This window comes from Moschus berezovskii, chromosome 11 (assembly GCF_049115385.1).
Source record: "Moschus berezovskii isolate FMDL1 chromosome 11, NW_MosBer_1.0, whole genome shotgun sequence".
Taxonomy (NCBI): Eukaryota; Metazoa; Chordata; class Mammalia; order Artiodactyla; family Moschidae; genus Moschus; species Moschus berezovskii.
In genome coordinates this window covers 102,376,346-102,500,022 of record NC_142470.1, presented here as the reverse complement: position 1 = coordinate 102,500,022, position 123,677 = coordinate 102,376,346, and the positions used below count along the sequence as shown (strand labels likewise).

Below are 123,677 nucleotides of genomic sequence, written 5' to 3'. Positions count from 1 at the left end.
TGCCCCTCCTACCATCTTGTTGCGGCTTCTCCTTTGCCTTGGGGCTTTGGGTATCATTTTTTGGTGGGACCCAACATTCTCTTGTTCACGGTTGTTCAGCAGCGAGTTGCAATTTTCAAGTTCTCACAGGATAAGATGAGCAAATTTGGAAAACTCAGCAGTGGCCACAAGACTGGGAAAGGTCAGTTTTCATTCTGGTCCCAAAGAAAGGCAATGTCAGAGAATGCACAATTACCCTCATCTCACACTGGCAACCCACTCCAGTACTCTTGCCTGGAAAATCCCATGGACACAGTCCAGAGGGTCACAAAGAGTCGGACACGACTGAGCAACCTCACTCCCATGCTAGCAAAGTAATGCTGAAAATTCTCCAAGCTAGGCTTTAACAGTAGGTGAACTGAGAACTTCCAGATGTTCAAAGTAGATTTAGAAAAGGTATAGGAACAAGAAATCAAATTGCCAATATCCATTGGATCTCAGGAAAAGCAAGAGAATTCCAGAAAAATATCATTTTTCTGCTTCATTGACTGCTAAATCCTTTGATTGTGTGGATCACAACAAATTGTGGAAATTTCTTAAAGAGATGAGAAGGCAAACCACCTTACCTGCCTCCTGAGAAACCTGTGTGCAGATCAAGATGCAACAGTTAGAACCACACATGGAACAACTGACTGGTTCCAAACTGGGAAAGAAGTATGTCAGGGCTGTATATTGTCACCCTGCTTATTTAACTTATATGCAGAATACATTATGCGAAATGCTGCATTGGATGAAGCACAAGCTAGAATCAAGGCTGCCGAGAGAAATATCAATAACCTCAGATATGCAGATTACACCACCCTCATGGCAGAAAGTGAAGAAGAACTAAAGAGCCCTTGATGAAAGTGAAAAAGGAGAGTGAAAAAGCTGGCTTAAAACTCAAAATTCAGAAAACTAAGATCATGACATCCGGTTCCATCACTTCATGGCAAGTAGATGGGGAAACAATAGAAACAGTGACGGACTTTCTTTTCTTGGGCTCCAAAATCACTGCAGATGGTGACTGCAGCCATGAAATTAAAAGATGCTTGCTCCTTGGAAGAAAAGCTATGACCAACCTAGACAGCATATTAAAAAGCCAACAAAGTTTCATCTAGTCAAAGCTATGGTTTTTCCAGTAGTCATATATGGATCTGAGTTGAACTATAAAGAAATTTGAGTGCTGAAGAACTGATGCTTTTCAACTGGGTTTTGGAGAAGACTCTTGAGAGTCCCTTAGACTGCAAGGAGATTCAACCAGTCTATCCTAAAGGACGTTAACCCTGAATATTCATTGGAGGGACTGATGCTGAAGCTGAAACTCCAATACTTTGGCCACCTGATGCGAAAAACTGACTCAGTGGAAAAGACTCTGATGCTGGGAAAGATTGAAGGCAGGAGGAGAAGGGGACAACAGAGGATGAGATGGTTGGATGGCATTACCAACTGGATGGGCATGAGTTTGAGCAAACTCCAGGAGTTGGTGATGGACAGGGCGGCCTGGTGTGCTGCAGTCCACGGGGTCACAAAGAGTCAGACACGACTGAGCGACTGAACTGATAGACGGATAGAACTGATGAAATGACAGACTGAAGAGATGAGGATGCTAACTTTCTCTGGCCCTTGACTTGTGTCTACTAAAGCGTGGACTCTGTTGGCCTTCGCCCCAATTCTCTGCTGAACTCTCCTCTGCTCACGCCCCTTCACGTGTGAGCACGTGCCCTTCAGCTTAAAATCATCGCGATTTGGGAGGCACTGCTTTGGGAAGGATGCCCAGTGTTTTCCTTATTCGTTGCAGGTAATAAATTCCTTCTTTCCCATCCTTCCTTCTCCCCATTGTTGGCTTTGTTGTGCCTTTTGGCTTGACACTCACCGAGAAGTGAACCCAATTTTGTGGTAACATTACTGATTTGACTTCAACCATCAGTTTCTGACAGCTGCTGAATTTAGAACACGATTTCTCACTGAGAAATCAGAAGTCACTCAAAAAGGGGTTGGTTATGACATTTAACAGTTGTAACATGATCTTAGGAGAAATGTTGCCAGTTAAGTTTGCAACTGACTCTGTCTAGTGTGCCAGCCAGATTCAGGGCAAGGGCAGGGCAGTTTTCCTTTCTCAGGATAGTGTCTGGAGAGAAAATTGAATCTTTTTTCAAAAATTAAAATATCACCAGCTACATTCCAGAAGGATACCATGAATACAATTTTTATTTATAAATAATTTCCAGGGATTTCCCTGGTGATCCAGTGCTTAAGACCACCTTTTAGTGCAGGAGGTGCAGGTTCAATAGCTGCTCTGGGAGCTGAGATCCCACATGCCTCATGGCCAAAAAACTGAAACATAAAAATAAAAACAAAAACAATATTGTAACAAATTCAACAAAAGATTTTTAAAATGATCCACTTCCCTGGTGGCTCAGTCAGTAAAGCATCTGTCTACAATGCGGGAGACCTGGGTTTGATCCCTGGGTCAGGAAGATTCCCTGGAGAAGGAAATGGCAACCCACTCCAGTACTCTTGCCTAGAAAATCCCATCGACGGAGGAGCTTGGTGCAGGCTGCTGTCCATGGGGTCACAAAGAGTCGGGTACGACTGAGAGACTTCACTTCACTTCACATTAAAAAAAAAAAATCTAAAAAAAGAAATTTGTTGTTGAGTGGCTAAACAGTGTTTGACTCTTTGCAACACCATGAACTGCAGCATGCCAGGCTTCCCTGTCCTTTGCCATCTAAGAAATTACATACATTTAAAAAACAAGCAAACAAAAGACAAAAACCCTGCTATGTTAAAAAACAAAAAAAAAATCCCTGTTTTATTATTTCCAGACACTTTCGGGAACTTTTTTTAGGTCAACTACAAAATCCTTTTAAACTGCCTATAAACAGTGGCATTCATATAAGTTCAGAACAAAGGTTTATTAAAATATTATATGATAAATTAGGAAATGTCAGACACAGTCATGACAGAACAAAGGCTTTTTTCTTGCATGAGAAACTCAGAGATCAATGCCACAAACGTTTCTTTTATGTTGAAAGGCAAGTCAGGCAGCATTCAATCACTCCAGGTATTTCAAGCAAAGAGGTGTTTAATGCAGGGACTTGGTCAAGAAGAAGTTGGAAGATCTGAGGAAGTGGGAGGTTGGGAAGGTGGGGTTGGGGGCCGGGAAGATGGCAAAAGCTCCTACTGCCTGGCTGGAGGCTGTGAGTCCACACTTGAGTTACTGTTCTTGGAAGTATTATTGAATCAAAATAAAAATGTGATCCACAATTTGATACTGAAAAAGATACAAAGAAGCCTGAGGAAGCCTCTTGGGTGGTTGTTCAGAGCATGGACTTGAAGGTCTGGGCTCACATGGGTGCCACTGCTGACCTAAAGAAAGGTCAGCTATTTCTCCAGCAAAAAATAAAATAAAAGGGAGGGCGGAATTAAGTGGCAACTCACTCCAGTAGTCTTGCCTGGGAAATCCCATGGACACTGGAGACTGTTTGGCTACAGTCCATGGAGTCCCAGAGTCGGACACGACAGCACACACAGGGATCAGCAGAGAAACATAGTTTGGGGTCTGTGACCCTGGGGAGCCAAGTGCAAGTCGTGCACAGCAAAGGAAGAACTCTTTTGGAGTGGGAAAAAGAACCTGGGAGGGCTAGAGTAAACCAAGAGCCCATGGATTTCCATTGGCTCAACTGGACTCAGAGAAGAATCAATCTTTCTTCTATCCTGTAGGGCAGCTTCCGCCACAGCGTGAGAGCGTCCCCTTCTGGTCACTTGGCTCTATATAACTGAGATTGCTGTTTTAGTTCATTCGCTCAGTTGGGTCTGACTCTGCGACCCCATGGACTGCACCACGCCGGGCTTCCCTGTCCATCACCAACTCCCAGAATTCACTCAAACTCATGTCCATCAAGTCGGTGATGCCATCCAACCATCTCATCCTCTGTTGTCCCCTTCTCCTCTTGCCTTCAATCTTTCCCAGCATCAGGGTCTTTTCCAAAGAGTCAGTTCTTTGAATCAGGTGGTCAAAGTAATGGAGTTTCAGCTTCAGCGTCAGTCCTTCCAATGAACACCCAGGACTGATCTCCTTTAGGATGGACTGGTTGGATCTCCTTGCAGTCCAAGGGACTCTCAAGAGTCTTTTTCAACACCACAGTTCAAGAGCATCAGTTCTTTGGTGCTCAGCTTTCTTTATAGTCCAACTCTCACATCCATATATGACTACTGGAAAAACCATAGCTTTGACTAGACGGACCTTTGTTGGCAAAGTAATGTCTCTGCTTTTAAACATGCTGTCTAGGTTGCTCATAGCTTTTCTTCCAAGGAGCAAGCATCTTTTAATTTCATGGCTGCAGTCACCATCTGCAGTGATTTTGGAGCCCAAAAAAATAAAGTCTGTCACTGTTTCTATTCTTTCCCCATCTATTTACCATGAAGTGATGGGACCAGATGCCATGATCTTAGTTTGCTGAATTCTGAGTTTTAAACCAACTTTTTCACTCTCACTTTCATCAAGAGGCTCTTTACTTCTTCACTTTTTGCCATGAGTTTCTGTTTAGGCATTTCTTTTTATAATGCTTTTTGGTTTCTTTATCTGTTTTGTGTTAGTTTTTTGGCTGCGCTGGGTCTTTGCTTTGCTCGGGCTTTTCCTAGCTGTGGAGAGCAGAGGGCCACTCTGCTGTGGCGTGAGACTTCTCACTGTGGTGGCTTCTTCTGCTGTGGAGCACAGGATCTCAGTGCTCGGGCTTCAGCAGCTGCGCCTCCCAGGCTCAGGAGTTGTGGCACGCCAGTTTAGTTGCTCCATGACATGTAGACTCTTCCTGGCTGCTGCGGCTGCTAAGTCGCTTCAGTCGTGTCTGACTCTGTGACCACATAGACAGCGGCCTACCAGGCTCCCCCATCCCTGGGATTCTCCAGGCAAGAACACTGGAGTGGGATACCATTTCCTTCTCCAATGTGTGAAAGTGAAAAGTGAAAGTGAAGTCGCTCAGTCATGTCCGACTCATAGTGACCCCATGGACTGCAGCCCACCAGGCTCCTCCGTCCATGGGATTTTCTAGCAAGAGTACTGGAGTGGCTTGCCATTGCCTCTTCCGGAATCTTCCTGGATTGGGGATCAAATCCGTGTCCCCTGCATTGGCAGGTAAATTCTTAACTGGGCCACCAGGAAAGTCCTGTTAATGATTTCTTTTTTCATCACCGTTTACTAGCTGGGGACTCTGTTCAAGTTTTCTCACTTGGCAATTAGAGAGAATTTTCTACATCCCGCGGTTGGTAGGATAATTAAAGCAGGTCCAGCTTGTGAAGAAAGCTGATCACCGAAGAATTGATGCTTCTGAACTGTGGTGTTGGAGAAGACTCTTGAGAGTCCCTTGGACTGCAAGGATATCCAACCAGTCCATTTTAAAGGAGATCAATCCTGGGTGTTCATTGGAAGGACTGATGCTAAAGCTGAAACTCCAATACTTTGGCCACCTCACGACAAGTTGACTCACTGGAAAAGACTCTGATGCTGGGAAAGGTTGGGGGCGGGAGGAGAAGGGGACGACAGAGAATGAGATGGCTGGATGGCATCACCGACTCTGTGGACATGAGTTTGAGTTAACTCCAGGAGTTGGTGATGGACAGGGAGGCCTGGCGTGCTGTGATTCATGGGGTCGCGGAAAGTCGGACACAACTGAGCGACTGAACTGAACTGAACTGAACTTGTGAAGAGCTAACAGAGTACTTAGTAACTTCTCCACTATCTTGGCACTTGCCCCTCCCTGAGCCTGAGGGCACACTAGGGACAGCAACTCACCTGGGGCCACGGAAAGAAGGCAGAGTAGAAAAACTACAGAGATCCACCCGGCTCTCCTCCAATCCCCTTCCCGCCCTACCCAAGCATTGAGAAGAGGGAGAGGAGGCTGGGTCAGTCCTCAGACGGCCCTGGGTTTAGTACCCACTGGGCCTCCTACCTGGTCCTAGTTCCCAGGAACGCTGGTCTGAGAACTGCTTACTGAGTAGATTTCCCACATAGAAAACTGAAGTTTTTTCCTTCCTTGCAGGGTGGATGTAGAAACTAAAAGAGATTTCTTAAAAAGTATATAAAATACTTAGCTCACAGGATGAGTTAAATTACAGTAACTGCTGCAATTAGCTAATTATTTATAAATAACTTAAAATAAATAATTTAAATGTGAAAGTGTTAGTCACTCAGTCATGTCTGACTCTATGGGACCCCAGGGACTTTAGACCACCACGCTCCTCCGACCATGGGATTCTCCAGGCCAGAATACTGGAGTGGGTTGCCATTTCCTTCTCCAGGGGATCTTCCCAAACCAGGCATCGAACCCAGGTCTGTTGTCTTGCAGGTGGATTCTTTACCTTCTGAGCCACCAGGTAATTAATAATTAATTATCAATGAAAATATCACTATCCAAATGTCAAAGTATTTGTGTTTGTCCTGCCATCACATGCAGGAAAACACTGTATTTTCCAAGTGAGTGCAGAGCACTCGGTGCGCATGGCTGGTGCCTCTGGGAACTGGCCTGGACTGTATACATGCTCGGTTCTTCCTCGGCCAGGATTCTGGTCTAAACAAGGTGAAGTTTCCAGATGTAGCCACCAGGGGGCGCGACGGCTCTTTGCCGCGGCTGCAGGGACTAACCGCTTTGTCAGAAGCTCTGGGAGGGTGGGTCCGACGAGGCTCAGCTGGAAATGGTCAGGAGGATGGACGGCCTCCGTGGGGGCCACGCAGGCTAGGAGGAGAGCCAGAGCTGGAGGAGGAGGAAACAATACGTGTGACTGAACGGTAGGGGCTCTGGCCCACAGCCCACGGATCATTTATCCACTTGCCAAGCACTTAACCATGAGCCACAAACGGGTGGCATGTTACATCAGCCCCTCGAGCGGCTCACAGCCTTACTGAGGAGGCTGACACGTGGGCAGATGACCAACATGCACATGAAAATAATGACACGTATGGCGCCTTCACCTCTAACCCTGTGTCCCCTGCATTGGCAGGCGGAGTCTTTGCCACGGAGCCACCAGGGAAGCCCCTCAGTTCATGCCTTTAAGCCCCTACTCTTAAAGACACTCTAAACTCCCCCTTGTCTGACCCTCCTCCATGGCACTTGCTGCTGCTGCTGCTGCTAAGTCACTTCACTCTGTGCGACCCCACAGACGGCAGCCCACCAGGCTCCTCCGCCCACGGGATTTCCCAGGCAAGAGTGCTGGAGTGGGGCGCCATCGCCTTCTCCTCCCCCATAAACCTAGCCTTGCTCACGCTTGCATCCAGAAGACTCACCCAGCTGCAGAGAGTGTTCGGAGAGGGGAGCGACAGAGGAAGAGACAGTTCTGTGGCCGAGGTTGTGTTTATCTGACGGCTCTCCGGGAAACACTCTTTTCTGTTTTGGCCGAGAGTGAGGAGGTCGAGGGGATGGGCTCCCAGGGGCTGACGACTGCGGAAGGCCCTGCAGACAACTGCCTATTACAGCAGGGGAGAGCTTCAGGGAGAGTCACGCCAGGGCCCCCGGGCAGCCGAGGGCTGGTCAGGGATGAGCCCTGATTTAAGGTGAGACCGCTCCTGGCGGCTGTGGCTTTTCTCTGTTGCAAGTGAAGCTGCAGAGATGGTCGCGGAACTTAGCCAGGACAGGGTCTGCTGTGTGGTTCCCACAGAAAACAGTGGGGATGCTGAGGATCCTGGCTAACGTGATGGAGCCGAGTCCACAGACATCACCGTATCACCGGGCTTCAAAACCTGCTTGTTCACCTATCGTTTACAGAACACAAGCCTCCTGGGGGCTGCGCTTTCTTCTCCACTGTAATCCCACCGCGTTATCGGACGCCTGCTTGGGCAAGTGAGTCAGATGGTGTCAGAGAAGAGGCTCGGGGCTCCAGAGCAGGAAGAGAGGGCTGGGAGGAGGGTGGAGAGGTTGGAGGACGTGCCTGGATGTCCGAATGCATTTTCTGAGGTGGGCCTGTCCTGGAGATGACCCGCTCAGGACCCGGAGTGTGAAATGGAGTGGAGGTAGGGTGACCAATCCATCTTGGTTTGCCCTGAGCTTTCTGACTTTACCACTGAAAGTCCTGTGTCCCGGGCACCCCCCAGTCCTGGGTCACTTGGGCTGCTGGTCGCTCTCTGCTTTGTCTCTAAGACAAGAGCATCCCTGAAAAGCCTGAGTGTCAGAGGGTGGTCTGTGAAAACTGCAGGATCGATCACGCTTGCAGGCATGTGTCATCTTTTGATGGCTTACGTGTGTGTGGTGTATTTTCTCATCAGCAAAAGGGAGCTTTTTTTTGGTAGCCCTGAATTCTAGGAATAACAACTATGCTAAAAATGGCAACGATTTCTAAGAGTGGGAATACTGAAATGTGGTTATATCAGCATTTTCCAGTCTGCAAATTAACTGCATTGTATTCAGAGCTTTGAAAAAATCATATCAAGGGACTTTCTTGGTGGCCCAGCAGTTAAGACTCAGTGCTCTTAATGCAGGGGGTCTGAATTTGATCCCTGGTCAGGGAAGTAGATCCCACACGCCAATCCTGCACGTGACAACAACGAGTGCTGCAGCTAAATTATATTTAAAAAAAGCCATATCAACAAGAGTCACCCAGCTAGTTCTTGTCTTTCTGTTGGAAATGTAACTGCTGATTTATTATAATAGCATCTATTTTCTTATTAATCTAATAACATCAATTGGTAATATTCCATGAAAGGTCTGTGTAGAAATATTATACATTTATTTAATGGAGCATGGAAATCATATCCGGAATGAAATAGTGTTTAATTAGATAGACATGTCCAGTTTCAAAAATACACTTTACACTCCACATGCGTTACATAGTGCAAACCATAGCTTCATTATAATTCAAATTATTTTTTTAGCAATTGACTTGGTATAAGCAAATAAGCATCAAGAAATTATTCTAGAGAAGTCTAGAACAGTATTTGATGGTTAAATTATTAAAAATGAAATACAGACTTTCTGGAAAAATTGTAGAAATACATTTCAACCCCAGACAACTCTTAGAGTGAGTGGACATATACAGGACTGTATATGTCATGTATATATATGTATACGTATACAAATATATATGTCTATGTTGACATATAAAAGGCATGTTGAAACAAGTCACATCAGAATTACACTGTCTACATCAACGTCCTAGATACATACAATCATGGAAAATAAAAATGTGTGGGGCAGGATAAAGCTTATTCATAGAAACAAAAAGAATTCTTAGTGGAGGATAACTGTGAATACAGCTCTTTGCTGTGAACATCAGTGGAGGGTCACTGTGCACAGACTGGGAGGCCTGTATATGCCTGCACCTTCGTGTGTTTCTGCCAGAAACTGGAAGATTTCCTCCTCTTCTAAGTGTCCCACATACAATCTTTACAGCAGATTTGTTGAATTCTTATTGATTTGTACTCAGCAGTAAGTTGAATATCTCTTGAAAACTTTGAAAGAAATATTCTCCCTCTTCCAAAAAGTGCATATATTAATGGCTAAAGAAAACTGTCGTCTGTTCTGCTAGGCTTTGGCACATTGATCAGTTCTTAACTTGATTAGGAACCAGTGAGAGGATATGAATGTCTTACTTAAGCTAAGCCTTAAATTTTGTTTGTTAAACTTTTTACTCTAAGAGAATTGTAGATTCTGAGAGAATTGCTGATCATCGTAGGTTCACAGGGAGTTGAAGGATTGAATAGGGAGATTCTGTGTGCCTTTTATCTATTTTGCCCCAAGTCTTGCAAAATGACACAGTATCACAACCAGGATTTTGACACTGATACAAACAAGGTAGAGAACATGTCCATCACACTAAGTACCCCTTTTATGGTCACACTCGCCTCCCTCCTTCTCTACCGTCTTCCCTGGTGGCCCTGATCTATTCTCAATTTCTAGAATTTTACATTTCAAAATGTTCTATAAATGGAGTTACATGGTACGTAACCTTTGGGGATGGGCTTTTTTTCACCCAGCATAATTCTCTGAAGACTCATCCAAGTGGTTGCTTTTATCGGAAATTATTTTTTATTGCTGCATAGTATTCCATGGCTTGACTGGATCAAAATTTGTTTCACCAGTCACCCATAAAGGACATCTGGTTGTTTACAGATTTGGAATATTATGAATAAAAATGCTTTGAACATTCACATACAAGTTTCTGTGTGAACATAAGTTTGCACCTCTTTGGGGTAAATGCCCAGGAGTTCAGTTGCTGAGTGGCATGACAGTCACTTGTTTAGCTTTGTAAAAAACTGTCAGTTTTTTCTCCAGAGTGGCTGTTCTGTTTGATTTTCCCACCAGCTATAGACTGATCCCATCGCTCTGCATCTTTGCTAACATTTGATGTTGTTACTATAATTTAGCAGTTTTGGTAGGTGCCCCATGGTATTTATTGGAGTTTTAATTTGCAATTCCCTAATGACTGATGATGCTGAATATCTTTTCACATGCTCATCTGCCATATCTTCAGAGGAAGTTTGTTCATGTTCTTCATTGTCTAAATTGGATTTTTTAAAAACTGTTGAGTTTTAAGCGTTCTCCATCTATTCCAGATGGTAGTCTTTTGTTGAATATGTCATTGGCAGGTTTTTCCTCCCAGTAGGTAGCCTGTCTTTTCATTTTCTTAACATGATGATCTTTTGTAGAATGAAAGTTTCAAATTTTGATGAAGTCCGATTTATCAAACTTCCCTTTTATGGACTTTAGGCCTTTGGTGTCAAGTCTGAGAAAGCTTAAGTTAGATTAGCCCTAGATCTCAAAGATTTTCTATTTTTAAAAAAAGTTTTATGGCTTTGTATTTCATGTTTAGGGTAATGATCTACTTTTTACATTGATTTTTATTGAATTCTACCTGCTTTACAATGTTGTATTATTTTCTGCTGTGCAGCAAAGTGAATCAGTTATGCGTTTACACGTCTTCCCTCTTGTCTGGATTTCTTTCCCAGTCAGGCCACTACAGCACATTGAGTACAGTTCCTTGTGCTACACAGTAGGTCCTCATTAGTCATGTTTTATACATAGTAACGTATGTCAGTCCCAACCTCCCAGTTCATCCCCTCCCCTCCCAGGATCCATACATCTGTTCTCTGTCTCTATTTCTGCCCTGCAAATAAGTTCATCTGTACATTTTTCTAGATTCTACATATAAGTGCCATTATACGTTCTTTGTTTTTCTCTGACTTCACTCTGTGTAAGTCTCTGGGTCCATCCACGTCTCTTCAGATTGCACAGTTTTGTTCCTTTTTATGGCTGACTAATATTCTGGTGTGTATATGTATCGCATCTTTATCCATTTCTCTGCTGATGGACATTTAGGCTGCTTCCTCGTCCTGGCTATTGTAAACAGTGATGCTGTGAGCATCAGGGTGTGTATGTCTTTTTGAATTACGGTTTTCTCTCCTCTTGCCCAGGAGTGGGATTGCTGGGTCATACGGGAGCTCTATTTTTACCCTCAAATTTACTTTATTCTTCTATATTAGACATTGCTATTGTTAAAGAATGCTTTTGTGACTTGACTTTTGAAAAATAAAGAATTCTGTGCATTTGACTATGCTTTTATGAATAGGCACTTAAAAATATTTTGACAACTCAAATTCTCTTCCTGTCTTAATTTTTTAAACAAAAGTGTAACAATAACACTATTATTTATATTTTAAGTGAATACTTCCTATATTTTGCAGGCTGTGTTTTTAATGTTTATACAACATACCTAACCCACCAAAGAGGGTTTAGAGTCATTATAGAAAGGCAGAAAACTGGGTCTTGCTAGATCCCTTATAAATTTCAAATATAAGCGGTCTCAAATGTGTACTCATAGGTCCTTGAAGGCCTTAGGTGTATACAAAGGTATGATGTGGGTGCTCCTGTGTATAATTTGTAGAAAATTTAAAATCTAAAGTAGGAATCAAATTTCAGAGACGTTTTTTATTTTTTGGTAGAAAATAGTAGCCGACCATCCACAGGTAGGTTGGTCATCGCTTTACTGGTTTTGCTGATTCAGTGACTGCCTATATACTACAGTAACTCTGTCTTGTTCTTAGAACTGGAAGTGGTTTGGGCATCTCTCTGTCACTGTGTGCAGTGCATGCTGGAAGAACTGGAAGCCGTCTGGGTACTGGTTTGTCCCGTGTGCGGCGCGTGCTGGAGTCAGACCCTGGGACGCTGACTTCAGCTCTCCGTGCTTCAGTGTTCTCGTCTGAAAGTGGCAACGACGCTGCATCTCCTTGGTTGTAGACTGTGGTGAGATGACCCTGCCGAGGGCCCGGCCCACGGATGGGCAGGAAGCGCGCCTTCAGCTGCTGACTTCTCTCCTCCCTTCTCTTATAAGCGGCCTGTTCTTCCTTTCCAGCCGCTCCCTCTCCCGCTCTTCTCTCTGCACCACAGACTGAGTGCCACTCCCCGTGTCTGAGAGAAGGGGACGCTTTGTTACCACCAGGAGAGGGCGTCTGGGGAGCCCAGTGCCGAAGCTGCCCCTCCCTTAATGCACTATCATGGCCCGATCATTGCCTGGAACAGGGCTGTGCACCAAACTCAGGGGTTCTAACGTGGTTTGTCGCGTTACAGTGGGGAAAAAAGCTTCACGAGTGACCAGTACATTTTAGCAAATGAGACCCAAGAACGCATTGCCATTCAACAGACGGATGGTAGGGAAAAAGTGAAAGTGTTAGTCGCTCAGTCATGTCCAGCTCTTTATGACCCCATGGACTGTAGCCCACCAGGCTCCTCTGTCCATGGAATTTTCCAGGCAACACTACTGGAGTGGGTTGTCATTTCCTCCTCCAGAGGATCTTCTCGACCCAGGGATCGAACCTGGTCTCCTGCATTGCAGGTGGGATTCTTTACCACTGAGCCACCAGGGAAGCCCAGCAGGGTGGTAACTCATAGACAAAGATTCCTGCACCCTCACCCTGAACACAAGATGACAGCTGTATGATATGTATTTAGTTCTTCTGTGGTTGCAGTGAGCTTACAACCAAGACATGGCTTTGGGCACAAAAGCAACAAACATATTCTTATAATACAAAACAATCACATTGTACATACAGGCAAAATTTTTGTTTGAATGAACAGAAGCTGTCTCAACATGTCACTGTGACAACCAACAATGCTCCCACACAGGTGAGTCTGGTTGAAAAGCATGTGAACAGACTCTCTAGGTGGAGCCCCTGTGTGATCTGGGTATTTGCAAACGGCCACTTCACTCTCCTGCCAGCACAGGGGTCCCTGGTGACCTGCTTTCGTCCTGCTTGCTGTCAGGGTGACAGGCCTGCTGTGAACCCTTCCATAAAAAGACAGCAGTTGACCGCTGTCTGGCAGTGCTGCCCATCAAGGACTTTCTTCTCCCTCCATCAGGCCTTTCTTGGAACGGCTCTGAAGTACTCCTCCCTGGAGATGTCGGCTACTCCTCCATACCATTTCTGAAGCCAGATGTGTTCTATCTTCATCTTCATGAAGAACCATTCATATGGCCAAGGCCACTTTCTCATCACTGGGTGTCTGTGGAAATAAAGAAGTCACCATAGAGCAGTTTTCATCAGAGGGTGCGCCCTCTGGAGCACAGTGCCAGACGTAGCCTTGGCCAGGTCATAGGGCCCGACGCCAGGTCTCTTGTGCTTGGGCTCAGTTGTGTCTGATTCTTTGCGACCCCATGGACTGTAGCCCCTGCCAGGCTTCTCTGTCCGTGGGATTCTCCAGGCAAGATACTAGAGTGGGGTGCCACTCCCTTCTCCAGGGGATCTTCCTAACCTGGGGATTGAAGCTGGATCTCCTGTATTGCATTCTTTACCCACTGGGCTACCTTGGAAGCACTAAGGTCTCTGTGAAACCTGCTCAAATCAGCCAGAAGCCAAAGCCAGGGAGCCAGGGCTGGGGTCTCGGACCCCGAAAGGAGGGCAGGACACTGTTGTCCCCAGAGAGTGGTGGACAGCTCAAGTATGGAGCCAGGCAACGTGGTTTGAACACAGTTTGGCTGCTGATAAACCTGGATGCCTCACGGGCTATTTGCCCTCTCCTTGCTGGTCATGCGGGGTGAGAGGGACGCCGCTGGGCTCACAGGGCTGCGTGGGGAACAGACAGTGAGGCCCATAAGGAACCTGATGGAGGAAGTGTTCAGGGGACGTGGGTCATTGTTACCAGGATGCATCAAGAAAGGCTTAAAATATCTCTGTGTGAAATGTTTAAAGAATTTTGAGCCCTCTCCCTTTTTATTTTGTTGTTTAAAAACTGAGTATTGATTTATTTTCTAAATATTTATTGGGACTTCCCTGGCTGTCCAGTGGTTAAGAATCCACCTTCCAATACAGGGGACTCAGGTTTGATTCCTGGTCTGGGAACTAAGATCCCACATGCCTCATAGCAACTAAGCCATGGGCTACAACTAACAAGAAGCTCCAGTGCAGCCAAAATAAATATAAATAAATGTTGTTGTTCAGTTGCTAAGTCATGTTCAGTTCTTTGCGACCCCATGGACTGCAGCACGGCAGGCTCCTCTGTCCTTCACTATCTCCCAGAGTTTGTTCAGACTAATGTCTGTTGAGTCAGTGATGCCATCCAACCATCTCATCCTCTGTTGCCCCCTTCTCCTCTTGCCTTCAATCTTTCCCACCATCAGGGTCTTTTTCAGTGAGTCAGCTCTTTGTATCAGGTGGCCAAAGTATTGGGGCTTCAGCTTCAGCATCCATCCTTCCAATGAACATTCAGGGTTGATCTTTCTTAGGACTGACTGATTTGATCTCCTTGCTGTCTAAGGGACTCTCAAGAGTCTTCTCCAGCACCACAATTCGAAAGCATCAATTCTTTGTCACTCAGCCTTCTTTATGGTCCAACTCTCACATTCATACATGACTGCTGGAAAAATCATAGATTTGACTGGGTGGACCTTTTTCGGCAAAGTGATGTCTCTGCTTTTTTTGGGGGGCATAGTTGGCAGGATGTCTCTGCTTTTTAGTATGCTGTTTGTTTATTTGGCTGAACCAGGTCTTATTTGGCTGTGCAGGCTCAGTAGTTGAGCTGCTTGGGTTCAGTTGCCGCACAGCATGTGGGATCTTACTTCCCGGACCAGAGATTGAACCCGCATCTCCATCATTGAACGCAGATTCTTTGAGGCTAAGCCACAGGGGAAGCCCCTTAAACCATATGTGTGTGTCTGTGTGTTAGTTGCTCAGTCGTGTCCGACTCTTTGAGAACCCATGGACTGTAGCCCACCAGGCTCCTTTGTCCATGGGATTCTCCAGGCAAGAATACGGGAGTGGGTTGCCATTTCCTTCTCCAAAAAGGCTGTTCAGTTCAGTTCAGTCGCTCAGTCGTGTCTGACTCTTTGCAACCCCATGAATCACAGCACGCCAGACCTCCCTGTCCATCACCAACTCCCGGAGTTCACTCAAACTCATGTCCATCAAGTTGGTGATGCCATCCAGCCATCTCACTCTCTGTCGTCCCCTTCTCCTCCTGCTCCCAATCTCTCCCAGCATCAGAGTGTTTTCCAATGAGTCAACTCTTCACATGAGGTGGCTGTTAGGGCGGGTCAATAACTCCACAAATATTTACACACAAAGGAAGATGCTACTGATGTCAATGTCATAGTAACTTTTAAGGGTTTGGTAAGAACAAACACTTAAACCATAAACCAACCTTGAAAACATGGCTTGCTTGGCAAATTCTACTTCTTCTGGAGACACTGCGACCATCTGACCAGTGAGTGTTAACCGGGCACAGCGAGGATCTTCTGGGTCCACGATGTTTTTTCTGCATTTGAAGGACATTTTCCAGATATTAAATGATGATAGAACATCAGCTGGACATATAAAGGATTTCACTAAAAAGAGAAAATAATAGTTACATTGCTAGTTATATCATTCGGGTTTTTACATTTTTCTGGAACTACTTGAAAATACTTTGACACATATGAACCAGAAATCCCACTCCTGGGCATATATCCAGAGAAAACCATAATCCCAAAAGATACACACCCCCCACTGTTCACTGCAGCACTGCACCCAATAGCCAAGACAGGGAAACAACCTCGATGTCCATCGGCAGACGAACGGATAAAGGTATGGGCAGATGAGTGGCGCCCCCTGGAGCTGCACAGAGCAGCGAGCTGCCCGAACAGGGGCTCCCTGAATGGATAAAGGTACGGGCAGATGAGTGGCGCCCCCTGGAGCTGCACAGAGCAGCGAGCTGCCCGAACAGGGGCTCCCTGAATGGATAAAGGTACGGGCAGATGAGTGGCGCCCCCTGGAGCTGCACAGAGCAGCGAGCTGCCCGAACAGGGGCTCCCAGTGAGGGTCTTGCAGAGCCCTGCCCTGGCCTGTGTGCTCTTGACTAGCACTTCCGAAGCTGTCTCTCGCCCCGAGGATGCAGACTGACATCTAGTGTACACAAACACACCTGTCACACTGCCTGTGTGAAAATATTTTAACTTTTTAATTTTATTGGAACACAGTTGATGTACTATGTTCCAATTAAATTACTGGAATGTTGTGTTAATTCCTGCTGTACAGCAAAGTGCTTCAGTTATATATATATATTTAAAATATTTAAATATTTAATGTATTTTATTATTTAAAAAATATTCTTTTACATGACGGTTTATCACAGGATAGTGAATATAGTTCCCTGTGCTGTACAGTAGGACTCTGTTGTTTATCCATTCTAAATGTAATAGTTCACATCTACCAGCCCCAGACTCCCAACATCCCTCCCCCAATACCCTTCCGCTTGGCAACCGCAAGTCTGTTCTCTAAGTCTGTGAGTCTGTTTCTGTTTCGTAGATAAGCTCATCGTGTCACAGTTTAGATTCCACATATAAGTGATATTATTTGTCTTTTTCTTTCTGACAGATGTGGTACATATATACAATGGAATATTGCTCAGCCGTAAAAGAGTGAAATAATGCCATTTGCAGCAACATGGATGGACAGACCTAGAGATGATCCCACTGAGTGAAGTCAGCAAGAGAGCCGAGGGGCTTGAGGTGCTGGGAAAGTTCTTTTCATTTCATATATTTCCATATTCTTTGAATATTACAATTACGTAATGCAGAAAAGTGGTTTCCAGGGGCTAGGGGGCAGATAGGGAGTTTGGTAACAGGGTATGAACTTGCAGCTATAAGATGAAGAAAATCTGAGAATCTAATTCATAACATGGCAACTCTTGTTAACAGTGCTATATTGTATAGTTGAAATTTTCTGAGAAGAGAACTTTAATGTTCTCACAAAAAAGATAAACAGGAGGTGACAGATACGTTAATTAACTACATGGTGGGATTTTAAAAAACTTTTTATTCTGTATTGGCATATAGCCAATTAACAATGCTGTGATGGTTTCAGGTGGACAGCAGAGGGACTCAGCTATACAGATACATGTATCCCTTCTCCCCCAAACTCCCCTCCCATCCAGGCTGCCGTGTACCATTGAGCATGTAGCACTGGGTATGCTTGTGGCACGCAGTACATCCTTGTTGGGGACCCACTTTAAATACAGCAGTGTGTACATATCCATCCCCAATTCCCTAACCATCCCTTCTCCCCGTCCCTCCTCCCACTCCCCACAGCCATAAGTTCATTCTCTAAATCTGTGAGTCTGTTTTGTTTTGTAAGTGAGTTCATTTGTATCATTTTTTCTTAGACACCACATATAAGGGATGTCATACGATATTACTCCTTCTCTGACTGACTTCACTTGATGGCAATCTCTAGGTCCATCCATTTGCTGCAAATGGCGCTATTTCATTCTTTTCAATGGCTGGATAATATTCCATTGTATATATATTCACGCCACACTTTCTTTCACATCTTCTCTGCCCATCCCTCAGTTGAGGGCCATTTAGCTTGCTTCCCTCTCCTGGCTGTTGTAAACAGTGCTCTAATGAACACTGGGGTGCGTGGATCATTTCGGATCATGTTTTTCCCCAGATACATGCCCAGGAATGTGGCTGCAGGGTCATATGGTAGCTCTGGTTCTATTTTTTTTTAAGGAATCTCTCTACTCTTCTCCTTACTGGCTGTAAGGTGATGGGAATTTCTGCACAATGTGTATGTATATCAAATCATCAGGGTGTGTACTTTAAATATCTTATAATTTTGTCAATTATACCCCAATAAAGCTGGAAACAGACAAAAAATAAAATAACGATCACATACCATTATCTCCTGGTGGGCAGTGAAGGGGTAATTCAGCAGACCTGGGTTCTGAAAGGCCTGTCTTCAGGAGGACCAACCCCTGACTGGCTCCTCGAAGATACCTCTGAGCCCTTGAGATTTCCTACTTCATAAGCATGTTTTTGTGCCTGAGGCCCTGGGTCATGCTGGGTCAGCTTGACCTCCTGGGCCCTGAGCCTGAGTAGCTAAGATCAATCATGCAGATGTTGAAACCGCCAAGTGACTGGATTCCAATAAAAATCCTGGATGCCAAGGCTCAGGTGAGCTTCCCGGGTTGGCAATATCTTGCACCTACTGTCACACATCCTTTGTGGGAGGATTAAGCGTATCCCCATATAATTTTAGTGGGAAGGGACCCTTGGAAGCTCAGGCCTGGTTTTTCCTGGACTTCATTTCATGACCTTTTGACCTTGATCTGTATCCTCTCACTGGAATAAACCACGAGCTGTTGAGTCCTGTGAGTTCTTCCAAGGAACCTGAGGATAGTCTTGGGACCCCAGGTGCAGCCGACCAAGAAGACTCTGAGGATGCTTTTTTCAAAGATGGTGTATATCACAAAACCAGCTTGAAGGCTTGATTCATTAGAACTCATTCCTGTCCATTATAACATTAACTTGAGAAAGGTACATTTGCTAAGCAAAACACATGTTTTGCTTATACTTAGGGAACTTGTTTTCACCTGCCTACAAGTTTGTCTTTATTACACACCCTGTTGAGTCATAACAAGAGAAAGAGTGGACACGCCCACATAAATTGCTTCATGTGAGAACATTGTGTACCATTTGAAAGTGTTACCATTCACGGTGGTTTTGACATTGCAAAAGTGTTGTTGCTGAATTGTGAATTTTTCTAAGATGAAAGAAGGATGGGAGGCAATCTACATAATAGCTGTAAACACTGAATTGACATTGAAGTTTGTATAAAAAACTGAGATGGATAGGAGGAAGTAAAAATAGTAAATGGGAACTAAATTTACATATACCCGATAAGACTGAATTTGTTTATTAAAGCCATTTTTCCCCACAAACTTGCTCCTTTATGAAAGCAGTGAAATGAGGATTCATAAGTAAGTCATGATAGAAGAACACATTGCATTTAAGGGAGCATTTTGCATCTCCACTGGTGGTGATTACACCAGCTAGAAAGAAGATGTGTGTGTGTGTGTGTGTGTGTTAGTTGCTTAGTCGTATCTGACTCTTCGCAACCCCATACACTGTAGCCCACCAGGCCCCTCCGCCCGTGGGATTCTCCAGGCAAGAACACTGGTGTGGGTTGCCATTTCCTTCTCCAAAAGGAACTACAGAAAGAAAGTGAAGTCGCTCAGTCATGTCCGACTCTTTGCAACCCATGGACTGTACCTACCAGGCTCCTCCATGCATGGAATTCTCTAGGCAGGAGAACTGGAGTGGGGTGCTATTTCCTTCTCCAAGAAAGAAGATAATGTGTTTAAATAGGTAAATTGAAAGCTTTTCATTTACACAGTAGGTAACTACTCTAAACATCATACAACTTCCTTCCCACCTATGATAGGCAGGATAATAGTCCCTGAAAAAGTCCACATACTAATCTTTGAAACGTGTGACTGTGTTACCTTTTTTTTTTTTAACTTTTAGTTTTATATTGGCGTATAACCAGTTAACAATGTTGTGATAGTTTTGGGTGCACAGCAGAGCAACTCAGCTATACAAGTACATGTGTCCATTCTCCCCCAAACTCCCCTCCCATCCAGGCTGCCACATAACATTGAGCAGAGTTCCCTGTGCTATAGAGTAGGTCCCTGTTGGTTATCCATTTTAAACATGGCAGTGTGTACATGTCCATCCCAAACTCTCTAATGTGTCACCTTTCACGGCCAAGGGGAGTTAATCAGCTGACCTGGATTATCAACCTGGGATCAGCATGATTACAAAGATCCTTAAAAGTGGAAGAGAGAGGCAAAAGAGAAGGCTGGAGTGATGTGATGGGGAAAAGACTCTCCTGGCCATAGCTGGCTTTGAATATGGGAGGGGGGCTGAACCCAGGAGAGAAGAGAGCCTCTAGAAGCTGGAAAAGGCAAGAGAACGAATTTTCCCTGAAGCCTGTTATCTGTTCTTTAGACAAAATATTACATCTTACAAGGGTTATAGAGCAAAATAATGGAAGAGATGTTGCTGGTACTGTTTGGAAGCCTTGAATGGCCTTGTTCTGTCTGGACTAGTCCAGGGTTTTTAGGGGCCCAGTCCCCTACGTGGGGGTGTTAGCAGCACTGGCTCAAAGGAACCGCCTGCTCTGCCTCCTTAACCCTCCAGAGGTCTTCCGTACTCCCCTTGTTTCCTGTTTAGCATGTACACAGGCTCCCTAGTCTGAGATACCATCTGCTATTCCTTGATCTCTGACTCTAGCTTAGCTTCATTCCTTGGCTCCTAATGGAGCAAGAAAATATCACTATTAAAGACTTTTAATAGTGCCTGCTGCCGATTTTGCATTTGTGCATCTCTGTGGTGGTGATGGAGGGGAGCAAATTCATCTCAGGAAGGGGCACCTTTTCTTTTCAAATAGTCTTTTTTTTTAATATCTTGGCCCAATTTATGTATTTATATTTATTTATTTTTACTTTTTGTCATGTGGCATGTGGGATCTTAGTTCCCTGACCAGGGAACCCGTGCCCCCTGCCTTGGGAGCACAGAACCTTAACCACTGGACCACGAGGGAAGTCAAACACTTTTTTTTTTTAAACAGTCTGTTCTGGAATAACTATGAAAGTTATTTGGGCTCATCTGAAGGCCCTTCCAGCCTCTATTTTTTGAGACTCTGAACAAGTTGGTCCATTTTCATGCTGTTGATGCCGTTTCCACTCCTCAGTTTGATGTTCTTATCCATGGCTTCTCTGAGTTTCTTGGGATGAAATCTTTCTCATTTGGAAGTCTTGGCCACGTGTCTTTGTAGGACAGGCTGCTACATTTCTGTGTGTGTCCTGGGCTAAGATTTTCTCTGATCCAGCATCAAGTCTTGTGATTCAATAGACTCTGGAGGGACACATGCAGAGGGACAAGACATGCAAAAGGGGGAACTAGGTCCACTTCCGGGCAGGACCGTTCAATTTACAACCCATTTGTCTGCAGTTTTCACCTTTCTCCATCATTGTGCTGTGCTAAGAATACATTAAAATTTGTATGAATTGCTTGCATATCACATGTGAGTCATTTTAATATCTATATTTAAAAAACACGTATATTATAAATAGGAACAAAATACCAATGAGAACCTCAGCGTACATCAGAATGAATTACCATGTTTCACTCCACACTTGCAAACGCACTGAAACTGTACATCCATCCGTGGTGGGTTGAATAAAGCCTCCCTGCAAAGATGTCCACGTCCTAGTCCCCAGAACGTATGACTGTTATTTATATGGCAATAATGGCAACCTACTCCAGTATTCCTGCCTGGAAAATTCCAGGGACAGAGGAGCCTGGTAGGCTACAGTCCATGGGGTTGCAAAGAGCTGGACACGACTGAGCCACTTCACTCAAGGACTTCATAGATATGATTAAGTTAGTGACCGTGAGATGGGAAGTTTATCCTAGATTATCTGGATGGGCCAATGTAAAAACAAGGGTCCTTAGAGAGGGAGGCAGAGGATCAGATTAGAGGACGTGTGCTCAGTCACTCAGTGTTCGACTCTTTGTGACCCTATGACCACAGCCCGCCGGGCTCCTCTGTCCATGGGATTCTCCAGGCAAGAATACTGGAGTGGATTGCCATTTCCTCCTCCAGGGGATCTTCCTGGCCCAGGGGTCAAACATCTGTCCCTTCATCTCCTGCCTGAGATGGGAGTCAAGAGAACTGTACCGGCAAAAACATACATATATCAATAGATGAATGGAACAGAATAGAGCCCGGAAATAAACCCATACGCCTATGGTCAACTAATCTTTGACAGAGGAGGCAAAAATATACAATGGAGAAGAGACAGTCTCACATAAATCAGTGAAGTTAGAACACTCCCTCACACTATACATAAAAACAAATTCAGAGTGTTTTAAAGACCTAAATAGAAGACATGATGCCATAAAATTCCTAGAAGAGAACATAGCCAAAGCATTCTCGGATATAAATTGCAGTGGTTTTTCTTAGCTCAGTCTCCCTAGGCAAAAGAAACAAAAACAAACAAATGAGACCTAATCAAACTTAAAAGTCTTTTGCACAGCAAAGGAAACCTCAACAAAACAAAAAGACAATCTGTGGACTGGGAGAAAATATTTGTAAATGATGCGACTGACAAGGGGTTAATCTCCAAAACATACAAACAAGTCATAAAATTCAATGTCAAAAAGACAACAACCCAGTCAAAAAATGGGCAGAAGACCTAAATAGACATTTCTCCAAAGGAGACGTACAGATGGCTAACAGGCACATGAAAAGATGCTCAATATCGCTAATTATTAGAGAAATACAAGTAAAAACCTTAGTGACGTATCACCTCACACTGGTCAGAATGGCCACCATCAAAAAAATCTACAAATAATAAATGCTGGAGAGGGCTTGGAGAAAAGGGAACCCTCCTACACTGGTGCTGGGAATGTAATTGGTGCAAACACTACAGAAAACAGTATGCAGGTTCCTTAAAAAACTAAAAATAGAGTTATGACATGATCCGGCAACCCCACACCTGAGTGTATATCTGGAAAAAACAAAAGCTCTAATTCAAAAAGATACATGTATACCGAAGTTCACAGCGGCACTATTTACAATAGCTGGACATAGAAACAATCTAAGTGTCTATCGACAGATGAATGGATAATGATGTAGTACATATGTACAATGGACTATTATGCAGCCATGAAAAAGAGTGAAATAATGCCATTTGCAGCGACATGGATGGACCTTGAAGGCATTACACTAAGTCAGATAAAGACAAATGCTGCATGATATCCTTACATGTGGAAGCTACAAAAGCCAAACACACTGAAACAGATTCAGTGGTGTTATGAGAGTCTAGGGGCTTGGGAACTGGGGAGATGCTGCTCAAAGAGCACAAATTTGCAGTCAGAAGATGACTAAGTCCTGGAAATCTAAAGTCAGCACAGAGATCATGCTCAACCATTGTTGTTTAGTCATTCCGTTGTGTCTGACTCTTTGTGACCCCATGAACCACAGAATGCCAGGCTTCCCTGTCCTTCACCATCCCCCTGAGCTTGCTCAAATTCGTGTCCATTGAGTCATTGATGCCATCCAACCATCTCATCCTCTGTCACCCCCTTCTCCTCCTGTCCTCCATCTTTCCCAGTGAATCGGCTCTCGTATCAGGTGACCAAAGTACTAGAGCGTCAGCATCAGTCCTTCCAATGAATATTCAACATTACTGTGTTATAAATGTCAAAGTTGCTAGGAGACTAGATCCTAAATGTTCTCACCACAGAAAAGAAATGATAATTATGTGATGTGATCAAGTTGTTAGCTAGAACTGCAGGGGTAACATATTGTAATACATAAATGTACCAAATCAACATGTCAATTATCACAATTCTTAAAAAAAGCACTTCTGAGCTATATGCCAAACACACACATCAGCTTAGATGACAAGTTTTCAGGTTAAAGCAATAGAGTTAGTCGCTCAGTCCTGTCTGACTCTTTGTGACCCCATGGACTGTAGCCCATCGGGCTCCTCTGTCCATGGGCTTCTTCAGGCAAGAATACTGGAGTGGGTTGCCATTCCCTTCTCCAGGGGATCTTTTCAACCCAGAGATGGAACCTGTGTCTCCTGCATTGAACGAGGGCCTAAATCGCATATTAAGTCAATCAGTAATTATTAGGGATCATTAACTTAATTACTAGGGATCATATTAACTATTAGGGATCAGGCATTATTTTTATTCTGAGAGGTAGGTGGCGCCCCCAGGCAGGATCTCCTAGGCCATATTCAGGATTTTGTTATCTTTTCCTAATGAAAGATTTAGGCAGGAGAATCTCAGGATCTAGTGGATCTTGTTTGGGTTTTGAAAGATGCCCAGGTAGAGCACTGGGTCAGCTGAACTGCCTCCAGCTAGATGGATGGATCTCCATTGTCAGCTCCAGGCAGGGGTGAAGAGGGGAGGGAAGCAACAGGGCCTTACCCAGGCTACATTTTATGGTGTATTGTTGCTCTGATTATTATCACCTCCCTCCCCCAAAGAAGTGCTTCCCTGGTGGCTCAGCAATAAAGAATCCTCCTGCAATGAAGGCAACTCGGGTTCCATCCCTGGGTCAGGAATATCCCCTAGAGAAGGACATGGCAACCCATCCCAGTATTCTTGCCTGGAGAATCCCATGGACAGAGGAGCTTGGTGGGCTACAGTCCATGGGGTCGCAAAGAGTCAGACATGAGTGAAGCAACTGAGCATGCCCCCTAAGAACTGACATCTGTTTACTTAATATGTTTTTCATGCCTTGCATAAAGAAGTACAGCATTTTGGAGCTGGGAGGAATTTTACCTGAATTCCTAAAGCATCACTACATTACAGGTGAAGACAACTGAGGCTCCAGGGGTGAAGGGACTCTCCCGAGGTCTCCCGCCACCTCTGCTACTCCTGTGGGGGTGTCCCTCCCATGCACCCCCCTCCAGATGCCAGCTGGGTGCAGACAACTCCCTAGCAGCACCACTTTATTTCAGACAAAGGTGTTACAGTATTTCACTTTTGGCTAACTGTTCTTTCTTTCAGAGAGTTGTCATTTTTAAAAGAACTAATATTTATTTATTTATTCAGCTGTGCTAGGTCTTTTAGTTCCCTGACCAGGGATCAAACCCCGGGCCCCCTGCTCTGGGAGTGTAGTCTTAGCCACTGGACCACCAGGGAAGTCCCTGGAAAGTTTTTGAGAAAGTGATTTTAGGGACTCTGGGTCTTCATCCCGCATACCTCTTGGGGGCAGGTAGGAAAACAATAAATAGACTATGAAGCCTGTTCAGCAGCAGCAGCAGCCTGTTCCTGGGGGCAAACCACTGGCTCTTCCTTCTCTACCCTCTCCTCCTGCCTCCTCCTTTGCATCACAACAAGAGCTGTCATTTACTCACCCATATTGTGCAAGACACTCAAATCCTTCCAACCCTCCCCATCACCCTCGGAGGTAGAAATTGCTATTTCCATTTCACAGTTGAGGAAACGGAGGCTCCCAAAGTTCAGGTAGAAATTGCTATTTCCATTTCACAGTTGAGGAAACGGAGGCTCCCAAAGTTCAATGACTTTGTGCCCCAAATCACACACCTCATGAATGGTAGAATTCTATCGATCTGATTCCACGGCTTATAATACATTCTCACAACATATGTTGCCAATGTATCTGGAACACACCGGCACTAGACTTTCATAGGTTTTTTTTGGCCGTGCCCCTTGGCATGGTGGGATCTTAGTTCCCCAACTGGGGATCAAACTGTACCCCCTGTGTTAGAAGCACAGAGTCTTAATCGCTGGACCACCAGGGATGTCCCTGGCATTAGACTTTAAAAAATTACATTTTAAAATATTTTATTTATTTGTTTATTTATTTGACTGCGCTACGTCTTAGCTGTGGCATGCAGGATGTAGTTCTCTGACCAGGGATCAAACCCAGGCCCCCTGCACTGGGAGCTCAGAGTCTTAGCCTGTGGACCACCAGGGAAATCCCCCCAGCACTAGATTTTAACTGCTTGAAATGATCTGTATTTTAAACCAAAGTCAGCTTCACATTTCAGTTTCATATCTTCCAAAGGTGTGTCTTAGGGACATAAAACAGAAACATGAAAAACCATTTGGAAGCTGCCTAAGAGGTGATGATCATTGCCATCCTCAGAATAAAGTTGTTGCTTCGATAATTTTTTTTCAAAACAAAAAAGAACCTTCAAAACTACCCAGTTCATCGCTTAATTCCATAGATGATGAAAGCAGCATGGAGACCCCAATGCCTTGGCCACAGCCTTAGAGGCTGGTGAGACCCAAAAGCAAACCAGAAACAGCCCTGGCCGAGTGGTGAGGAATGGCTTTGCATCTCAGGGCCCCGTGAACGCCACAACCTCCCTGCCTTGTGTAGAGGAGCGGGGTGAGGGAGGCCAGGCCCTTGTCTACCTGCAGAACTCTCCTTCAGATTCTGGCAGCAGGAGCGAGGCCATGGGGTTCTTCATCAGATCGGCCACCAGGAGGTCCTTGGGTGTCACATAGAAGAAAGGAATCCCAGTACTGTTGTCGAAGGGGCCATCACTGATGGGCAGGCAGGTCCCAAATGGCAGGCCTGGGATCTAACAAACATCAAGGGAAAAAAAAAAAAAAGGCCTTTTCAATACAGGGCTGTGGACTGACTCGAGCTGGGAGCTAAGTCTGTGTCTCTGACCCGAAAACAGAGCTTTGAGGATGCAACGGCAGCATGACATCACCACGGTTTTGACAGGCCATAAACCCGGCAGAGTGGCTCCCAATCTACCCACTGTACCCATTGATGGCTTATGATTCCTATAGAGGAGCTTGGCAGTGGCACCTGTGGATGGGGGATCGTGAGGGAATTATTCTTGAAGCTTCAGAAAAACAGCAAACACACTGTATTGGGACTTCCCTCATGGTCTAGTGGTTAGGACTCTATGCTTCCACATGGGGGCCCAGGTTCGATCCCTGGTCCAGGAACTAAATCTCACATGCCATGTGGTGTGGCCCAAAACAAACAAAAAATTAAGGGACAAAATAAAAAACTAATTAATTAAAAAACCACTCTATTAATTTGAAAGTTATCTGGGGGAAACGCAATGAAATTCATGGGGGGTGGAGGGTTACTAAAGACCTTTCTCACAAGCTGCCCTGGGAATCCCACTGTCTTCACCACCTGCCCCAAAATTTTGGCAACTCTGGGGATAGAATTTAAACCTCACATCTTACCTGGTCTTTGGAATCCAGGAACTTTCTGTTATAGTTTCCTTTAGGGTTATACCACTTCCTCACTTACCACTCATATATTTCAATGTAGTAAATAATATCTCAGTCATGTAATTCAATAACTTACAGGAATTTGTTCCTTATCCTGTTAGCTTCAAGGAAGACACAGAAGCATGCAAAAGCAATTTCTGTTCACGATCATTCGGTACAGCAGGTGAAATTCTCAGACACACATACAAATGTTTCTCAGGTTTTTCCCAAGCCCTGCTGGGCCCAGCATCGTGACCTTTACCCTTTATAGAGTGTGTCTCACTGTTACTTAGCTCAGCACTCGGGGGCTGTCTTTGAAGTACCACTTAACAACAGTATGTAGAATTATGATAAGGGGTGGCTTTAACCTTTGAAGAAGTCCTATAGAGTGGTAACATGTTATTACCAGCTCCTGTTTTCAGCTGGTCATTCACAAACTTTGCGATGGGTTCACAAAGTGTCGGACACGACTGAGCGACTCAACTGATTCACAAACTGGCTGGTCATGCTGGGCACACAAGCCAGGCATGCAGAAAATGTTCTCTGAATTTACTGGATTTGGTGTAAATGTCAATAGTGGAAAAGGGAGCTACTGACAAGGCTAAGAAAAGGGGTGTTGAAAGTCAATATCTTTGAATACTTTGGCATTAGATTTTTTTAATTGCTGGAAGTGATCTATGTTTTAAACCAAGATCAGCTTCATATCCTCTGAAGGTGTGTCTTAGGAGCATACGATATTGCTGTGGAAAACCATTTGAAGGCTGTGAGAGACATTAAGATCATCACCATCATCAGAATAAAGTTGTCATTTAGATTCTTTTTTTTTTCCAAAGCATAAAAGGACCTTCAGTCCAACACAATTTCATAGATGAGGAAAGCAAAGTGAAAGATCCAGTGACTTAGCCACAGTTTTGGAGCTGGTGAGACCCAGATCTGGGCCCAGAACCTCCCCCAGCTCCCCTACCCCATGATCTACAAACGCCATGATAAGATAAAAATTTTTTTGCATTAAATAAATAGGGGTTCAAATTACTGCCCTGTAATAAAACCCTTTTAACTATCTTTTTTCAAAGTTATTAATTTATTTTAATTGGACGATAATTACTTTACAATACTGTGATCATTTTTGCCATACGTCTCTTTTTTTAAAGTTTTTTTTTTAAGTGGACTTTTTATTTACTGAATTTGTTACAATATTACTTCTGTTTTTTGTCTTTTTGGGCGCAAGGTAGGTGGGATCTTAGCTGCCCATCAGGGATGGAACCACACCCCTTGCACCGGAAGGCCAAGTCCCAGCCACTGAACCACCACTGGACTCCTTACATCTATCTCAACAGCCCTAAAAGCGTTATGGAGGGTGTTCATGTAGGAATGCTACATCCTCATCAAATATCCACGTTATTTCAGCTTCAGGCGGAATCACGTCTTACAGGTAAATAAAACAACCTGTGAACTGCAGGATGAGAGCTCCAGCTGGAACAGCGCTGTCACTCCAGGACTCACAGCTTCGGCACAGTAAACCTTTCCAGAACAACTCTCCAATGCCACTGTTTTAAATGTAAATTTCCACCAAAGCCACTGTTCTGGTGTCCGCAGGTGACAGGGCAATTCCAGTCGGTGGGCGGGAATGGGGCCACATGCGGGGACGGGCTGGATGAGCTGCTCGGTGATCCCGAAGGCGGCTGTGGCTTCTTTTGTCCAGGTCTCCGGTTAGGCGTGGTGATTTGCACCTCGTCTTTGGCCATTTCAAGACCGCGCTTCGGCCCTCATCCACCTGGCAGGAAGCCTGCTTGCCGTCCTTCGCCTCGCACCACCCCCCCACCCCCCCCGCCACCGCCACCCCGTCGCGGGTTTGCCCTGGTAACCGAAGCAAAATCTGCTTTCATTAATTACACGCTGTCCACCCCGATCCAGACACCCGCGCGCGTCTGCTAGACCTGGATCGGAGCACGGGGGTGGCCCCAGGCTCTCCGGGTCCCCTGGGCGCGCCAGGCACGCCCCTGCACGCGGCTCCGGCGGGGGCGGCTTACCTTCTCATGGGCGGACACGGTGGCCAGACAGCCCCAGGCGCTGGCGTGGGCCAGGAAGCGGGCGATGCCCGGGCGCAGCCTCGCGCCGCCCTCGCGCGGGTAGGAGAACATCCCGGGCTGCGCGGGGGGCGGCCTGGCGCGGGCGGCGCCCTCCGGGGGAGGCAGGTGTGCGTCCTCCTTGTGCGCCGAGGCCGGGAAGCTCCGCTGCCAGAGGCTGCCCGAGTCCCCCAGCAGCGCGGGCAGCGCCTCCTCCGTGGAGGCTCCGTCCAGCTCCTCGTCCACCTCGTTGGTGACGGCCCAGGACACGGAGCTCACGATCACGTAGCCCGCGGCCGGGGACAGCAGGGCGCCACACCACAGCAGCCAGGACAGGCGGGGCCCGGGCCGCCGGCCGCGGCGCCGAGACATCCTGCGGAGCGCGCGGGCCCCGGGGCCCCGGGGCCCCCGAGAGGGACGCGCCGCCCCCGCCGCAGGTGCCGGGTGGGCCCCGGCGGTCCTTGCGGCCGCGCGCCGCGCCGGGAGGTGGGGCTCCCGCACGCACTGCAGCCCCGGTGCGCAGTCCTGCCTGCGCGCCCGGCCGCGGCTGCGCTTCTTTTCCGGGGGGATGGCACAGCGTTCTGCAGCCAGACGCGGGGCCGTTGAGGTTCCCGGCTCAGCGCACTCCTCCACTCACCAGCTGTGCGGCCCTGCCGAGTCACGTAACCTCTCTGTACCCGGTTCCTTCATTAGGAAACACAGAAAACAGTATTTGCCATCGCGGGGGTGAGGGATGGGAGGATGAAAGCGGTTCATGTTCGGAGAGGTTTAGGCCAGTGCCTGGCGTGAAGCAAGCGCTCCGTGCTGTGAAATAGACAAGAGGCAGGGGTGGTTGTCGTTTGGTCGAGGAGGAAGCTGAGCTAAGGGGGATGGTAAGATTGGTCTTACCAAGTCTTCTGAGGCCAAAGCCCTGTCCTCTTGCTCTGTAAGGACCGTGGTCATCTGGCTGTGACAGGTGGCATTGACGGAGGACATTGCCACCAGTTCGTCTAAAACTCCAAGTAGTAAAGAACCCACCTGCAGGAGACTGCAAGTTCCATCCCTGGGTAGAAGATCCCCTGGAGGAGGGCACTGGCAACCCACTCCAGTATTCTTGCCTGGAGAATTTCACAGACAGAGGAGCCTGGCAGGCTACAGTCCATGGGGTCGAAAAGAATGAGACACGACTGAGCACAGGGCAGGGCATCTAAAATAGTCAAATTGCTCACTCCTTGTATGTTGTGGCCAGCACAGCAGATAGGGATCAAAAGTGGTCCATGCACAGTTTGGGAAAAAGAAACTAGAGACAGAATTAAAGTTTTAAAGCTGGGACCAGGGGACTCAAGACCTCTTGGGTCCAGAGCCCTGTTCCTTGGGCCCACATCACTTTTATTTAGTGTCTTGGCAAGCAGGAAGAATCTGCTGTGTTACGATGAAGTCAGCTTCCTATGTCCCCGGTCACATCTCCCGTTTCACTGATTACTTTATCTTTTTTATTTTCTTGTACAAGGGCTATCACCTAGCTGGAGATCATAACCCTACATATGCATTGGGAAAACATCTTAGGTGTGTGCACAAGCAGTGTTCTGAACTTGTGCTGACCTGGCATTCCAAGGTCCACACTGTGTTTTTCCTTAGCTTAGCAGGGTATGATGATCCCAACTGATCAACCCGATGTACTTGTATTTGGGTTATGCTGTATTGCTATATTTTGCTTTTATTCTTTTTCCATGGTGATTTTCTCAAGGCTTAGCCAGAGCAACAGGCGGCTGACTATCAACCCCTGCACTTACACACTAAAATAAAGGTGAGGGACTTTCCTGGTGGTCTGGTGGTTGGGACTTCCAGCTCCCATGCGGAGGGCCCTAGTTTGATCCCTGGCTGAGGAACTGGATCACACATGCCTCAGCTGTAAGTTCATATGCTGCACCGAGCATGCGAACTCTTGATTATCGCTCGTGGGCCAACTGAGACCCTAGCGCCGTCAGAGAGAGAGGGAGAACAAATGCCCGCACCTGGAGAGAATGTGGCCAGGATGGTGTGACAGAGGACTGTAGGAGAGGGCCACTGTTTAAAAACATTCTCTGACTGATGGGCGGCATCACTGACTCAATGGACATGGGTCTGAGCAAGCTCCAGGGGATAGGAAAGCACCGGGAAGCCTGGTGTGCTGCAGCCCTGTGGGGTCACAAAGAGTCACACACGACTGAGCGACTGGGTAAGAACGACTGATGGGTGGGAATCTGACTTGTTTCCGGTAATAAAGTTTATGAACGGTCTTGTGTGCCGGTGTGTCGGCATCTTTTATGCCCTTCTCACTTCTCTCAGCTCCTTTGTTTTCTCTGGTTGTTGCTGGGGTGCAGTCAGCATCAGGTCACCCCAGCGGTCTGCATGTCCCTTGCTTTCTGCCTCAGGGCCTCTGTGCCAGCTGCCGCATGCAACATCAGTAGGGTTCGGCTGAGCAACGTGAAAACACACAGTTGCAGAACATTAACCCCCACTGGGACAACCTTTGACCAATGGGTTTAGGAACCAGAGGATGAACACCCCCCACTTCCAAGCTGCAAGTGGGTGATTCTGAAGGTCACGCTACACGGTTTGTTGGAGGGTCTCCGGCAGGGCTGAGCCCCGGTTACTCACGGTGGTAACCAGCTCAGTGATGCTCCCCTGGAATGGCCTTCCTTCCTCCATATTCCCGTAATTCTGGTCACTGCCCTCCGCTTTGCTTCTGTAGGACCACATCCCAAGGCAAGTACCTGTGTCAAGTCCTCTTCTTAGACCCAGTTCTTGGGAGGAAGCCAAGCTCAGGCCCAGGCGCACACACACAAGGGTTCTCTAGGGGACGTACCTTGCGGTGGAGTTGCGGGTCTAGGGTACGAGCGTGTTTCACTTTATTATATAACGCCACACTGATTTCCTGAATGACTGTATCAGCTTATCACTACCATTAGTGTGTAGTGGTTTCTGTGGCTCCATATTCTCATTGGCATATTCTTGTTAGGTTCTCTAACCGCCCCCTGCAATCTATGGATGAGTAATGATAATTCATTTTTTTTTACTGTTTGATTTTTGTTTTTTGACTGTGCCGCACAGCGTGTGGGATCTTCTTTCCTCAGTCAGAAATCGAACTTGTGCTCCCTGCACCGGAAGGGTAGAATCTTAATCCCTGGATTGCTGGAGAAGTCCCTGATAACTCATTTTTATTTTAATGGCTCTTGTGGTTCATTGCCTTCTCATACATGTTGGTCAGTTGGATACTCTCATTTTGTGAAATGCCTGTTAATACCTCTTGTCTGTTTTTGTTGGGTTGTCTGTGTTTTCTTGTATTGATTCATAAGAATTAATTTTATTTCCTGTGTTCCAAGTTTTGGGTGTTGTGTTACAAATTGTCTTTGGCCTGTGGTGATGGTTAATTTCATGTGTCAGCTCCGCTGGAGAAAGAGATGCCCAGATACCTGGTAAAAACGTTATTTCTGGGTGTGTCTGTATTACTGGGAGAGATTAGCATTTGAATCAGATTGAATAAAGAGCATCACGCTCCCCGATGCAGTGGGCGTCATCCACTGAGGACCTGAACAGGACAGAAAGGCAGGGGGAGGACTGATTTGCTCTCTGCCTGATCGGGACATCCTTGTGCGTTTGCCCTTGGACATTGACACTCTTGGTTCTAGAGCCTTGGACTCGGGCTGGAATCCACTGTATTGCTTCCTCTGGCTCTCAGGTCTTTGAGTTGTTGGGTGTCAGTTTTGAGAGCCCACAAGCTTCACAGACCAGCTAGTACCTGATCCTGTACTTGCCAGGCTCTAGAACTATGAGAAGATAAACTTCTGTTGTTTAAGCCATCTGCTGCTGCTAAGTCACTTCAGTCGTGTCCGACTCTGTGCGACCCCATAGACCGCCGCCCACCAGGCTCCCCCGTCCCTGGGATTCTCCAGGCAAGAATACTCGAATGGGTTGCCATTTCCTTCTCCCATTTAAGCCATCAGTCTGTGGTATATTAGATGAATACCATAAATACACTGAAGTTGGTTTATCCGCTCTCCCATGGATGGTTATTAGTATTATTTTCAGGTATTATCTATTATGACTAAAATTGCTATAAGCCCTCTTCTACAAATCTTTTTGTGAATATATGTTTTCTTTCCTTTGGGTAAGTACTTAGGAATGAAATCATTGGGTCCTAGAATAAGTTTATGTTTAATTTTATACAGAATTTTCTGTTCTGGTATGAATATTTGTGCCCACCAAATTCATATGTTGAAGTTCTAACCCCTAATGGGATGGTATCTGGAGGTGGGGCTTTTTGAAGGTAATTGGGGTTAATTAGGTCATGATGGGTTTAATGGACGACAAAGGTCCGTCTCTTCAAGGCTATGGTTTTTCCCATGGTCATGTATGGATGTGAGAGTTGGAGTGAAGAAAGCTGATCGCCGAAGAATTGATGCTTTTGAAATGTGGTGCTGGAGAAGACTCTTGAGGGTCCCTTGGACTGCAAGGAGATCCAACCAGTCCATCCTAAAGGAGGTCAATCCTGGGTGTTCATTGGAAGGACTGATGCTAAAGCTGAAACTCCAATACTTTGGCCACCTCATGCGACGAGTTGACTCACTGGAAAAGACTCTGATGCTGGGACGGATTGCGGGCGGGAGGAGAAGGGGACGACAGAATGAGATGGCTGGATGGCATCACCGACTCTGTGGACATGAGTTTGAGTGAACTCCAGGAGCTGGTGATGGACAGGGAGGCCTGGCGTGCTGTGATTCATGGGGTCGCAAAGAGTCGGTCATGACTGAGCGACTGAACTGAACTGAACTGAAGAAAAGGAAGAGACAGAGTGCCCATACCCCTGCCTCACTCTATGTACCAGGGAAATCCCATGTACAGACACAGCCAGAAGGCAGACATTTGCAAATAGGAGGAGAGACTTCATGAGAAACCTGACTCCTTGATCTCAGAACTTCCAGCCTCCAGAGGAGGAACAAATGTTTCTTTTCTAAGTCACTCAGTTTATGACATTTTGTTATGACAGCCCAAGCAGACAGAAACACTTTCAGACCATTTTCCAAAGTGATTTTTGTGTGTGTGTGCCATGTTATAGTCCTACTGGGAATATGTGAGGACTCCATGAGGTCGCTAAATGACACACAGGAGCTATTTGGAATTGGAGCTCAGTTACTTGGTTTAGTAACATTTCCCATAGATTTCAGATTTGTGTATTGTAAACAATCCTGAACCATCATGTATGTGTAGTTATAGAAAAGTGTTCCCCTACCAGCAAATAATGTGAGGTTTGGTTGCTGGAAATTGGTGCTTGGTATATTTACAAGCAGATTTGACTAGTAATAGGAGAAATTAGATTGTAGGTCTGCTGCTTACCCATCACTTCCCATTAATAAATACTTTGTTAGGGACAATGAGAGGTGCAGTCAAAGGTAACAAAGCACAGTTTAAAGTTTGGGGCAAGAGATTTGCAAGAGGAGCCTGGGATATTTTCTTGAGTCAAAAAAAAAAGAAAAAGAAAGAAAAGAAGCAGCAGCTAGAAAAGACCAATTAAACATGTCAAAGAGGCAACTTGAAAGATCTTCCACTGGGAAAAGATGGAATAATTTAAGAATCAAAATGAAAAATGATGGCAGTTTAAAAAAAAGTCTAAACTTACATTTACCAATTTACCATACTTATCAGCAATTGCACTCCTGGGCATTTATCCCAGAGAAATAGAAAAATATTCCCCACAAAACCCTATATACACCACTGTTCATAGCAGCTTTATTCATGATAACCCCAAACTGGAAACAATCCAAATATCCCTCAATAAGTGAATGAACAGCAGTGTATCCATACCATGGGATACCCCTCAGCATTCAAAAGAAACAAACTATTAATACAGGCAACAACTTGGGTGGATCTTAAAAGCATCCTGCCGAGAACAAAAGCTAGTCTCAAAGGCTACATATTGCGTGATTTCATTTCCATAACGTTCTCAAAAGCACAGAATGGTAGGAGTGGGGAACATCAGTGGGTTGCTAAGGGTTAGTGATGGCGTGTGGCTGTGAAAAGCTGTAGCGTGAGGGAGCTCTCTGCTGAATCAGAGTTCTGTATCTTGACTGTGGGGTTAGTTACCCGTAGGCGAGAGAAAGTCCTAGAGCTGTACACACAGACTGCACCCTTGGCAAATTCTGGCTTTTAATGTTATAATCTAATTATGTAAATGAGTATTGGGAGAACTGGGTAGAGAGTGCACAAGTCTCTGAGTTAATAATCATTAGAAACAACTGAAAACAAATCCTCATTAGTCATCAGTGGAAACTTGTAGGATGTCCAATTTAATCTGAAAAAAATTTTTTTTTCAGATAATTCTAAACAATTAAAAATGTTATTTTATATGGCAGTTCAGTTGATTAACAATGTTGTGTTAGTTTCAGGTGTGCGGCAAAGTGATTTGTTTATACATATACGTCTATCTATGCTTTTCCAAACTGTTTTCCCAGTTAGGTTATTACAGAATATTGAAAACAGTTTTCTGTGCTACATAGTAGGTCCTTGTTGGTTACCTATTTTATGTACACTAGTGTGAATATGTCAGTCCCAAATCCCCAATTTATCCCTCCCCCACTTTTATTTTTTTTAAAGCAAAACCAACTCAAGCATTGATCGTGCCTTTCCTCTATGAATTATATTTCAAGATAACCAAATTGTTCTGGAGAAGACCCCTGAGAGTGCCTTGTACAGCAAGATCAAACCAGTCAATCCTAAAGGAAATCAACCCTGAATATTCATTGGAAGGACTGAGGCTGAAGCTGAAGTTCCAGTATTTTGGTCAGCTGATGCAAACAGCAGACTCATTGGGAAAATCTCTGATGCTGGGAAAGATTGAATGCAGGAAGAGAAGAGGGCATCAGAGGGTGAGATGGCTGGATGGCGTCACTGATGCAATGGACATGAACTTGGGCAAACTTCATGACCTGGTGAGGGACAGGGAGGCCTGGCGTGCTGCAACACATGGGGTCACAAAGAGTCGGATACGACTAGGCGACTGAACAACAACCACCCCCAAATTGTTGATGAGGGAAAAATTTGCTTTCTATGTGAACTCCAGCTAATATGTCTGGAAACAATGATAAAACTGAAAAAGTCATCATTTTGCAACATCCATTGGATCATAGAAAAAGCAAGAGAATTCCAGAAAAACATCTACTTCTGCTTCATTGACTACGGCAAAGCCTTTAACTGTGTGGATCACAATAAAATGTGGAAAATTCTTAAAGAGATGGGAATACCAGACCACCTTACCTGCCTCCTGAGAAATGTGTATGCAGGTCAAGAAGCAACAATTAGAACTGGACATGGAACAATGGACTAGTAACTAATTGGGAAAAGAGTACGTCAAGGCTGTATCTTGTCACCCAGCTTATTTAACTTATATGCAGAGTACATCATGAGAAATGCTGGACTGGATGAAGCACAAGCTGGAATCAAGATTGCTGGCAGAAATATTAATAACCTCAGATATGCAGATGATACTGCCTGTATGGCAGAAAGCAAAGAGGAACTAAAGAGCCTCTTGATGAAAAGTGAGAGAGGAGAGTGAAAAACCTGGCTTAAGACTCAACATTCAGAAAACTAAGATCATGGCATCTGGTCCCATCACTTCATGGCAAATAGATGGGGAAACAGTGAAAACAAGTGACAGAATTTCTTTTCTGGGTTCCAAAATCACTGCAGATGGTGATGGCAGCCATGAAATTAAAAGACACTGGTTCCTTTGAAGAAAAGCTATGACCAATCTAGACAGCATATTAAAAAGCCAACAAAGGTCCATCTAGTCAAGGCTATGGTTTTTCCAGTGGTCATGTATGGATGTGAGAGTTGGACCATAAAGAAAACTGAAAGTCGAAGAGTTAATGCTTTTGAACTGTGGTGTTGGAGAAGACTCATGAGAGTCCCTTAGACTGCAAGGAGATCCAACCAGTCCATCCTAAAGGAAATCAGTCCTGAGTTTCATTGGAAGGACCGATGCTGAAGTTGAAACTCCAATACTTTGGCCGCCTGATGCGAACAAGTGACTCATTGGAAAAGACCCTAATGCTGGGAAAGATTGAAGGCAGGAGGAGAAGGGGACGACAGAGGCTGAGATGGTTGGATGGCATCACCGACTGGATGGACATGGGTTTGAGCAAGCTCCAGGAGTTGGTGATGGACAGGGAAGCCTGGCGTACTGCAGTCCGTGGGGTCGCAAAGAGTTTGACACGACTGAGTGACTGAACAGAACTGAATGAATCAATCAGTATAGGCAGCAATAATCTATATAAAAATCATTAAATGAAATATTGATGTGGAATCCTATAATGGAAGGATCAGCCTGGTCCACATCACACATGAGTCCACTGACCAATCTCAGTTCTTAATGTCACTCAAAGTGGGACAAAGGGCTGTCTTAGTCTGTTTGGGCTGCTATAACAAAATACCGTGGGCTAGGTGGTTCATCTCACATGCTAGTAAAGTCATGCTCAAAATTCTCCAAGCCAGGCTTTAGCAATATGTGAAACGTGAACCCCCAGATGTTCAAGCAGGTTTTAGAAAAGGCAGAGGCACCAGAGATCAAATTGCCAACATCCGCTGGATCATGGAGAAAGCAAGAGATTTCCAGAAAAACATCTATTTCTGCTTCATTGACTATGCCAAAGCCTTTGACTGTGTGGATCACAGTAAACTTGTGGAGAATTCTAAAAGAGGTGGGAATACCAGACCACCTGACCTGCCTCTTGAGAAACCTGCATGCAGGTCAGGAAGCAACAGTCAGAACTGTACATGGAACAACAGACTGGTTCCAAATAGGAAAAGGAGTACGTCAAGGCTGCATATTGTCACCCTGCTTATTTAACTTATGTGCAGAGTACATCATAAGGAATGCTGGGCTGGAAGAAGCACAAGCTGGAATCAAGATTGCTGGGAGAAATATCAATAATCTCAGATATGCAGATGACACCACCCTTATGGCAGAAAGTGAAGAGGAACTCAAAAACCTCTTGATGAAAGTGAAAGAGGAGAGTGAAAAGCTTGGCTTGAAGCTCAACATTTAGAAAACAAAGATCATGGCATCTGGTCCCATCACTTCATGGGAAATAGATGGAAAAACAGTGGAAACAGTGTCAGACTTTATTTTTGGGGGCTCCAAAATCACTGCGGATGCTGATTGCAGCCATGAAATTAAAAGACGCTTACTCCTTTGAAGGTATGTTATGACCAACCTTGATAGCATATTAAAAAGCAGAGACATTACTTTGCTAACAAAGGTCTGTCTAGTCAAGGCTATGGTTTTTCCTGTGGTCATGTATGGATGTGAGATTTGGACTGTGAAGAAAGCTGATCGCCGAAGAATTGATGCTTTTGAACTGTGGTGTTGGAGAAGACTCTCGAGAGTCCCTTGGACTGCAAGGAGATCCAACCAGTCCATTCTAAAGGAGATCAATCCTGAGTGTTCATTGGAAGGACTGATGCTAAAGCTGAAACTGAAATACTTTGGCCACCTCATGCGACGAGTTGACTCACTGGAAAAGACTCTGATGCTGGGAAGGATTGAGGTCGTGAAGAGAAGGGTACGACAGAGAATGAGATGGCTGGATGGCATCACTGACTCGATGGACATGAGTTTGAGTGAACTCCGGGATTTGGTGATGGACAGGGAGGCCTGGCGTGCTGCGATTCATGGGGTCGCAGAGAGTCGGACACGACTGAGTGACTGAACTGAACTGAACTGATGTGGTTCAAACAAAAGACATTTATTTTTCATGGTTCAGGATAAAGGGGCCAGCAGATATCTGGTGAGGACTCCCTTCCTGGCTTTAAATTCTTTTAGATAGTCAAGGTTGTCATTGTTCAGTTGCAAAGTGTCTGACTCTTTGCGACCCCATGGACTGCAGCATGCCAGGTTTCTCAGTCCTTCACTATTTCCCAGAGTTTGCTCAAACTCATGTCCATTGAGTCGCTGATGCCATCCAACCATCTCATCCTCTGCCACCCCCTTCTCCTTTTGCCTTCAATCTTTCCCAATGTCAGGGTCTTTTCCAATGAATTGGCTGTTCACATCAGGTGGCCAAGGTATTAGAGTCAAGTATAGGTAGTCAAGGGAGGGAATACATTTCTTTGAAGCCTGCAGGGCCCCCACGTCAAAGTGGAACATTCTGGGGAGGCTTGTTCTGAACTTCTTCATCCTCTAAGGATCCCCCATATTTAAAAAGTAGCTGGTAAAAGAATGCATGACAATTTTGGAACACATCACTGTACATTTTAGATCAAATTTCTGGTTTTGGAAAAATCCACTGACAGAGTGTTACCAACTTACCATCATCCTGAGTGAAAATTCATGTTGCAAGATCTACGTGGGTGTAGTTATTATTATTATGTGAAGAAAATTCGATGTGCTGCTCTCGCTGTAGGCACCACACTGACAATCAGTGATGTGCCCTGGGGAGATTTTCATCTGTACAAGTTCTCATTGTTATTCCTACTTAAAGTGACTGTTTCGGAAACTACTATGGGCTCTTTGCAGCATTAAGGAGCTAGTGTCTATGTTTCTTATCAGGTTATGTTGCATGAAGGCAAGGTTGTCAGAATGTCACAGTGGATGATGCCATGGGGTGACTGTGGACGCTGTTCTGATGATCAGGTTCTCACTGTTGTCCAAATGACCTTGAGCAGGTCATTCTCCCGCAAAACTGTCTCCCTAATTGAACATCTGGGATAATGATTTGGGTAGCAGGTAGCATTGACCTTGATATGGCAGATTGGAAAAATCCATCCATTCGACGTCCCCTCTGTGTGCACACCCTTTCCTAGAACCGTCTCCACTTTGCTTTGGATAATGGGGCAGGCACTGATGCAAACAGAAGCATGAAAACTTGTTTCTATTTCTGCTTCCTTGGCCCCCAGCTCTGCTGTGAGAACATGCCTGGGCTGGGCTGCTGGAGGGATGTGGGAGAGGAGCCGAGGGATCCCAGGGGAGACCACCCTAGACCTGCCGGCCCCCACGAGCCTGTCAGGGACAGCAGCTGGCTGAGTGAGCCCGGCCCAGGTTCTCCAAGTGCAGATTAGCAGAACCATCCAAGCACCTGCCGATGATGGGGAACGATAAATACAGGGCCCTCGTTGCTTTCCAAACCCTCCTGTGTGCTTCTTAGCCTCATTCTCTCCTACTGGGAACCCCCCACAATCTCTACAACGTGTGCACTGATTTCTTTTTTTTTAATTTAAACTTTTTATTGAAGTATAGTTGATTTGTGATGTCGTGCCAATCTCTGCTGTACAGCAAAGTGACTCAGTCATACATATGTAGACCTTTTTTAAAATATTCTTTTCCATGATGGTTTATCACAGGATATTGAATATAGTTCCCTGTGCTATACAGTAGGACCTTGTTGTTTATTGATCCTATATATAACAGTAGTATTATATATATATATATATATAAAACTACATATATATATGTAACTGCTATATGTATATATACACATATATATGTAGTTTGCAGTAGTTTATGGGCTTCCCTGGTGGCTCAGCCAGGGAAAATCCACCTGAAATCCAGGAGACTTAAGAGACCTGTGTTTGATCTCTGGATAGGGAAGATCCCCTGGAGAAGGAAATGGCAACCCATTCCAGTATTCTCGCCTAGAGAATCCCATGGACAGAGGAGCCTGACAGGCTACAGTCCCTAGGGTCACAAATAGTCAGATACGGCTGAAGTGACTGAGCACTCAGCCCTCACTGTAGTAGCTTATAATAATAGTTTGCTAACCCCCGAACTCCCTGTCCTTCTCTCCCCCATCCGCTCCCTACGTGCACAGACTTCTGTTTTAAAAAGTACGTTGTCATATAGAACATATACAGAGAAGCAATCAAAGCAAATGTGAAGCTTTGAAACACATTTTTACAAGGCGAACATGCCGTAGGGCCACCCCCAGACCAAGATCTGGAGCAGATGAGGGCCCCAGAAGCCCCTTCCTCTCCTCTCTGTTACTACTCACCCTCCCCCACCCCCTATCATAACTTCAAACCCTGCAGATAAACAGATAAGTGGAATTTTCTTTGATTGCCTGGATGGTCTTTTGAAGGATGAATGCCCTCTGCCAGCTCTCAGCTAATCAGTTTACCCCAAAGTATGCAAACGCAATTCCCTGTTCCAAGACCCATAAAGCTTATTGTTGCCTTTGTTCCCTGACTCAGCCCATCACCTGTCTGCTTAGATGTGAGCAAAGGATATGCAAAGTCACTGAACAGTAGGCCAAGAGATGCAGGCCTCTGAGTGTGTGGTTTTTTTTTTGACAAATAACTGCTCCCAGATGGCTTAAGAAATGAGATCACATATTCAATGTAGTAGTAAAGGCTCTAAAACATGATTACTTTTTAAACCATCATGATGAATAATTCTTAATGAATCTAGTGATCTAGAGTTCTGATATTTCTTTAAAATTCCCAAGCATTTCCGGAGATTTAATTCATTTCTTATGTAAGAGGAGATCAGTAAAACATTCCCTTGTTTCCACTGCTACCAGACATTGTGTTAAGCATGAATTGTTAAATTCCTTTCAAGTATCACAGTCGGTTACATAAAAGTGGTCTGGTTTAACAGGGATCTATGCTGAGTTTCAGGGTTCTTTAGGATTTTGCTAGAGAGGAGCAGCATCAGCAGGACACCCACATTTGTGGCAGACACTGTTGGATTCATAGTTCTGTAACACTTTAAGAAGAGAGCCATGTGAACAAAGCCAAGGTGGGGTCCTCAGCAGGGGTTCCCAAACTTTTTGGCACGAGGGACCGGTTTCTCGGAAGACAATTTTTTCATGCACTGAGGGGCTGGGGGTGGTGATTCAAGTGCATCACATCCCTTTATTTCCATTATTATTGCATCAGCTCCACCTCAGATCATCAGGCGTTAGATCCCGGGGGTTGGGGACCCCTGCTATATTGGAGCAGTGAGTAACTCTAACAGCACTATCAAATAATTGAGTTTTCCCCCTCTTCCTCAAGGCCTGAAGGGAACTTTCTACAAACTCTGTGTTGATTAGGGTACTACTGAAGGGAAGAAAAATATTATGAGGCGCCTTTGGCTGCTTGTACTAATTTGCTGTTCTACAAACTTTATCTTTCATTGGAGAATGACCCATGTTTTTATTACCAACAAGATTTCTCAAATTTCTCTCAAGTCCCCACAGAAATACCGGGAAAGCCCTGAAGAAAGGCAACAGAGGCAAAAATTATTCTCCAAATCAGTTTATATGATTCATCAAAACCAATTCCTTGAAATACATATAAACAGAAAACAGTGCTACCTCTATTATTTACACAAAATCTTCTTTCTCACCAATACAAAAGTGTTATCATTTACTCTATTCTTAAGAATGAAAAAAATGTATGTTTTCTCAGGTCCTAGTCCAATAAATAATCTCCCGTGTCAGCATTACTTTCCCTAAGATAAATATCCTCAGAGCTTTCAGATACATCCGATATGTGGATCACAAATTTTTGTCCATCTGTCAGGGTTATGAGTGTCTCTTGTCCCAGAGGAAGGTTGAGTTTGATGGTGCTTTCTGTGGCTTTATCCTCCAACAATACCTGGATGAGCTGTGTGGGGTGGGGAGGCAGTGTTTAGAAGAAAAGATGAAAAGAGAAAGTTACACTCTTCCATTTCAGGACCCACCATTTGAATTCTCCTACCACACGCTCATCTCACCCTGGACCTAGCGCAAGGGACCCCAACTTCCCAGGGGAGCACTCAGGGGCTGCTGAAGACTTTGTGGAAGGAATCTCAAACCTAGGATGGCACAAGAGAGGGTGCTGGGGGTTGGCGCAAGAGTGGAAGCAGCTGGCTCCCTTGAGGACAAGGATGGGGGCACTGCAGCTGTTTGTGAGGCCAGAGAGGGAAACAGCACTGCCACTAAAGGCACAGGGGAAGGGCTTCCCTGGCAGTCCAGGGGTTAAGATCCTGTGTGTCCAATGCAGGAGGGGCGGGTGCGATCCCTGGTTGGGGAACTAGGATCCTTCATGCTACGAAGCTCGGCCAAAATATTAAGAAATAAGAAAGACTCAGAGAGCCTGGATCAGTTGTGAAAGTCAGGAGGGAGCCTGTGAAGTGCCCACGGGTCTCCTCGCAGCTGTAACGCTTGTCACGTTGGCTGCTTTCCAGATGGATACTGACCCTATGAGCTGACACAGTTGGCTTAAGTTCCCACACACACCCTCCTTCCACCACTGGTCAAATAGACCAGTATATAAAGGAGGAAGCCTGTGAAGACTCTTATGGGTTACATTAACACTCTATAGGGTAGTAATTGACATGAGACATTCACAGACTCTGATGTTGGCTCTCATAGATTTGCCTGAGCAAACCTTCCTATCAGAGAAACAAAGATAATACGCCCCCCTCAGCTCCAGGGGTATTCAAAAGGTGGGCAAATCCTCGGATATGATTACTTTCAAACTGACAGAGATGTATTTTCTTGGTCTGATTTCTTCAACAATGCCCCCCTTCCTCCCCATAAGCTAGCATATTTTGACAAAGATGTGCAAAAGATGACTTTGAATGCAAGGTTAATGAAAGTACATATCTCACCCATTCTCTATAAATTCAATGATAACCATCACCAAACAATGAAAAGATGTTTTTCTTCTGTTTCTCAAAACAAAAAACAAATACCACCTGTCTTCATCTTTACCTTTTGGCTGAAGCCACTTATTTTTAAATATTTTTGCCATGCTTTCATGCTTGAGTATGTGACCTAAACTGAAAACTCTGTATGTATGTGTGTATGCTCAGTTGTGTCCAACTTTGCAATTCCACAGACTCCTCTGTCCATGGGTTTCCCAGGCAAGAATACTGGAACTGGTTGCCAGGTTAAGGAGAATGGCCTTTATTTAATATCAGTTTAATTTTTCCTTTATTCTTAAGACATGCCTTGGCATCTTACTATTTTGAGCATCGGTAGAATGGAGAAGAGCGACAGATGGAGGTGGTGGGGGGGACTGCTGACTTGAGTGGCTGCTGTAGGTGCAGGGACTGAGCTGAATTGTTCAGGGGGGTCAGTCAGCCCCAGAGGTGCAGCTGAACAGGTGTTAACTCGTGGCAGATGAAAGCAGATGGGACCCTGAGCATGTGCTTTTTTTGTTGAAGACAAGTCCACATGCTGACTAGTGAGTGCAATGGAAATGAGAAGAGCCTAACTTTTCAGTGTTAGAGTGTTTAAGTCATTACAGCTATTTCGGCAGGCTCGCACGAGCACAAGCAGGTTTAATTAATCTCTAATGCATATTACCTTGGATTATCTGACACTTATCTGCGTGTATTGCTTTATTATGTTGTGCAATTATTTAATGTCCTCTCTACCGTTGCCACCAATTAAATATAGGTGGAATGCACCCACTGCAATAAACTTCAGAGTGGCTAGGGGACTGGGTAGAGAATGTTCTGGAAAGGTGTTCAGATTAGGAGGTTTTGTTGGAGAAATAATAACAATGACTAGGGTTATGGGTACTTTTTATGCTTCTAAGAATTTTACAAATAATTAACTTATTTATACCTCATTATAGCCTATGGAATTAGATGTCTTAATTTCCATTTTGTAGAAGAGAAAGCTGAGCAGACAAATAAAGCAACTTGCCCAACGTTCTCAGCTCCTCTGTCCACGGGATTTCCCAGACAAGGATACTGGAGTGGGTTGCCATTTCCTTCTCCAGGGCATCTTCCCGACCCAGGGATTGAACCCATGTCTCCTGCATGGCAGGGGGAGCTTACCACTGAGCCATCTAGGAAACCCGCTTAAGTGGAAAACGTGGAATTTGAACCCAGAAAGTTATGTACCAGAACTGCTCACAATGGGCTACAGATATTTTCCCAAATCATCAGACTTGAGCATCCATCTCAGACACACGTCCTGTTAGGGCTCCCAAGTGACTGGGGTAAGCCTCCCCGATGGGTCCTGTCACCAGGACAGGGTGTGTTCTCCAGAGGGTCAGGGGCCAGGAGAGGGTTCTCTAGGGCACAGTCTGGCCAGGCCAACCTGTTCCTTCTCCAGACCGAGCTGGGCCTTTGCTCTGCCCATGGCCCTGAATCGCCAGCTCAGTGAGTGGAGCCTGAACCGCCTCCGCCTGCTCCTCTCCATGGCCCAGGCCCTGACTGGGGGCCAGTGTTTTCCCGTTTCCTGGTCTCCTCTGTCTTGCTGGCTTCATATACACACTCCCAGGGCAGATGAGTTTCTTATTTACAGACTCACATTAGAGTCTCTAGCACCGAGCACAGAAGCACTGGGTGTTGAATTTACTATCTCGAGGTCAGCAAATGAACGCCTGATGGAGACAGAGGGCTGGTGACTGTGAGAAGTGGCTCTTTGGCTCCTGTTTCATTTGTCCAGGCCAGTGGGTGTCTTGTCCAGTCCAGCGCAGTAACAGTCTTCCGAGGTTCTATGTGCTTGGAATGGGAAAGGGCTGCAGGGCACGGATGGGCTTCCCAGGTGGCACTAGTAGTAAAGAACCCAACTGCCAATGCAGGAGACACGAGTTTGATCCCTGGGTCAGGAAGATCCCTTGGAGAAGGAAATGGCAACCGACTCCCATATTCTTGCCTGGAGAATCCCACGGACAGAGAAACCTGGTGGGCTACAGTCTATGGGGTCACAAAGAGCTGGACACGACTGAAGTGACTTAAGCATGCACGTAGGGCACAGACAGTTTCAGCTGTGACTCGGCCACGTGGCTTTGACCACGTTTCATCCAGGTTGAGGTCACACCCCTGCCTTCAGTGGTCTCCTAAGCAGACTCCTCATCTACTCAGAAGGGGAACTTGTGGATGTGAAAAGAATGCCATGTGAAGAGGCCAAGCTTCCAAACATGTGCAGGAGTTTTAGAAATTACTACTGACAGTTGTCAAGATTTTCTTCCCCAACCAGCCCACTCCCCTGCCTCGCATCTAGCTGAACTTCCTGCTCAATCTGCCTCCCCTCCCTGGCATTCAAGACCCCATCTCAAATCTCTGCCTCCTGTGTCCTAGTCTTCTGGGGGCCTGGACCATCCTCCTCCCATCTAGCATTGTAGGAGGAGAATGATGAGATCAGGCAGGCCAGGGTGTCAGCCTCCGTTCTGCAGTTTACTTGCTGTGTGACTCTGGGCCTCCGCTTAGCTTTTCTGAGCCTCTGTCTCCTCATCCGTGGCATGAAAATGATAAGAACAGATATTGAGCAGGGTTGTATGGCTCTGAGACAATATATATCAAGTGTGCACAGTACATTTGATAAATAGCCATTCTTACTTTATTTTTTAAATATTTATTTATTTTTTATTTACTTGGCTGCCCCAGGTCTTATCTGCAGCATGCGGGATCTAATTCCCTGACCAGGGATCGAACCCCAGCCTCCTGCATTGGGAGTGTGGAGTCTTAGCCACTGGACCACCAGAGAAATTGCCTTGCTTTTCATTATTTTAATTTTTTGGCCGTGCTTCAAGGCTTTCAGAATCCTAATTTTCCAACCAGGGATCAAACCTCAGGCCCTGGGACTGAAAGTGCAGAGTCCTACCCACTGGACTACCAGGGAATTCCTGCAATCCTTATTATATCTTTCAAGATGGACCCAAATTCCATCCTTTCAAAAACCCTTTGTACTCAGACTATTCCGTGTTTGCTGTCTTTAAACGCTGCCAGAGGTATTTGCAGTACATGTCGCTCCTCTTAGTTGTAGGGATTTGCTGCTCTGTGAGTCTGTTCACGCCAGGCAGGCTCTGGGGGGCCAGGTGAGAGCAGTCCCCATACACCACAGCTCTCATCAAACCAGGCATGTTTCGGAGCTGAGCGGTGGTCAACAGACACACTGGCAAAATCGCTTAAAGCAGAGGTGAATCTAGAATCCTGTGTCCTTGTTTGGACAATATAAAACCCCCTCTATGGGTTTCTTAGGGCTTCCTCAGTGGCTCAGATGGTGAAGAATCTGTGTGCAATGTGGGAGACCTGGGTTCAATCCCTGGGTTGGGAAGATTCCCCCGGAGAAGGGAATGACAACCTACTCCAGCATTCTTGCCTGAAGAATCCTATCGACAGAAGAGCCTGATGGGCTACAGTCCATGGGATCGCAAAGAGTAGGACACGACTGAGTGACTACGCACAGCACGTGGGTTTCCTACCCCCTGGGTCCTCACTGCCCTGAGAACACTGGTGGGCACAAGGCCGGGCCGCGGTGTGCCTACCTTGTTGCCCGTGACGGTGTCTACCAGGAAGCCAGGCACCCTGACCACCACACTGCTCCCCTCCATGGCACTGGGGCTCTGGCCCTTGCATCTGAGCATCACCCGGGGGGGATCCGCACTCAGGCTTTCACACTCCTGAGCTGGGGGGCAGTCTGGAGGGGGGTGTGGCTCATGGTCTGCCTGGACAGGAGACTGGTCATCTGGCAGTATCTCCTTGAGACTTCCCACGTCGTCCTCCTCCTCTTCCTCCTCAATGCACGACTGAAGTATGTGAATCACATATTCCAAAAGCAGCAAGTGAAACAGGTGCCAGGAGCCTGCATTGAAGTAACAACCCCCCAGTGAATAAGCAGACAGACAGATGGACAGGTAAACAGGTCCCGGTGGACGAACAGCTCTTCCAGGGCTCTCAGCTCCTGTGCGCTAGAGCCTCACTCCTCCTGGCAAAGCCTGAGTCCCTGCAGCATCCATCACCCGCACAGCATCCCATACCCAGAGGACCCCAGAAGGCGGCTTTAGCACAGGGTGCTCAGTGAGCTGAGTCACGACAGGGAACATCAACACGGCTGCTGTGAGACGGGAGGAGGGCCACCCTGCAGAGAAACGGGTGCCCCTCCCAGAGGTGGAGAGCGGGCCCCTCACCGCCAGCCACCTGGCTGCATCTCCTGGGGGGAAACGGGTAAGGGGCACAGGGGCTGTCCTTAGGGAGCTGGTGGGCAGGGGCCAGCTGAGTGCTCTGAATCCCAAGGCCTCTGGCTCCAGAAAGCAAAAGGATAATTAACGTTCAGTTGAGAAACGGAGTTGGGGGGAAGATCTGGCCTAGAACAGTTCTTAAAAGATAATTTTTTAAATTAATCTTTAAAAAATCTTTTTTTATTTTAAATTTACTTATTTTTTAATTGAGGGATAATTGCTTTACAGAATTGTGTTGGTTTCTGCCACACATCAAAAGGTAATTTTTTAATGAAGATAAAACCGTGCTTCTCACACAGATGGAGAAAGAACGCGTTTCAAAGATTTTACGGGACTCGATTAATGAGAGAAATAGCAAGCTGCTGCAGCTGATGACAGCACTGGGAGCTCAGCTTGGTGCTCTGCGATGACTTACAGGGCAGCGATGGGGCAGCGGGAGGGAGTTCCAGGAGGAGGGGATATATGTATACATATAGCCGATTCATGTTGTTGTACAGCAGAAACCAACAGTGTAATTGTAAAGCAATTATACTCCAGTAAAAAATAAATTTAAAAAGAGAATTCAAAGGACTAAACATACACAGACAGTAAAGAATGCTGACATGAATTTACAAATAGATGCCACACGGCTGTCCTCAGATGTACCCAGCTGACACATAATAGTTTGCATTTCTGGGCAGGAGAATCATATTACCTGTTTGATACAATTTACAAGATTTGTAAAATAACTCAGACCATGAACGATGGCACCAACCCCAGAAGGGTGTTTTGACCCTTTTCTGTCCAATTCAAAGCTTTGCACAAGGTCCACTCTTCTCTGCTAGGTCTTAGGTGAGAGAACCTGGTTCTGTGACATGACAAGGCCTGGTCTGGAATAAGTCTGACCCCAAAACAACTCTGCTTGTTTGACTTTGTGAAACCATGGTCCATGTGCAGAGAAAGAACGGGTGGTGTGAGTATTCTGACTTCATGTGAAGGTCCAACGTGGAGGGGAAAACCACTGTAGACCGAGAAAGGCACCACTGTATGAGTTATCAAAGGATGCTGCAGGCATCAAGCCATCACATTACAGCCCCCAGCCCTGGGGGAACTCAGGATGGAGGCAGGGTGTCCACCCCTCATCTAGTAATCAGCTGCTGCAGCTGCCCCAACAGCACCCCCTGAGCAGACTCAGGGTGAGAAAATACAGGATACTGGCTCTGGAGAGCTGAGAAGCATATAGAAGGAGTGATTTCAGTGAGCCTAGACTCTTGCATTCTCCCACAGACAGAAGAGCACTAAATTCCTTAGGGCTTCCCTGGTGGCTCAGATGGTAAAGAATCTGCCTGCAATGCAGGAGACACAGGTTGCATCCCTAGGTCGGGAAGATCCTGAAGAGGGTATGGCAACCCACTCCTGTATTCTTGCCTGGAAAATCCCATGGATAGAGGAGCCTGGCGGGCTACAGTCCACAGGGTCGCAGAGTTGGGCATGACTGAGCGACTAATACACACACACACACACACACACACACACACATACACACACTCCTTGAGATGTCAGGTTTTCTTTCTTTCTTTTTAATTTTTATTGGAGGCTAATTATTTTACAATATTATATTGGTTGGTTTTGCCATACATTGACATGAATCCGCCCCGGGTGTATCTGAGTTCCCCCTCCCGAGACCCCTCCCACCTCCCTCCTCCCCTTATCCTCCCTCTGGGTCATCCCCGCATACCAGCCCCGAGCATCCTATAACATGCATCAACCCTGAACTGGCAATTCGTTTCACATATGATAATATACATGTTTCAATGCCATTTTCCCAAATCATCCCACCCTCACCCTCTCCCACAGAGTCCCAAAGACTGTTTTATACATCTGTGTCTCTTTTGCTGTCTCGTATACAGGGTTATCATTTGCATCTTTCTAAATTCCATATATATATGTGTTAGTGTATTGTATTGGTGTTTTTCTTTCTGGCTTACTTCACTCTGTGTAATAGCTCTAGTTTCATCCACCTCATTAGAACTGGTTCAAATGCATTCTTTTTAATGGCTGAGTAATACTCCATTGTGTATATGTACCAAAGCTTTCTTATCTATTCGTCTGCAGATGGACATCTAGGTTGCTTCCATGTCCTGGCTATTATAAACAGTGCTGCAATGAACATTGGAGTACATGTGTCTCTTTCAATTCGGTTTCCTCGGTGTGTATGCCCAGGAGTGCGATTGCTGGATCATATGACAGTTCTATTTCCAGTTTTTTGAGGAATCTCCACACTATTCTCCACAGTGGCTGTACTAGTTTGCATTCCCACCAACAGTGTAACAGGGTTCCCTTCTCTCCACACCCTCTCCAGCATTTATTGCATGTAGACTTTTGGATAGCAGCCATTCTGACTGGTGTGAAATGGTATCTCATTGTGGTTTTGATTTGCATTTCTCTGATTATGAGGGATGTTGAGCATTTTCTCATGTGTTTCTTAGCCATCTTTATGTCTTCTTTAGAGAAATGTCTGTTTAGTTCTTTGGCCCATTTTTTGATTGGATCATTTATTTTTCTGGAATTGAGCTGCAGGAGCTGCTTGTATATTTTGGAGATTAATCCTTTATCAGTTGCTTCATTTGCTATTATTTTCTCCCATTCTGAAGGCTGTCTTTTCACCTTGCTTATAGTTTCCTTTGCTGTGCAGAAGCTTTTGATTTTAATTAGGTCCAATTTCTTTATTTTTGCTTTTATTTCCAATATTCTGGGAGGTGGGTCTTGGAGGATCCTGCTGTGATTTATGTCAGAGAGTGTTTTGCCTACGTTCTCCTCTAGGAGTTTTATAGTTTCTGGTCTTACATTTAGCTCTCTAATCCATTTTGAGTTTATTTTTGTGTATGGTGTTAGGAAGTGTTCTAGTTTCATTCTTTTACAAGTGGCTGACCAGTTTTCCCAGCACCACTTGTTAAAGAGACTGTCTTTTCTCCCTTTTATATTCTTGCCTCCTTTGTCAAAGATAAGGTGTCCATAGGTGCGTGGATTTATCTCTGGGCTTTCTATTTTGTTCCATTGATCTATATTTCTGTCTTTATGCCAGTACCATACTGTCTTGATGACTGTGGCTTTGTAGTAGAGCCTGAAGTCCGGCAGGTTAATTCCCCCAGTTCCATTTTTCTTCCTCAAGATTGCTTTGGCTATTAGAGGTTTTTTGTATTTCCATACTAATTGTGAGATTATTTGTTCTAGTTCTGTGAAAAATATAATTGGTAGCTTGATAGGGATTGCATTGAATGTATAAATTACTTTGGGTAGTATACTCATTTTGCAATATGTATTCTTCCAATCCACGAACACGGTATATTTTTCCATCTATTAGTGTCCTCTTTGATTACTTTCACTAGTGTTTTATAGTTTTCTATGTACAAGTCTTTTGTTTCCTTAGGTAGGTATATTCCTAAGTATTTAATTTTTTTCGTTGTTACAGTGAATGGAATAGTTTCCTTAATTTCTCTTTCTATTTTCTCATTATTAGTGTATAGGAATGCAAGGGATTTCTGTGTGTTGATTTTATATCCTGCAACTTTACTGTAATCATTGATTAGCTCTAGTACTTTTCTGGTAGAGTCTTTAGGGTTTTCTGTGTAGAGGATCATGTCATCAGCGAACAGTAAAAGTTTTACTTCTTCTTTTCCAATTTGTATTCCTTTTATGTCTTTTTCTGCTCTGATTGCTGCAGCCAAAACTTCCAGAACTATGTTGAATAGTAGTGGTGAAAGTGGGCACCCTTGTCTTGTTCCTGACTTTAGGGGAAATGCTTTCAGTTTTTCACCATTGAGGATAATGTTTGCTGTGGGTTTGTCATATATAGCTTTTATTATGTTGAGATATGTCCCTTCTATTCCCACTTTCTGGAGGGATTTTTATCATAAATCGATGTTGAATTTTGTCGAAGGCTTTCTCTGCATCTATTGAGATAATCATATGATTTTTATTTTTCAGTTTGTTAATGTGGTGTATTACGTTGATTGATTTGTGGATATTGAAGAATCCTTGCATTCCTGGGATAAAGCCCACTTGGTCATGATGTATGATCTTATTAATGTGTTGTTGGATTCTGATTGCTAGAATTTTGTTAAGGATTTTTGCATCTATGTTCATCAGTGATATTGGTCTGTAGTTTTCTTTTTTTGTGGGATCTTTACCAGGTTTTGGGATTAGGGTGATGGTGGCCTCATAGAATGAGTTTGGAAGTTTCTCTTCCTCAGCAATTTTCTGGAAGAGTTTGAGTAGAATAGGTGTTAGCTCTTCTCTAAATTTTTGGTAGAATTCAGCTGTGAAGCCGTCTGGCCATCTGGACCTGGGCTTTTGTTTGCTGGAAGATTTCTGATTACAGCCTCTAGTTCCATGCTTGTGATGGGTCTGTTCAGATTTTCTATTTCTTCCTGGTTCAATTTTGGAAAGTTGTACTTTTCTAGGAATTTGTCCATTTCTTCCAGGTTATTCATTTTATTGCCATATAATTGCTGATAGTATTCTCTAATAATCCTTTGTATTTCTGTGTTGTCGGTTGTGATCTCTCCATTATCATTTCTAATTTTATTGATTTGGTTCTTCTCCCTTTGTTTCTTGATGAGTCTGGCTAGTGGTTTGTCAATTTTATTTACTTTCTCAAAGAACCAGCTTTTGGCTTTGTTGATTTTTGCTATGGTCTCTTTTGTTTCTTTTGCATTTATCTCTGCCCTAATTTTTAAGATTTCTTTCCTTCTACTAACCCTGGGGTTCTTCATTTCTTCCTTTTCTAGTTTCTTTAGATGTAGGGTTAGGTTATTTAGTTGACTTTTTTCTTGTTTCTTGAGGTGTGCCTATATTGCTATGAACTTCCCCCTTAGCACTGCTTTTACAGTGTCCGAGAGGTTTTGGGTTGTTGTGTTTTCATTTTCATTCATTTCTATGCATATTTTGATTTCTCTTTTGATTTCTTTTATGATTTGTTCATTTTTCAGCAGCGTGTTGTTCAGCCTCCATATGTTGGCATTTTTAATGTTTTTTCTCCCGTAATTGAGATCTAATCTTACTGCATTGTGGTCAGAAAAGATGCTTGGAATGATTTCAATTTTTTTGAATTTACCAAGGCTAGATTTATGGCCCAGGATGTGATCTATCCCGCGAGAGACGCTGGCTCCGGCTGCGCAGACGCGAGAGACACTGGCTCCAGTGCAACCGACCACGCACATAAGCGCGGCCAAGAGAAGCTAACCCACGCCTGAGGCCAGGGCCAGCGGCCGAAAGGAGCTACCCCACGTCCAATAGGCGGTGGCTGTGCAGGCGCAGGAGGGCTGAGAGGAGCTCTATACAGTTAGGAAAAACAACACCAGGAGCTGACTGTGGCTCAGATCATGAACTCCTTATCGCCAAATTCAGACTTAAACTGAAGAAAGTAGGGAAAACCACTAGCCCATTCAGATATGACCTCAATCAAATCCCTTATGATTATTCAGTGGAAGTGAGAAATAGATTTAAGGGACTAGATCTGATAGATAGAGTGCCTGATGAACTCTGGACGGAGGTTCGTGACATTGTACAGGAGACAGGGACCAAGACCATCCCCATGGAAAAGAAATGCAAAAAAGCAAAATGGCTGTCTGAGGAGGCCTTACAAATAGCTGTGAAAAGAAGAGAAGCGAAAAGCAAAGGAGGAAAGGAAAGATATAAGCATCTGAATGCAGAGTTCCAAAGAATAGCAAGGAGAGATAAGAAAGCCTTCCTCAGCGATCAATGCAAAGAAATGGAGGAAAACAACAGAATAGGAAAAACAAGAGATCTCTTCAAGAAAATTAGAGATTCCAAGGGAACTTTTCATGCAAAGATGGGCTCGATAAAGGACAGAAATGGTATGGACCTAACAGAAGCAGAAGATATTAAGAAGAGGTGGCAAGAATACACAGAAAAACTGTACAAAAAAAGATCTTCCGAACCAAGATAATCACGATAACGTGATCACTGACCTAGAGCCAGACATCTTGGAATGTGAAGTCAAATGGGCCTTAAAAAGCATCACTACAAACAAAGCTAGTGGAGGTGATAGAATTCCAGTTGAGCTATTTCAAATCCTGAAAGATGATGCTGTGAAAGTGCTGCACTCAATATGCCAGCGAATTTGGAAAACTCAGCAGTGGCCACAGGACTGGAAAAGGTCAGTCTTCATTCCAATCCCAAAGAAAGGCAATGCCAAAGAATGCTCAAACTACCGCACAATTGCACTTATCTCACACGCTAGTAAAGTCATGCTCAAAATTCTCCAAGCCAGGCTTCAGCAATATGTGAACGTGAACTCCCAGATGTTCAAGCAGGTTTTAGAAAAGGCAGAGGCACCAGAGATCAAATTGCCAACATCCGCTGGATCATGGAGAAAGCAAGAGAGTTCCAGAAAAACATCTATTTCTGCCTCATTGACTATGCCAAATCCTTTGACTGTGTGGATCACAGTAAATTGTGGAACATTCTGAAAGAAATGGGAATATCAGACCACCTGACCTGCCTCTTGAGAAACCTGTATGCAGGTCAGGAAGCAACAGTGAGAACTGGACTTGGAACAACAGATTGGTTCCAAATAGGAAAAGGAGTACGTCAAGGTTGTATATTGTCACCCTGCTTATTTAACTTATATGCAGAGTACATCATAAGGAACGCTGGGCTGGAAGAAGCACGAGCTGGAATCAAGATTGCTGGGAGAAATATCAATAACCTCAGATATGCAGATGACACCACCCTAATGGCAGAAAGTGAAGAGGAACTCAAAAGCCTCTTGATGAAAGTGAAAGAGGAGAGTGAAAAGGTTGGCTTGAAGCTCAACATTCAGAAAACGATCATGGCATCTGGTCCCATCACTTCATGGGAAATAGATGGGGTAACAGTGGAAATAGTGTCAGACTTTATTTTTGGGGGCTCCAAAATCACTGCGGATGCTGATTGCAGCCATGAAATTAAAAGACACTCCTTGGAAGGAAAGTTATGACCAACTTAGGTAGTATAATAAAAAGCAGAGACATTACTTTGCCAACCAAGGTCCGTCTAGTCAAGGCTATGGTTTTTCCAGTGGTCATGTATGGATGTGAGAGTTGGACTGTGAAGAAAGCTGATTGCTGAAGAATTGATGCTTTTGAACTGTGGTGCTGGAGAAGATTCTTGAGAGTCCCTTGTACTGCAAGGAGATCCAACCAGTCTATTCTAAAGGAGACCAATCCTGGGTGTTCATTGGAAGGACTGATGCTAAAACTGAAACTGAAATACTTTGGTCACCTCATGCGACGAGTTGACTCACTGGAAAAGAGTCTGAAGCTGGGAAGGATTGAGGGCAGGAGGAGAAGGGGACGACAGAGAATGAGATGGCTGGATGGCATCACCGACTTGATGGACATGAGTTTGAGTGAACTCCGGGAGTTGGTGATGGACAGGGAGGCCTGGCGTGCTGTGATTCATGCGGTCGCAAAGAGTTGGACATGACTGAGCGACTGAACTGAACTGAACTGATGTGATCTATCCTGGAAAAGGTTCCGTGTGCGCTTGAGAAAAAGGTGAAATTCATTGTTTTGGGGTGAAATGTCCTATAGATATCTATTAGGTCTAACTGGTCTATTGTGTCATTTAAAGTTTGTGTTTCCTTGTTAATTTTCTGTTTAGTTGATCTATCCATAGATGTAAGTGGGGTATTAAAATCTCCCACTATTATTGCATTGTTGTTAATTTCCCCTTTCATACTTGTTAGTAATTGTCTTACATATTGCGGTGCTCCTATGTTGGGTGCATAAATATTTATAATTGTTATATCTTCTTCTTGGAAGAGCCTTTGATCATTGTGTAGTTTCCTTCTTCGTCTCTTTTCACAGCCTTTGTTTTAAAATCTATTTTATCTGATATGAATATTGCTACTCCTGCTTTCTTTTGGTCTCTATTTGCGTGGAATATCTTTTTGCAGCCCTTCACTTTCAGTCTGTATGTGTCCCTCATTTTGAGGTGGTTCTCTTGTAGACAACATATATGGGGGTCTTGTTTTTGTATCCATTCAGCCAGCCTTTGTTTTTTGGTTGGGGCATTCAACCCATTTACGTTTAAGGTAATTATTGATAAGTACGATCCCGTAGCCATTTTCTTTATTGCTTTGGGTTCGAGTTTATACACCCTTTCTGTGTTTCCTGTCTAGAGAAGATCCTTTAGTATTTGTTGGAGAGCTGGTTTGGTGATGCTGAATTCTCTCAGCTTTTGCTTGTCTGTAAAGCTTTTGATTTCTCCTTCATATTTGAATGAGATCCTTGCTGGGTACAGTAACCTGGGCTGTAGGTTATTTTCTTTCATCACTTTAAGTATGTCTTGCCATTCCCTCCTGGCCTGAAGAGTTTCTGTTGAAAGATCAGCTGCTATCCTTATGGGAATCCCCTTGTGTGTTATTTGCTGCTTTTCCCTTGCTGCTTTTAATATTTGTTCTTTGTGTTTGATCTTTGTTAATTTGATTAATTTGTATCTTGGAGTATTTCGCCTTGGGTTTATCCTGTTGGGGACTCTCTGGGTTTCTTGGACTTGGGTGATTATTTCTTTCCCCATTTTAGGGAAGTTTTCAACTATTATCTCCTCAAGTATTCTCTCATGGTCTTTCTTTTTGTCTTCTTCTGGGACTCCTATGATTCGAATGTTGGAGCGTTTAACATTGTCCCAGAGGTCTCTAATATTGTCCTCATTTCTTTTAATTCTTTTTTCCTCTCTGTTTCATTTATTTCTACAATTCTATCTTCTAGCTCGCTTATCCTGTCTTCTGCCTCTGTTATTCTACTGTTTGTTCCCTCCAGAGTGTTTCTGATCTCATCTATTGCATTATTCATTGTATACTGACTCTTTTTTATTTCCTCTGAGTCCTTATTAAACCTTTCTTGCATCTTCTCAATCCTTTTCTCCAGGTTATTTATCTGTAACTACATTTTGCTTTCAAGATTTTGGATCATTTTCACCATCAAAATTCAAAATTCTTTATCAGGTAGATCCCCTATATCTTCCTCTTTTGTTTGTGTTGGTGGGCATTTATCCTGTTCCTTTACTAGTTGGGTATTTCTCTGCCTCTTCATCTTGCTTATATTGCTTTGCTTGGGGTGGCCTTTCCCTCTTCTGGCAGTTTGTGGAGTTCTCTTTATTATGTAGTTTCCTCGCTGTGTGTGGGGTTGGATGGGTGACTTGTCAAGGTTCCCTGTTTAGGGAAGCTTGTGTCGGTGTTCTGGTGGGTGGAGCTGGATTTCTTCTCTCTGGAGTGCAATGTAGTGTCCAGTAATGAGTTATGAGATGTCAGTGGGTTTGGAGTGACTTTGGGCAGCCTGTATATTGAAACTCAGGGCTATTTTCCTGTGTTGCTGGAGAATTTGCGTGGTATGTCTTGCTCTGGAACTTGTTGACCCTTGGGTGGTGCTTGGTTTTAGTGTAGGTATGGAGGTGTTTGATGAGCTCCTATCGATTAATGTTCCCTGGAGTCAGGAGTTCTCTGGTGTTCTCAGGATTCGGGCTTAAGCCTCTTGCCTCTGGTTTCTGGTCTTATTCTTGGAGTAGCCTCTAGACTTCTCTATCTGTCTTTTCCAAGGTGGTTCCCTCTGTTTTAGCTTCTGTTTGCTTGTCTCTTCAGTGTCTAATTTCCGCCCTGACACTAGGGGGCGATGGTGGACACTTTTTAAGGCTCAGTTGTTCAGTCCTGTTCTGGGAAGGGAGGAATGCTGCAGACAAATATCTCTGGCGTCTGTGGGGAGTGCTCGCAGCGTCTCGGCCACACTGGGTTTGCCCCCGCTCACAGCGTGTGTGTTTTCCCAGTCTACACTGCACAGGCTCTAGGTTGCTCTGCCGGGAACTGTCCGAGGCCGGCGCTGGGTTGTATGCACTTCCCAGGTCTGAGCCTCTCAAGTTCAGTTTCTCAGGTACTCCACAAAGGCGCAGACTTGGCTGGGTCTGCATTTTGTGCCTTCCCCGGTCCGAGCAGCTCAGGTGACCAGGTGTTTGGTGAGCGCGGTCGCTGCAACTTATCGCCTCCCCAGTCCCTGCCACTCGGTTTTCTAGGTGTACAACCGGCGCACCTTCTAAGGCGGATATCGACCGGCCTGAGCCCAAGAAGTCCTGATTAGCAACAAGCCTGCCTGCAGTTTGTATTGGATGCCTTTCTGGGGCCGCGGTTGCCCGCTCCGGGTCTGGCTGCCCTCCCTGCCTGTCTCGGCGGGGGATGCGGGATGGGCCGCCCGCAGCTGGCTCGCTCTGCTCAGTCCTTTGTTCTGTGAGCGGGGCTGGCCGAGTCTTAGGTTAGAGCTTTCTGCCTTTTCGTGGGGAAGCTATCCCACAGTCTGCTTTGCTATCCCCAGTTCTCTCAGATTGTTCTCGCGGCATTCAAGCCCAGTCCTCTCTCTAAGCAGTTCAGCTGGCTCCTCCCTGCCCAGCCCCCACTTGCTAATGGCGTCTGCAGGCATCTGCGCTGCTTCTCCGCTGGGAGTTACTGTTTGGCGGGTAATCTGTGGGTTTTAATTATTTCTTTCTTTTTCCTCCCGGTTATGTGGCCCTCTGAGGTTCCAAGGCTCGCCACAGACTCGCCAGTGAGAGTGTTTCCTGGTGTTTGGAAACTTCTCTCTTTTTAAAACCTCCCTTCCAGGGACGGAGCTCCGTCCTTACCTCTTTTGTCTCTCTTTTTATCTTTTATGTTTTTTCCTACCTCCTTTTGAAGACAATGGGCTGCTTTTCTGGGTGCCTGATGTCCTCTGCCAGCATTCAGAAGTTGATTTGTGGACTTTACTCCGCGTTCAAATGTTCTTTTGATGAATTTGTGTGGGAGAGAGTGGTCTCGCCGTCCTATTCCTCCACCATCTTGTTCCTTCTCCAGGTTTTCTTTAATTAAAAGCAATCTTTTGATGCTCCCACTACTTGGTCTTTGTTGCAAAAAACTCATATACATCCTGGCTCCGCCCCTCGCCTCTTCCGTCCCTCAGAGCTCCCTGAGATGCTGTGTCCTAGGCTTAAGTTCTCAGTTTTGTCCACTAAATAAAACATAACTCTTAACTTTCAGGTTGTGCATTTTTTTCAGTCAGCAGTACCAACGACTGAAAGGGCTGATTTTCCTTTTGTGGCTATACCTGCACTCTGCCCTGGAAGAGCATCAACATTAAGCCTGTCATCCTGACCTTCATGGGCAGAGCCTCATGATGAATGGATGTCACCTGTGTGGCTGCTTACAGCCGAAACCCTCCAAAGAGACTCAGAGTTTGCAGAATGGTCTAGAATAGGGCTTGTCTGCTCTTTGTCCGTTCTTCCTGATCCCCGTACCCGCTGCAAGGGCCTCTGGCAGCCCTGGGGCAGGGGTTCCTCACCCTGACTGATGTGCCAGCTCGTGTGGTGGAGGCTCTGTCTGTCTCTCCATGGCTGTGTGTCCAGTGTCCAGGAAGGAGCCTGGGACTTGCAGGGATGCACAGATATCTGCTGAAACGAGTGATTCCCTCCACGGGGCTGCGGGCCTCTAGGGTCCCTCCCCACGTCCCTCCCCACGACTCTCCTGTCCTGTGCGTCAGCACCACAGCTGTGACAGGTGAGACTTCCCCCAGCACAGGAAGACTATCCATTTGACAAGAAAGTTTGCAAGACAGACTCTGCTTTATTCTTCCCACTGTCTGCACACAGTGGCGTCAGTCATTCAGTCGTGTCCAACTCTTTGTGACGCCAGGCTCTTCTGTCTATGGAATTCTCCAGGCAAGAATACTGCAGGGGGTAGCCATTCCCTTCTCCAGGGGATCTTCCCAATCCAGGGATTGAACCCAGGTCTCCTGCATGGGCAGGTGGATTCCTTACTGTCTGAGTCACCAGGGAAGCCCACAGGGGGAACTTTATCAATTGTTATTCCTGGAAGTTAAATCCAGGTGCCCCAAAGAACCAATTTTTTCATCCATCTCAGTTGGGAGTAAAAGAGGGTGCCTGGTTCTTTTCTCAGAACGTCCCAAAGCAGATTATTCAAAAGTCACAGGAGGTTTCCTGCTTATCTGACAATGATGGCAGGGGAATGATGAAAGAAACTTCCACATATTGAACTCTAGAGGAGGTGTCTGGCTTTATACATGAGTGAACTTGACTCTGATGCTGACGAAAACAGTATCAAGTTTGTGGCCTATCAACCTACACAGGTCCTCTGCTCTGATTTAGAGAAAAGGACATATCGACCAGAAGAAAAGAACGTCCATGTTGAAAACAAAGATTAAATGCCTCCCTTCTGGGGATGCCAACACTGGTCCTCCTTTAATGATAAGACTCCCCTTCCAGGGGCCAAGGCCATGCTGACTTGCTGTGTGCGTGCTGGTCTCTCTCTTTAAATCTTGAAGAAATGACTTGTTTAATGTTCTTTGTTCTGACAAGATATGCAACTGTGCTGCTCTCCAGAGCAGCTTCTTGGGGTCATCTGGGGAGCGGGCTTGTGGGCTACACCCAGTGCATGTGTGTTAAGTTGCTCCAGGCGTGTCTCTTTGTGACCCCATGGACGGTAGCCCGCCAGGCTCCTCTGTCCATGGGATTCTCCAGGCAAGAATACTGGAGTGGGTTGCTCTGCCCTCCCGCAGGGGATCTTCCCGACCCAGGGATCGAATCCACAACTCCTGCATTGACGGGAGGATTGTTTACCACCAGCGCTACCTGGGAGGGCTAGTCCTTAGTCTGGCTCAAGTAAAACTTTGCTCTTATTTTTGATTGTTTACTGATGATTTTCATGGACAGGAGCATGAGGCAGGGTCCAACCATTTGATGAATCATCGTGTTGTTATAAAAAGATTAGCATGGTTTTCTGTGATTCTCTGTGTCCGTGCTGTATTTTACATAAAAAGGAGAGAAGACAGTGGGTGGGTTTCACCTAGCCATACGGAAAGCACTTAGGCTGTAACCACACCTCTGACAGGTAGATGACACAACACTGTGTGTTCTCGGACTTACCGAAGCTGTCTCTGTGACAGAGGGTCATGGCTTTGCTCACTGCCGTGAGGAGGAAATTCCACCTCAGCTGGAAGCTGGCGGCCAATTGGATAAACTCCTCTTTGCTTCTGCTTGGCTGTTACATTTTAGAGAGAAAAAAAAAAATGTCGGGGTTTATGATAAAAACAGAGGCGAGCATGTTGTCAGAGTCGCCCACGGGGGTGCGGACACTGAGGTGGCCAAAGGGGGAGAGGCGGCGGGAAGGGCAGGGAGAGAGGAGGCCCAGGCCTGGTCTCTCGCCATCCCGTGTCGGGGGTGATTCCTGGCAAGACCTTTTGAAGTGGCGGGGGAGAGAAGGCAGGAGGTGGGAGAGGGGCCTACTTCTTTTTTAAATCCCACACAATTTTTTAAAAAGAGGTTACTTGTGAGGACCCCTTCAGGGTGACCCCTGCAGGGCAGTCCCGCTAAGGCCCCCTTGGCAGTTGCCATCGGGGGCTAATTTATATGTGGCAAATCTGATACTGTGATAAAGGGGCCCAGAATCCCACAGTGATGGGAGGAAGGGGGCTGATTTTGGAAAGCACCAAGCTGGCTGCTGCACTGGGTCAATTATTGAGGCCCGGAAGGTCCACCTGTGTGGTCATCCGAGGGCCTGAGTGGCACTAAACTGGGTACTGGGGGATGCTGTATGTGCAGACCAAGGAACTCCCCCACCAGACTGACAGCAGCCTTGGGCTGCACTTCTGGTGAATTACAAACTGACAGAGCCACAGGGGCTCCCAGCACAGGCTGGGGTGAAGCCCCTGAACCTGCCCTGCATGGGACCACCCACAGTCTCAACCAGTCTCCAAGGAAGAACTGCAGTGACTGGCCAGGAATAAAGAGGTGCCCGTCCATCTCTGCTTATCTTCAGCCCCCACCGAGAACCCCCAAAGGACCATTCGGGGCTCTGGCTGGGTGTGGACCTGTAACCAAGCAAGACCCTATGGGGGGGCCTCCCTGGGACAGACCCCCAACACCCATAGCCTCTGCTGGGGCTCCTCGCTGAAGTACCCGGATGATAGCATCTTCTGCTTTTTCCTGAGTTTTTCCAATGCTAAACATCACCAACAAGTGGAAGAAACTACTTAATGATCAGGAGCACACAGCCTGCAGGCCTTCCAGTGTCTAAGCATCAGCAACGTTAACTGCCCTATTATCTCAACATCAACCAGAGAATTGTGCACAAGCTAATCACACACCCTGAGACCCGCCCCCCTCACCTGGCCCTTGAAAATGCTTTGCTGAAAGCCTCTGGGGAGTTTTGAGCATAAGCCACCCGTTCTTGCATGGCCCTGCGATAAACCTTTCTCTGCTCTAGCCTCTGACGTTCCAGTCTGTTCGGCTTCACAGTGCATCCTGAACATGAACCTGGGTTTGGTAACAGACTCCCCTCAGCAGGGGCATCCTCTCCCCAGGCCTCTGGACCTCCTGGATGGGGGGGATCTTGGGAGGACCCCTGCTGGGGTTCAGCACAAAGATGTCCCTAAACCACCCGAGAAGGCACAGTGGGCGATCTCAGCCCGATCCCCGAGCTTTCCTCCTCTTGCCAGTAGGATGGTGCCCTGGGATCCCACGTTTAGAAATTACTCTTGGGCCCAAACTGCACGAGAACTGGGGGAACCAAATGAAACGCAGCACAGCTGAGCGTCTCCCCGCGTTCCAGATGCTCACCCTTGAGACGGTTAGTCTTCGTGGACACGCCTGAGGCTTCACATTTTAACAGTCTGAGTATTTTATTGACAGCGGCCTTTTTTGTTTTAATCAGACAAGCTGTTTTAGAAAAACAACCCCATGAAATGCAGGCAGACGCAAACCCACCACTTTCCTGAGATGTCTCGTTCATGAGGGCTGTGGGGGTGAGGACGGGCTCGGACGCAGGATGGGCCTGTGCTGCTGCGGGGCAGGACTGGTACCCGTGGTCTCAGTGGGCTCGGCTGGGGTTCAGCTGACGCTGCGTGAGTGCCCGAAACAAGGACCAGAGGACAGAGAGCTTCACCCGATTGAACAAATCGAAGTCTCCACAGCTACGCAGCTACACACGTGACCTCTGGCACAAGTGAACTTTGCCAAGGACCAAGGAGGAGAAACCAAAACCACACGGCAGGGCTTCCCTGATGGCTCCGTGGTAAAGAACCCACCTGCCAACCTGGACGCTGGTTCGATCCCTGATCCGGGAAGACCCACATGCTGTGGAGCAGCTAAGCCCATGTGCCACGACGACTGAACCAGAGTTCTAGAATCTGGGAGCCACAACTACTGAGCCCATGGGCTGCAAATGCCCAAGCCTGTGCACCCCAGAGTCAGCGCTCTGCCGCAGGAGAAGCCACCGCAACTGGAGTCACCCCCGCTCACTGCAACTAGAGAGAAGCCCACGGAGCAAGGAAGACCCAACCAAAAATAAACAGATAAATAAAGTTATAAAAACACACACAGAATCTGGAAAGATTATTTCCAAGAAGCAAAGAATGAGAACAGACCCCTGCCAAGGCTTAGAACCCAGCTGTCAAGCTCCCCACCGGGCTTTCTGGGGAAGGGAGGGATTGGGAAGGCCTGTTGTTGGAGACTTCTGGAGAAAACTCGAGTCACATTCTGGTTCCGGGCCCTCCAGGTCCTCGCTCTCTGCTGCAGAGATGTCTCCCCACTTCCCGAGACTGGTCCCCCGCTTCCCTATGCCCACTCCACTCCTGCCGTCCTCTCTCAGGAAGGCTGTCTCCCTTTCTCAGCTAAGTGACTCTTACCTGCCCTTCACCTCCCAGTCAAGCCCATTCCCAGATGCCTTAGCTTTCAGAGGGTGGTGTCTTCATGGGCAGAAGGCCTGGTGTTTGGGGTCCACTGGGGCCTGGTGCTGGGGTTCCCCCAATAGCGTCGTCAGCTCCGACAGGGTGCCTGGAACCTGCCTTTGGCAGGAGGTACTCTCTGGAGGAGGCCCTTCCATTCTGTCATTAACCTTGAACCAGGCACCACCCCTGCTACCTCCCGGGCCCATCACCAACAGATGACCAGATCTCTTCCCCAGCTTCCCCTTCAGTAATCTCCTGAACAAGAGGGCATCTGAAGAGAAGGAAATGGTAACCCACTCCAGTATTCTTGCCTGGAGCATCCCACGGACAGAGGAGGCTGGCGGCCTACAGCCCATGGGGTTGCAAAGAGTTGGACACAACTGAAGCACACATGCATGCGTGACAAAAAAATAAAAAGAGAGAGACCACAAGGAGTGGACGAACCTGGACACAAGCCTGCATGTAGTGAAAGATGGCAAGGACCCTTCCCTCCTCTTCTCAGCAATTAACTGAGATCACTTCCCCGTTTCCCTTTAAAGATGTTCAGGGCCAAGCAGAATCTCTAGAGGTGGTTTTGGGGACACCAAGTTTCATCATCTCTCCAGACTGCAAGCATTCTGATCAAAAGCAATTTTCTTCTCTACCAACATTTGCTTCACTCCAGTATTGATTTTTGAGCAGTGAGTGGCCAAACCTGATTCAGTAAGGTGACTGCTGATACCGGTGATGATGACAATCAAGCCAAAGGGCGTACTGAACCCAAGTGACATATCTGTCAGAAAGACCAAACCCACCCACATCCAAAACCAATTCATCCTGGCTTTCATGAACCCAAGCCTGACACTTTACTAGGACTGTATGTAAAACCCCCATACGAGCACCGTTCTCCCTGAGAAATGGAGTATTTCCTGCCATATCAGTAAACAAGGATGTCACAGTCCTCTGATTCCAGGCCTCCAAATGTGAATTCCTGAACCCTAAGGGCACCAAGGAAGGAAAAGAATACCTGCAATCTGGCATCCATACAGCTGCAGCCATTCCCTATGGTGAGTCCTGAGGAACTCTGGGTGTGAAAAACACAGGATTCTGGCCCCAGATAGCTGAGATGCATATGAAAGGAATGATTTCAGACAGCCCAGACTCTTGCATCTTCCATATACAGAAAAGCACTAAATTGCTTAACTTGGGATATCTGGTTTTCTTTAATTCACAAAATACTTTTGATGTTCAGACTACCTGCTTTGTTGCACATTTCTGTATAACCTGACTCTTCCCTCTGCCTCCTTGCAGTTCTCTCAGGGTCATTTGAGATGCTGTCTCCCAGGCTTGAAGTCCTAAAAATTTCCACTGAATTAAACATAACTCTCAACTTTAAGGTTGTGACTTTAAGTCAATATCCCTCAACGGACAAACCTATCTCCCTCCTAAACACTCCTGCTTGGTGTTCACACACTCACAAGGGCAAACACACTCACATTTACCTGCCTACACCCACCCACATACATGCTCACCCATGCACACATGTGCCACTTGCAAGCAAACACACACACACCTGTATGATGTACGAGCCTCCGAGATACTACTTCCCCATCCTGAAGTGCCATCCCCACCATGACACACTTTTGTCCAGAGCCCCAGAGAAAACCCTTTCCCTTTGCACCAGGTCCTGAGCACTCAGTGCTATAATGTAGCTAGAATGACCAACACTTGCTTCTTCTCTTTAAAAAAAAAAGTTTTTGTACCTGGAAGACAAATTCTTGGAGATTTGAAGACAGACAATTCATGAATACACTGAGATCTGTTGACGTCCCCAGCAAAGAAATTAAACTGCTCAAACCTATCAACAGACAAAACAAACCAAAAGATGGTGAGCCATGCAGCAGACTTTCCCAGTAGGTATTTGTATACCAGGTAACCTAGGGGACCACATCCTCACAGCGGTTCAAAGGCATCCCCTGGGGCCTCACACTCATTGTGAACACAAAGGCTGCCTTCTTGGGTGGGATGTGTCACCCCAGGTCGTCTGGTTCAGAGCTCTGTGCTCTTGCCTTCCAGCGACTTCCTCTGCCCCTTGTTGAAATGGGAATTAAGATTTTGAAATCATAACTACACCTTGTAATTACGCAGAACCTGGCTCCAAGTGAGCTCACTGCATGATACAGACATGACCTCATCCATCCCCGCTGTTTTTATAAAGGAGATGAAGGACATCAAAGCCGCTGAGGGATGTTAGGTGCCTTGCCGGGGGGCTGTGGACTCTGTCAGCACAGACCTGAGGGGTGGAGGCTGGGAAGTGATGGAGGGACCGGGGCCCCCCACCTGTGCAGGCAGCAGTCAGGGAGAGAGGATGGAAGGACAGCCTTTGGTCACCCCACCTGAGTGCCACATGCCAGGAGGATTTGGAAAACCCAGTGGACTGCCTCGGCCCTGGGAGAGGCCTCACCAGGCTCCACCCGGAAGTATTTCCAGGCATGCCTCAAGCATTTACCTGTCAGGTGTCCTGCTGTCTCCCTGCCAGATCTGTGCCCCCTCGGAGAGACACACAAGGAGGCCATCATGAGCCCGGGGGCCCCTGGAAGGCTGGTAGGCACTTGGGGGAGAGGCCTCACACCTCCTGGGTCTCTCTGAGCTTGGGCTGAGGGTGAGAGCAAGGTTTGGGGAGTCACCTGGGATTTCTAGCAGAGTCAGTGGCCTGGGAAGGGGGTTTCCATAGTCCTGAGGTCTACTGGGTTCGGTGTATGCTTTTCAGATGCTGGTTTGGTTGGAGGGGAGTCTCTGGGGGAGGATCTGGGATTTGGGACAGCCAGGTAGTAGGGAGCAGGGAGATCTTCAAGGGACAGACGAGTGGTAGGGGAGGGGCTACTTATCAAGAACTGTTGTTTAGTTGCTAGGTCACGTCCGACTCTTTGCAACCCCATGAACTGTAAGCCCGCCAGGCTTCTCTGTCCATGGGATTTCCCAGCCAAGAATACTGGAGTGGGCTGCCATTTCCTTCTCCAGGAGATATTCCTGACCTAGGAATTGAACCCATGTCTCCTGCATTGGCAGACAGATTCTTTACCACTGAGCCACCAGGGAAGCCCCTAGTTAGTTCAGCAGATTCATATATTGGGGATGGCTATGCCAGCCCTGATCATATACCAAACACTGCACAAAGCAGTGGCTGAAGGAGGATTACATTTCATCTCTGTGTTCTCTTCCAGGACGTCAGCACCGCTCAGGCCCCTGGGCAGGACTTTCTGGGAAATATCCAAAACGCCCCGATGGAAGATGGTGCGTAGATCCGACTTCAGGACGCTGACCCTCCTGCTGTTTCTCAGCACCATCCTCATGGTCTGAAGACAAAGGGCACACACAACACTTACTGAAATCTCATCATCTTACTGTGGCTTGATGCCCCCCTCTCCATATTACCATGATTTTGTAGTTATCAAAGAGAAAGAAAACTGGATTGGGGTTCAGTTCAGTTCAGTCGCTCAGTCGTGTCCGACTCTCCGCGACCCTATGAATCACAGCATGCCAGGCCTCCCTGTCCATCACCAACTCCCGGAGTTCACTCAGACTCATTGGGGTTATTGCCCACTAAAATGGAATCCCAGCTGACAATGAAAATGTCTGAATTGCCCACATTCTAGAACTGCCTTTCTGAAATGCAGCATTCAGAACGCTTCTGCTTGGGGACAGGTGGGGGCAGGGTCTCAGGGCCTGTGGCGCCTCCTCTCCCAGTCCCTTATCCTCTGTGTCCCCAGCAAGGAGCCTGACTGCCCCAGAGAGAGAACCAGTGGTGACTCGGGGTCTGCAAGGCAAGTGTGTTTCTGGAAAAGCAAAAGGTGGGCGGACTCTACAGGGTGGCCGAGGGGACTCAGAAGCCGTGCCTTTTCTTCCCCTGGGAGTCCTGGGCAGTGAATTTGGCCTCCAGTGTCCAAGGGGATGCTTCCCTGGTGGCTCAGCGGTAAAGAATCAGCCTGCCAATGCAGGAGACGCAAGAGATATGGGTTCAATCCCTGTGTCAGGAAGACCCCCTGGAGAAGCGAATGGAAACCCACTCCAGTATTCTTGCCTGGAGGATCCCGTGGACAGATCCCATGGACTCTTTGTGCAGTCACAAAGAGTCAGACACGACTGAGCACGCACATGCACATCCAAGGGGACAATCCAATCCCTTCCACACTCAGGGTCTGTAGGAGACGGGTGGTGGGTCACCCGTATCCCAGCCCCAGGAGCAGGTGCTACAGTCACCAGTTTTATGGAGAGGAAACGGGTCCTTGGGTGCTAAGTAAACCCCCCTGGGCAACACTGAAGGGCTGGCTCTGAGCAGGGCTGGCTCTGGAGCCTGAGGTGGCTGCTGCAGATGGGTCGGGATGGAGGTTGTGTTGCAAAGTCGTGGCCATCAGCCCTTGAGCACTGGGGGGAACCAGCTGGAGGGGCTGGGTCTGGAGGAGAAGTTTTGCGCTGGAAGGATGGAGACTGTCAAAGGCGGGCCTGGCTGGATGCCTCCCTGGCCGGGGCTGCTTTAAGGCAGAGGGCTGATCCCAGGCTCTGTCCCTATCTGCTGCCATGGGATTTCAGAACAGATTTCAGAACCTTTTCTCTGGCCCTCTCCCCATGCCTCTAACATTGAAGCTGTGTGGTCATGCCAGACAGAGAAGGTCAGAGCCCAGAACCTTGTGGCCCCAACACACACCTGGGTAGGTGGCAGGGCCAGGACAGGGCCTGGGGGACACTCAGGAAACCTACCTTCGCCATGTTGGAAAGGTATGTCTTTCTTCTTAGCCTTTTGACAAACACAGTAACCTCTGTCAAGAACAATACACATGGCCATTACTGATCCTATAACTTCAAGTTCACATGAATGATTGGGGGCGGGGGAAGGGAGCAGGCAGGGAGAGGAGGCACATACAGGTGGTACCTACAGCTGGCACCAGAATGGCACAGCTGCCTGCCTGCCCCACACAGCCAGGCCCCCAGTACCCTTGCTTCCCTTGCCCTTTCCCACATGGCTCTGAGGTCCTCTGGGGGCAAGGTGACTAACCACCTACTCCACCCAATGCTAGAAAAATGGTGTCAGTAGCACCTGCCTCGTGGGCTCTGTGCAGTTGACCATTTTGCCCAGGAACTCTGGGTTCCTCCAGCTTCCACATCTTTGCATGCTCTCCTTGGGAAATGACCAGAAACGAGAAAATGAGAGAGGGGACAGTCTCCTGGCTGGACTCATTCACTCATTTTATTCATGTATTCATTCACAGGGATACTTCCTCCAGCGCCTTCAGGGCTGGAGGAAGGAGAGGGACCGCCACTGTCCAGGGGCTCCCGGCTAAGGACGGGTCACCAATGCACAGTCTCCCACCAGCAGGCAAGCGCTCCCAGCAATATAAGCCATAGGGAGAAAGGAGCGAAGGCTTCTTGGGGTAGAAAGTGTCAGGAGAAGCTCCACCTGGAAGTGGATCTTCAGTCTGGGTCTTAACATGTAAGTAGGAGTTGGCCAGGCAAAGGGTTGGGGTAGGCTGATGGGGTACAAACAGCAGCAGGAACAAGGGCTTCTTGGGCACAACCAGTCAGGAGTTTCTGGGGAGCACCCATGGATGCTGGAGGTCCCTGGGGGCAGGTGGGGGGGATGGGTCAGAGGTCAAGCAGTGAAGGAGAGTGGCCCACCCACACAATGGGGACACAGTGATCACACAACCTGGGCCTGTGAGTTTCCAAGTGGGTCAAACAGGGATCAATGCAGCCAGGGGTCCTGGGGGTGCCAGGGGGTGAAGATAAGGCATGGCCCGTTCTGTGGGCCCTCGGGGGAGATGGTACACACAGGGTGCCAGGGAGGCGGACTTGCTGGGCGGAGGGGAATAGGTGGGGAGGGCTGGGTGCTGGGAGAGGCCTGAGCTGCCCAGGAAGGGTGGGGCTGGGCGGGGAGAGCTAGAGGCGATGATGGAGAACCTCACAAAGGCAGGAGGGAGAAACCAGGGCATCTCCAGAACCGTAAAATACACTGTCCGTCCAGCGAGCATGTGCTGGAGTTTATGAGGGTCACAGCGTCAGACAGACACCAACGGTCAGCTTCAGGAAGGCCTGGAGCGGCCGCTGCAGTCTTGAGCAGACCAACAGCCTCCTGCGTTCACACTACACGGGGGCGTGAACGTTTGGAGGGCTGGAGTGTGGGCAAGTTGGGCCTTGGGAGGAATTTCTAAGGAGGGAGCGATATTCTCGGAGCCTCATGGGGCCTGAGCAGAGCACAGAGAGGTGGGCGTATGCTAAGCCAGGACCCTCTCTGGCCCTGCTTGGGTGGGCGGTGAGCCAAGGATGGCGGAGCTGGTTGGCCTCCCCCTTGCCCTTTTTTACCTCCCCAGCCCCTTGGCCCTGCTTGGGGAATTGGCAGGAGGGTGTGGATGGATCAACACATGCCTTCCTTATGGGCATTAAAGGAAAAGCTGAGAAAGCGGAAGCGGCCAGGACTTGTGGACTTCAGTTCAGTGCACGAGGGCAAAGTGACACCAGAGGGGAAAGGGGGACTTCCCTGGCAGTCCAGTGGTTAAGACTTCATGCTTCCATTGCAGGGGGTGTGGGTTTGATTCCTGCCTGGGAGCTAAGATCCTATATGCCTCAGGCTGCAATAAAGGGGAGACGACCTACCCCACATGGAAAGTTAGATGCGCACTTGCATTCACAGAATCCACGTTCTCCACGGAAACCCACCTTTGAGTTTGGAGATCTGTAAGAGGGCTGGAAAGCCCTCCAGAGCAGAGAGGAGCCATAGCTTGAATTTCTTACTAAACAACCGGACAGATTTCAAATACTGAATAGAAACATCTTCCAAAAAGTCATGGAGGAGAACGTCCTCAATTCCCTACAACAGAAGTGACAAGACACATGGCCGCCAGCCAATGCGGGCAGCCTCTGGTTACAAAAGGCCAAGGGTCACATAAGCCACAGCCTGAGAGGAGCCCCCACCCAGCTAAGGACGCAGCCAGCACGTAGCCTTGGCTGCTGCCCACTGGGCAGGACAGCAGGCTGGAGAGGCTGGAATCAGAACTCTTTCAAAGATTTGAAAATATTGAGGACCGATTCACAAATGTACACAACATGAATGGTGGCCGAGACTGGTTTTGGTTTTGAGGTCAAACCAAAATCTTTAAGGGCTGAAGCCAGCCTCAAGTTTTCAACTTTTGTGTTAAAAATTTTAGAAGCCCTAGATCTTTTCCCTAAAAATTAAAATAAAAGGTAAAAGTTCATGACAAGCTTAAGGAAAGCACATTTTCACTGCAGAAATTATATATAATTGACCCCCAAATCACAATTAATCATTCTAGACACAGAGTTCAAAAAACAAACCTACAAACCCCAGAAGTTGTGTACAATCCAAAGCAACAACTCCAATTACCTATTTGAAAAAGTTCTCTTTTGTTAAAATATCAGAGAAAGAACTCTGACTCAATTTGGGGTTCACTGAATTGAGTAAGTCACTGGACCCACCAGTCACCCTGTGTCCCTGTTTCTAATTCGTCCCTCTTTCTCTCTGATGGCATCGGATCTCTCAATCCAACCTTCCTCCCTTGTCACCTTGACTGTGGCAAAGCCTCCTCCCCACCCTTTGCTCCAATAATATGGCATCCAATGTCACTGCCAACACACTGTCTTCTCAGTAAGTCCACGTTTCCCACAGGGCAAGTGAGACAGTAAGTCCGGTCATCGCGACCTTCCTGCCCTGTGACACCTGTGACCACCCTCTGCCTCTGCTTGCACCATGTGTTCCTCCCAGAATCCATGTCTTCCACCCCGTGTTTTCTCCTCTGTTTTGAGTCTGCAGAATTTCTCCTTTCCTGTGAGACTTGCCAGCAACATGGCCTCCTCTGGGAAGCCCTCTCCAGGCATCTCTGTTCTTCCTTTGAGCACCCAGAACAGTCCAATCACACTGTGTTCTAGAACTTTCCATACTGTATGCCACTCACTGGCTTTTTCTCTACATGAGGTCACTCGGATTCTCAGTGAATTCAGAAAGAAAAACTGAGTCTGAGGGAAAGACCTAAGGCTCCTGGTCCATAGGCCCCACCATTGATTTCTCAGAAGATCTGAGATCCATGGACACCCCAGAGGGTGAGGGCTGTGGCTCTAACCCCAGTGTGTTCATGCTAAGAAGCTTCAGTCATGTCTGACTTTTCTGCAACCCCATGGACTGCAGCCCACCAGGCTTCTCTGTCCATGGACTTTTCCAAGCAAGAGTATTGGAGTGGGTTGCTATTTCCTTCTCCAGGAGACCTTCCTGACGCAGGGATCAAAGCCACCTCTCCTGCGTCTCCCGCACTGGCAGGTGGGTTTGTTACCACCAGTGCCACCTGGGAAGCCCCTAGCACTGGGTACCAACTTCTGGACAGGACACAAGCCAGCACCTGGAAGGAACCACCTACCTTGTACAGCTGCACGTCGTAGCACTTAAGGAGCTGGCACACGTCAGGCAGCGACAGGAGCATCACTGTGTCTTGCTGCAGAGACTTCCAGAAGGACATCAGCAAGTCCTCCACCTGACGCAAGGAACAGAACATAGCTCTGAACCCTGCTTTTGTGCCTGGTGAGACCATTCCTCCACAGGCAGTTCATCAACCCCGAAAGGTAACCGGATGAATTTCATTCCAACCCATGTAAAGCTTCGCCTGTTGGCTTTTCCAAGCTGTATTTAATGTATCGTATTTTATTTTTAAAAATGTATATCTCAGTAAATAAATCTCATTATTTATTAATAAATAAATGCTTTATAAATAATATTTATTTGTTAATAAATAATAAATTTATCTGTAATATAATGAGACCTGCTCCAGGTCTCAGTTACAGCACACGGGATCTTTTAGCAGCAGCATGAGAACCCTTAGGGCTTCCTGGAGGCTCAGGTGTCAGAGAATCTGCCTGCGATGCAGGAGACCCAACTTCGATCCCTGGGTCAGGAAGGTCCCCTGGAGAAGGGAATGACAACCCACTCCAGTACTCTTGCCTGGAGAATCCCACAGACAGAGGAGCCTGGCGGGTTACAGTCCATGGGGTCGCAAAGAGTCGGACACGACTGAGCAACTAACACTTCCACTTTCAAGCGAACTCTTAGTTGAGCCTTGGGGGGTCTAGTTCCCTGACCAGGTATGGAACCCAGCCCCCCGGCCCTGGGAGCACAGAGTCTTAGCCACTGGAGCACTAAGGAAGGCCTCCCAAACTGTATTTTAGACAGGATTTTACATCCATCAGAGAGCACCTGCTGGGCGGGAGGAAGACTGGTCCTGAGGCAGTTTTCCAGAAGGAAGGCTGATTATGATAACAAGGGCGCTCTACTGATTACAGCAGGGCGAAGACCGGGCCCTGGGGGCACAAACCAGAGTTCAGAATCCAGTTTCAGTGACTGGCTGACCCCTTCAATTATTTTCAGCTCAGGAAGACATGCAACCATACATAACGAAGGATATATTGCCTCCTCCTTGACATCATGTTGGAATTCACCTACAACAGTTCAGTTCAGTTCAGTCGCTCAGTCGTGTCCAACTCTTCGCGGACTGCAGCACTCCAGGCTTCCCTGTCCATCACCAACTCCCGGAGCTTACTCAAACTCATGTCCATCGAGTCAGTGATGCCATCCAACCATCTCATCCTCTGTTCTCCTCCTGCCCTCAATCTTTCCCAGCATCAGGGTCTTTTCCATGAGTCAGCTCTTCGCATCAGGTGGCCAAAATATTGGAGTTTCAGCTCCAGCATCAGTCCCTCCAATGAACACCCAGGACTGATTTCTGTTAGGATGGACTGGTTGGATCTCCTTGCAGTCCAAGGGACTCTCAAGAGTCTTCTCCAGCACCACAGTTCAAAAGCATCAATTCTTTGGTGCTCAGCTATCTTTACAGTCCAGCTCTCACATCCATACATGACCACTGGAAAAACCATAGCTTTCACTAAGGACAGTGCTGGCTAAAGGGAGCCAGTGTGATTCTACAAAGGGTACTTCTCTTATTATTATTATTATTAGCAAAATATTCATTCATTTTAAAGTGAAACAGCATTTTATCATGATCTGGGTTAATGCTATTAAACCTTGGTAAAAGAGCCTATAATTTCATAAATAGTGTATTTGCCACTTTATTCTGAGTGTACCTCCTGAAAGCCAGCTGCATCTTTTTAACTTTTTATTTTGTACTGGCGTCTAGACAATTAACATGCTGTGATAGTTTCAGGTGGACAGCAAAGGGACTCTGCCACGTATACATGTGTCCATTCTTCCCCAAGCCTCAGGAGCCTTCTTTAAAGACTTCTACTGAGGAACAAAATGACAGGGTCCTTTATTTCCTCCCATGTGAACCTGGTGGCCCATCTGAGTTGCCAGCTCATGAAGACTAGCCTTCTGAGATTTCTGCAGCTCAGATGTCCTGAGGCAACAGAGTACTGACTCCAGGTCCTCCGAGAACCCCAGACTCTTAAACTGTTTCTTCTGTGTAGGCTGTAAGTGCTGACCCCAGGGTACCTGATTTGAAAATCTCTTGTAGAGAAGACATCTCCAAAAAGACTCAGGCACTTAATGAGAAAGACAAGAACGGGCTGAGCAGGCTGGAGGCTCCTGGGGCTCATGGGTCTGGATAAGACAGCACTTAGCCTGCCCCTGGGCCCACATTCCAAGTCATCCACCCCGATTCGCCTGCTACAGAAATATTTCTCTGATGTGTCCCTCTTTCTCTCTGATGTCGTTGTCACTGTTCCCAACCCAGCCCTCCTCCCTTGTCACCTTGACTGTGGCAAAGCCACACCCTCTGCTCCCACAATATGGCATCTGATGTCACTGCCAACCCACCGTCTTCTCATTAAGTCAGAGTTTCCCACGGGGCCGGGGAGATGATAAATCCAGTCATAGCGACCTTCCTGTCCTGTGACACCTGTGACCACCCTCTGCCTCTGCCTGCGCCATGTGTTCCTCCCAGAGTCCCTCTTCTCCCCCAAGTTGCGTCTGTTGGACTTCTGCTTTTCTATAAGACTCGCCAGCAACATGGCCTCTTCCAGGGAAACTTCTCCAGGCATCTCTGTTTTTCTTCCCTTGGGAGCCAAGAACAGTCCAATCACACTGTGTCCTAGAAATTTCCATACTATATCACACTCATTGGCTTACACTTCCTTTCAGTTCCAGACTACCAGTTTCTCAAGCCTCCAGGGGAATACCCTCTTTGTTCTGGAAACGGTGCTGGTCACAGGGTAAGAATTCAGTTAGTACTCGATGAAGCATCGTAGACAAGAAGGAGTGGATTGGATATTCAACCTGGAGGGTATTTATAACATGGCGTTAATAGGCCAGGGGTCACTCTGAAGACAGCCTGGTCCCTCCCTCAGGCCAATGTTTTCTACAAAGCATGAAATGCCTTCATGCTGAGTAAATATTATCTCCCAAAGCTGAAGTGCTTATAGCACTGAAGCCTCAGAAGACTTTTCATTTAAACGTGCACTTGCTTCTCTGGATTTTCATTTCATATGGTAAAAGACAGAATTCAGAATGGTTGAAAGATTTCTTCATGCCTTTCACGGCCAATTCTAGAATACAATCCACTCGACAATTCCCATGTCAGAGCACCCTGCTTCGAGCTGCTTCTTGTGCATTAGCATGTATCAATAACAGCTCTGAAAACCATCTCTGAGAATCCCAGGGTAAATAAAGTTGCTGTTGTTTAGTCGCTAAATTGTGTCCAACTCTTTGGGAACCCATGGGCTGCAGTCCGCCAGGCTCCTCTGTCCATGGGATTTCCCAGGCAGAAATACTGGAGTGGGTTGCCATTTCCTCTTCCAGGGGATCTTCCCGACCCAGGAATAGAACCCATGTCTCCTGTGTCTCCTGCATTGGCAGGTGGATTCTTTACCACTGAACTATCAGTGCTTTATTCCAGATCAGCTGGAATTAGGATCTAAAAATAGCTGAGTTTATATTTAAAGCGTAAAATTATCCATATAAGCATTTTGGAAAATTTCCAGATGATTAAACTGAATAAAAATATCACCTTCAAGAGCTCACTGACTATAAAACAGCTGCATTCTAAGCACTTTAGTGCTATGAATTCCTACTCCACATCCCTTGAGGGGTCTTTTCAAGCCGGAAGGTTAAGAACAAGTCATAAATGCTTGCGTTTTGTAGATAAAACCCTACCCTCTCGAGTTCTTGGTTCCTCACGTGCTGCAGAATGTCTTGACAGCAGTTGCAGTATTCATCAGCAAGAAAGGCCACCTAGGAGAATACAGAGAGTCGTTTCAGCTTGCAGTCCACTTCTAGAATTACCTGCTTCTCACAGACCTTGCTGAGGCCCTAGTGTGTGTCAGTTGCTCAGCTGTCTCTGACTCTTTGCAACCCCATGGCCTGTAGGCCACCAGGCTCCTCTGTCCGTGGAATTCTCCAGGCAAGAATACTGGAGTGGGTTGCCATGTTCTTCTCCAGGGAATCTTCCTGACCCAGGGATTGAATCCAGGTCTCCTGTATTGCAGGCCCTACAATAATACTATCTGGCTGTGACATCAGCCAAACTCTTTCCTGGAGCCACATATTTTTACTGAGAGTTATATGAAGTGGTACCCCATTCCAGTATTCTTTCCTGGAAAATCCTGTGGACAGAGAGGAGCCTGGTGGGATACAGTCCATGAGGTCACAAGAGTCGGACATGACTGAGCGACATTTTCATTTCATGTGGAGTAATGCATAACTTCAACTACAATTGAAGTTGCTTCATTTTTGATGCCATAACTTATTTATTTCCAGGTCTGTACCACCCACTCTAAAGACCACCAGTCTTCGCCGCCCTTCCCTCGAAAGCCCAGTTTCCCCTTCCACATGCCCCCGCACCCAGATGCTAGAAAATGCACAGACCTGTTTCTCGCTCTGTGACGGAGGCCCTCATTCTAGAATGTGACATGATCCCAGGTGGAGTCTTTCTATAGGGTGTGAGGAGAAGCCCTGAATTTCCTGACCACCACCCAGCCCAGGAGGGAATGACGGTCCTCACGGGCCTGGCGGAAGGCAAATCTTACTCCATCTTGTACAACTGTGATCACTGGCAGACTAAGAAGCCATCTACCGCCCTAGGCAGCAAGGCACGGAGCATTAGTCTCCCTCATGTGTGCAAAGTGAAAGGTGAAAGTGAAGTCGCTCAGTCGTGTGCGACTCTTTGCGACCCCGTGAACTGTAGCCTGCCAGGCTCCTCTGTCCATGGGATTCTCCAGGCAAGAATACTGGAGTGGGTTGCCATTTCCTTCTCCAGGGGATCTTCCCAACCCAGGGATCGAACCCAGGTCTCCCGCATTGCAGGCAGACGCTTTAACTTACCATTAAAAAAAATTTTTCCCCCCACACTGTGTAGTATGTGCAACTTCCCAACCAGGGATTGAATTCATGTCCCCTGCAGTGGAAGCACAGACTTTCAACCACTAGACCACCAGGGAAGTCCCAAGCCTACCATTTGGTAGGAGTATTTCTTTGCCAGTTCCTGCTCCCAGAATGGACATCTCCTGAATTCAGACAAAGGGGATTCAATGGGTTCTGTCTTCGTCAGTGAATGATTGTCAACCTAAAACCATTTTCACACAGATTATTTCTTTAAGTCAGATAATAATTATTCACTGCTACTATAGGTTAATCTTTTATCCACACCCCTGGGCACTTTCTTGATCCCAGCAACTATTCCCTCTTGTTTCACTGCAAATGATACTAACCTTCCTCTATAAGACTATAATCTCTAGTCATCAGGGAGCAATTAGGATTTAATATTCCAAATTGGCCTTGCATTACGAATGCTGTGTGTGCGCGCTGTCGCTTCAGTAGTATCCAACTCCTTGGGACCCCATGGACTGGAGTCCACCAGGCTCCTCTGTCCGTGGGATTCTCCAGGCAAGAATACTGGAGTGGGTTGCCATGCCCTCCTCCAGTGAGCCTTTCCTGACCCAGGGATCGAACCCACATCTGTCTCTTGCACTGGCAGGTGGGCTCTTCACTAGTGCCACCTGGGAAGCCCACAAATGCTGTATAGTAACAAACAATAAAAAGACTACCTGTGAAAATGATGTTTTCATTTTCCACCTATGTTTATGATGCCATAAACATATTCTACAACGCTTGTCTACATGGTTGTCCGCCCTTGAACTAAAACCATCTCCTGTCTGGGTCACCATCCCTGGATTACAGAAATGGTCAGTCATATATAAAATCTCAGGGCCGAACGAACAAGGAAAGTGAGGGGCAGTGGCTTTCCTTTAGAAGAACAGATTACAGAATGTAAAGCATTTTCATTTAGGATGGAAACAGGCAACAGGGCAGAAAGTGAATTCAGCATTCCTGCCTTGTGTCAGCCACACTGCTGTTCACCTCCCTGCCCGACTCCCACCCCCAGAGCATGGTTGCTCCTGATTTGCATGAAGGACTGTATTGAAATGATTTCTTCAGGATTTCCCTGATGTCTTTTGAATAATTTCCATTTTAATAGAGTAGGTGAGAGCATTCCTGGGAAGTTGGAAGTTGAGCCCCACAGCCTGCCCTGCTGGACTGCACCTTGGTCACAGGAGTCCCCTTCATCCTCTCCAACCTAATGGCCTGCTCTGTGGCAGCACAGCTTCAGGGTCATTATATCTTCCTTGGCTTTCTCAGTTCTGCTCCCTGAGCCTTCCTAAGCTACTCACTGAGCTATTCACTTCTGAGCTACTCAGTTTGCTTAGTAGATCGTTCGTGTGGGTTTGCAGTAGGCCCTTGGCTACAAGCCACGGGAGGACAGAGAGGTCTTCTGAACTGCCCGCCCTACCCTGGGGGCTAGGAGTGCCACCCCCACTGTGTCCCACGGACACTGCGCTCATTGAGACCAGCCACTGGCTTCCTCCTCACCTGATGCTCTCTTAGTATCAGCCAGCATCACTTTGAGGATCAGGGGGGTGAGTGGCTAAGGGCTGCCCATAATAACGTTATACACAGGAAAATAATTGCATCTAATTCAACAATTACTGAATATTTCAGGGTCTATCATAGCAAATCTATTTTATTCAATACTCACTGCTCCTTCTTCTTGGAGAATGCGGTTATAATTAGTAGACTTTTCAAAGGCAACAATGTCCCCACTGTGATATAACAGATAAGAGAGAGATAATTTTAGTTAGACCCCTATTTCTGAGCTCAGGCATAAAGGTTCTTTTGCAGTGAGGTTATCTGTGTAGGGGGAATACCGTCAACAGGGCTGCAAAGAATTGGAAACAACTGAGCGCACACACACACAACTTTGATTTCAAAACCCTCCTCCAAGTTTTTCTCTCCACAACTGCTGATTATCACCTGCTTAAGGTTTGTTTTTTTTTTTTTTAGTTCATTTGTATAACTGTGACAACCATGTATTTATTTTTTAAACTTTATTCCCTTTAGAAGCAAGAATATGATGTCCTCGTGGTTAGAACTTGCTCTGGTGAGAAAAGAAAGATCATCATGCAGATGAAGTCTTCTATTTTCTGATTTGGGGCTTTGAAAATGATCAGCTCAGAAATGATAATATCTTCTGAGTCAATGGATGGGGCAGGGCACTTTCACAGAACAAGGAAACCAAGAAGGAATAATATGTAAGGTCCCTGTCACCGCACCACGTGGGTTCACATGTCACATGGAGAAAAGAGTCCGTGCGTCATGCAGAAGAGACTCAGTTCTGTGCCTGTGGCGTGAGGTAGCAGACCAACACTCTGCTTCTGCTTCTGGATGCGAGCGCCTGGGCTTCAAGGCAGGGATGGCCTGGGATGGCGGTAGTTAGAAGGAAGTGGAGGAAAATGGCTTTCATCTCATGCAGGAAGGTCCTTCATCCCCTCCAAGCCTCTCTAAAGTCCCAGGAGCTCTCCCTTGACCTTAGGTTTGGGTCAGTCCGTTCTCGAACAGTCAAGTATGGATGTGAGAGCCGGACCATAAAGAAGGCTGAGGGCTGAAGAACTGATACTTTAGAACTGTGGTGCTAGAGAAGACTCTTGAGAGTCCCTTGGACAGCAAGGATATCAAACCCGTCAATCCTAAAGGAAATCAACCCTGAATTTTCACTGGAAGGACTGATGCTGAAGCTGAAGTTTCAATACTTTGACCACCTGATGCAAAGAGCCGACTCACCAGCAGCAGAAGGGGGCGACAGAGGATGAGATGGTTAGATCGCATCACCGACTCAATGGACATGAATTTGAGCACACTCCGGGGGATACTGAAGGACAGGGAAGCCTGGTGAGCTACAGTCCATGGAGTTGCAAACAGTCGGATACGACTCAGTGTCTGAACAACAACGAAAAAGGTGTCAAATCATAGCAGAAACAGAGCCAGGGCGCGGGAGTTGCCTGGAGGTGAGTCAGCCTGGAGAGGTCACTTGGCTTCCCTGTGGGCTGACCCCTTGGCTCCCGCCCCATAGGCAGGGCCCAGGCGGTGAAGATTTAACTGCTGGGGGACAGGGAAGGGCCAGATTGGGAAGGAGGTTGCAGCTAACTCCGCAACAGAACGGGCATCCTTGGCTGCTCCTCCTTGTGTCACTTGAGCTCTGAGAGCCTCAATTTTCCACCCGATGAAGGGGAAGGATGGGGTAGGTTCCATCCCTTAGTTGGGAAGAGCCCCTGGAGAAGGAAATGGCCACCCACTCGGTATTCTTGCCTGGAGAATTCCATGGATAGAGAAGCATGGCAGGCTCGTCCACGGGGTCCCAAAGAGTTGGATACCAACTAGCGTCTAAACAATAAAAATCTCCCACCACTGAAAGAACTTTTCCAACCCCCAGAGCCTGTAACCTTCACTCAGAGTCTCCAGTGCAAGCAAGCATGAAGGTTAGAGGATTCTCCCTGCCTCACAAAGGGGTCAGAGGAAGGTCAGGGTCCCTTCTGGGTCCTGCAGACTGTCTGCTTCACTCAGCACAGTGTAGACACATAAAAAACACATTTGACTTTAATTAGCATTTACGATCAATTTGGCTAAAAAGGGTCCAGTGTAAAGAGGGCTGGGACATGATTATATGCCACACGACTCAGCTGTTTTTTCTTCCCTTTTCCCAGAAAATCTCAAGTGTTGTGTTAGCTTAATACGATTTCTGGCATATAACTTTCTTCTAGCCTAACTACAATTTGCATCCACATTCTCAGCTTCTGACATCATTTGTCATTAATCCAAACTTGCATTTGCATCATTTTGGCATCATCATTTGCCCTTGCAAATCATCCTAACAACAGTGAAACAACGTGAAGCCAATTACAAAGGTAAGAAGATAAAAATGTAATAAAAGCGAATTCACGTCCCGGACTTGTTCAGCCTCAGACTGCGGAGGGAAGGTGTTTCATCTTCTCATTGTTGAAGGACTTCATTTCCATTTTTACTCAAAGAACATGAATCAACTATTCTGTTTTTGGTTAGGAGTGTGTGTTAGTTGCTCAGTCGTGTCTGACTCTTTGCGACCACCAGGCTCCTCAGTCCATGGAATTTTCCAGGCAAGAATCCTGGAGTGGGTTGCCATTTCCTCCTCCAGGAGATCTTCCTGACCCAGGGAATGAACCTGGGTAAGACACCCTTAACTTGGTTTTTAAATTTTAGGCCGGGCCATGCGGCATGTGGGGCCTTAGTTCCCCAACCAGGAACTGAACTCATGCCCCCTGCATTGGGAGCTCAGAGTCTTAACCACGGGACTCCCAGCGAAGACTCTCAACTTGATATAATTTTTTCCCACTTTATTTTTTTATCAACTTGATACTTCTACATCTTAAGTTAAATAGTCAATGTATGTATTCATATCAGGATAGGTCTTATGACTGCAAAAAGCTTTATTTAATATATTTTTGATTACACTAAGCGCACACACAATGACATTGCCAACTAGAATATGCTAAGTGCCTTATTCACTCCCCTTATTCCTCGCAACAGTCCATTAGGTAGTGGATAATAAGTCATTATTTTCCCCATTATGCACAGGAAACAAGAAACAATGCACAGAGCCAGAAAGCCAGCTCCAGCTTCACATCTTCATCACTGCCACCTCTTTCACTCTTCCGTCTTTTAAGACGGGGGCCCCCCAACCTGCAGGAGCTAACGCCGGATGACCTGAGGTGTAACCGATGCAATAACGACAGAAATAAAGTGCACAGGAAATGTAGTGCACTTGAACCATCCCGAAACCATCTCCCACCCCGGTCTGTGGAAAAACTGTCTTCCATGAAACTGGTCTCTGGTGCCAAAAAGGTTGGGGACCACTGCTGTAAGACACAGGTGTGTGTGATAAGAAATAATGTACACGAGGAGGGCAAAGGAAGATGCGAGGGTTTTGAAACAAAGTGGAAAAGAACAACTTTTAAAAAGTTTATTTTATGTTGGGGTATATGGCTGATTAACAACGTTGTGTTGGTTTCAGGTATACAGCAAAATGATTCAGTTTTATATATATACACACACACACACATATACATGTGTCTACTGTTTTTCAAATTCTTTTCCCATTTAGCTTATGACAGAATATTGAGCAGAGTTCCCTGTGCTATACAGTGGGTCCTTGCTGGTTATCTATTTTATTTTATATTGGCGCATAGTTGATTAACAATGCTGTGTTAGTTTCAGGTGTGATTCAGTTATACACATACATATGTCTATTCTTTTTCGTTCTTTTCCCATTTAGGAAGAACAGCCTTCTTTTTAAACTGGATTGGCTGAGTGTGGCTGAGGGGCGTGGATTCCTCATTTTCTGTGCTGGGGGCTGTTGCTTTTACATTGCTTAACTCTATTTCCATTAGATTTTTATGAGCAACTTAATTGCAAAATGATGATCTAACGGGACACCTTTGAAACTGCTGAAAGTCTAAGTTGTTCACAAGGGAAAACAGCAACTGGAAGCCAGGCCTCCTCGGCAGATGGCACGCCGCCTTGTCTGGGATTCTGGGCTCGAGAGGAGGATGTGAGGGGTGCTTTGAACAGGTGAGATGGTTTGGGAGCTTCACCTGTTTTTCAAACCTGCAAGGGTGCAGTCCCGGGCGGGATCCTCCACACCTATGTTTTGCGAGCTGCTAGACAACAACCAGGTAGTGCCTATTTAAAAAAAAAAAACCTAAGCAAGTTCCAACCAGCCTTGCAAAGCACAGGGTGGACACGGCCCAAATGCGGGTTGCAACTTGGACCCCTGATTATACCTGAGCAGGAGGCCGCCTGGGACTCAGCAGAGCCCTGCTGTGGAGGGAGGGCTGGCCCCAGGAGGGCTCACCTCCTGCAGGCGCTGGGGCCACGTGGACTCCGCAGGAAGGACTCCACGGGGTCACCGTGATTTCTGGGTCTGCGGTGCCCACGGTCGCTTGCCTGATGGCTCCCTTGAACTCACCCTCCCAGGGTGATGAGTGTGAAAGATAAACCGCAGCCCTTCTGCTCCCTTGGGCACAACCAGCCAGCCATGGACCCAAGGTCCTGGGTTCTGCAGGCTGCCAGGCAGCCCCCTGAGCTCATGAGCTGGCAGAGGAACAAAGGCACAGAGAACAAAGGCAGGCTGTCGGGAAGGCCCAATTTTAGAAGCTTTTTACAGGCTTTTAATATGCTAAGTTGGAAAAGCTGAGTGAGTGAGTGTGTGTATGTGACTCTGTGTGAGTGTGTGTGTGTGTGTGTGCGCGTGCGTGTGGGTTGGGGGACGGATGAGGGCAAGGGCTAGTTTTCATATGTCCTGAGAGAAACCTGGGTCTCCATTCCACTGATCTCAGAAGTCACATTAGATAGACCAGGGACTCATCTATTTGGAAAATGTCAAAGCTTTCCTTGTGACACGTCAGCCAGGAATGTTGCTTACGAGGTGGAGAATAAACATGTTAAGCAGAGCTGTTTCTCTAGATGTGACAACCACACACACACTCTCTCTCTCCATTTCCCTCCCCTTCCCCTGACGATAACAGAGCGTTTTATACTCTGGCCTCCATTCTCCAAGAATTTCTAGGTCAGTGCTTAGACCCTGGTCCAGGGCTCGGTCCAGCTGCCAGCTAAACAAGACCGGAATCTGGGGAGGTCTGTTCCCTGTATAAAGATGTTACCCTGGAGAGGGAAGCAGGGCAGGAAGTGCCCTGGAGTTGGAAAAGGGCTCCTTTGCATCTGGCACACGCTGCATATTGATAGTCATTTTCCTTAAAAAAAAAAATAAAAGCCTCAAGCTGCTCGTTGGTTTTGCAAATCAAATCTTGGTCTCTTCTTGGAAATGCTGCCTCAGCAGTTTTCAGTGGGCTCCACCACAACACGGTCGTCCACCCAGTGCCTGCCCCTCCCTCACCTCCAGGGAAAACAAATGCTGCTGACACCAGGGCTCCTGGTCTGCTTGCTCCTGGGCCACCTGTGAGGAGTCCAGTGAAAGAGGTCCCTGGCTAGGGATCCTGTCCTCCTGCTAAGCCGCTGGCATGGGGGAGAGGGCAGGGTGGATAGTGGCAGAGAGCTGACAGTAGAATTTCTCCTCTGAAGGGGCCCGGAGGGACAATATGGGGTGACAGGGAGGAGGCAGGGGCTTATCTCAAGACTAAACTGATTTTAATTAGATTATGTGCTTTTTCTGCAGGGCCTGGTGGGTGGCAGTGATGAGAAAGCAAAAAACTCCCAGAGTCCCTTAAAGCCACCAGCCTGGCTCCCAGCCAAATCTCTATGCTGATGCTCTCATCCACGGTTTCCATTTCTTTCCTTAAAAAAGGAAAAAAAAAAAAAACAAGATGCCCTTGAAAAATCCAGATGCCTTTCCTTCCCGAGGCAAATATTAGCAGGAAAGTGTAAATCAGAGCTCAGTTGGCTGCACCCTCAGAGAAGCGCCCGGCTCACTGGAACTGTCACTCTGGGGAACACGGAAGATGCTGGTTTGTGGTTGGCTGGGGGATCCCCTCCGGGTTCTGAATGCTAGCGAGCGAGCTCATGCTCCTAACAGCGGGACCTGAGGGTGTGCCCTGGGCGGACACAGCCACCTGCCCGAGGGGCAGCCTACTTCCAGGTGTGCAAGGACAGAGGGGGAGGTGCTTGGTTAGGGCACTGTGTGGACACCTGTGCTACCTGTCCAACCCCCGGCCCCCAACACACACACACACACACAGGCCAGTGAGGAGGGCTCCGAGATTCAGGGACAGTCCAGACTCTAACTGCCAAAGGGGGAATGGATGCCAGCAGAAGATGTCGGCAGGGGAAGACTGGCCACTTCCTAGGACCTGTCATCACATGTTTTCCTGGACTGAAGGGTCAGGCTTGATTCATTATTTGTAAAGTAGGTAGCGGGAGTAAGAAATCATTCAGGGTACTGAGCTGAGCTCCCTGTGCTAACAGCAGGCCCCCACCAGCTATCTGTCTTACACACGGTAGTATATATATGTCAGTCCTACTCTTTCAATTCACCCCACCCTCCCATTTCCCTGCTGTGTCCACATGTCTGTTCTGTATGTCTGTGTCTCTACTCCTGCCCTGCAAATAGGTTCATCGCCACCATTTTTCTAGATTCCACATATACGCGTTAATATACGATATTTGTTTTTCTTTTTCTGACGTACTGTACTCTGTGATGACCTGGAGGGGTGGAGATGAGGCGAGGGGAAAGGAGGGAGGTCCAAGAGGAAGGGGATATATGAATACCTATGGCTGACTCATTTCACTGTACAGCAGAAACCAACGCAACATTATAAAGCAATTATACTCCAATAAAAAATAAAATCATCAGAGACCTCCATTTTACCCTCTGCCTGATCTCCACCAATGGTGACATCCCGCCAAACTCTAGTACAATATCACAATCTGGGTTTTGACACTGATACAGATTCACTGATCTTACTTGGATTTCCCAGGTTTTAAACTCATTTTTGCATGTGGGCGTGTAGCTTGCCTATAGAAATGGTTGCATCCAACACCACGGATGAGACACAGTTCATGTGCGCCATCACAAGGTGATGACGGCTGCACCATCTCTAGCTTCCTCAGCCAACGGCCCTAACTCCTGGCAACGAGGAAGCTGGCCTCCATTCCAGAAATGGTGCCACTTCACAGACACCACACAGTATCACTTATTTGTGGAACCTGAAATATGACACAAAAAACTAATCTACAAGACACAAACAGGACGACAGACACAGAGAACAGACGTGAGGTAGGCAAAGGCGAGCAGGGCTGGGGAAGGGTGGATTTGGGAGTGGGGATTAGCAGATGCAAGCTGTTATACATAGGATGGGTAAACAAGGTCCCACTGTAGAGCACACGGAGCTGTATTCTATATTCTGTGATAAACCACAATGGAAAAGAATATGAAAGAGAATGTGTGTGTGTGTGAATAAATTTTGCTCTACACTTGAAAACACAACATTGTAAATCAACTACCCTTCAACTAGAAACGAAAAAAAAACTGTCATTTCAAAATGTTTTATAAGTGAAATTACGCAATATGGAACCCTTTGAGATGGTTTTTTCCCCACTCTGTAATTCCCTGGGGATTCATCCAAGCGGTTGGATTGAGAGAGAAGGAATGAACGTCTTACAAGGACGGGATGATGGGAGCCAAGACAGACACACATTTGATGTCCTCAGAGCAAAGCGAGCGTGGCTGAAACCAAGGCTGTGCATTCGGGAGAAACTGGCAATGTGGATGCGAAGTGCCTACAGAAGGAGCTGGGGATGGACACCCATCTGGGAAGAGGGGGCTGTAGGCTCTGCACAGTAGGTAAGAGCAAGCTCCTGAGATTTCCGAGCAAGAAAGAGAAACACTGAAGAACTGGGGGCAGGTTAGTCTCACGGCCGTGTTCAGATAGTGGTGAGGTGCCGGGAGGGAGCTTACCTCCTGGGTCCTCATGGGGAGGACCATGAAACTAATCTCGAAGTGAGAAGACGAGGACACACAGGAAACGCCTGTAACCAGCAGGAGCCATCAGGAGATCCAGGAGGGGAGAACTAACAGGACTTGTGGCCTGGGGGGTCAGGCAGGGCTGGGGGCGCCCCTCTGCATAGGTTCCACCTCCTGGGATCACAGGTGGAAATGGGGGCGTCAAGAGGCAGAATGATGGGGGAGAATGAAGTTAAATTTCTGTGTGTTCAGTGGGAGGGGCCAGTGGGTCCTCTGCATGGAAACAGCCAGGAGGTGGCCAAACAGAACATCCCCGGGGGTGGGTGAGACGAGGAGCAGAAGTGACTCAGGAGGAGGACTCGTCCATGGAGGGAGCGGCAGGTGAGACAGAAAAGAACGCGGTGTGCTGGGGTCAAAGTGTAGGAAAAGCGTCATTAATGATGAGGCGTCGGGTCTCCGGGAGATGCCTGCCCTGGTGGGGAGGGGAGAGGTCAGGAGACCAAGAAGGGCTCATTCTAGGGAAGGGCCTGGATGACGCAGAGTCCTGAGGGCTAAAGGAAACTTCAAGAAGGACGTGGCCAATTCTATCAAATTTGACAGAGGAGAAGAACAAAGACAGCACAAAGTGGCCCTGGCCGTTGATGATGATGACAGTGAACTGGAACTGAGGAGATGAACGTGGTACACGTTTCTCCGGCAGATGATGTTGCCGGAGATTGACGCTGTCCATGTCAGAGGCATGCCGATGTGATGTGCATGTTTCCATCCTTAAGAAGGATGAATGACACAACAGCCAAAGAGCCAGTTCGAGTCAACGCAAGTACAAATGGGCCTAATGTGAATCAGGCTGTGACAAAGACCAAAATACCCAAGTGACAGGTACTAACCTGGGGCACCTTTTTTCACCCAGAAGGTAGCAATACTGGGCATAGAAGAAAGAACTTCTCTTGATACAGATTCCATCGTAGTGATACCTGAAAAATAAACACAGTCTTAAAGATGGTGTCAAACCACTAAGTGGGCTTTAGAGAAGAGATAGGACAGACTAGTCAAGGAAGACTTAGAGCTGTTCTCTGGGTTTCATCATTGGCCCCATTTATCAGCAAAAGCTAATCAGTCACTCTGGAGAAGGCGATGGCACCCACTCCAGTACTCTTGCCTGGAAAATCCCATGGGCGATGGAGCCTGGTGGGCTGCAGTCCATGGGGTCGTGAAGAGTCGGACACGACTGAAGCGACTTAGCAGCAGTAGCAGCAGCAATCAGTCACTCAGCCTGACCAGGCTCTGGTAGGTGGACCATTTCATACTATCTCACACGCATCGGCTTTGCAACAAGCTCGCAAATGTCCTCCCCTGTTTTCCCGACTTATGACACTTGAATCTGAGAGATGCCACAGGGAAAGCCTCCTGTCGTCTCTGCCATCGACCTTCTCAAAGAAATGCAGACCAACGCCAGTGCTCCCTCTGTTGAACGGACTCAGGTTCTCAAACCCCCAAAAGGAAGTCTGGTTCCTCCTCTGCTAAGCCCAGGAAAGGCAGCAGCTTGTATGGGCTCATAGAAGACCAACAATTTTTTTTTTCAAATTAACTATTGCCCAGTGCTTAACTTGGCAAACACTTCCCATGCCTTCAACTCCTTCACGGGTGGCAAGTCCATCCCTAACTTGGCTTCTGGCCCTTCTTAGTGATTTCTTGCTCTCACCGATTTCTCCTGATTTTTTTTTATTTAAAACAAACAACAAGTAACAATGATAACTGAGTGATAATTATAACAGGATGCACCCGATAATGCTGGAATTTCCTTTTGTCTTAAAAATATCGCCTGGGTACCTTGGTCTCTTGAATATAATTCAAATACGTGAATTAGATGGAACACTTAGCAATTTTAGTTCAAAGAGTAATTAAAATAGTTTTATTGTTCTAGGGCCATCATTACTTAACTATTAGACATTTACATGTCTAAACACTGAAAGTGTTGAAACAGAAAAATACACTGTGACTTTTGTACTTTAACACAATCTCTTGAGAAGACAGAAACTCAAATTCGGTTCTGGCATCACCTGAATTGTATCAGGCACTGGGAATTCCATTTAATTATGGGAATTCTTTGGGAAGACTTGATGTTTATAGTTTGTTTAGTTTTGCACTTTTTGGTCATCCATTTTGTGATTTTTCAAAATGTATGTTTTTAACATTTAGAATAAAACCTAAATGATCAACCTACCTGGCACTGCCTCTTGTTCCCAGCCTCCGGGTGCCAAGATCAGGGAAAACCAAGCGCACGAGCTAAAAGAATAAGTTAGATTTAAAGTTGCAATTTTAAAATTTAGAAACAGAACTTTCAGCTTCATCTCTTGCCATGTTTAAACTGTATTCCCGCTTTTCTAATCATCAAGAAAGTATAAATAAATGAAATTTGGAGTAATCAGACAAGTATAAAGAAGGAAACACACCACTTCAAGGAAACCACTATGTAAATCCAAGGCAGTTCATTCCTGATATTTTTCCAAAGCCTCGCTGTGCGAGTGGATTCTGCAAGTCTACACTGGAAATACGGCATCGTCACAATTCGAGCGTCAGCAGCTCTGCTTCCCACTTTCTTGCCCCTACCTTGTACTGTAAACATTTTCCCTTGTCATTAAAAACCCTCTAAAAACAGGGAATTACTAACACTGCAAAGCAGTCCATCATGCTAGTTTCCTTTTTCCAATGTGATTGGCATTTTCATTTTAAAATTTATTCATTTACTTTTCATTTGAAAGATTTTTGCTAGCAAATGTTACAAAATATTAAATGAGAGCTACTTCTGGCTCAATGTTTCATCTCCCCATCATTTATTTATTTATTTTTGACCATGCCAAGTGGCTTGTGGAATCTTAGTTTTCCAACCAGGGATCAAACCTGCATTGGGAGGGCAGAGTCCTAACCACTGGACCACCAGGGAAGTCCCCAACCCCACTATCATTTTTAAAAAATTTATTTATTTTTAATTGAAGGACGGTTGCTTTACAGTATCGTGTTGGTTTCTGTCAAACATCAACATGAATCAGCCATAGGTATACACACGTCTCCTCCCTCTTGAGCTTCCCTCCCACCTCCCTCCCTACCCACTATCTTTCTGATGGACATTCTGTTAGCACTAATACGATATCTATGGCCAATTATATCTTTTAAAACCCAGAAGTCTATTCTGTCTCAAGGTCCATGACAAACCCAGTATCCAAGTGCACAAGTGTTGAAAAGGGAAATCCTGTATCCTGGTAAAATCACAAAACCCCAGAGCAGGAAGGCAGGATGTTCCAGGCGGCCATGTAATGATTTCTTCCATATTCTCTGAATCTCTGGGTCTCTCTCTTCTATTCTCAGCTTCCAAGTGGGAGGACTGCATGTCATGAAACATTTCTGCTGCCTGCCTCAGATCCTACCTCTTCCTACAGGAAGGCCCCCCGCCCTGCCGGACCAGGTGTGGAGGCCCAGAAAGGAAGAGGAGGGCAGGTCTGGAACGTTATTTTTTTCCGTATTTCCTTCACATGTATTTTAATTGGAGCACAACTTCTTTAGGTCTGGCACAATTAACGTCAAAGTCATGAGGCCAAATCAGGGAAGGAGAGCCGAAAGGGACACGACACGTAAGTGATAGGAGGGAGCGCCCTCAGAGGCTCCCTCGCTCAGTGCTCCCCCAGACTTGTTCCCTCAGAGCCTCTCTCCCACACTGGGCCCCTCACACCCTGTCTTGCTCACGGTTCCCTCCCAGCCTCTCTGGATCAGAGCCCCCTCAAAGCCTCGCTTTCTCAGCACTCCCTCAGAGTCTGGACCAGAGCTCCCTCAGACCCTCAGACCCTCTCACTCAGAGCTCCCCAAAAGCCTGGCTCCCTCAGCCAGCCCTCCCTCCCTCAGAGCCTTGCTTGCTCAGCGCTCCTGCAGACCTTATCTTGTTCACAGCTCCCTCAGAGCTCCCTCAGATCACCCCTTGACCTGTGAAGAGTGGGTAGGATGGGGTGGTCCAATCACCTCAGACCCTGGGGAAGAAGATTCAAGAATTAGAGTCAAGGACTGATGTTGAGGCCCCTGCGTTCAATGTCTGGCTTGGGCACAGGACTCCCAGTCAATGAGAGACAGATGGCCAGTGGCCTTAGGGGCACACCGAGGAGTGTGGTTGCTGCCCCGGCTCCAACACACCCGCAGCCTGTTCAAGACAAGAATGGCTGAGAAGTTTCCACAGGCAGATGCTGGCCACAGGTGATAAAGAGCTGAGAGGCAGGGGACATCCTCAGCAGTCCTGTGGTTATGAGTTTGCCTTCCAATGCAGTGGATGTGGGTTTGATTCCTGGTCAGGAAACTAAGATCCCACATGCTTCATTGCCAAAAAACCGAAACATCAAACAGAAGCATTATTGTAACAAGTTCAATAAAAAACTTTTTAAAAAATGGTCCATATTAAAAAAAATCATTAAAAAAAAGAGCTGACAGGTGAGAGGGCCCAGATTCTGCCTAGCAAGGCCTCAGGATGGGCAGTCAGGCTTTGGAACAAGTCATTCACTAAAGCCAGGGATGCATTCTAGAACATTTTCAAGGGTTGCCCTGCAGAAGCCACTGGGGGGACCAGGAGAGAAGGGTCTGCCTAGCCCCCAAATGTGAAGATGTGTGGTAGAAATTTTCCGTCCACTTTTACTTCTCCCAAAACACAGAGAGATGGTGGGAGAGGGGAGGGAAGGAAAAGAAGTCCCCATTCCTAGTAATCTGCTCATGAGAAACCTTGCTGGAGGATTGGGGAACCATTCCACTTTAACCTCAGCTCAGAGTGTGGCTGGACCTTGTTAGATAGGTACCCTTTGGTAAATGAGAATGACAGTGGGGCTTTGTATCACCCAAGGATTTCTAAGGAGGTCAGGCTGCATCTCTGGACAATGAGGCCATGACCAACATTTGCCTTCTTTTTACATGTTTCTCGAATCTCCACATTTTCTATTAAGGGAATGTATTATTTCATAATCAGAAAAGCATCAGGAAATGTTACTTTAAAAAAAAGGAAGTCAGCGTTTGGGAAGTTTCCTCATCCTTGTAAGCCTGTTACTTGCACTGGGAGTGAGATGACCCATCATGTACCCGGGACTGTGGAGCAGAGCAAGAAACACCCCAACATCTGCACAGGAACTTGTGTGGAACCTGGAATCAACTCCATTCCCAGGGGAGGAGGCAGGAAGTGAGAAGTGGGTATTTTGTTGTTTCTCTTGTAAACAAGCTTTGGGATCACATCCTTTTCCTCTTCCTCTCCCTTCTTTGAGTCACAGATTCAGCGACTCAGAGTCCCTTTCCAAGACCAGCACCACTGAACTGGCTCATTCTTTGGGCAAATTCCCAACAGGAACTGAAAGCCAGGACCCCAGTGTCTTGGGGGATGGATTTGAAGGGAAGTTGGAAGATCAGAAACGCTGGACAAATGCCCTCGATTGCATACTGGAGGCTCTATTTAACACTTTCTTCAGAACACTGCAGTGGGACCACCCTGGAGGAGAAACGACTGAGAAGAAAATCAAAGAGAAGTTTTGAACAGGAGCCTTAGGTTTCTTAAAAAAGGAGGCAGGGATGATCCAGAGCCCAAATATGTCAAGCTCAAGTCACCCCACTCCCATCTGATAAGGCTGCCAGATAAGGAAAGTGCTGTAGTGCCAAGATGCCCAGACTCAAAAGCCTTAGAGGAAGTGTCCCAATATGCTGAGTGATGAAAGGGCAAAATGTGCGCTGAGTGATAAGACAGCTGGTGGGTTGGAAAACCTCACGCAGAGACATTCAGGGAGCTCCAGAGCCTAACACCTCATTCGTGCCCACATCACTTTTGATTTATAGAGGGAGGGATACGTGTAAGCTTCAGCAGCTGACACGGCTGGATGACTGTGACTCTAGAAGATTCAGCAGGTCAGAACTAAGAAGCTACAACTTGGAATAAGGAAACAGCCACTCAAGTTCCAACACCCATCTGCGTTGACAACAGTCTGATAACAAGGACAAAATATTCTATTTATCTGGAGTGTTTTACAGTTTACAAAGCAGTTTTGGGAGGCCTGTGCCCAGTCTCTCAGTGTTGTCTGACTTTTTGCGACCCCCAGGACTGTAGCCCACCAGGCTCCTCTGTCCATGGGATTTCCCAGGCAAGAATACTGGAGTGGGGTGCTGTTTCCCGCTCCAGGGGATCTTCCCGACCCCGGGGCTGAAGCTGCACCTCCTGTGTCTCCTGCATTGGCAGGGGGTTCTTCATCGCTGGGCCACCTTGCTTCTGATTCGCGTGTATGAAAACAATAGTGAAGGCTACTTTTGCTGACTACAAGCTTTAAATGAAACCAGCATAATGGCAGGGAAGGATAAAAGGGTTAGTGCCCAAAAAGTAAAAAAAAATAAAAATAAAAGCTCCATCCAGAGCCCCTCTGGGACACTGAGTTGTACCCTTCGGGAACCTAACTTTGAAGAGAAACACCAACAAATTGAAGTCATAAGGAAACAAATGGGCAGGGAAGTTAAAAGTTGGGAGCCAAGAATATTCAGTGGAGAAATGAGTATCAGTGCTTTGGAAACATCACTGGGATTCACAGAGTTGCCCACGGGAGCCCAGTGGGAGCCATCATTTCAAAAAATGATGTCAAATAACCCATCAGCTTACAGATTCACCCCCAGACACACACCCAAGAGAATAGCTCCATGTGCGCAGTAGGAGACACACGTGAATATTCATAACAGCAAAATCGGGAAACAACCCAAATGCTCATCAATAGGGGAGCGAACGAGTCAACTGAACTATTACGCAGCCGTCAAGTGAATGTAGAGGAGTCTTGATGTACGAGTAAGTGGAACAAGTCCCCAAAGATGACACATAACATGATCCTCCTTCTAAAAAAGTCAAGCCACAAAAATTAAAACTGGGCTTTTTGAAAGAAATGCAATCTACAAAATAAGTCAGACAGAGAAAGCCAAAGATGGTATGATCTTGCTTATATGCGGAATCTAAAAAACACTGACAGAACAAAAGCAAAACTAAAAACAAACAAACTCACTGATCACAGAGAACAGACTGGTTGCTGCCAGAGGTCACAGGAGGCATAGGGCACGGGCAAAATGGGTTAAGGGGATCAGAAGTTTAAGAAACAAAGAAATGATATAAATGTACTAAGATTCTATTTAAAAAGGCAAGAAAGGGACTTCCCTGGTGGTCTGGTGGTAAAGACTCCATGCTGCCAAAGCAGGGGCACGGGTTCCATCCCTGGTTGGGGAACTAAGCTCCCACACGTTGCAGCCAAAAATGTTTTTTAAAAAATTGTAAGGCAAGATAATGATGAAGGGGCTGATGGTTCCCAGGAGCTGGGGAAGGCAGGGAGAGGGGTTTCTGGCCACATGGTTCCTATAGGGTGGTGGATTCACAGATGCTTATCATATTGTTTAAAAGAACAAAAGAACCCGAGAGAATCAGGCCGTGAGTGGATGGAAGGTGAGGGCATGTCAGGAACCAGTTCCACTCTGTCCACTGAGGAACACGGAGAAAGGCAGCAGACAGGAAAGGAAGAAAGACTGGAAACCGGAGGGAGGCTGGACTGACACCTCTGTGGCCCGTGAACAGCCTTCTTATCCCCAGGTCGTTTCAGCACCAGCTAGGGGGCTCCTGTGGGGGTCTGATCCTGCAGGCTGTGAGCTGCCCCAAGGCCTGCAAGGAGCCAGGTGGCTTTCCATCCGCCTGTGCCCTGCTTGCCAAGCACGGATCCTGGGGGAGGACTGTTTGCCCAGGGGAAGAGTCACTTCCTTGTAACGGACACATAGAAACACGCTGCCCCCTCACAGCTCTGAGTCCCAGGCCTGTCTCTGCCCCTGGAGGGCATTCTGTTCTCATACAAAGCTCCCAGCTGGAGGTGACTTTTAAGGGCTTGTCATGGATATGGAGTTGGACCAGGGACCTCCAGGGTCTTTTGGGAGCACAGGAGACTTTTGAGGGAATAACAGGTGGAAAGAGGTCTGAATGAAGTCAACTGAATGAAGTCCATAATGAAGTCAACTAACCAAGCGTTGTAACAAACAGGCTGTGGGAACCTTGACCTTAGTCACTCGTGGTTTGTTCCTTGACTTCTGATGCTACCTGCCTTGGCTGATGGCTGTCACAAGACCAAGCATTAAAGATGCCAACTGTTTCCTCCCACCCACCTATCCTTCCTGCAAACCTCTCTTGCCTGCAGATGGTTACAGTCAGGCCCTGGGGCAGAAGGTCAAGTAAAGCATCTTGGGAAGCAAGCACCATACAAGAGCAGCCATCATGGGAAATTGTGACACTGGGGGAGGAAGCTGGCTTCTGGGATGGGGCCTGGAGCAGGCCTGGCAGAAGCAGCAGCATCATAGTGGTTAACAGACACACCAGAGGGAGACAGGAGATGCCTGGTGACTTAGAATCTAGTCTAGGTTGTCTGAGAGGGAACCCACCAGCCACAAGTGGCCACTGAGCACTTGAAATGGGCTGGTCTGATTGATGGGCTGTACACGTAAAGGGTCCATACAGTTAAGGCTATGGTCTTCCCTGTAGTCATGTATGGTTGTGAGAGCTGGACTGTTAACGAAGGCAGAGCACCGAAGAATTAATGCCTTTGGACTGTGGTGCTAGAGAAGACTCCTGGAAGTACCCTGGAGAGCAAGGAGATCAAACCAGTCAATCTTCAGGGAGATCAACTCTGAATACTCACTTGAAGGACTGATACTGAAGCTGAGGCTCCAGTATTTTGGTCATCTGATGCGAACAGACGACTCACTGGAAAAGTCCCTGATGCTGGGAAAGACTGAGGGCAGAAGGAGAAGAGGGTGTCAGAGGATGAGATGGCTGGATGGCATCACTGATGCAATGGACATGAACTTGGGCAAATTACGGAAGATGGTGAGGCACAGGGAGGCCTGGTGTGCTGCAGTCCGTGGGGCTGAGAAGAGTCGGACATGACTAGGTGACTGAACAACGTGTAAAATAATGCAGCTGATTTTTGAGATCTAGCATGAAGAATGAACAAAACAACTCAGTGAGTTTTAAATACCAATTCCATCTTGAAATGATAGTATTTTGAATATTTGGGATGAAATTTATAATCTATAAAATCAATTTCACCTTAAAATTTTTTAAAGGAGGATCTTGAAGCGACTTAGAACCAGCAGCAGCAGCAGAATATTTAAAAAATTATATATCTGGCTCCTGTTACATTTCTATTGGGCAGCACTAGATTAAATTCTGTGAGGTCTGGTCAAACTTCTTGTAATTGGATTAAATGAGATATCCCTCTAAAAAAATTCTCCTTTCGAGACCTTTGGTGGTCCAGTGGTTAAGAATCCACCTTCCAGTTCAGGGGATGAAGGTTCAATCCCTGCTCAGGAACTAAGATCCCACACGCCATAGGGCAATGAATCCCAAGTGCTGCAATTAGAGGAGCCCACGTGCCACCATTAGGACCCAGTGCAGCCAAAATAAAATTTAAAAAATGTTAACAATCAAAATCATCCTTTTAACTTATTTTGAGTGGATTCTGTCTGTTCTTGAAAACCAGACTGAAGGTAAATATGATGCAATATGAAAGCTATTATTGTTACTTTAATAACAATTAAACTCTGTGATTCTAAGAATTCTTTCCATCAACAAATCATATTGGCTGTCTTCCAAATGCACCCAGGATTTGACCCCTACACACCTGGGCTTCTCCCGCCTCCCAGAGTTGAGCCTCTGATCCTCTCTCCCTGGTCTCTGCCCTCCAACCACTGCAGCCTCCTTGCGGTGTCAGCCCCCTCTGCCTTGCGTCTTTGACATTGGCTCTGCCTGCTCTGCTGTTTGCGCATATAGCCCCATACTCACTGTTTCATCTTCTGGAAGTCTGGACTCAAATGTTACTTCTTGCCTCCCCTCAAATTACAGGCCTTCCCCTAACACACACACCCATATACACACGCACACAGACACACACACACGGATCCTTTACTCTTTCTAGTCTACTTAGCATTTACACAATCTAACAGACTATATATTTTATATTCTTTATCTGTCTCCATCAACTGTGACATATTAATAATAAACACAGGACTTCCCCAGTGGTCTAGTAGTTAAGAATCTGCCTGCCAAGGTAGGGGACATGGGTTTGACCCTTGGTCCGTCCGGGAAGATTCCACATGCCACAGACCAACTAAACCCATGTGCCACAACTAGTCAGCCTGCGCTCTAGAGACTGTGCTCTGCAACCAGAGAAGCTACTGCACTGAGAAACCCGAGCATCACAAGCAGAGAGAAACCCTGGCTTGCTGCATGCAACTACAGAAAGCCCACGTGCAGACAAAATAAATACGCAGAGTAAGTTTAAATAAAAAAATAATAAGCGCAGTGGAGGCAGGAATCTCTGTTCTCTGTTAACTGCTGTACTCTTGGCATCTAAAACAGGACTGACAGTAGAAGTTGCTCAATGAATATTTGTTGGATGCAGAGGGTCTCAGATGGGCCATCCTTGTACTAGTGTTTGCTGCGTATTGCGTGGTCGAAACAAAGCCCCTGACAGAGCCCTTAACCTCCAGAGGAAACCTTTGAGAGCCCAAGAGTTCTCTAGATATGAGCAAATTGTGGGACGGATCAGCGGTCTGACCTCACAAGGCAGCTCTTAGAGCTTGTGGGGTCCTGAGCTGCGGCTTGTCTCTGAAGGGAACAATGGCCCGGCAAGCCTGGCTGAGTGCTGGGGCTCCCTGGGGCTGCCAGAGCTGCATTCTCTCTGGTGAAAGTAACCCCACCCCTTCCCCTTCCTGGCCCCTCACTATGAAGTGTGGAAAAAGGATGGGATGGCTTTGGGAAGTGTCAGGAAGTAGGCTAACCATCTGGCTGGTTTCCAGGGTGAAGCCGGTTATATCCACTTAGACCCAAATAAATCCCAGCATTTCCTCATTGATTATTAATAACGTGCATACTGTTTTACTCAGTGGACACTATATTTTTATCTTCACAACATACCTTCCCAAACATGGCTGGGTTGACTTGGTTCTGAGCATTCTGCCCATAGGTCTCCACGTAAATCTCATACATGAGGCAGCGAGGCACACTGTATCCTTCGCAAATGCAGAAATTGTCAACCAACCTGGGGGTGGGGTGGGGAGGAAGAGCAGGAAGAGGAGGCTGGCACCAATGTTTCTAGAGCAAGACGCTTTGATAAGGGTCAGAGACAAGGGTGGATCTAACTCAGTGAAACATCCTGAGTTTATTGAATGAATGCCATGGCTTGTCTGTTAGTATCTGCAATGTACCCTTGTGTGCTTAGCCCAGAGTTAAGTATCAATATGTCGATTGTGACTTTAGACTTCCAACATGCTGCAGTATTGTTGCTTTCATATCGTTTTGGTGTGCAGGCATATTAACAAGAAGCCCAAATTATTGGGTTCAGCAGATACTGCTTCACGTAACTTTACAAAGGTGGCAGCCAAGATCTCCATAACTATGACACAGAGGATTGATTACTCACCAGGACACAAAACAAGGCCACTCCCCCTGCCTCCGTAGAGTCAACACCCCTGGGGGTAACAGCTACAGCCCATGTGGCTTCCCAGTGCCCATGTGCCTGTGACCTGGGACATGTGTACACAACCCTCCTCTCCCCTGTTTCTCTGAAACAGTTGCTTACATAACTGTTAAACCCAAGGGACTTAGGACGGCCATTATATTTTGATTCATTTTTAAAAATTAATTTGTATTGGAGTGTAGTTGATTTACAGTTACATAAGTTTCTGCTGTACGGCAAAGTGAACTAGCCATAAAGTGTTAGTTGCAACCCATGGACTGTGGTCCACCAGGCTCTTCTGTCCCTGAGGTTTTCCAGACAAGAATACTGGAGTGGGTTAGCCAATTCCTTCTCCAGGGGATCTTCCTGACCTAGGGATCAAAACTAGATGGCTCAGACGGTAAAGAACTAGCTATACATATACATATATCCCTCTTTCTTGGACTTCTTTCCCATTTAGGTCACCACAGACCACTGAATAGAGTTCTCTCTGCTGTGCAGTAGCTTCTCATTAGGTATCGATTTTATACACAGCATCAGTACTGTATATGGGTCAATTCCAATCTCCCAATTCATCCCACCGACTTTCCCTCCTTGGCGAAGCCAGCACAGTTTTTAAACACAGAAGCATTTTTTAGGAGGGAATTTACCAACAATATGGGCTTCCTTCGTAGCTTAGTCAGTAAAGAATCTGCCTGCACTGTAGGAGACCCAGGTTCGATCCCTGGGTTGGGAAGATATCCTGGAGAAGGAAATGACAACCCACTTCAGTATCCTTGCCTGGAAAATCCCATGGACAGAGGAGCCTGGTGGGTTGCAGTCCGTGGGGTCGCAAAGAGTCGGGCATGACAGCCACTAACACTTTACCAACAATGCATCTCCTTTCTTACCGATGACCTACAGCTTATTTTCTGGGACGAGGCACGCTGAGACCTAAACTGACTTACCTTGCAAGCTAGAGGCCACAGTTGTTAATCCCATCTGCTTCCTGGAAGGAGGAAAAGTCAACACATGGGGATGGAGGGAAGCTTAGACCCTGTCTTGATTTCCTCAGGTAACAAACTACCATAGGGCAGATGGCTTTAAGCAACAGAAATGTATGCTGTCACAGTTGGGGAAGCTGGAAGTCCAGAAACCAGGTGTCAGCCAAGTCAGTTCCTCCTGAGGCTTTGAGAAGCATGTGCTCCATCCTTCCCTCCTTGCTGCTGCAGATGCCAGGAACCCTTGGCCTTCCTTGGCTTGTGGATGCTCCATTCCAGTGCCCCCAAGTCCAGTGAGATCTCCTCTTAACTGGTTACATCTGCAAAGGCCATCTTCTGACATCCTCCGGGACGCCAGGCTGGCTCTCTTACAAACTGAGGGGTTCTGTTTGTTTGTTTTTTTAACTGTTCATTTTTTAAAATTCTTATAAAATATATACACAATATAAAGCGTATTTTAAAATGCAGAGATCAGTGCCATCAAGTATCTTCTCATTACTGTGAAATGATTGGTGCCTTGTTGTACATCACCATCCATCCAGAGAACCCTGGCTGTCTCACAAAAATAACTCTGCACCGGCCATAAACACTCTCCATTCCCTCCCCTTGCCTGTGTGTGTGCGTGTGCATACTAAGTCAGTTCAGTCGTGTCTGACTCTTTGTGACCCCTACAGACTGTAGCCCACTAGGCTACACCATCTATGGGATTCTCCAGTCAAGCTGGAGTGGGTGGCCGTGCCCTCCTTCAGGGGACTCTCATCTCTTCAAGGTTCTTGCATTGGCAGGCCGGTCATTTACTGCTAGCACGTCTTTGGAAGCCCCCAAACCCTGCCAACCACCATTCTTCTTTCAGTCTCAATGAATTTGACTCCTCTCAGTACCTCATATAAGTGAAATCATACAGTGTTTATCCTTTTGGGACTGGCTTATTTCATTTAGCATAATGTCTTCAAGGTTCATCCATGTTGCTGTCTGCATCAGAATTTCCTTCCTTCCTATATCTGAAAAATAGTGCATTGTATGTATAGACCACATTTTGCTTATCCATCCGTCCACTGATGGACACTTGGGTTACTTCCATCTCTGACTAGTGTGCATAACGCTGCTATGAACATGGGGGTACAAATATCTGTTCCAGTTCTTGCTTTCAAGGGGAATTGCTGGATAACACGGTGGTTCTCTTTTCAATGTTTTGAGGAATCGCTATAATTTTCCATAGTGGTGGCACCAATTTACATTCCACTGACAGTGCGCAAGGGTTCTAATTTCTTCATGCCATCCAACTATCTCATCCTCTGTCGTCCCCTTCTCTTCCTGCCCTCAATCTTTCCCAGCATCAGGGTCTTTTGCAATGAGTCGGCACTTTGCATCAGGTGGCCAAAGTATGGGAGCTTCAGCATTAGTCCTTCCAATGAACATTCAGGGTTGATTTTCTTTAGGATTGACTGGTTTGATCTCCTTGCAATCCAAGGGACTCTCAAGAGTCTTCTCTAGCACCTCATAGACTGGATACCTGAAGAGCAGTCCTCCTGGGGAAACTCTGCCCCTCCTCACCTCCTGCCCTCCCAAGCTTGAAAAGCACAACCCCACCCCAGGATCCCAGGCCTGCGGGGGCAGAACTGGTGGCACAGGACTTGAACACCATCCTGCTTTTAGGGCACCAGCTTTGTGGGCAGCCTGCATCCCACCAGTTTACAAATGACCTGAGGAGAAGGTCCAGGTATTTTTTTGAATCTCAAATCATTCTTTAGAGTCTCTAGACTTTTTCCAGTCCTAGAAAGTCTAACTGACTAAAGGGTGACCTGAAAATTGACAACGGCCTCCTCAGAGCCTTTTTTTGTAAGAAGGTTGCTGATACGATGAGGGGTCTGAGTAAGTGTCAAAGCAGAGTCCTGCTGGTAACACTGAAAATACTGTGTGTACTATGGGTATTGTTCTCAACATTGTTAAATTATTTTAAAACATTAAAAAGTATTTATTCTCTTGATTTTCTTTCTAATGCCAGAGAAAAGACATCAAGAATCTCCTTTTGGAGAAAGGGGGTGACCAATTAAGACTTTTGGGTTCCAATCACAAACATACTGTTCATTTTTCTATCTCACCCTCTGAAACTTTTCAGAAAATCTTTCTTGAGAAACACACCTTAAAACTTAAAAAGAGAAGTAATCAGATGTCTACTCGTTGTTCACCTTCTAAAGCGAAGGTTTTAGGGCTGGTTTCAATTATTTTGCTCTTTAGGAAGAGCTACAAACCCCTGAGTTCATCAGTCCCAAGGGCTGCCGGTGGTTTTCTTCCAGTTTCTTCTTCCTCTATTTAAATAGCCAGAAGTGAACTTCACAAGCAAATGTGGAGCGCATTGTTAGAGCTAAAAAATGGCTTTGCCTTAGAGAACTTCTCAGGTGGAATGGCACACTCTGAGAACACACTTCCTCTCCTGGCCTAGCCGGGTGCTCTCCATGTACACGGAGGCCCAGACCCACCACCAAACCCTCGAGGGCAGGCTGGATTACTTCCTTCAGGGAAGTGTGACCAACAGGGAGCCCCTAGGTGGGAAACCCAAATGGCCGATAGTGTGTGTGTGTCTCTGTGTGTGTGTGTGTGAGTGTGTGTGTATACCCAAATGGCCGATAGTGTGTGTGTGTGTGTCTAGCCCCATCGTGTGTGTGTGTGTGTGTCTGTCTAGCCCCATCCCACTAGCAGTAAGTGGGAAAACCACATGGCCCATCGTGTGTGTGTGTGTGTGTGTGTGTGTGTGTGTGTGTATGAGTGTGTCCAGACCCATCCCACCAGCATTAGAAAGTGCTGGTCCTTCCCGCGTGGGAACGGCTGTCCTTTCGAGCCTTTTATCTGCCGTGGGCGCAGGCGGTGGCCCCTGGCATTTGGACGGAGGTTCCAGGGGCAGCAGCGGAGGGAGCTGTGCCCGGCTTCCTCGCCGCCCTCTTCTCCCCTCCCGTCCGCCGGGCGCCCCCAGCCCCCGGGCCGCTCACCACTGGATGATGCCGCTGTGCAGGCCCCGGCCGCCCGCGCCGCCCAGCGGGGAGGCCGGCACGCCCTCGGCCATGGCTAGACCCGCCCGCTGCTCCCAGGAGGCGAGTCCGCAGCGGCACCGTCGGGCCGCCGCTGCTCCTGGGTGTTTACTTTAGAGCCGGGCGCGCGGGGCCGGGAGGCGCGCGGGGCCGCGGGGGCCGCGGGGGCGCGTGGAGGTCTGGCAGGGGCGGGGGACCTCGGGGGCGGGCGTGGTTGGAGGAGGGCTGGAGAGCGCGGGGTGGGGGGCTGCTGGGGACGGTGGGGGGACTCGTAGGGAGCTGGGCTGGGGGCCTGGAGGGTCTGGGGGGGCCCCAGGTTTGCGGGGCCGTGTCCTTGCCTCTCCCAGGATCCAAGGACCGTAGAACAGAAATACACGTGGCGCTCTTCCCCCTTCCAACCAGTCACACAACACACAAAACCCAGTGCACGCACCGAGTTTAAGTCAGGTCAGGGCATCTGATGAACGGTGGTCCTCAACCTTGACTGCGCTTTGGAGTTACTTGGGCACATTTCAAAGATGTAGCCTCCCGAGAGACACCCCCAGAAGGTCTGAGGTTTGAGGGGAAGGCCTGCTCAAACCCACTTTTATAAGCTCCTCAGAGGTTGGTGATCCTAACCTGTGACTGGGGTGAGAACCTCTGGTGCTGGGAACTGGAGGGAAGGGTGGTGGTGGGGACTCCAACTGGAGCCTAGTGAGGCCCCCTGCCCTAGAGGAGTCCCTGGACCTGCAGCCCTGCCCTAGGGGTCCTTCCCTCAAGAACTATTTAATTACTACCTTTGGGTGAGACCAGTTGCTTGCTCTCTCCTAACCCCACTTCTCAGGGACCTGGCATGTGTGTTTAAGTATTAAAAATCCCATGGATGGAGGAGCCTGGTAGGCTGCAGTCCATGGGGTCGCTGAGAGTTGGACACGACTGCGCGAGTTCACTTTCACTTTTCACTTTCATGCATTGGAGAAGGAAATGGCAACCCACTCCCATGTTCTTGCCTGGAAAATCCCAGGACGGGGGATCCTGTTGGGCTAACGTCTATGGGGTCGCACAGAGTCGGACACAACTGAAGCGACTTAGCAGCAGCAGCAGCCCATAAATGTAGGGCATGTGGCAGGGACACAGGCTCAGTCAGGCCACTATTACTTGGGCCCCTGACAGCTCCAAAGTCCCTAGGAAGGACTTCTTCATCTAGATTAAAAACACATTGGACAGCTGAATGATAAGAACAGTCATGTCTGACTCTTTGCAACCTCATGGTTGCAACCCACCAGGTTCCTCTGTCCATGGGATTCTCCAGGCAAGAATACTGCAGTGAGTTGCCATTCCCTTCTGTAGGGAATATTCCCGACCCAGGGATCAAACCCAAATCTCTCGCATTGCAGACAGGTTCGTTACCTTCTGAGACACCAGGGAAGCCATAAGAACAATAGAATAGCCCAGTTGAAAAATGAGCAAAAGATATTGTTCTCCCTAAGAAGATATCCAGATGGCCAATAAGCGCAAGATGCTCAGCATCATTAGTCATTCAGTTCAGTTCAGTTCAGTTCAGTCGCTCAGTCGTGTCCGACTCTCCACGACCCCATGAATCACAGCACGCCAGGCCTCCCTGTCCATCACCAACTCCCAGAGTTCACTCAAGCTCATGTCCACAGAGTCGGTGATGCCATCCAGCCATCTCATTCTCTGTCGTCCCCGTATCCTCCCGCCCCCAACCCCTCCCAGCATCAGACTCTTTCCAGTGAGTCAACTCGTCACATGAGGTGGCCAAAGTACTGGAATTTCAGCTTCAGCATCAGTCCTTCCAATGAACACCCAGGACTGATCTCCTTTAGGATGGACTGGTTGGATCTCCTTGCAGTCCAAGGGACTCTCAAGAGTCTTCTCCAACACCACAGTTCAAAAGCATCAATTCTTCGGCGATCAGCTTTCTTCACAGTCCAACTCTCACATCCATACATGACCACGGGAAAAACCATAGCCTTGACTAGACGGACCTTTGTTGGCAAAGTAATGTCTCTGCTTTTTAATATGCTATCTAGGTTGGTCATAACTTTACTTCCAAGGAGTAAGTGTCTTTTAATTTCATGGCTGCAATCAGCATCTGCAGTGATTTTGGAGCCCCCAAAAATAAAGTCTGACACTGTTTCCACTGTTTCCCCATCTATTTGCCATGAAGTGATGGGACATCTGCCATGATCTTAGTTTTCTGAATGTTGAGCTTTAAGCCAGTACTTTGGCCACCTCATGCGACGAGTTGACTCACTGGAAAAGACTCTGATGCTGGGAGCGATTGGGGGTAGGAGGAGACGGGAACGACAGAGAATGAGGTGGCTGGATGGCATCACCGACTCTGTGGACATGAGTTTGAGTGAACTCCGGGAGCTGGTGATGGACAGGGAGGCCTTTCGTGTTGTGGTTCATGGGGTCGCTAAGAGTCGGACACGACTGAGCGACTGAACTGAACTGAACTGAAGCCAACTTTTTCACTCTCCTCTTTTATTTTCATCAAGAGGGAAATGCCAGTCAAAACCTGTGCTGATTTACCATGCCATACTCATTGAGATTTCTATTATTTTTAAAAAAGGAGTAAAGATAAAGAGTGTATATTGAATATAAACAATTGTATCAGTTCATTTACTCGGTTGTGCCATCCCAAGCATGCTAGCCTTCCCTGTCCATCACCGAAGAATTGTATATAAAGTATATACACATAGAGAGAGAGGCTGGGGGAGGAGAGATGGAGAGTTGTGGAGTGGATACAAAATTTCAGTTTGGGATGATGAAAAAGTTCTGGAGATTAATAGTGGAAATAGCTGCATCACAATGTACAAGTACTTAATGCCACAGAATTGTACACTTTAAAATAGTTAAAATGGTAAATTTTATGTTCCATGTGTATTTTCCAGTAGTCATGTGTGGATGTGAGAGTTGGACTATAAAGAAAGCTGAGCACCGAAGAACTGATGCTTTTGAACTGTGGTGCTGGAGAAGACTCTTGAGAGTCCCTTGGACTGCAAGGAGATCCAACCAGTCCATCCTAAAGGAGATCAGTCCTGAGTGTTCATGTTGAAGCTGAAACTCCAATACTTTGGCCACCTGATGCGAAGAACTGACTCATTGGAAAAGACCCTGATGCTGGGAAAGATTGAAGGCAGGAGAAGGGGATGGCAGAGGATGAGATGGTTGGATGTCATCACCAACTCAATGGACATGAGTTTGAGTGAACTCTGGGAGTTGGTGATGGACAGGGAGGCCTGGAGTGCTGCGGTCCAAGGGGTTGCAAAGAGTCAGAAACAACTGAGTGATTGAACTGAACTGATGGGTATTCTACCAAAATTTCTAAAACTGTCAAAAAACAGGTCAAAACAAGAAACCAGGCACCACCAATAACACCACATGTGTATTTGACACCCATTTCTGGAAGCAAGGCAGAGATTCAGTCCACAGACAGTGTCAACTGCCTTCCATGTGAAAGCACTGTGATGCAGTTGTCAGGTGGTCCCCATTGTCAGGGTCTCAGGGGAAGGCTCCAAGGCAGTCCCAGTGGAGGCATCATAGGATGTTCACTGCAGAGTCTGAGCCTTGAGGTTTGATGAGGTCAATGAAACTGACCCCAGTTGGTATCTGACTCTCCTTTGCTGAGCTGTGCCAAGGACCACCCTGGTCTTAAAACTTGGGGAGGTTTTTTTGTGGGAAGGTAACAGTTGAAGCTCAACATTCAGAAAACAAAGATCATAGCATCGGGTCCCATCACTTCATGGGAAATAGATGGGGAACAGTGTCAGACTTTATTTTTTGGGGCTCCAAAATCACTGCGGATGCTGATTGCAGCCATGAAATTAAAAGACGCTTACTCCTTGGAAGGAAAGTTAGGACCAACCTAGACAGTATAGTAAAAAGCAGAGACATTACTTTGCCAATCAAGGTCCGTCTAGTCAAGGCTATGGTTTTTCCCGTGGTCATGTATGGATGTGAGAGTTGGACTGTGAAGAAAGCTGATTGCCGAAGAATTGATGCTTTTGAAATGTGGTGCTGGAGAAGACTCTTGAGAGTCCCTTGGACTGCAAGGAGATCCAACCAGTCCATCCTAAAGGAGATCAGTCGTCGGTGTTCATTGGAAGGACTGATGCTAAAGCTGAAATTCCAATACTTTGGCCACCTCATGTGACGAGTTGTCTCACTGGAAAAGAGTCTGATGCTGGGAGTGATTGGGGGCAGGAGGAGAAGGGGACGACAGAGAATGAGATGGCTGGATGGCATCACCGACTCTGTGGACATGAGTTTGAGTGAACTCCGGGAGTTGGTGATGGACGGGGAGGCCTGGCATGCTGTGATTCATGGGGTCGCAAAGAGTCGGACGTGACTGAGCGACTGAACTGAACTGAACTGATGTCACATTTTGTGCACACAAAGCTCTTTCTCCCCTCTGCCAGAGCATATATCTCTTTTAGCCAAACAGCAATAATTTTGCCTGCTGCTGCTAAGTTGCTTCAGTCATATCCGACTCTGTGCGACCCCATAGACGGCCTGGGCTGCCCCATCCCTGGGATTCTCCAGGCAAGAATACTGGAGTGGGTTGCCATTTCCTTCTCTAGTGCATGAAAGTGAAAAGTGAAAGTGAAGTCGTTCACTTGTGTCTGACTCTTCGTGACTCCATGGACTGCAGCCTGCCAGGCTCCCATCCATGGGATTTTCCAGGCAAGAGTACTAGAGTGGGGTGCCATCGCCTTCTCCGATGTTTTGCCTACTTCAGTCTAATTGGTTTCCAGATGACCCAATTAGTCTCCTCTAACCTTTTAAAAGGGCAGCAGCTGTGCCTTTTCCTTGCACAAAACCACCTCTGATACGGGGTGCTGAATTCATTCAGTCCTCCCAATTATTCACTTTCTGTGGATGTACCAGGGGTCTCTGGGCAATAGATGTAGTGTTAAAGACAGCTAATGAGTCGGATGCACTCGGTCAAGAATGGAGAATGTATTTGGCATCTGCATGGACAGAGCATTAGAGAACAGACAACTGTATGTTCCATATTTGCCTGGAAGGGACCTTTCCTAATCATTTAGTTCTTTGTTTTTGTCTTCGCTGCTGCGCGGGCTTTCTTCGGTTGCAGCGAGTGAGGCTACTCTCTTGTTGCCGTGTCCAGGCTTCTGGTTGTGGTTTCTTCTCTTGTTGCGGAGCATGGGCTCTGGGGCGCGAGGGCTTCGTTGGTTGCAGGGCTCAGTAGTTGGGGCTACCGGGCTCTAGAGCACAGGCTCAGTAGTTGTGGTGCGTGGGCTCAGTTTCTCCAGGCCATGTGGAATCTTCCCAGATCAGGGATGGAAGCTGTGTCTCCTGCATTGGCAGGCGGATCCTTTACCACCAAGCCACCAGGGAAGCCCCTGGAAGGGACCTTTTAAGATCACTGGGCTCTAAACCCATAAACCATGGTGACTTTCAGACTGTGCTGGAGCAAGACAATTTCCTTGGTCTGGACTCACTTTCTGAGTGTCTGGCTCAAGCTCTAGTTGAAATTGATGGGGGCATGACAGTCCCAGGCATGTGGGTTGATGGGCAGCTCTAAGTTCACACCAAGCACATCTCTGCCATTTCCTGATCTGAAGCCGAAGATCTGGAGCCTTGCAGGGGCATGCCATTTCTGCACAGCTTATTTTCCACTGACCCACGGTCTCCCTTCCTCTCCGTTCACATGTAAGGTGGGCCACCTGCAGCGTGATCAACGGTGTTATCTGCCAGGAACTCTCAGAATGTGTGGAAAGAGAAAGAATGCCCTTAGTTCCTCACTGAGTGGTTGTAAACTGCAATTTGTAGAGTAACATATTTGAACTCTTTTGTTACATTCAAAGTGGGAGTTTTCTGGAAGCCTGATAGAACACAAAGCAAAAACAAAAGGAAAAGTGGTTTCCTTGTGTGCAAAGGAACATAGGAATTAAAGAAGTCATCTTTTTAGATGTCACATAACCTCAAAAGGCACTTGTTCAAATTATGATCGTGTGCAAAATCATAGATTATACCCTGACCCATTTAATAATTTCCCAAGAGAATGGGCAAAAGCATATTAAGCAATTACTGTGCTTGTGTGTGCAGTTGTGTCCAACTCTTTATGACCCTATGGACTGTAGCCCTCCAGGCTCCTCTGTCCAAGGGATCTCCCAGGCAAGAATATTGGAGTGGGTTGCCATTTCCTCCTCCAGGGGATCTTCCCAACTCAGGGATCAGACCTGAGTCTCCTGCATTTCAGGTGGACTCTTTACTGCTTGAGCCATTGGGGAATCCCCAGCAATTACTTTAGACTTCCATAAATACGTTTTTGTTTTTTTTTTTAAGTTTTCATGAGTGTGGAGGAATTATTTTCTAAGCAGTTTTGAAATGGTAGCATGAGCTGACTCTCTGGTATGACAAACCTTTGTCTTGCTTCATAGGTCATATTATTCTTTGGTAAAAACATACTCTGACAGCTGTTTGTTCCCTGCTGTTCTGTTTAGAATTATCTCATGATGCTCACGATGAAATAACTTTCACTAAAGCATCCCCAAAGTCATTGTTTGCCACATCTCTCTGAAAGCAACTCAAGGACAGTAGACACCTTTCAAGTGGATGTGTGACCCCTCTCCTGCTAATTAACAAACAGAATTCCCCAGCTGGGAGAGGCAAGAAGCCTGCTTTGTCAGAGGGAGCTCAGTTCAGTGCTCTGTGATGAGCTAGAGAGGTGGGGTGGGGTGGCGGCTTAGGAGGGAGGGAGGGGGTATGTGTGTACATGTAGCTGTATATAGGGGCTTCCCTGGTGACTCAGATGGTAAAGAATCCACCCACCAATGCAGGGGACCTGGGTTCTATCCCTGGGTCAGGAAGATCCCCTGGAGAAGGGAATGGCAACCCACTCTATTGTTCTTGCCTGGAGAACACCATGGACAGAGGAGCTACAGTCCATGGGGTCGCAAAAAGTCGTACACGACTGAGCAACTGCCACTCTCACTTTCACAGCTGTATCCTGGTATACATATAGCCGATGCCTACAGCAGAAACTAGCACAACATTGTAGAGTGATTATACTCCAAATAAATATTAATTTATATTACAAAATAAATCTAAAAACAGAGGCATGTCTTATAAAGAGCATCTGCCTGGATGCTTCGTTTCCAGACAAAAGTACTCATCCCAATAGGTGCCTAAAGATTGTTAAAGTCTATTTGATGAAAAGAAGCATGTCTCCACTTGGGTTAAAAACTGCTCACATTAAGACCCCAAAGAGGGTACTTCCCTGGCAGTCCAGTGGTTAGGACTCTGCGCTTATCCTCTCAGGGAGCTAAGATCACAGAAGTGACACAGTGCAGCCAAAAGAAAAGAAGGACCACAAAGAGCCAATCCAAGATGTAACAGTTTGTCAAGATTGTCATTCTCAAATATCATTTTCACGTGTCATCACTGTGCCAGAAGCCTTGAAGCTTACATAACCCCTCCTATCCCTGTTTACGTGCACTTAAGCAGTCAAGGGAGACCCATCTCCCACCTGGCTCGCTTGGCTTGGCCACACTTCTTAGGACCTTTCCCAGGAGGTAGATGAGCTGAGGGAAGCTCTCCACAGTGAGGGGCCATGGATCCAGGTGGCGAGCTGGAGAGGGCTGATGCCTGAGGACTTTCTGTTCCCTGGGTGGCTCAGCTGTCCCTCCTGAAGCGGAGTTCTGCAGGATTCCTCTGTGTTTCCCAGCAAACTGCCTTTGCACTTGAGCTAGTTAAAGAAGATCTCCTCATGATGAGTGGATGCGGTTTTAATACTTGTATCTTCTCAAGGAGGGTTCTGGGAGAAGCAGGTTACTCCCATACCAACCAGGAGGGGACCACTTTGAGGTATTCTTGGTGATCATGGCTCAGCATAGGGATGGCTGGGTTTGAGCCATCGCTCAATGAATAATTATGAAGCACACGCATAAGACATGCATGTTCGAGGCTGCAGAGGTCTCAGTAAGAACACATTGCGATGGTACCTGACCTGGTGGTGTCCACAGCCGTCACTGTCACTAACTAAGGCCTAGGACTGAAAACAGGGCTACCCCCAAATATTCTGTATGACAGGACACATCGGACAGTGGTCGACAGGGATCTCAGCAGAAACCTCATGTGACTCAGGGTCACAGGGTGTGTCTCTTGGCATGGAGCCACCTTGGGGTAGGCACATCCAGACCTTCTTGGTCCTTGAGCCCTCCGGAGGGAGAGGGAGCAAGTCTCCAGGGAGGGTGACCGAGGTTCAGCCATGCCCAGCCTCTGACACTGGCCTTCCTGTCACCAGAGGACAAGGCCATGGCCTCTGAGTCCCAGCAGACAGAGAAGAGGGCAAGATGAGCCAGGGGACCCACGTGGGTGGGTTTACCGGGGACAGTGCAGTTTATGCCCGAGGCCCTTGTGCCACCGTTTCTAGCTGTGTTTGTCATGCTCCAGAGTGGCCTGGCCTGAACCATGAGTAATGTGGTCTTCCCACACAGACCCCATGTGGCCTCGGGCCATGCTGGGGAAAGGCAGAGGAGGGAAAAGAAACTGAGGGAGAGATCCTGTTTACCTAAGGAGACCGGGAGTGAGCTCAGAGGGCTGAATGAATCATTACATGGGGCTGACTCTAGAAGATTAGACTAAAATTTAGATTCCCCCCAACCCAGTACCCCACACGTGCAAGAGAGCATGGCACCCCTTAGGGTCCTAGTCACGAGGCTGTAAGTCCACTTGAATTGATAGTAATATTGGCCTCATTTTACAGGGAGGAAAACAAGGCTTATAGAAGTATGTCCAAAGTCACACGGTTGCAGAGGGCCATGGGCTTGACCACTCTTGGGGGAGGTCTAAGAGGCACTCTGCTTGTTTCTGAAATAGGGCACTCCCTACCAGTGAGTGTAGCTGTGAGGTTAAGAGAAGGTGGATGAAGCTTTCAGCACGGTGCCCGGCACACAGTAAGTGCTCAGTGAACTTGTGATTGTTAGAAATTGTTAACCTGATTTCAGTTATTTCATATATATACTGTTGTTGTTCAGTTGCTAAGTTGCATCTGACTCTTTGCGACCCCATGGACTGCAGCACACCAGGCCTCCCTGTCCTTCACTTTCTCCCGGAGCTTGCTCAAACTCATGTCCTTTGAGTCGGTGATGCCATCCAACCGTCTCACCCTCTGTTTCACCCTCTCTTCTCCTGCCCTCAGTCTTTCCTAATATCAGGGGCTTTTCCAGTGAGTTGGCTCTTTGATCAGGTGGCCAAAGTTTTGGAACTTCAGCTTCAGCATCAGTCTTTCCAATGAATATTCAGGGTTGATTTCCTTTAGGATTGACTGGTTTGATCTCCTTGCAGTCTAATGGACTCTCAAGAGTCTTCTCCAACACCACAATATAAAAGCATCAGTTCTTCGGTGCTCAGTCTTATGGTCCAACTCTCACATCTGTACATGACTATACACACACACACACAAACACACACACACACACACACATGCTGTATTGTAGGGGATGATCCATAAAAGACATTTATATACACACAAAGTAGTTTCAGGTCTGCCTTAAAAACTTTCTTCAACATGTCAGATACTCAAATGCGGTATGTTATTGATAGTATAATTAGCACTCGTGTTTTATCAATATGGTATTATGAGGACTCTGGTTTAGCGTTCTGCCCCCCCAAAAAAGGTTCTCCTTTTGAAACTCCCAAATCCTATCTTGATGATTCATGGGTGTGAGTGCTAAGTTGTATCTGACTCTTTGCGGCCCTATGGACTATAGCCCATCAGACTTCTCTGTCCATGAGGATTCTCCAGGCAAGAATACTGGAGTGGGTTGCCATGCCCTCCTCCAAGTGATCTTCCTGACCCAGGGATTAAAGCTGCATCTCTTATGTCTCCTGCATTAGCAGGTGGGTTCTTTACCGCTAGCGCCACCTCTTATTACTGTATTGTTGAGAGGTCCTGTGGGAAACAAGTTTGTTTCACTCTGTTTGATTTATTGTTTCTGAGTTTCATTGTCTGCAGAATCCCACCCCTCCCCCATTTTTGGCTTATTTGTTTCTGCATGACATTGATTACCACAAATGAGCCTCCTGACGGGTCCTGGGGTTCCACGGCACTAAGTCTGGCAAATGAGCTGCAGTGTGGAATAAGTCAGGTATCTTGGGCTGTCCCAGAAGCCAGGCTGCTTTAAACAAATGGTCCTAGTCTCTGGCTTCCTTTGAGCACCTCTCTGCTTCTATAACCTCTTCCCCATGGCCCACCCCACACCCAGGGATGGGGGGAGGCACCTCCTGAGCTCATTGCACCTACCCCACCCACAGGAGCAGTGTGAACAGGAGACTCCAGGAACATTTCCTCTCCGTGGGTATGGGGGTGAAGGCCTGACTCCCCCAACCCCCCACGATTGCACGCAGTGCTGTTTCTTCTGTCACAGGATCTATGCCAGCCTTCGGCTGTGTCCAAGGAGAGGTAACATATGGAACTAAAAACACATATGGAGTCGTGTTTTATACATTCTGCATTCTGCTAGGATATGAATAGACTTTCTGGGATTTTCCTCTAGTCGGCACTTGAGCTCGCATGTTGGCTGTGCACTGAAAGGCTCCGTGCAACCTGAACAGACCCATCACTTTAGGATTTCCTTGCTTTTATTCGTATAAAAACAAAAAACAGAATGTGATCATAGCTGCTCAAGAAATATGCTGAGAGCCGCAAACTGTTGATTCACAGGCTCCCTTTTTTATTATTTCTCTGCCTGCCACACAAGCCACTTCCCCTTCCTTCCCTCATACAGCCCAGCCAAAGGCCACAGCCACAGCCATGGCCTTCCTCCTGGCGCTGCGTGCAGGCTTCCCTCTGCCATTGCCCCCAGGGACTCTGGGATTTGGAGTCCCTGCGTCTCTCCTCCCTTCCCCCTCTACTTTATTCCCTCCATTCTCCTTTCTTTTCATCGCTCATCATGCTGGGAAGTGATTAACTTCGTCAAGATGGTGAAAACTGTGGTAGTAATATGTGATCATAGTAACACTGACGGTAAACCCAGTGAGACTTAGTGCGTTCGTGGTTACCATCACATCACATTTGCTCGCAGAACACTTTCATGTGCATCCATTTGTGGAATAGACATGTTTATTGCTCTGTAGGTAAATCAACTGAGGCCTTAGAGAAGTGGAGCATATAGCTCAGGATCATACAGTTGCAATTTTTATTGCAATTAAATCTGTGCCCTGATTGTGCACATTTCCGTCACACTCTGGGTCCTGTTTACCAAAAAGCATGACAAGTCCATGACCACATGCCTGAGTACTTCTTTTCTTCCCTATAGATGGAAGCCTATACTTTCAAATATTTGTACAGAAATTATTCAGATTTGAACAACTGCTACTCTAGCACTATCTCACTCAGGTCCCTAAAGCACAGAACTTGCAGTTTTATGAGGAGCTGCATATCTGCACAGCTCAGGGCCTTTGCACAAGCTGTTCTGACTGCCTGGAATTTTGGGTCTTCTCATCTTCTGGCTAACTGGTGTCCAGGCTGCTTCAGCTTACTTTCCCCTTGTCCTGGAAGACTTTCCAGGCCCCCTTCTTCTTCAGCCAATCTAACTGTGGGTTCCCAGTGTCCTCCATACCCACCTGGGCTCAACCTCACTTCAGCGCTGTTCACACTGGGCTGTCCCTCCTCTTTTACGTTTTTAAAACTTAAACTAAGTTTTAGCTATGCTTGGTCTTCATTGCTGTGCAGGGGCTTTCTCTAGCTGCAGCAAGTGGCAGCTCCTCTTCGCCACAGTGTGCAGGCTTCTCACGGCAGTGGCCTCTTTTGCTGCAGAGCATGGGCTCTAGAGTGCACAGGCTTCAGAAGTTGTGGTGCCCAGGCTTAGTTGCCCCATGGCATGTGGAATCTTCCTGGGCCAGGGATCAAACCTATGTCCCCTGCATTGGCAGGCAGATTCTTATCCACTGGACCACCAGGGAAATCCTGTCCCTCCTCTGTAAAGTAAGCTTCTTAATGTGGGGGGTTCCTAGCATAGTACTGGGTAGATACTGGCAATGTTTGTTGAATGACTAATGACAAAGGTCCTCTAAGAAGAGGTGATAAAAAAAAAAAAACTTGAGTTTTGTGTTTCTTAAAAAGAACATTTCTTACATCTTTTGCTCCAGGATAGTGTTTTCTACTTTATTAGATGGAGGTGGTATTTTTGTGTTTGGGCCCATCCAAGGAGACAACATTTGAACTTCCTGAGTTCGTTGCCTTTGCTGCATCAGATATAGCCCACCATAAAGACGTCTGCTGTACTTGATTTCCTCTGCAAGGAAGAAAAACAAAACAAAACAAAAGCCTCAATTTATCACGAAATGCAGCACAGGAAAGCTTAAACAATGGCGCCCAAACTCAGCTCTCGTGTAGCTGAAAAACTATTTGTCTTACACAAGAGAGTTCCTCAAACCCAAGAAAGGTGACTCTTCTTCCTGGATAAAGCAGCTTTGCTGGGAATGAGAGGAACATTCACAACACAGGTTGACAGTCAAGTCACTTGGCAAATCCACAGGCGGGTCAAGGGAGGAGGGGCTATCAGATCCCCGCTGGAGTGTGGAGTCACTTAGCTTTAGGATGGGATGGACCACAAATACGAATTCATGAATTGTAGCATCTTTGGACAATACACATGTTTAAACACACACCATGAGTCTTCAAATGTGTTATAGAAAATAGGGACCATGGAGCCCCATACGGTTGTGTAAATGGTGAAATAGAGACTCTGTGTTCTTGTTTACATATGTAAGCAAATGAGAAAGGCTGTGTTCCAGTAAAACTTTATTTACAAGAACAGGTGGCAGACAGGATTTAGCCCACAGGTCATAATTTGTTGACTCTACAGTCATTTATACTAATATATAATCATTCCTGTAACCGTCAACCAAGTTAAGAAATGAAATATTGCCTTTCTCAGCCCTTCTTAATCATAATTCCTCTCACAAACAGAATCACTATATTGACTTTTATAATCTCATCTTTGCTTTCCTAAACAGCCTGAACACCCAGGTATGCATCCTTAAACGGTACAGACAATTTTACCTGTTTTGGGTATTACATATGAAATCACTTAATTTTTTTTGCAGCAAGACATTTTTAACTTATGTTTTAACCATTCATCCATGTGGCCTCATCCAGTTGCAGTTCGTTCACGTTCTTTGCAGTAGAGCAGTCTGCACGGTTGTCTAACTGTGCTGTGCTTTATCTATCCTCTCTGCTCTTCATGGATGTTTGGGGTGCTTCCAGCTTGGGATGTTTTGAATAATGCAGTGCACGTCTCATCCTCTGCAATGTCTTTAGGTACATATGCTCGAGCATGACATCATGTACCCATACCCAGGATATCATGCAGAACAATTTCGTTGTCCTAAAACTCCCCGGCAGTTTTTTTCCTCCACTCTCTCCCTCTGCTGCTGTTGCTGCTGAGTCACTTCAGTCGTGAGTTCCTAGCAAACACTTGATTTTGCTTATACCTTCCGATTCCCTGCCAAAAATTTCAAGCTTGTACTTCTTTGAGCATAGTGACTATGGTTTCCTTATAATCTGGCAGTCCCCCTGTCTGGAGTTCCTGTTTCTACTGCTTGCTGTTCCTGAAAATTCACATTAGTGTTACCTGTCTTTTGGATGCCTGGTAATTTTTAGTTTGTTTCAAATATTTTTCTCAGTGTTTTCTATTATGGTAAATACCTGGTGGTTCACATGGTAAAGAATCCGCTTGCAATGCAAGAGACCTGGGTTCGATCCCTGGGTTGGGAAGATCCCCTGGAGGAGGGCATGGCAACCTACTCCAGTATTCTTGCCTGGAGAATCCCATGGACAGAGGAGCCCGGGGTTGCAGAGTCGGACATGACTGAGCGACTGAGCATAGCACAGCACACCTAACATAAAATTTACTATCTTAACCATTTTTAAGTGTACAATTCAGGGCTAGTAAGTACATTCATATTGTTGTGCAACCTTCACTACCACCCATTTCCAGAACTCTTTTCATCTTGCAAAGTTGAATCTGTGTATTCATTAAATGATAACTCTTTCATTTCTCCTCCCTTCTAGCTCTTGAGGGCTTCCCAGGTAGCGCTGGTTGTAAAGAACCTGCCTGCCAGTGCAGGAGACATCAGAGATGTGGATTCGATCCCTGAGTCGGGAAGAGCCCCTGGAGGAAGGCATGCAACCCACTCCAGTATTCTTGCCTGGAGAATCCTAAGGACAGAGGAGCCTGGAAGTATATAGTTCATGGATCGCAAAGAGTTGGACATGACTGAAGCAACTTGGCATGCACGCGCACTAGCTCTTTGAAACCACCATTCTTCTTTCTATGTCTCAATGAACTTGACTACTCTAGGTACCTTGTGTAATTGGAGCCATTCAGTATCTGTGGTTTTGCTACCGGCTTATTTCACTTAGCATACTGGCTTCAAGTTTCATCCATGTTATAGCAAGTGTTACAATTTCCTTCCTTTTTTAAACACTTTTATTTTTTAAATTTTATTTATTTATTGGATGCACAGGGTCTTCGCTGCTGCACAGAGGCTTTCTCTAGTTGCAGGGAGCAGGGACTACCCTTTAGTTGCAGTGCACAGGCTTCTCACTGTGCTGTGTTGTTTTGTTGCTGAGCATGGGCTCTAGCCAGGAGGGCTTCAGGAGCTGAGGCTCCCAGGCTCTGGCACTCAGACTCAGAGGCTGTGGTGTATGGGGTTAGTGCCCACCCTCTACCTCTGCTGCATGTGGAATCTTCCTGGACCAGAGATTGAACCTGTGTCCCCTGCATTGGTATGTAGATCCTTAACCACTGGACCATCGGGGAAGTCCTCCTTTCTTTTGAAGGCTGAATAATATTCCATTCGGTGTAGAGACCACAGTTTGCTTATCCACTGATGAACACTTGGGTTATTTCTACACTTTAGCTATTGTGAATACTGCTGCTATGAAAATGGGTATAGAAATGTCTCTTTGAGGTGCTGCTTTCAACTTTGAGGTATATACCCAGGAGTGGAATTGCTAGATCACACGGCAATTCTATGTTTAATTTTTTGAGGAACCAGGATAGTATTTTCCACAGTGGCCACACCATTTTACAGTCACACCAACAGTCCACCAGGGTTCCGATATCTCCCATCCTCATCAGTACTTGTTGTTTTCTGTTCTTTTTTTCTCTTTTTAATAGTCATCCAAATGGGTGTGATGTCGTACCTGATTATTTCTTATTATGTGCTTGATATTGTTTGAGAAATAATATGTAGAAATAATTTGAAGTTTAGAGTTATGTTGTCTTCCTTTCCAAAAGGTTTTCATTTCTGTCTGTCAGATATGTGGACACTCTAGCAATAGAGTATGACCGCAAAATATCTTCAGCATTACAGATTTTCTGAGTCACCAAAAGGACTCAAAATGTGGTTTGTATTCCCCTGGGCTTCCCTGGTGGCTCAGTGGTAAAGAATCTGCCTGCCAATGCAGGAGATACAAGTTCAGTCCTTGGTTTTGAAGATCCCATGGAGAAGGGAATAGCTACCCACTCCAGTATTCTTGACTGGGAAATCCCATTTACAGAGGAGCCTGGCGGGCTACAGTTCACGGGGTCACACTTAGCTATATAGTAGAAAGTAACAAAATGTTGTAAAGCAGCTATACTCAAGAAGTTTCAAAATAAATAAGCAGCTATACTCAAGAAGTTTCAAAATAAATATATTGATTCATTTAATTAAATTTTTAAAAATGCTCATTGATTCCAGATCATGCCTAATTCATTTGAAGACTCACTTTGGAATCATCGAGGCCTAACTCCGGGAGTTGCTGATGGACAGGGAGGCCTGGTGTGCTGTGATTCATGGGGTCGCAAAGAGTCGGACACGACTGAGCGACTGAACTGAACTGAAGGGATGACTCTGGGGAGTCGATGAGACCAGAGTTCAGAATTTAGCCCTCAGCTTGGACACTGTGTGATTGTGAGCAAGGTTCCTAACTTCATGAACTTTATTCACTCACCTGTAAAGAAGGGGAGAGTAGCTCCTCCTCAGGGCTAGTTGTGAAGGCTAAGTGACTTGAGACAATGACCATCACGTGTCTGATGTGGGCAGCGCCTACTCTTGTTATCTTGGCTCAGGGATGGCCCCGCAGACCCCCCACCCCACTCCTTGGCAGTGGACAGGACAGCACAGCACCTTACAGAAAACAGACACTTAACATATTTACTGCTGTTTCCTCTTGGGGATAGAAGAAAATAAGTGTGATGGTGTCTCTGTTTCCTGTTACAGGGCCTCCTCACTCGGGGCCTGGGTGCCGAGCCTCCAAACTGATGTCTCTGTCCCTGCGTGCCTTCCCCAATCCAGCAGTCCTCTAAATTAGTGCTAGCTAATTCTGTTAAATTTGTAATTATAATTGGAATATAATTTTACTTATTTATTTTTATGTGAATCATTTATTTAATTTGAAATGAATTATTCAATTACATAACTATTAATAACTAATTATTCCAGACACTGTGATACATTTTCTCCCCTGGGCTAAGGGCTTCCTGTGGCCTCTAAGTGCCTTGAGTCAGCTAATACATGTTTTTCCAATTGAAAATGACTTCGTGTTTTTTTTTTTTTTTTGTGGGGGTGCTTCCCTGGTGGCTCAGATAGAAAAGAATCTGCTTGTAATGTAGGATACCTGGGTTCAGTCCCTGGGTCAGGAAGATCCCCTGGAGAAGGGAATGGCTACCCACTCTGGTGACCATTCTTGCCTGGGAAATCCCATGGACGGAGGAGCTTGGTGGGCTACAGTCCATGGCGTCACAAAGAGTTGGACACTCTTGAGCAACTAACACTAGTGTTTTTCTTTAGTTAGAAACAACTACCTCCCATTGCATTGTAAGGAATCAGGCCTGTTCCCTGTCTTCAGCAAATGGCCCCAACTGAATCCACCCTAGAGATGTGGAATAGCTATTTTTGTAATATAAGCAGAGAATGCCTTGCTGTGAATAAAGTGTCAGATTCTGATGGGTGAGATTAAAGATAAGGTCCCAGATGAATTGCAAAAGGGCTCTATTAGACTTTATATGTGCTAACATCACTGAAATGGGGCTGACACGGAATCCCCAGTGTCACGCTCCACACAGAACAGCTCCCATGATGGGCCAGATGACTGCTCCCTAACAGATTTTTTTTTAAAAGTGTCTATTTATTTATTTACTTTTGGCTGCACAAGGGCTTTCCTTAGTTGCGGTGAGCAGGGCCTCCTCTTCTTTACAAGGCAGCGACTTCTCTAGTTGGGGAGCACGCGCTCTGTAGTGTGTGGGCTTCAGTAGCTGTGGCTTCCGGCTCTAGAGCACAGGCTCAGTAGCTGGTGGTACACGGGCTTGGCTGCTCGACAGCATGCAAGGTCTCAGTTCCTGGGCCGGGCTGGAACCCGCATTCCCTGTATTGACAGGTGGATTCTTAACCACTGGACCACCAGAGAAGTCCCCCTAACAGCTTTCTTAAGCCTGAAAAACCTCAGTTTCCCTCACCTGCCTGCCGTCTGGAATTTAAGGCTTAGACTTTTCAGTGGCCAAATTTCTGTCAGCAGCCTTTGACCTAAGATAACACAAAGAAGGCAGGAAAAATATCTGGATGACCTGGAAAAGGGCTGGCACAGGGCATTCTAACTGAAGTCTCTGGAGGATGCTAAACAAAATAAAACAAACAAACAAAAAAGCTGATAAAAATATTGGTGAATATGTTATCAGATATCAAAAGAATTAACAATAAGACATTTGGAAACAAAGATTTGGATGGCGTAAATGTCCAATAGGAGAACAGGGAGAAGATTTTATTGCTTTCAGTCAAAATACAATGTCCGAAACGTTAAAAGTTTATTTGACTTTCATTCAAATATAGAGTGTTTATTTAACACATTAGTTGGAGATTCAGCAAGATGCTAAAGCTCCTTCTAGGAAGAATTTGTTTACTCAGTCAGGAAAGTTGTGCTGAAATAACTTTGCTGAGTGTGTTGGTTTACTAAGGCCACCAAACAAAGTAGCACAGGCTGCAGGCCTACACGACAGAATCTGGCAGCTCATGATCTTCGAGGATAGAGGTCAGAGATCACGGTGTGGGCGGGGCAGGCTTTCCTACGCCCTCTCTGGTTGGCTGACATGGCTGGCTTCTCTGCATCCTCAGGCGGTCTGTCCTCTGTGCATGTCTGTGTCCTGATCGCCTCTTCCCCTTAGGACACCAGTTCCATTGGATTAGGACCCACCCCAATGACCCCATTTTAACTTAATTACCTCTTTAAAGCTCTATCTCCAAGTACATTCTGAGGCACTGGGGGTCAGGACTTCAGCATATGAATTTGGTGAGGGTACAACATTCAGCCCATAAGACTGTTAGAAACAAAGCTAATTATGTCCTGACAGGGCAAGAAAACTGTAATCTTTGGTGGAACTTTCTTCACCAGACAAATCTTTGCAAGTCCACTGGACAAAAACCTACAATTAAGAATCTGGGCCATAGTTAGTAGAAATTAAAAACAAACAAAGCTACGTTCCCTAGAGAATCAAATAATCTTTGAGCAGGACTGTTCAACAATGTCCCAAAATAATACTGAAAGGAAATGCAGTCAGTCTTTTATCGTAATCCCAATTTGGCATAGTTTGGGTTTTTTTTTTTTTCACCTGTGTAACAAATACACCAAAAAATGTAAAAACAAACAAGAGACAATGCAAGAGGTTAGGAAAATAAGTAATTTACAATGTGTATTGGAGAATTGTCAGTCTGGAATTATACTCAATGGAATTTCTCCAAGATTAGGTTATTTGCAAAATTCATTTAATAAGAGTAAAACTCTTGTATTGCCTCTTTCAATGTATATGTAGATTGAAAAGTCACAGCAAAACTCATAATAAATGTATAAGTATTCATTCATTAATTTAGTCACTGGTTTACTTTTCTTTTTTTTCTCTTTTTTGACCATGTCATGAAGTTTGAAGAATTCCCAACCAGGGATCAAATCCATATCCTCAGAGATGAAAGTTCTGAGTCCTCATCACTGGACCACCAGGGAATTCCTTATTTTAGCCCCTGGTTTAAATCAAGTCATTGTACTGTGGGAAAAATGGATCTAAGAAACTAATATTAATTTTTTCCCCATAGATGTTTAAATTTACATTATAAGAGCTATTTTCATATGAATAATTAATATCAGTTCAATTCAGTTCAGTCAATCAGTCATGTCTGACTGTGACCCCATGGACCGCACTACGCCAGGCCTCCCTGTCCATCACCAACTCCCGGAGTTTACCCAAACTCATGTCCATTGAGTCAGTGATGCCATCCAACCATCTCATCCTCTGTCATCCCCTTTTCCTCCTGCCCTCAATCTTTCCCAGTGTCAGGGTTTTTTCAAATGAGTCAGCTCTTCACATCAGGTGGCCAAAGTATTGGAGTTTCAACTTCAACATCAGTCCTTCTAATGAACACCCAGGACTGATTTCCTTTAGGATGGACTGGTTGGATCTCCTTGCAGTCCAAGGGACTCTCAAGAGTCTTCTCCAACACCATGGTTCAAAAGCATCAATTCTTCAGTGCTTAGCTTTCTTCACAGTCCAACTCTCACATCCATACATGACCACAGGAAAAACCATAGCCTTGACTAGACAGACCTTTGTTGGCAAAGTAATGTCTCTGCTTTTTAATATGCTGTCTGGGTTGGTTATAACTTTCCTTCCAAGGAGCAAGCGTCTTTTAATTTCATGGCTGCAGTCCCCATCTGCAGTGATTTTTGAGCCCCCCCAAAATAAAATCAGCCACTGTTTCCCGTTTCCCCATCTATTTCCCATGAAGTGATGGGACCAGATGCCATGATGTTAGTCTTCTGAATGTTGAGCTTTAAGCCAACTTTTTCACTCTCCTCTTTCACCTTCATCAAGAGGTTCTTTAGTTCTTCTTCACTTTCTGCCATTAGGGTGGTGTCATCTACATACCTGAGGTTACTGATATTTCTCCTGGCAATCTTGATTCCAGCTTTTGCTTCCTCCAGCCCAGTGTTCCTCATGATGTACTCTGCATATAAGTTAAATAAGCAGGGTGACAATATACAACCTTGATGCACTCCTTTTCCTATTTGGAACCAGCCTGTTGGTCCATGTCCAGTTCTAACTGTTGCTTCCTGACCTGCATACAGATTTCTCAAGAGCCAGGTCAGGTGGTCTGGCATTCTCATCTCTTTCAGAATATTGCACAGTTTATCGTGATCCACACAGTCAAAGGCTTTGGCATAGTCAATAAAGCAGAAATAGATGTTTTTCTAGAACTCTCTTGCTTTTTGATGATCCAGCAGATGTCATAAGTGACAATAGATCCAACTGAACTGTCTTAACTATTAACATCACACTGGTTTAAATTGACCTTTGCCTTGTTTTAATGTTTGACAAACACTCAGCACTCAGTCACCTCTCAGGTTTCCCAAATTATGTCAAGTAAATGAGGAATAAGGAGTTCATGATCTGAGCCACAGTCAGCTCCTGGTCTTGTTTCTGCTAACTGTATAGAGCTTCTCCATCTTTGGCTGCAAAGAATATAATCAATCTGATTTCGGTGTTGACCATCTGGTGATGTCCATGTGTACAGTCTTCTCTTGTGTTGTTGGAAGAGGGTGTTTGCTATGACCAGTGTGTTCTCTTGGCAAAACTCTATTAGCCTCTGCCCTGCTTCATTCCGTGCTCCAAGGCCAAATTTGCCTGTTACTCCAGGTATTTCTTGACTTCCTACTTTTGCATTCCAGTCCCCTATAATGAAAAGGACATCTTTTTAGGGTGTTAGTTCTAAAAGGTCTTGTAGGTCTTCATAGAACTGTTCAACTTCGGCTTCTTCAGCATTACTGGTTGGGGCATAGACTTGGATTACTGTAATATTGAATGGTTAGCCTTGGAAACGAACAGAAATTCAGACTTAAATTGAAGAAAGTAGGGAAAACCACTAGACCATTCAGATATGACCTAAATCAAATCCCTTATGATTATACAGTGGAAGTAAGAAATAGATTTAAGGGTCTAGATATGATAGATAGAGTGCCTGATGAACTCTGGACGGAGGTTCGTGACATTGTACAGGAGACAAGGACCAAGACCATCCCCATGGAAAAGAAATGCAAAAAAGCAAAATGGCTGTCTGAGGAGGCCTTACAAATAGCTGTGAAAAGAAGAGAAGCTAAAAACAAAGGAGGAAAGGAAAGATATAAGCATCTGAATGCAGAGTTCCAAAGAATAGCAAGGAGAGATAAGAAAGCCTTCCTCAGCAATCAATGCAAAGAAATAGAGGAAAACAACAGAATAGGAAAAACAAGAGATCTTTTCAAGAAAATTAGAGATATCAAGGGAACATTTCATGCAAAGATGGGCTCAATAAAGGACAGAAATGGTATGGACCTAACAGAAGCCGAAGATATTAAGAAGAGATGGCAAGAATACACAGAAGAACTGTATAAAAAAGATCTTCATGACGAAGATAATCACAATGGCATGATCACTCACCTGGAACCAGACATCTTGGAATGTGAAGTCAAGTGGGCCTTAGAAAGCATCACTATGAACAAAGCTAGTGGAGGTGATGGAATTCCAATTGAGCTATTTCAAATCCTGAAAGATGATGCTGTGAAAGTGCTG

At 46.5% G+C, this 123,677-nt stretch overlaps 2 protein-coding genes across 5 annotated transcripts; both read right to left on the bottom strand.

The window, feature by feature from the left end:
- Positions 1-2,214: 2,214 nt before the first annotated feature.
- On the bottom strand, positions 2,215-29,904 carry CREG2 (cellular repressor of E1A stimulated genes 2). Of its 3 annotated transcripts, XR_008682503.2 has the most exons (5): positions 29,079-29,904; positions 26,224-26,393; positions 15,636-15,749; positions 6,659-6,767; positions 2,215-2,352 (listed from the first exon to the last, which is right to left on the bottom strand). XR_008682503.2 is itself a non-coding variant. In XM_055400461.2 (4 exons), the coding sequence occupies exons 1-4, from the start codon at positions 29,484-29,486 to the stop codon at positions 6,713-6,715; spliced, it is 747 nt and encodes a 248-aa protein (XP_055256436.2). In that variant the 5' UTR covers positions 29,487-29,904; the 3' UTR covers positions 6,210-6,712. The 3 variants fall into 3 exon arrangements, 2 of the variants coding, with proteins under 2 accessions (XP_055256436.2, XP_055256435.2); XM_055400461.2 differs by lacking the exon at positions 2,215-2,352 and having other exon boundaries at positions 6,210-6,767; XM_055400460.2 differs by lacking the exons at positions 2,215-2,352; positions 6,659-6,767 and adding an exon at positions 8,567-13,502.
- A 12,523-nt stretch (positions 29,905-42,427) lies between these two features.
- On the bottom strand, positions 42,428-102,092 carry RFX8 (regulatory factor X8). 2 transcript variants are annotated; one of them, XM_088841631.1, is made up of 16 exons: positions 102,019-102,092; positions 97,511-97,634; positions 88,745-88,806; positions 87,408-87,494; positions 78,772-78,835; positions 77,191-77,301; positions 75,894-75,971; positions 72,154-72,267; positions 70,445-70,595; positions 68,829-68,909; positions 68,492-68,550; positions 66,933-67,089; positions 65,497-65,591; positions 60,954-61,068; positions 47,319-47,635; positions 42,428-42,713 (listed from the first exon to the last, which is right to left on the bottom strand). In XM_088841631.1, the coding sequence occupies exons 1-16, from the start codon at positions 102,090-102,092 to the stop codon at positions 42,519-42,521; spliced, it is 1,884 nt and encodes a 627-aa protein (XP_088697757.1). In that variant the 3' UTR covers positions 42,428-42,518. The 2 variants fall into 2 exon arrangements, with proteins under 2 accessions (XP_088697757.1, XP_055256574.2); XM_055400599.2 differs by lacking the exon at positions 68,829-68,909.
- Positions 102,093-123,677: the final 21,585 nt, after the last annotated feature.

Bases quoted from the DNA above. Each gene is read 5' to 3' on its own strand.
- CREG2 (XM_055400460.2), bottom strand. From the start codon at position 29,486: ATGTCTCGGCGCCGCGGCCGGCGGCCCGGGCCCCGCCTGTCCTGGCTG. The intron at 15,750-26,223 runs GTAGACAAGGGC...CTTCAAATGCAG, and splicing joins TCTGAAGGAGAGTTCTGCAG to AAAAAACATCGTGGACCCAG. The intron at 13,503-15,635 runs GTTGGTTTATGG...TTATTTCCACAG, and splicing joins AAGCAAGCCATGTTTTCAAG to ACACCCAGTGATGAGAAAGT.
- RFX8 (XM_088841631.1), bottom strand. From the start codon at position 102,092: ATGGCCGAGGGCGTGCCGGCCTCCCCGCTGGGCGGCGCGGGCGGCCGG. The intron at 78,836-87,407 runs GTTAGTACCTGT...GTTATATCACAG, and splicing joins GGTGAAAAAAGGTGCCCCAG to TGGGGACATTGTTGCCTTTG. The intron at 47,636-60,953 runs GTAAGTCCGAGA...ACTTCAATGCAG, and splicing joins CTGTCACAGAGACAGCTTCG to GCTCCTGGCACCTGTTTCAC.